At 43.8% G+C, this 144,179-nt stretch overlaps 2 protein-coding genes across 4 annotated transcripts; one reads left to right on the top strand and one right to left on the bottom strand.

Annotated features, from left to right (window-relative positions):
- Positions 1-35,677: 35,677 nt before the first annotated feature.
- On the top strand, positions 35,678-40,252 carry SOD3 (superoxide dismutase 3). Its single transcript, XM_084857014.1, has 2 exons — positions 35,678-35,791; positions 37,041-40,252. Exon 2 carries the CDS (start codon positions 37,044-37,046, stop codon positions 37,806-37,808), a length of 765 nt encoding a protein of 254 aa, XP_084713140.1. The 5' UTR covers positions 35,678-35,791; positions 37,041-37,043; the 3' UTR covers positions 37,809-40,252.
- Positions 37,116-131,462, bottom strand: CCDC149 (coiled-coil domain containing 149). 3 transcript variants are annotated; one of them, XM_084857010.1, is made up of 13 exons: positions 131,323-131,462; positions 113,824-113,985; positions 112,934-112,972; positions 101,718-101,825; positions 83,923-84,039; positions 82,619-82,791; positions 80,034-80,106; positions 78,367-78,451; positions 76,240-76,384; positions 65,783-65,859; positions 55,641-55,745; positions 45,292-45,836; positions 37,116-40,318 (listed from the first exon to the last, which is right to left on the bottom strand). In XM_084857010.1, the coding sequence occupies exons 1-13, from the start codon at positions 131,368-131,370 to the stop codon at positions 40,202-40,204; spliced, it is 1,794 nt and encodes a 597-aa protein (XP_084713136.1). In that variant the 5' UTR covers positions 131,371-131,462; the 3' UTR covers positions 37,116-40,201. The 3 variants fall into 3 exon arrangements, with proteins under 3 accessions (XP_084713136.1, XP_084713138.1, XP_084713139.1); XM_084857012.1 differs by having other exon boundaries at positions 45,391-45,836; XM_084857013.1 differs by having other exon boundaries at positions 39,887-40,318; positions 45,405-45,836.
- Between the last annotated feature and the right edge of the window lie 12,717 nt (positions 131,463-144,179).

Below are 144,179 nucleotides of genomic sequence, written 5' to 3'. Positions count from 1 at the left end.
CTATCAGCCCCAGCCAGCATTTAGAACTTGAGACCTGCTGGAAACAACATCTCTCTACCAGCTCCAGTGCCTTGTATCCTTGTTGTCCTGACCTTGCTTTGTGACTGATCCTCTGTGCTGCTGACCTTTGAACTCCTGGTTGACTCTGGTGTTTGGATTGCATTTGGATTGGACTGCATACCTGTGCTTTGACCTTGGCCACACCTCACACCCGTCTCTTGGAACTCTCCTTGACTGTTAACACTGTGCTCTTGACCCTTGCCTGTTTACTTACTTGCTGGTTAAGTTTGCCTAATGCTGAGCCTGATCTAGCCATAGCAGGATAGTTTGTTTCTAGCTTCTCTCAAGTTCCAACTGAGAGCTGATATAGCCAGAGCTTCTAGAGCCCCACCAGAACTCAGCTGCAGTTCATCTGAAGCCCTCTGGCAAAAGTCCTTCTCTTGAGGAGGGCCTTGCTCATGAGGACTTCTTTACTCATGAGAAGCCCTTCTTTGTAAATGGACAGTCCTCCTCACAGGAGTTCCTCTGACTTGCCTCTTGAGACAACAATGCTCTAAGGGTCTACAGGGTCGCTCAGCCTCTGACTTGCAGGGATGGACCCACAGCCATCTCCCTTGAGGGCCCCGGCTCCTCAGGGTCTCTTCTGACATGGGCTGTTCTGTGGTGTTCTTCATCCCTGGGCGGTCTAGCTCCTCTAAGGAGGAGGATTCTTCTGGTATGGGCATGACACTGAAGGGCAGTGGGTACCATTCCCTCCCTCAAAGAAGCATTTATTACTTCTGAGATCCAGACACCTACCCCTGCCCTGGCAGACTTTAAAAGCCAAGATGGAGAAGGATCTATGATATAGGCAGTAGGCTTTAGTCATCCAAGAAGCTTGTCCACATCCTCAAGTTGCCAAAGATGAAAGGAATCCATAAGAATAGGGCCAAATGATGCCACTGCAGCATTCATCTCTGATTCTGTTTAAAAAATGTGCCATCCCAGTCGGTGCAGATGCAAATGATTTTACCGGCGAAATGCAATGCCAGTTGGTTACAAAGAGCCTTGTCTAGTACAGGCACCAAGACCTACATTAAGCATGCGATCCTATTGTCAGGATTCCCTTAGCCCCCACTTCACTTCATGCCCAAAAATACACAGACGAGAGGCTTCAGTCCACAGCTTTTAATCCATTACTTCACAGGGTCATACAGATACAAATTCTCAGAGACTCTCCATCTACAAAGGAATGCCATTTGAAGAGGGAGGCGATCTCGCCTACTTAAGTGTGGGGGGGAGGTCCCTCTCTTGTCATGAGAGCACAGCTTTTCACGCAAGGCCAATCGGGTAGACCATCTAAGTTCTGCCCCTGCCTTCCCTCTCTTTGCTCTGCGCCTGCGTCTGGCATCTATTAGGTCATTCTCCTCAAACCCCACCTCCTCCTGTTCACTGCCTCTCCCAGGGAGGGGGTGAGGAGGGACCCTTGTGCTCAGCCATCTGGACGTTTGTAACCTGAGAAGCAGGCCTACTCATATCTGGACTAGCCTGGGAAAGTACCTCCCCCATGTCTGATGGTTCTCCTTCAGAATCTGAACTGCTATCCCACTCCCTGAGCTCAGAAATACCCCTGACACCTATGGGGATGGCCATAAGCCTCCGAATTCAGAGGCTTACGGCCATCCAATGCAGAGCAGGAGAAGTAGCAGAGGCAATCGTCGCCCCCGTGCTTCTCCTGCTCTGCATTTCAGATAGATGGGCTTTTTTGCCTGTCTAGCTGAGGCGCTGGGGAATGGGGAGGGAATGAGACTGGGGAGGCCAGAGGATTCCTCATAAGCTGGCCTCCCCAGTCCCCTCTCTGCCCACAGAACCACCCTCTTTACTTTCCCTCCAAGGTTCTCTCCCCATTGGCTGGGAGGGGGAGGGGAGGGGAGGGGGAAGTTTGGGCTTCAAACTTCTGGGTCCGAGGCTGGAGTGTTGACTCCAACCTTGGATCCAGGAAACCAAACTATCCTATGGCCCCCCAGGCTCTGTCTAGGGGCCATACGATTGCTTTCCCTGCTACCTTGCCAGAACATGTGGGGTGTCTCTTATTTCAGATAACTTTTGAAAACAATTCTTTCCCTTTTCTGACTGGAACTGTGGACAAAAGATTAACATCTTGATCAAAAGCAATGAAATGCAAAAACCAATTTAAAGCATTGTCTGTGAAAACACTGTTACAGTCATCATTTCAAAGTCTATTCAACCATGGCGCCATTCTGGAAACTTACGTGAAGATGTGGAACCCATTTCTTGACTATTTTGATTAGCTACCTACTTTCAGTGGATTTTATTCACTGCATATTGTGTAAGATCCTGTTCCCCATCTCTCTCCCCTTTGTTATAACTGTTCAGTCTTATCTTACCTGTATCCAGATACATTCATCTTCTGATTTTTAGACCAATTTCTTCTCTCAACTTTATTATTCTGTGGAGAGAAAACAACCAAGATGAGAGAGGACAAATTAAGGCTGCAATCCCTTACCCAGAAATACGTCCCATTGAACTCAGTGGGACTTATGCCAGAGTAGGCATGTAAAGAATTGTGTGGTAAATTAACTATGAGCAGTATTCCCGTTATTGTGGTTTCTAGATATTATTTTAATTCATTTTCTTATTAAAGGGACTTCGTTAAGTTTTATGCTTATGTGCATTTTTGGTGAATAAAAATAAAAGTGAAAATAAAACAAAAAAATCCAGAGGCTCCATTTAGCAAAGGGGAGCAGTTCCCTCATGTGTTTCAGACTGGATGTCATTTTTCCTCAGGAACAGCTGTGTGTCTAGGAAAAACAACAGTAAGGGAGCAATCCTATCCAGATAGGCGGCTGCCTCCAAACTCAGAGGCAACCGCCTATCCAAAGCAGGGCAGGAGAAGCACAGAGGGGATCGTTCCCTTCACGCTTCTCCTGCCCTGCTTTTTTGGCTAGACTTTTTTGGCTAGAATTAGGGCTGTCTAGCTGCAGGAACATGGAGCAGAAAAGGAGGCTGCTGCATGACACATAGGATGTGTCATACAGGCAGTTCCGCACTCTCCGCCCCAGAACGCCCCCAGCCACGCCCCTTTTCAGCAGCTCTGCACTCCTCTTGTGAGTGCAGAGGATGGGGCTGTTCTGCGCTGCCTCAGAGGCAGCGCAGAAGTGGGGGGAAGTCAGTTCTCTGGGAACCGACCTTGGAGTGCGGGCTCCAAGGTTGGTTCCTGGAAAACAACATATCCTGTGGCCGTCTAGCCGCTGCCTAGTGGCCATAGGATTGCTCCCTAAAGCAATCAAAATAATTTAACTTAAAATATATTGGGTTGTGGTTTTATTTGCAATTTAATCTTGCAAAGATTACCTGGGAATGGCTATTCAGACCATGGCTCTTCCCTGGAGGGTTTGATGTTTGCCACATTGTTTGGACAGCCCCACAGGTCTTCCTGTTGATTTAAATTATAATGAATAGGGTTTCCCAAGGTGAATTGCTTGATTTAGAGCAGGGGTGCACGACCTGAGGTCTGTGGGCCAAATCTGGCACTCCCAGGGTCCTAATCCAGCCCTCTGGGGTTCTCCAGATGAACACCGCCACTTCCCCTGGCTCCCCTCCCTTCCTAACCACTGATTGGTTGGAGGTTTCCAGGCTTTTGCACAGTTTTTTCCCATTCTAAATGGCTGAAATGCCTCTCCTAAGGACATAGATACTGGCAGTAAGAGCTAAGCTAAAATATGCTGTTATTTTTGGTATTTGCCCCACCCCCGTTGCCTTTAGCTCCACCCTGTTTGGCCTCTGGGCCTGCCCACCACTGGAATGTGGCCCCCAAGAGCTTCTCTGAATACAGCCCTCAGGCCAAAAGAGGTTCAACAACCCTGATTTAGAGTGACCAGAGGCAGATAAGAACAGCGCTTCTATACTTTAATACTGTAAGAGAATAACTATTAATAGCATGATTTAGAATAGTTTAATAGGTTCTTTTTAGAGAAGAAGAATAGGTCTTACAAGTGTTCTTAAGCAAGATAGCTAAATAGAACCTCCATATGCAGAAGTAGTATAGCCTTGAGTACCAGATACTGGGGTCAAACATGCCTGCTAGTGAGCATCCAGGAGCATCTTGCTGACCACTGTTGGTGGATAGAATGGATCTTTGTTCTGTTGGTGGATAGAATGGATCTTTGTTCTGGTTCAGCAAGGTGGTTTTTAGGTAATTTAGGTAGATGTACGTTTGTTATACAAGGGTGAGGAGTGATGCACATGCCAAATTTAACTGTGAAACCATCAAAAGTATGGGAACTCTGTACTATTTTGTATCCTGCCATCCTAGCTTCTGGTTTGCTGGTGTCTAAAGCTTGATTATATGTGTGCAAAGATGTCCTCAGAGACCATCATGTCATTACTGCCATTCCTACTACTGCTAGGTACATTCTGGAAGAAGGGAAGGAATGGTTGAACAGACTTTAGGAAGTCGTATTGGGGGTGGGGGGACTGAGGGTTCACATGGGGGCTGGGACAAGGTTTTGGACCCCATTGCATTCCCAATTACATTATCAGGAGTACAACGTGGTCCCAATTTCAGAATGGGCTTGGAATAAAATGAGTTATTTTCCATATTTTCAGGAAAATAATGCATGAAGAATGTGACTGTGTTTCCCATTTGTATGGTGCAATTTACTGAATTGTGCCAGCAGCAGAGTCTTGAAATAGGGCTTATTAAGTATAGGAACCATGAGAAACCTAGCTCCTTTCCTGAAATAAAATGGCTGAAGGTTCATAGCAATGATGGTAGACTATTGAAGAGATACAGCAAGTAGAGTGCTCCCACCTGGCCATGGTCATATTATTTTCCCTTCTGGTTTGCAAAAATATGATGCCTTTTTGAGAAAGAAAGGGGATATATTTTACAACATTGATTTGAATTATGTCCTATTAATGATGGCTAAGTAATCAGACTCCACCACTTATGAAAGTTATTATTAATGTAACGTAGATGGGCCTCTCAAGATATAATTTAAAATTAGTTTAGTATATCTAGCTGAAAGGTATGTGTTTAATACTTGTTTGTATCTTTTGATTTTTAGGAATGTTTAGTAACAATGAAATAATTAAGACTGTGAGCCCTAATTTATGGGGAACCTAGCTAATTCCTATACGGACACTGTATAAGTATAATCTAATTTTGGAATGAGGTAGCTTCTTACCATCTAGAAAGTCACCAGGCCTGTGTACCTCTCAGCTGAACAGCCTATTCAGAGCTGAATAGGAAACCTGGTTCTTACATGTTTACATAATAGTCTAAAAGCTCTCCTTTTAGACTATTAAGACCTGAAAATTGTAATGATAAGAAATGTTTAGGAAATACTACTTCCTGTTAAACTATGAAGAACTTGAAATCTTTGGCAATGCCCTCCTTTATAATAACAACATCTTAAAAAAAAATCTGTGGCACTACGTTATTTTTCATGTGTTGTTATAACTGGTATTTTTTAAATAAAAATGAATCCAAAGATGTTTTCCTTATTATTCTTGTTACTACAAAACTGAAGAACGAACCCACCTAAACCAACTATTGGTGGATACTTTCACCCCACCTATTCAACCTGTACGCAGAACACATCATGCGATGTGCTGGACTTGATGAATCTGAGGCTGGAGTTAAAATCGCTGGAAGAAACATTAACAATCTCAGATTTGTAGATGATACCACTTTGATGGCTGAAAGCGAGGAGGAGTTGAGGAACCTTATGACGAAGGTGAAAGAAGAAAGTGCAAAAGCTGGGTTGCAGTTAAACCTCAAAAAAACCAAGATTATGGCAACCAGCTTGATTGATAACTGGCAAATAGAGGGAGAAAACGTGGAGGCAGTGACAGACTTTGTCTTTCTAGGCGCAAAGATTACTGCAGACGCTGACTGCTGTCAGGAAATCAGAAGACGTTTACTTCCTGGGAGGACAGCAATGACCAATCTTGATAAAATAGTGAAGAGCAGAGACTTCACACTGACAACAAAGGTCCGCATAGTTCAAGCAATGGTATTCCCCATAGTAACCTATGGCTGCGAGAGCTGGACCATAAGGAAGGCTGAGCGAAGGAAGATAGATGCTTTTGAACTGTGGTGTTGGAGGAAAATTCTGAGAGTGCCTTGGACTGCAAGAAGATCAAACCAGTCCATAGTCCAGGAAAGAAAGCCAGACTGCTCACTTGAGGGAAAGATATTAAAGGCAAAACTGAGGTACTTTGGCCACATCATGAGAAGACAGGATACCCTGGAGAAGATGCTGATGCTAGGGAAAGTGGAAGGCAAAAGGAAGAGGGGCTGACCAAGGGCAAGATGGATGGATGATATTCTGGAGGTGACAGACTTGACCTTGGGGGAGCTGGGGGTGGTGACAGCCGACAGGAAGCTCTGGCGTGGGCTGGTCCATGAAGTCATGAAGAGTCGGAAGCGACTGAACGAATAAACAACAACTTTGAAGTGTGTTAATCAGCAATAGGTTAACTATCTATAGCTGATTAACTGGCAGCCAAAGTCTTCATAAATACTGGAACTAGAGATTGATAATGCTCAGCAAAGTCCAAAATAACCCAATCCTATATAAGACCTGGATCATTATCAGCATGAAGAAAAGCACTGGCCAGGATAAACTGCAGCCTAGCTTTGCAAAGCATATCAGCTAATGGGTTAAGATGTCTCTCTTCAGCCATGAAGCAGTTAATATATACAAAGCATCCATAATTAGCTGTTATATTAACTTGCAATTAAGGCGAGGGAGAAACGTACACACCATCACTATTGTATCAGGCTTTTTGGCTGGCAGACCATCCTGACCGTTGTGTGTCCTTGACTTAGGAGCCAGCTGTCCCTGTTCAGAAGGAATCATTCTTCTTTGCTTTGTCATTCCATGCTCTTAAAACCATCCATCAATTTCTGCATATTGGAGTAATGGCCAGTTGTAGAAGAACCCTCTTTTCCCATAAGACTCTTAGATTATTTTTGTTTATTATATATGGACATTTATGCTTAAAACAGGCATTTATTACTTTTTATTAAGCTTGTGTACGGAAATAGTTGTTTACAGATGGTTGGATAAAGTCACTGTTTCTCGGGGGGGCCTGTTTTTTTAATTGCAGCCATATTCACTGATCAAACAGGTTTTGTAGATTTTTTAGTCCTTCAGAACTGACCCAACAAAGCAAGGAGGGGTTGTTGTTGACCCCAGCAAGGGGGCAGGACTCTTGTTGACCCCAGCAGTGAGTCTTCAACATTCCACCAGGCTCCACCCATCCTGTGACCCACCAGACTCTCCCCTCGTCTGCCAGGTTCTGCATGATCTTACTCTTTTATACCATGACTCTGCCCATGGCTTACTAAATTCTGGCCTGATCTGGCCCTATCCTCCATCCTCCCCAGAGGTCCAGTATTTTCTAGATCAAAAGCTGCCTTCCTTAGACTGAACACACTAAACCATTACACTTAATCCCTGCAGTTATAGCCATCTGGACTTGCTGTTAGTTGGCAGGATTGTATTTTCTCTTGATTTTAATGGTAACAGTACTAGGCCTCCAGTCCTTTCATACGGGCTACCCAGCAGGCAGTTAGTATTCATTCATCTAGGGTTTCATTGCCATTTAGCTTTGGGGGTTGCTTTTTTAAACCTCACCATGACACTGGAGAGTTTCTGTATCTGCTGAGTAAAATGCCACCGAGTCTTTAACTTCCACCTGGATAGTCACCAGAGGCAAATAGAAAGGACCTTGGGTTTAATGTCTCATCTGAGGGAATGTTACAATGTGTAGCCTTCATTATTCATAGCAGAAAAGGCCTTTGTCTTGGTCAAACAGGTTTAATGTGTTTTCTATGCTACATAAATTCAAACTTGATGGTTCATTTATTTGTTGGATTGCTGCTTTTATTCAATCTAAACTAAGCCCTGGGATTTACTAATAACTTGTGTTCTGTCCCTTGCTTGTTTGAGAAAGACAGGAGGCTAGTTTATCTACCACCTCTTCCATTGTCTGTTGTTAAAGTTTGGGCACTGATGTTTTAGAGACCTCTATTGACAGAGGTAGTAAGAAAAACAGTGTTTAGTTTGTAGATAATTTTTGTTTTGTTCTAGTCTACAAAGGCTGGCATTATATTATCGTTACAACTATGTTTTTCTGACAGGATCCCATGTAGAAATGAAAGAAAGGTACTTTGGAATATGCTAAATCTCAAAATGCGAGATAGCTAGCCACTGTAAATACCCCATCTAGAAAAGAACTTTATAGTGCACTCTAAGCAAATGTATCAGGAGACAATGTTGTTTATTGTGTCGCAAAGTTATCCTGCTCAGGATTGCCAAAGGTCCCAGTTTTAAACCTGGTGTACCATGTTCTTTAAAAAAACACAACCTTGCCTAATTTTTAGAAACCCAGTCACATGGTTATGCCATAATTATTTTAAAATGTGCATACACTCAAAGAAATAACTACTGCTTATAATATGCACATAAGCAGTACTTAACAGCCGGACCAGTTGTGGGTAGAGCCTCAAGGAGAAGACTCAAGGTGGATGGGCCACAGCTCCCATGTCTATAATATTTGTGACATGTGCCATATTGCTCTAAGAGTGACTGTGTCCCAGGGAGGAGTTCAGGTTTCCATGGGAACCAGTCTATCTATAGCACATGAGTATGTATTTGAGAAACCTGCTTGCATTCTGTTGCAGGAATTTGACATTTTTGTATAGAATCCATTACCACAAGTTGTGATGATGATCTTTGGCTGAGAGGTCTTTTTATAAGCATCAGACAAAGGGTTGTATCCAATGTTAGTCTTAACTTCGTCCCACCCATTTCAATGGGTCTACTCTAAGTAGGACTAACATTGGGAACAACCCAAATTCAGTAACTATAGAGGAGATATCTATGTGTCTATGACTCATGAAAGTGAAGTGAAACTTCCATGACAGCCAAGTGAAACTAAGGGAAGCCAGAGTATCCTACTGAATAGCTGGTGATGGGTAGAGACAAGCCGCAGGGGATGACCATCACTTCATACGGTGCTTATGAGCTTCCAGAGGCATTTGTTTAGCTGCTGATGGAAATAGAAATCTAGACTAGACAGACCTTGGTCCAATCCAGCAACATAGTTCTTATGTTCTTAAACTAATGCAAGTCAGAAATGAGATGCAAGTTTTATAAGAAGAGCAAGATTAATCTCCATCCCTTGAGAATTTCAGCTCAAATCCAAACAGAAGGATGCGTTATGACTCCAGCAAAAGTTCTGGATTCGCTACAAGAATTGCTGGATAAGAGTCAATGGGCTTTGTAATGCAGCAGTTCATGCTAGGTTTGTATAATGGCCTCTTCTGGCTTTAAAAAAAAAATCTATTAAAATCTTTTACTGAAAGCACTAATAGTAGCTTTCAAAATATGAGAATGACATACGAAACAATAAACATTCAGAACACATTACACACATTGTTTAGCTTGTCTGGAAGATAGTATATGCTAATAATAAGAGAATGTGTAATGAATGTACCTGAAGGATAGATCATGTCTAATGCGAACTCTTATTTTGTCCTGGTCGGCATGTTTTCAATAGTATCTGGTAACATAATGATTTATTTTCTACTCTGTGCAAATTTTACACAAATTCCAGACTCATATTCTCAGCTATGGCAATTCAAAAGGAAAGAAAGTAGGAAGGCTGCAGCTATCAAGTGATTGCCCTTAGATTTATGCAGACTCCAATCTCTCCCTTATACCATACATCTTTCCCCCATGTGACACTCCTTCTGTTACCATCACTTGTGTATCTTCCTAGGTATCTTATGTACAAATTAAATCATAAGTTCATAATTAAAAGCTGCTGCTCTTTTCCATCCAACCTGACAGTTTTCTGAAAGACAGGATAAAAATAAACAAAAATGAACATCTCCAAAGACAGGATAAAAATAAACAAAAATGAACATCTCCAAAGTGTGCTGGGGCCACTACCACTTAAACAAGGCTTTTATATTAGTCTTGGAAAGAGGCTCTGATTTGATCCTGAGAGTTACCATGGTTATCAGTAGAGTGTTACGTGATGTGCTCTAGTTAGACACATGTACAATCTTGCACACGTTCTAACAAGACACACACCTGCTTATAAGGAATCTTTAGCCATTGGCAATAAAGCGTTTATGGCTAAGAAGGTGATTCCCACCCAAAGATATTCACACTCGACACTGTTGGAGAGGATAATGCCACAATGGCACATTTATTGGGGTTTACAAAAGTTCAAATGCACAAGCTAGTTTTGGGGGAATTGGCTGAGCAAATGGATTTAACACTTAAGACCGATTGGGGATGCTCCAGCCTTCACCATGTTATGCTTTGGTGGGGAAATTAGCTGCATTCTTGGTGAAGCTGAGCTCCAGGCCTAAAAGCAGTTTTCAAGTAGGGATGTCAGAGAATTCCGCTACGGATCTTGGGGAGGCCGAATGCCAGTGCATTCGGCCCCCCGAAATCAGTGGCAGAACGGTCTGCCCCCCCGCCCCCCCCGGGACGAGACTTACCTGGGGTGGATCTTCCTGGCGGCGGCGGCTCTGGCGGTGGCGGCGGCGGTGGCGGCCGGTCTTCCGACTGGCCACCGCCGCCGCCATTTCCAGTTTAAAAAAAAAAAGTGATAGGCTACGTAAAGATTTACGTAGCCTATCACGGCTGACTTAAAAAAAAAAAACACGCGCGTAAGCAAATGGCGGTGGCCGTGGCCGCCGCCATTTGCGTACGCGCGTTGTTGTTGTTGTTTTTTAAGTCAGCCATGATAGGCTACGTAAACATTTATGTAGCCTATCATGGCTGACTGCAGGGATGCAAACGGCGGCGGCTATGGCTGCCGCCATTTGCATCCCTGCTAGCCAGTGGCCAGATGTCCGGCTGCTGGCGGAGCCGGCCGGTGGCTCCGCAGAATCCCTGCGGAGCACAGCCGGCCAGCCAGGATTCTGGGGGGGGAGGAACGGAGCGCCTCCCCCCCGTCTAGGATTCTGAGGGGAGGGACAGAGCGCCTCCCCGCCCACCATCAACATAATCCGCGAAAGGTAAGTGCCTTTCGTACATCCCTATTTTCAAGACTGTGGGAAGGAGTCTTCCCAGGGCTTGAAGCGCGCGCGCACAAACACACATGGGGGTGCGGGGGTGGAGGCTACAATTTTTACAAAGAACCTCTGAGAGCAATATACCTTCCCTTGGGCTGAAGACCTTTCCTGCAGACAGGAATTAGTGTGTGTTGCAATTCCTGGTCTCAGGTGAAGAGGAAGGAAAGCAGAGAGCCTTGACTGGGGGAGGCAAAACGCCCACTGTTGGCACCTTGCTCTGGCAAGCAAGGGGCTTAGTGATTTCAGTGATTTCAGCATGGAGCCTTTCCTCTGGGAGGAGAGACTGAGTGATTTCAGCGGCAATGTGGTACCATACCCCTGGAGGGGAGAGGCACCTAGTGTTTTCAGCAGCATACCCCCCCCACACACATACACACCTCTGGGACGACAGGGACTGAGAATTCTTATACAATTCAGAGAAAGGCAAATCAGAGACGCTGCTCATAGGCACTGGAAATGGTGCTGCTTGCTATGGAGTTGGCCTTCCATCCCATATAACAAAAGAGGGTGCTTGAGGATGATGGCTGTTTTGTTGTTCAGTCGTTCAGTCGTATCCGACTCTTCGTGACCCCATGGACCATAGCACGCCAGGCCTTCCTGTCCTGCGCTCTCTCCCAGAGCATGCTCAAGTCCATATTCATTGCATCAGTGATGATATCTAGCCATCTCATCCTCTGCTGTCCCCTTCTCCGTTTGCCTTCAGTCTTTCCCAGCATCAGGGTCTTTTCCAGGGAGTTTTCTATTCGCACTAGGTGGCCAAAATATTTGAGCTTCAGCTTCAGTATCTGTCCTTCCAATGAGCAGTCAGGGTTGATTTCCTTTAGGATTGACTGATTTGAACTCCTTGCAGTCCAGGGGACTTATAAGAGTCTTCTCCAACACCACAATTCGAAAGCATCAGTTCTTCAGCGCTCAGCTTTCCTTATAGTCCAGCTCTCACAGCCATACGTTATTACTGGGAAAACCATAGCTTTGATTATGCGGACCTTTGTCGGCAAGGTGATGTCTCTCCTTCTTACTATGCTGTCTAGGTTTGCCGTAGCTTTCCTCCCAAGGAGCAAGCATCTTTTAATTTCATGGCTACAGTCACCGTCTGCGGTGATCTTGGAGCCCAAGAAAGTAAAATCTGTCCCTGCTTCCATTTCTTCCCCTTCTATATGCCAGGAAGTGATGGGGCCAGATGCCATGATCTTAGCTTTTTTAATGTTGAGTTTCAAACCAGCTTTTGCACTGTCCTCTTTCACCCTCAACAAGAGGCTCTTTAGATCCTCTTCGCTTTCTGCCATTAGGGTGGTATCGTCTGCGTATCTGAGGTTGTTGATAATTCTCCCGGCAATCTTAATTCCGACTTGTGATTCATCCAACCCGGCGTTTCTCATGATGTACTCTCCATATAAGTTAAATAAGCAGGGTGACAACATGCAGCCTTGTCGTACTCCTTTCCCAATTTTGAACCAATCGGTGGTTCCATGTCTGGTTCTTACTGTTGCTTCTTGACCCACGTACAGGTTTCTCAGGAGACAGGTAAGGTGGTCTGGTACCCCCATCTCTTTCAGAATTTGCCCCAGTTTGTTGTGATCCACACAATCAAAGGCTTTAGAGTCAATGAAGCAGAAATAGACGTTTTTCTGGAATTCTCTTGCTTTCTCCATGATCCAGCGAAAGTTGGCGATTTGATCTCTAGTTCCTCTGCCTCTTCAGAACTTCTGGTAGTTCTCGGTTCACATACTGCTGAAGCCTAGCTTGTAGGATTTTGAGCATAACCTTGCTGGCATGTGAAATGAGCGCAATTGTACGGTAGTTTGAACACTCTTTGGCATTGCCCTTCTTTGGAATTGGAATGTAAACTGACCTTTTCCAGTCTTGTGGCCACTGTTGAGTGTTCCAAATGTGTTGGCATATTGAGTGTAGCACTTTAACAGCATCATCTTTTAGGTTTTAAATAGCTCTGCTGGAATATTGTCATCTCCGCTAGCTTTGTTGTTACTAATGCTTCCTAAGGCCCACTTGACTTCACTGTCTAGGATGTCCAGCTCAAGTTCAGTGACCGCACTATCATGGCTATCAGGGACATTAAGACCTTTCCTGTATAGTTCTTCTGTGTATTCTTTCCACCTCTTCTTAATCTCATCTGCTTCTGTTAGGACCCTGCCTTCTTTGTCCTTTATCATGCCTGTCTTTGCACAAAACGTTCCCTTGAGATCTCCAATTTTCTTGAAGAGATCTCTAGTCTTTCCCATTCTGTTGTTTTCCTCGATTTCTTTGCACTGTTCATTTAAGAAGGCCTTCTGGTCTCTCCTTGCTATTCTCTGGAACTCTGCATTCAGTTGGATAGATCTTCCCCTTTCTCCCTTGCTTTTCTCTTCCCTTCTTTCCTCAGCTACTTGTAAAGCCTCATCAGACAGCCACTTGGCTTTCTTGCATTTCTTTTTCTTTGGGATGGATTGAGTTGCTGCCTCCTGAACAGTGTGACGGACCTCCGTCCATAGTTCCTCAGGCACTCTGTCTATCAGGTCTAATCCCTTAAATCTATTCCTCACCTCCACTGTATATTCATAAGGGATATGATTTAGGTCATACCTGAATGGTTTAGTGGTTTTCCCTACGTTCTTCAATTTAAGCCGAAACTTTGCAACAAGAAGCTCATGATCTGAGCCACATTCAGCTCCAGGTCTTGTTTTGACCGACTGTATAGAGCTTCTCCATCTTTGGCTGCAAAGGACATAATCAATCTGATTTCGATACTGACCATCTGGTGATGTCCATGTGTAGAGTCGCCTCTTGTGCTGTTGGAAAAGAGTGTTTGCTATGATCAGCGTGTTCTCTTGGCAAAACGCTATTAGCCTTTGTCCTGCTTCATTTTGTACACCAAGGCCATGCTTGCCTGTTATCCTGGTGATTTCTTGACTTCCTACTTTAGCATTCCAATCCCCTATGATGAAAAAGACATCTTTTTTGGGTGTTAGTTCTAGAAGGTGTTGTAGGTCTTCATAGAACTGATCAACCTCAGCTTCTTCGGCATCAGTGGTTGGGGCATAGACTTGAATTACTGTGATGTTGCATGGTTTGCCTTGGATTCGTACTGAGATCATTCTATCGTTTTTAAGATTGTACCCCAGTACTGCTTTTCCCACCCTTTTGTTGACTGTGAGTGCTACTCCATTTCTTCGGATTCTTGCCCACAGTAGAATTAAATTCACCCGTGCTTGTCCATTTTAGTTTGCTGATTCCCAAGATGTTGATGTTCAATCTTGCCATCTCATGTTTGACCACCTGCAGCTTACCTTGATTCATTGATCTTACATTCCAGGTTCCTAAACAATATTTAGTAACCCGGAATGTCTTTACAGCCTCGGACTTTCTTTTCACCACCAGACACATCCACAGCTGAGTGTCCTTTCGGCTTTGGCCCAGCCGCTTCACTCTTTCTGGCGCTATTTGGAAATTCCCTCTGCTCTTCCCCAGTAGTATATTGGACACCTTCCGACCTGAGGGGCTCATCTTCCGGCGTCATCTCTTTTAGCCTTGTGATATGTTCCATGGGGTTTTCTTGGCAAGAATACTGGAGTGGGTTGCCATTTCCTTCTCCAGTGGACCACATTTTGTCAGAACTGTGCCATGACCTGTCCGTCTTGGGTGGCCCTGCACGGCATAGCTTATGGCTTCTCTGAGTTACGCAAGCCCCTTCGCCACAACAAGGCAGTGATCCATGAAGGGGAAAGTGATGGCTGTACTTGCCCAAAACAAAAGTCCTACTTACTATCTCTTATTCATTTAACAAAAGATGACTTTACATGTTAATTACTGTCTTAAAAGACAGGTGTCAAGGCTGGAGTTCAACAATGGGAGCATATTGCAGGTGGTTGACTGGGTAACTTATCAGATATCACTCTTGCTATCCAGCACATTCATGTTTTGCTGAATTTGACCCCCACCTTTGCCTTTGGGGAAGGCATTTTAAGAAGTCAATCAGAAATGGAATTGCTTGATCTAGTCTTGCACGTTGATCTCAACCTCATTCCTGGGCCTTTCTCCCACCTTTGCTGAGGCTGGGGATGAAGATGCCTGGCTTTTGGCTGTGTCTCAAAATGGAGTCAGTACTATTCACTCAAAAGTGAGCTACTTCAAAACAAGAGGTCAAGAAGGTCAAGCACTTGCCAAAACTGAGGCTAGGGATGTACGAAAATTCCGCCACGGATCTCGGGGAGGCCGAATGCCAGCGCTTTCGGCCCCCCCGAAATCGGTGGTGGAACGGCCTGCCCCCCCACCCCCCCCAGGACGAGACTTACCTTGGGCGGATCTTCCTGGCGGCGGCGGCGGCCGGTCTTCCGACCGGCTGCCACCGCCGCCATTTCCAGTTTAAAAAAAACAAAAAAGCAAAATAACGTGATAGGCTACGTAAAGATTTACGTAGCCTATCATGGCTAGGTTTTAAAAAAAAAACATGATAGGCTACGTAAATGTTTACGTAGCCTATCACGGCTGACTTAAAAACAACAACAACAACACCAACAACGCGCGTACGCAAATGGCGGCAGCCATGGCCGCCGCCATTTGCGTTCCTTATTTTGGCACATCTTAGTGTACGTCAAGATTTACGTAGACTGAGACGGCAAAAATAAGGGGAATGCAAATAGCGTAGACGCTACGCTATTTGTGTTCCCCTTATTTTCGCCGTCTTAGTCTACGTAAATCTTGATGTAGACTAAGATGTGCCAAAATAAGGATCACAAATGGCGGCGGCCATGGCCACCGCCATTTGCGTACGCGCGTGTTTTTTTTTTAAGTCAGCCGTGATAGGCTATGTAAACATTTATGTAGCCTATCACGGCTGACTGCAGGGACGCAAACGGCGGCGGCTACGGCCGCCGCCATTTGCGTCCCTGCTAGCCAGCGGCCGGATGTCCGGCTGCTGGCGGAGCCGGCCGGCAGCTCCGCAGAATCCCTGCAGAGCACAGCCGGCCGGCCAGGATTCCGGGGGGGGGGAGGAACAGAGCGCCTCCCCCCCAACCATAAACATAATCTGCGAAAGGTAAGTACCTTTCGTACATCCCTAACTGAGGCCTGGGTTAGGGACCAACTTTGCCATGTCTGGTGAGCTGGAGATAGGCTGGGAGGGGGAATTGTGCTGAGCCTGAGCAACCTCAAACTGAAGAGTCACGCCAGAGTCAACAGCTTTATAGGGCCAGGAAAAAACCCACTGGTCCCTAGTGTCACCTGACCACTGCAAACTGGTAACTGCTGCAACACTACGTCCTGCGCTGTTATGGAAGCATGGCAGAGAGCAGACAAGCTGTTTCCTGCTCTGGCAAACTACCACAGTGGCTCAGAGAATAAGGTGCTTCTGCAGACCCTGGTTTGAGACCCTTATGCTTTCTACGCTGCTAGAAACACCATCGTTGCAACGCAGGAGGCAGTGGAGTCTCAGAGGGATAGTTTGGACAGAGGGAGTTGTAAGAGTCCACTCAGCTTACAGCTTTAATTGGAGCAAGTTCCTCGCTGGAGTTCTCTGAGGTGCTACAGCTCTGACTTGCTTTGTGACCCCATCGTGACACCTGGGCTTCTGCTTGAGTCAGATCATGGCCATTTAGCAGGTTAGAAGCATAGCCACTATTAAGCAGCACAGCTAGGGAATCCTATCTTTGAAAGGGCAGGTTCATAGTTTTCCTTAATATCACATAGCTAGTGCAAGTAAAACTTCCAGCAGGAATTATTCAGACTCATTCCTGTTGGCAAAAACAAACATTAAAAGAAGATGATAATCCTCTAATAAAAACATCCAATCTGTATTTGGTTTCTACAGAGCACTTTATAACCTTATAATCCTTATTTTTAATCATATCAGTAGGCTTTGGGGTATTAGACCAGTGAGTGACAAATAGATGACAGTTCATGGGAAGGAATATTGTGCATTGGAGATGGAATATTGCTTTGTTACCAGCCAAGAGAATAGCTTCAAAAGATAGTGTTTTTATTCTTCTCCACTTCTATTTTTAGGCTGCATTCTAAGCCGAAGGCCTCAGCTTCTATAGAATCATTACAACATCCTCTCCTGTGATTTTATGCTACCGCCTACCCTCCCACTTTATAGGCTTCCCTGTCACAGGAATTCCAAAAACAAGTCCTAAGCAGCAGATGGTCCAAGTCTTTTTTCCTGAGTACCCTCCAGAATAGTTCATTTTATCCTATTTAAGTTAGAACTGCAAACAACCCTCCCCCCACACCAAATTCCTGATTGATAGAAACCACAGCAGTAACCCAACTTCCTAATATGTGCAGTTTTAATGGGGTGTTTTATTCCTTCAAATGTCACTGTATCTAAGGAGAAAGTGTTTGTAATAAGATCTGCAAGTACAGGAACTCTAAACTGTTTATGTACTTCACATGTTGTTAAGGCCATATTAGATCTCGGATATTACCTCTGCCAAGATGGCTGGGACCCACTACTGAGGAGGGAGCAGGGTGGGCATAAAAGACAGCAGGCCTAAGGGCCAGCATCAAGGGTAGGTATGGTCTGGCAGCCACTGAACGCCCACACCCCAGCAGGGCCCACGGAGGAGCTTCTCTTCTTCACCAATGCCACCTGCCTGTTTACCCGCCTCTTGCTTTGGCCCAGGCAACAGTTGTGGTGAGGAGGAGGAGCAGTAACTAGGGCTGCTCCCCCCAGCCACACCAAATTCCTGATTCCAGATGCCACCACCTACTTGCTCATGGGTCGTGGCTTGCCTGTCAAGCATGCAAGTGGTAGCAATGATGAGAAAGAAGAGCAGTAGCAGCTGGTGACAATGTCAGTGAAAAGGGAGACTCACTGAGGGAGGGGGCCCATTGAGAGCCCTCAAAAACCTGGAGCTGGCACCGACAGGCCTGGTGCAAATTTGTACAGAGCGGGTTAGAAACAACATGCAATTTTCCTTGTTGCTGCTTAATTCAGCATACCGCCTCCAACCCCAGTTGTCTCATACCCTATATAAAACAGCATGTGGTTCGAGAATCTAAAGGTTGCTTGGGAGATATGTTGACATGGAAAGGGTTCCTACCAGTTTTAACACATTATTTAAAACTGCTTCTAACAAAAAAAAAAAACAACCCACCCCCACAAAGTGAATATGAAAATGAAGCTGAAGGTACAGTGCAAAAGTTGCCCCTACCGGGCAGACAGGGCTTGTACACTCTGCTTTTAGTCTGGCAAGTTCTCCATGTTCCCAGTGGCAGGTAAGGCCAGAAGCTACATTTCAGCCTGGTCCTAAGATTCAGTCATGAAACATTTGCTGCAACTATTTATTTATTTATTTATTTATTTAATCACCCATCTGGCTGGTCCTTTCCTCCTCTCTGTGGCCCTGCATCGCACACATTTTCTGATGATTGACACTACTGCAAAAGAATAAGAATTTAGTTCTTGGGGTCCTTCCAACCTTGAGCACTTCACAACCATTTCCCTCGGATTCTGTTCTTCTTACCTCCTTCTGTGTCAACGACATACTTGCAAATCCTTGTGCTTCTGCATTACAACAAATGGAGTACCTCTGGTGTGGGCTGAATGGTTGAAGGGCTGAAATGTGTTGAAGACTCTAGGTGCCGTTGTTCATGGCTCTGGAATAGGGAGTCTGTCTAATTTATTTATTTATTGCATTTCTGAGCTACCTTTCTTCTAAGGAGCTCAGAGTAGCTTTTGTGGATTGCCCCTCCTTATGTTATCCTCACAACAACCCCCTTAGGCTGATAGGTCATAATTGGCCCATGGTCACCTTGAGAGCTTTATGGCTGGATGGGGATTTAGACTTCCGTATCCCCAGTCCTAGTCCAACACACTAACCACACCACCACTCCTTTTCTTTATTTGTTTATTTAAAACCCCACTCTGAGTCGCCTTTCTTCCAGACACTCGACAACATACAATCGCCATGTAATATGTATCTATAGCTACATGCACACATGAATCTTAATGTTAAAAACATCAACAAACAGGACAATAAAAGAGCACAGGGCTAACCCATTAATGACCACCACTGCAACTAATCAGCTGCATAGATAAGCTTTCTTAAATGGGACAATTTCTCCCTGTTTCCTAAAGGTCAGCTGTGAGGTAGTGAGGCATGTGACCTGGGCAGGAAATTCCAAAGACCAGGGGGGTGTCTCCATGAGTGATTTACTTTGAGCTGGCTGTGTGTTGAAGTCATTAGGGATAGATGACATTGTGGCCACCCAGCAGCCACCCCAGAGCTTATCAGGAAAAACTGGATTTCCTGAGACTTCATAAAGTCTGATTCTTTTCCTCAAGTCGTGTTCTTCCTGGTATAGTTGCTGTGTGCCCCAACCCCCGCATTGACCTTGGGTAGGTTAGCCCTGCCCAGGGGTGTGCCTTTCACCATGACCCTGGTCAAGGTGTGTTTCCTGTCCCTGCACAAACCAAGTAGTGTCTGCTCAGAAGTAACTCCCATTGTGCTCGATGAGGCTTGTCTCTTGAAAGCCCACACCAGAATTTACAGAGATCCCCCTCAATTGAAATGGCAGAGTTTAAAGCTCAGTTCCCTAAGTACTATAAAGTGTGATCTCGAGGCTCCAATTCTCCGTTGATTGGTTTCTTGCCTTAGGAAGTAAATACTTTGACCCTTCGTTATAGAGATCCTGTGCAGCATTGGGTCTGGTTTCCCGTCTTTGAGTTTACTGCTCTCTTTCCCACAACAAACCCATTAGTGTCTCCTCAGAAGTAACTCCCATTGTGCTGAATGAGGCTTGCCCTCTGAATGCCCACATCAGAATTTATAGAGATCCCCCTGAACTGAATAAAGGGTTTAAAGCACTGATCCCCTGTAAAGCCCTTTACGGAACCTGCGATTCTTTCTCCCTGGCTTCATTTATTGCCTTAGGAAGTAACTACTTCACACCTTTGTTACAGAGATCCTGCTGTTAGAAAGAGGGTTGGTTTCCCATCCCTGCCCCCCCCCGCCTATTTCCCAACACAAGCATATGTGTCTACTTGGAAGTAACTCCCATTGTGCTCAATGAGGCTTGTTCCTGAAATGCAGGTGCATCTGGAGTTTCAGGGGAAAGGAGAAAGTGGGGGAGAGGGGGGAAGCCTCTCGCATTGGTTGAGGAGCCCCTGCCAGTCAGATGATGTTCACTCCAACCCCCACCAGGAAGTATGTTCTGTGAAGTGATTTTTACTGGTGCGGAGAACTTGCTCGTGGAGCCCTGCATGGACCAAAGCGCAGCAAAGCTGATTCTTTTAAAAACAAACAAACTAGTACTCCTTCATTTGCCTCTCCTTCCTTTATCGTGGAGACATGGTCCAGGTACTATAACCCCAGCAGCTTTTATTTAGGTAAAAGGGAGGAGGGAGACATGGAGCCGGGTTCTCACCCCTTGTGCCCACTGAATCAATGTGATACAGATGACTGGAGTGCCAATAAAATCAAATGTATCAGTAAATGCCTTTCTGAAGGTTGATTTTCTTATTTAAAGGTTAAAATGAGCTAAGAGCAATTTCTTTAGTTTAGAATCCTCACACACTGGATCTAAAAAAAGCCCTCCCAACAGGGGAATTTAAATAAGCGTTCCAATGCTTGTGAAAGCCACGTGAAATCAAAAGATGTTAAAGTTGCATGAGAGGTCTGGACCCTCTGAAGTTTCAGGCTGTAAATAGGATTTAGGACCTTGTGTTAACCAAGACAACAAAAAATAATTAACGCATACTGCTAAACTTCATTAGTCTCCCAGGGTTTAAATTATGCTTGCAACATCAACACATTAGAGTGAATACTGTTTAAAAAGGTGGGAAGCCACTTTGCTATGAAAATTTGTTTTCTTCTCCAGACAGGGAACAATGCCCCTTTCTCGCTGCATAATTGCCTTCAAGATATATCGAGTGAATATTGTTCTGATACCACAACTCCCACTGAAAGTTTTTTCAGACATGAATGCACACACTTTGCTATGTGGTTGTGTCTCTGTGTGTTCATTAAAAGCAACTAGATAAGGACCCAAACACCCACACCTTTATTGTCAGTGACAAGTGGAGCCTTTCAGACTGAGATGTTGGAGGAGACCGTATGCAGGTTGTGGCCTTGAGCACGCTGCCTCTTCAAACATGCCCATGAGTGCATATCTGCATGTTAGGTTCAAGGACTCCTTATGCGGCCCATCCACCTCCTTCAAGGGGGTATCACAGTGCTGCTGCCTGCAAATCTTCAAGCAGGTGTGGAGCAGTAGATTTGCCACTTGTGGAAGTGCTTCAGCTGTTGGTCTCTACCTATGGTCAACTTGTGTATTTGTAAATAAACCCAAACACTAAAAAAAAGGGCGTATGTCACCAGTGTTCTAGCCTTTCAAAGGAAACCAAAGCTGGGTAAGTGCTGCCCCTGGAATTTCTCACCACTTGGGGAAAGAGCACAGTGCATACCTGCACATTAACTTTAAAGACTCCATATGCCACCCCACCCTCCACCCCTTTTCAAGGCAGTACAGCAGTGTCCAAGGCTGGCCCAAGACATTTTGCCACCTGAGGCAAACAACAAGATGGTACCCCCTCCCACTCCATGTACAAAACCAGTTGGACTGACAGATTAATTTTTCTTCAGAACTGGCAATGGGACAGCCTCCTCCACTGACCTCAAGACACCAGGCTAGCTTAGGAGGCACACGACAGGCCAAGCGGCTCACAGCTCTCTCCTCCAACACCTTGCTGCCACCTACCAGCATCTGCTGCCTGAGGCAAATGTCTCACTCTGCCTAACGGTAGGGCCGGCTTTGGCAACACCTGCAAATGTTGAAGCGGCTTGGCCCATTAGGAGGTGGAGTACAGCAGCCACCACATCATGTGACAGATTTGAAGTACCCTCAAAGAATAGCAAATTGGGACAAAGATTTCCTTCTGACAAGACATAGCAAAGCACTGTGAGGACAAGTGAAGGGGTGGTGACAGTGGCGTTCTCCCTAGTCCAGAGCAGTGAGTGAGGAGAGGAGGAAAAAGATGCTGGATGAGGTATCTGATTGCAGCAGCCTGTAGTGGAATTGATGGACACTACAGCTACAGAGACTTTTTTCCATGTGGTGAGGTAAATGGGCTGCAACTTTAGAGAAAGGAGGACCTTATCCTATCTACCCTAACGGATATCCCCTTTTTGCAGAGTTTTGTAATCCTTACTATTACTCCCCTAAATTTACATGATAAAACATCACATCGCTGGATAGAGATGAAAGGAAGAAAGATGAATGGAGTTAGCAGTAACTGATTGGTATGGCAGGCATCAGGGAGATTACTTTGTGAGCAGTGCATGCCAGTATCTCTCTAATGGGTAAAGTATGAATTGAAGGGACATAAACTTCAAAAGAAGCAGAAGGATTAGGAATGTGATAAATGTGAGGCAAGAATTAGTTAATAATCTATAGACTGTCGCCCTTGCATTCCAGTCTTTTCAACCCACTGTTTACAATTGTTTTACAGTTGTCTGTGCACGCGCACACACACACACGCGCGCGCGCCCATATATTTTGGCCAACAGAGAATAATGCTGGCCAAAATATATGGCCGCCTTGAGTCCCAGTATTGGGGAAAAGGCGGGATATAAATAAATATAATAATAATGCTTCCTGTGTTTGATGAAATGGGCTCTAGACCACAGATGTTTATGCCACAATAGACCTGTTATTTATGGTGCCACACACTTCTTTTTTGTGTTTGCTGTAACAGGCAAAGCAATCCTGGGAGAGCATCCCAGAGACCAGAGGATACAGCAGATTTCCCTTCCTGAGGCCATAGACACTGTTGTGACCTCAGGAGGGGAAATCGCTGTTGGGAAGGATAGGAAGAGGGTGGGGAAGGGTAGGAAGAGGGAGGGGTGTTGCTTGGGAGGGAGGAGAGGAAATGGAGATCTAGCTAAAAAATAGCTGACAGGAGGAATGGGAGGCAATTTCGCCTTCATTGTTCCCCCTGCCCTGTCTGGCAGGGTGTAGGATAGACCAGGGGTCTGATCTTGGAACCCTCCAGCTATAGCGCGTCAGTCCCTTAGGACTGCATTCTAACTTTAGAATGCATATACGGAGGCACTCTGGAACCTGCATGGTCTTTCAGCCTCGCTGATAAAGCAGTGTCGTTGAAATCATGCTTTCTGGTTAAGCTAAATGCCTCCCTGTTCCATTCGCCTTCTAAGATATTTTAAATAGCTTGATAATGTGGAGGTGTTTGCTTAATGACATTTGGTTGTTGATGGTTACTCCAAGACACTGTAAGTTGCGTCACAGTCCACCTACCAAGGTAGGGGCTGATAGAATCAGTTTTGGATACAAATTGAGCAAGAGAAAGAAGGCTGAATGTTGCAACTGGATGGCAAGTAGATATGCTGGGGGAATTGCATGGGGTGTATTATTGCTTTTGGGGGCACTGATGCCACTTCAAGTCTAGTCCTGCTAAGTGCATTCTTGTTTCCCCTGTTCAGCTTGTACATTTGTAAGTAAACCGGTATTTAAAATTACACAGTGAATGTTCAGTATTCAGTTTTCACAAGGAAACTGACCCTGTAAAAGACTGCCCAGGAATTTTTGTGGAAGATGAAAGTAGGGAACACTGCCAGTTGAGTATTGAACAAGAAGGAGAGAGATGCATTTAAGAGGAGCCCTGCTGGATCAGATCAAAGGTCCAAATAGTATTGCAGTATTCTGTTTACCAGAGTGAGCAGCCAGACTTACCATAACCAGGCCATGAAGGCAACAGTCCTCATCCACTGTTGCCCTCAAGCAACTGGTAGTCAGAAACATAATGCCTGAAACTGGAGGTTGTATAAAGCCATCATCATAATTCCTTTAATTGCTGATGTTCAGTTGGGAGTGCCATTGCTTATGCAGCCAAAATGGCACAACCCACACAGAAGAGGAAGGCGGCAGCAGACATGGGGGAAACCCAGGTACATAAGTACAGCAAATCCTTAGGGGAAAATACCTAGGGTGGGGACCCGAGAAACAGATCAACAAGGACTGAGTTGGCTCAGTAGCCGTGAGAGAACAGGAGCACTGTGACATTTTGTCGAGGTTCCACTCGTCATGTTGAAAAGCCATTTATAACGCTATCCTCCATGGATTCTCTAATACCCCTTTAAAGACACGTAATCTAGTGGCCATCACTACCTCTTGTAGAAGTGAATTCTATACAATAATTATGCGAATAAGTATTTTCTTTTATCTGTCCTGAATCTACTTGAGTTCATTTCACTGGACATTTCCAAGTTCAAGAATTAATGGGAATGGGGGAAATGAATCCCTATCTATTTTTTTCCACATTATGGATCATTTAATACATCACTACCATTTCCTATTCCCTCCCCGCAGTTGTCTTTTCCTGAAATTAAAAATCTCTAAAATGCTTTAGCTTTCCTCAAAGAGAAGGTGTTTTAGCTCTGATTATTTCAGTTGCCCCATTCTTCACCTTTCCAACTCTGTGATATCCCTTTTGAGATGGGGTGATCAGAACTGTATTGTTGTTCAGTCGTTAAGTCATGTCCGACTCTTCATGACCCCATGGACCATAGCACACCAGGCCTTCCTGTCCTCCGCTCTCTCCCGGAGCGTGCTCAAGTTCATATTTATTGCATCGGTGATGCTATCTAGCCATCTCATCCTCTGCCGTCCCCTTCTCCTTTTGCCTTCAATCTTTCCCAGCATCAGGGTCTTTTCCAGTGGGTTTTCTCTTCGCAATAGGTGGCCAAAATATTTGAGCTTCAGCTTCAGTATCTGTCCTTCCAATGAGCAGTCAGGGTTGATTTCCTTTAGGATTGACCTCCTTGCAGTCCAGGGGACTCGTAAGAGTCTTCTCCAGCACCACAGTTCGAAAGCATCAATTCTTCGGCGCTCAGCCTTCCTTATAGTCCAGCTCTCACAGCCATACATTGCTACTGGGAAAACCATAGCTTTGTTTATACGAATCTTTGTCGGCAAAGTGATGTCTCTGCTTCTTACTATGCTGTCTAGGTTTGCCATAGCTTTCCTCCCAAGGAGCAAACGTCTTTTAATTTCATGGCTACAGTCACCGTCTGCGGTGATCTTGGAGCCCCCCCCAAAAAATCTGTCACTGCTTCCATTTCTTCCTCTTCTATATGCCAGGAAGTGATGGGGCCAGATGCCATGATCTTAGTTTTTTTAATGTTGAGTTTCAAACCAGCTTTTGCACTCAAATCGCTTTTTTTGCGATTTGATCTCTAGTTCTTCTGCCTCTTCGAAACCCAGTTTGTACTTCCGGTAGTTCTCAGTTTGCATACTGCTGAAGCCTAGCTTGTAGGATTTTGGGAATAAACTTGCTGGTATATGAAATGAGCACAATTGTACGGTACTTGAACACTCTTTGGCATTGCCCTTCTTTGGAACTGGAATGTAAACTGACCTTTTCCAGTCTTGTGGCCACTGTTAAGTGTTGGCATATTGAGTGCAGCACTTTAACACAATCATATTTTAGAATCTTAAATAGCTCAGCTGGAATACTGTCACCTCCGCTAGCTTTGTTGTTAGTAATGCTTCCTAAGGCCCACTTGACTTCACTCTCGAGGATGTCCGGCTCAAGTTCAGTGACCACACTATCATGGCTATCAGGGACATTCAGATCTTTCCTGTATAGTTCTTCTGTGTATTCTTTCCACCTCTTCTTAATCTCATCTGCTTCTATTAGGTCCCTGCCTTCTTTGTCCTTTATCATGCCCGTCTTTGCACAAAACGTTCCCTTGAGATCTCCGATTTTCTTGAAAAGATCTCTAGTCTTTCCCATTCTATTGTTTTCCTCGATTTCTTTGCATTGTTCATTTAAGAAGGCCTTCTTGTCTCTCCTTGCTATTCTCTGGAAGTCTACATTCAGTTGGATATATCTTCCCCTTTCTCCCTTGCTTTTTGCTTCCCTTCTTTCCTCAGCTACTTGTAAAGCCTCATCAGACAGCCACTTTGCTTTCTTGCATTTCTTTTTCTTTGGGATGGGTTTAGCTGCTGCCTCCTGAACAATGTTACAGACTTCCGTCCATAGTTCCTCAGGCACTCTGTCTATCTGGTATAATCCCAATCTATTCCTCACCTCCACTGTATATTCATAAGGGATATGATTTAGGTCATACCTGAATGGTTTAGTGGTTTTCCCTACGTTCTTCAATTTAAGCCGGAATTTTGTGATAAGAAGCTCATGATCTGAGCCACAGTCAGCTCCAGGTCTTGTTTTGACTGACTGTATAGAGCTTCTCCATCTTTGGCTGCAAAGGACATAATCAATCTGATTTCGATATTGACCATCTGGTGATGTCCATGTGTAGAGGTTCCTCTTGTGCTGTTGGAAAAGAGTGTTTGCTATGATCAGCGTGTTCTCTTGGCAGAACTCTATTAGCCTTTGTCCTGCTTCATTTTATACACCAAGGCCATGCTCGCCTGTTATCCCGGTGATTTCTTGACTTCCTACTTTAGCATTCCAATCCCCTGTGATGAAGAGGTCATCTTGTTTTGGTGTTAGTTCTAGAAGGTGTTGTAGGTCTTCATAGAACCGATCAACCTCAGCTTCTTCGGCCTCAGTGGTTGCAGCATAGACTTGAATTACTGTGATGTTGAATGGTTTGCCTTAGATTCGTACTGAGTGAGAGCATTCTATCATTTTTGAGATCGTACCCCAGTACTGCTTTTCCCACCCTTTTGTTGACTATGAGTGCTACTCCATTTCTTCTAAGGGATTCTTGCTCACAGTAGTAGATATAATGGTCACCTGAATTAAATTTGCCCATGCTTGTCCAGTTTAGTTCTCTGATTCCCAAAATGTCGATGTTCAATCTTACCATCTCATGTTTGACCACCTCCAGCTTACCTTGATTCATTGATCTGACATTCCAGGTTCCTAAACAATATTGTTCTTTACAGCATCGGATTTTCTTTTCACCACCAGACACATCCACAGCTGAGTGTCCTTTCGGCTTTGGCCCAGCCGCTTCACTCTTTCTGGCGCTCCTTGGAAATTCCCTCTGCTCTTACCCAGTAGTATATTGGACACCTTCCGACCTGAGGGGCTCATCTTCCGGCGTCATATCTTTTAGCCTTGTGATACGTTCCATGGGGTTTTCTTGGCAGGAATACTGGAGTGGGTTGCCATTTCCTTCCCCAGTGGACCACATTTTGTCAGAACTCTCTGCCATGACCTGTCCGTCTTGGGTGGCCCTGCACGGCATGTCTTATGGCTTCACTGAGTTATGCAAGCCCCTTCACCACGACAAGGCAGTGATCCACGAAGGGGTCAGAACTGTATACAGTATTCCAAAAGGAGCCAAACCAGAGATTTAGGAAGCAGCATTATACTGGCTCAGACCTTGGTCCATCTAGGTCTGTACTGTGTACACTGACAGGCACCAGCTCTCCAGGGTTCCTGGTGGGAGACTTTGCCAGTCCTACCTGGAGATGCTGAGGATTGAACCTGGGACATATGCATGCAAAGCATGTGCTCTACCACTGAGCTACGGCCCTTCCCATAAGTATAAAGGCATTACAATACAATCCCTTCCATGATAATTCCTGGAGAAGAATCTGCCTTTTCCATAGCTGCCACACACCGAGTTCTTATTTTTCATTGTGCCATCTACCACAACCCCAAGATCTCTTTTCTGGTTAGTCACCACCAGTTTAGACCCTAACAATCAGCATATATGCAAAGTTAGGATTCATCTTTCTTTTATTTTTTGCCCCAAGGTGCATCACTGTAGAAAAGATAGGGAAAGCTGGAGGCGCATTTACGGCTGTTCTGGACATTACTCAGCTGCTACTTGGGTTTACTACCATCTGTACACTCAACAGGGAGCCGCAGCCAATCTCAGCTTCTTGACAAGTATACCTGTATGATACAAGTGCCTGAAAACATGCATTTCATGTTACACCTAAAAATATAGTTATGCGCAGGACTTGCGCTACCTTTGAGCAACAGTGGTAGTGATTTAAACCATTCTGGAACAGTCAACGCATTATAATGATTGGCAACCTATTTTTGTTGATATGAGAATATGTTGGTCTGGGGCCCAAACTAAATGTGCCTTTAGTGACGCATCACTGAGCTATGCATGATTGTCTGCTCTACTCTCCTGCGAGCGTGCATAGCCCTGACTCAGAATGGGACTGTGGTGCTTCGGGAGAGGAGGGTTTAAGGTCCAAAATTTCCCCTCACACACATGCAGGGTGGAACTGATTCCAATTAAGTTTTTTTTTTTTTTAAATTAACCCACCTTGTGGGTGTGGGTGTACAGAATTTCAGAATGAAAATGGGGGGGGAGGAAGCTTAAACCCTTCTCTCCTGAAGTGCCAGAGTGCCTAAGTTGGCTGTTTTTACTCTTCCTTTGGAAAATTAAAATGTAAAAATAAGCTAAAACGTTTTTAAAAATGTAGCTATGGGCCAGTGTGGTGTAGTGGCAAGAGTGTTGGACTAGGAGCTGGGAGATCCGGGTTCTAGTCCCCACTCGGCCATGGAAGCTCACTGGGTGACTTTGGGCCAGTCACAGACACTCAGCCCAACCCACCTCACAGGGTTGTTGTTGTGAGGATAAAATGGAGAGGAGGAGGATAATGTAAGCCGCCTTGGGTTCCTTGCAAGGGAAAAAAGGTGGGGTATAAATGCAATAAATAAATAAATAAATAAATAAATAATAATAAATAAAGGGTGTGCCCTTAAAAATCTGGTGTCTACATATAAAATCATAATATATGAAGTAACAAGCTAAGGTGCTTAACCAGAAGCCAGACATTTTTGACCACTTGGAACAATTAGGGCCCAAACAGACATTATTTTAAATCTGCATCCAGCAGCTATGCCTTTTTTCTTTTTTACTCTAGAGTAGGTGCAGGGGTCCTGATCCAGATCAGGATGCTAGCACTTCTCTACTTTAAGCAAACCTCCTGCATCCTTACCAGGGCTTTCTCCTTTCAGTTTCTTTGCAGGATTATGATGGGCTCATTCACATGGTGGACATGTGGTTTGAATTGAGGGATGGAGGGAGTGCCTTCCTCCCTCCCTGGCATGTGTGCAAAGGAGCGGGGTAGGATGGGAAAGGGGAGCCTTGTGTTTGTTGCTCAACTTGTGCCAGACCTTTTCCTCACAGCCCCCAGGAAATCTACCATCCTCATTTCCCCCATTCCATGCCACAAATGTAGGTGAGTGAGCTGGAAGCTCCATCCTAGTCACTGCATAACTCTCTGGGATTGGGGGGGGGGGTGACAGCTGACCAGGCAGCATTTGCTATGAGAAAGCAAAGCTGCTTGCTTGCTCGCTCTCACTAGTTCTGGACAGATCCTTGCTCAGCGTGGATCGGGCTTGTTCGGTGCAGGGGAGCCGCCAGACCTACTATGCACTGCCCATGCCTGTGATTGAGAAACGTGCTCAAGCATTTACACAGGAGACGCATTGTTTGAATAGAGGAAAATCCTTCCTGGGCAAGTTCGTAGTGCATTTTGTGCTGCACTGGCATTACACACTGCCAATATGACACCATTAACTTTTATTACAGTTTATCTCCGATCTTTTTGAAAGCGGGGGGGAAAGTGCAGGAGATGTCGTGGAGGTTGACAACATCCTGTAAAGGACCTGCAAACTTCTGTGAGTGACCCATCATGACCATGCAATAAACTGCTTGTGTAGAGAAACCCCTAGTGTAGGGGTAGGGGGACTTTTAAGACCCAGATTGGGACCCCTGTGCCTACTCTAGAAGAGAAAAAAAAAGACGTAGCTGCTAGATACATATTTAAAATAATGTCTAGTTAGCCCTTACATGAACAAAATTTCATGTGGTTATCAAATGGACCTTGCACTTGATAATTTAGGCTGCCTCATACACTTTTGGAAAAAAATGTACATAATTTATATTCTATGCCTTCAAAATGAATGCTGGGCAATCAAGTGCCCCATTCTCTTGCCAAATGAGGCAGATCAGCAATGATGACTATTCACACGTATGGGAAGAATCCTAAGAATTCTGCAATGCTATGTATAGGTTGGAAGCCCATCCTATTGATATCAGTGAGAATTACTCCAGAGTAAACAGGGATAGGATAGGGCTATAAGAGTGAACCTGAATGTGCGCTTCTCCAGTTCATGTGCCAAACCTTTAGCATTAGAAGAGGGAGAAAGGGAGATTATTCTTTTAGGAGAAGGGTAGCATGGTGTGAGAAAATCTCTCACTGACAATTCATGTTATGACAAAACATACATTTTTTCTAACATAATTTTGGGCCTGTGACAGCTTCCTTCCTTAGGTAGAAGTCAAAGTCAATGTATGAAGTTGCACTGAACTCAACTGGTGCTGAGCATGACTGTGGTCATGTGGGTTAGCTCCCTGCCCCCATTCTCTGCCATAATTGCTCATGCTTCCTTTCTAATCCATGAAAAGGGCTTATCCCTACTGAATAGATCAGAGGAATTTCAAGAATCTTTTCAACTGGGTAGCTGGCAAGTCTTGATCTGATATTAATCTAAAGCCCAGTTTGAAAAGAATGTGACTTGTGAGCCAGGAGGTTTCCCCTTCAAATATCACCTCCTATGAAAGCTGCTTCTGTTTCAGCTCCCCACTGGGAATTTGGGGATAATATCACCTGTCTTACAGGTTCCAGAGGAGTAGCCATTTTAGTCTGTTGCCGCAAAAACAGCAATGAGTCTTGTTGCACCTTAAAGGGCATCTCTACACCAGCCTAAAATCCTGCATTTAAAATGGGGCTTTTTGCTTCTGTTTTAAAAGCAGGATCACAACGGCTCCTTTTTTCACCTGCTTCCTTTTCCCCCTCCCCTTTCCCTCTGAGTCTTTCATTGATCTTGCTCCTCTTCTTGCTGCTTTTCCCCTTTTCACAGCTGGAACTCAGCAGAACACAATGGTGTAATTTGACAGCTCATTATCTGTGATCTATTTAAAAATGGAACAATGTTTGTTTAGTGCAAGAGACGCCTTGGAGGTTTGTGGCGTCATGTAAAGAGCCTGCAAAACTTCCATGTAGGAGCAATCTCAATCTCAGGATAAAAGCTCCGTGTGAAGAAAACCAAAGACTAACAGATTTATTCTGGCATAAACTTCCATGACTACAGTCCACTTCATTAGATGCATGAAGTATTATCCAGAGTTTCAGGTACAGTAGATGTGGTGGAACTGTAAGCAATGAAGCCAGAGGGAAATTAAACACAGAAAGTACTGACAGTGACAAACACATTATTAACAGTGGCCATTCACAAAGCAGTTGTAGCTGATAACACAACCTGGCATCAAGTAAGCCAATTAACATCCTAATTCAAGGCTCTGGAAATACTACTGAACCTCTTGATAAACTGTAACACAACAGTTATCTCCCTTTGAAATGTCTTTGCTTCACAGTAGCCACTTTAAGGTCAGTGACAGATGTCCTCAGGGACTGAAGTGTTGCCTCACTGGTTTTTGAATGTCGGCAGGTCAGCAGTTCGAGACCCGAGTGCTGCGTGATGGAGTGAGCTCCCGTCTTCAGTCCCAGCTTCTGCCAACCTAGCAGTTTGAAAGCAAGAAATTGCAAGTAGATAAATAGGTACCACCTCAGCGGGAAAGGTAACAGCGTTCCGTGCACCTGGGTGTTCAGTCATGCCGGCCACATGACCACGGAAGCGTCTTCGGACAGCGCTGGCTCTTTGGCTTAGAAACGGGGATGAGCACCGCACCCTAGAGTCGGACACGACTGGTTGGGGACACCTTTACTTTGGATGTCAGATTTTCACCCATTTATTCTTTTCTGTAGAGACTAGACTGTTTGCCTTATGTAAAATGCTGAAGGACATTGCTGACAGACGTTAGCATATATCACATTGGAAGATGAGTAAATGGCTGAACCCCTGATGTTGTAGGTGACTTTATTAAGTCCTGTAATTGTGTTGTCAGAGTAGATGAGTGGACAGAGTTGGCAGCTGAGTTCGTTGCATGGTCTGGTCCCTGTTTTTGTATCCTTATTATGTGGCTTGTCATTAGTGAGTTGTTGTTTTAGGTTAGGACCTATCATCCAACGCCTGTGAGAGGCAACTGAAATTTTCCAAGATGGACTGTAGTTCATCCCATCCACTCCCTTCTCACAGGCCTTGGGTGGTAGCCTAACAGGCAGAATGGAGATCAGGGTGGGGGGGAGATCACCGTTTGCTCTACATGTTTTGAAGGCCTGAAAGGATCTAATGTACCTCAAGTACAAAACAAAGGACAGCATCCTGCAAGAGGAAGGCCTCCACCAAAGTACTTGAAAGATTATGCATGCTAAGCATAGTTTATATAAAAGAGCAAATCAAAAGAGCTACTGAATATACAGTCAGGGCCAGAAATATTGGAACAAGGGTAACTGTTTTGGCAGTTGGCCTCTGTACACCACCACATTGAAGTTGAAAGGAAACACACCCAGATGGAAGTGAAGTCAGGACTTTCAGCTGTAATTCAAGGGGTTTGAAAAAGTGGGGCACTAACCATTCAGGAAGGACAGCCAGTGGCATGCACACGCCCCCATCATTAGTGGCTCATAAGTAATGGAAGGAATGGCTGACAAGCAGCTGCATGGCCAGGTGTGGCCTCTTTCCTGGGTACCCCATGACCAATCAAGCAGATAAAAGGCCTGGAGGTGGTTCTGAGTGTTACATTTGCATTTGGTAGCTGTTCCCTGGAACTTCCAACATGAGGTCCAAAGAGGTGTCCATGTGAGTGAAGGAGGCCATCATTAGGCTGAGGAAACAAAATAAACCCATCAGAGAGATAGCAAAAGCAGTGGGAGTGGCCACACAACAGTTTGGAACATCCTGAAAAAGAAGGAATTAACTGGCACGCTCAGCAACAGCAAAAGGCCTGGAAGACCACGGAAGACAACTAAAGTGGATGACCGCAGAATTCTGCTCATGGTGAAGAGGAACCCTTTCACAGGACCGGTCAAGAACACTCTTGAGGAGGTAGGCATGTCATTGTCAACATCGACAGTCAAGAGACGGCTTTATGAATGTAAATACAGAGGCTTCACAACAAGGTGCAAACCACTGGTAGCGCTCAAGAACAGACAGGCCAGATTAGCCTTTGACAGCAAACACCTAAAAAAGCCTGCCCAGTTCTGGAATAAGATTCCTTAGACTGATGAAACCAAGATTAACTTGTACCAGAATTATGGGAAGAGAAAAGTATGGAGAAGGAAAGGAACAGCTCATGATTCAAAGCATACCACATCATCTGTCAAACATGGTGGAGGCAGTGTTATGGCATGGGCGTGTATGGCTGCCAATGGAGCCGGATCACTGGTGTTTATTGATGACCTAACTGCTGATAAAAGCAGCAGGATGAATTCTGAAGCGTATAGGGCTATACTTTCTGCTCAGATTCAGCCGAATGCTGCCAAACAGATAGGACGCCGCTTCATATTGCAGATGGATAATGACCCAAAATATACAGCAAAAGCTACACAAGAGCTTCTGAAGGCAAAGAAGTGGGATGTTCTTCAATGGCCAAGTCAGTCACCTGATCTCAACCCAATAGAGCATGCTTTTCACTTACTGAAGACAAGACTGGAGGCGGAAAGACCCACAAACAAGCAGCAGCTGAAGGCAGCTGCAGTGAAGGCCTGGCAAAGCATCTCGAGGGAGGAAACTCAGCATTTGGTCATGTCCATGGGTTCCAGACTTCAGGCAGTCATTGACTGCACAGGATTTTCATCCAGGTCTTAAAGGCGATCCTTACGTTTGAAATGATGTTGGTTTGTTCCATTACTCATGAGCCACCAACGATGGGTGTGTGTGTATGCCACTGGCTGTCCTTCCTGAATGGTTAGTGCCCCACTTTTGTCAAACCCCTTGAATTACAGCTGAAAGTCCTGACTTCGCTCCCATCTGGGTGTGTTTCCTTTCAACTTCAATGTGGTGGTGTACAGAGGCCAACTGCCAAAACAGTTATCTTTGTTCCAATATTTCTGGCCTTGACTGTATGTTACATACAAAAAAAAAATATTTAGGTGAGGGGATTTATTTAGCTGGGGGAGTGATTTTATTATAATGTAGGGTTTTATGGTATATTTGCTTTTCACCAAACATGGAAGCTATTGGATGAAGAGTGAGTATACAAATGTTTTGAATGAATGAATGAATGAATGAAGCTTTAGAAAATGGGTTTGCCACTTTAAGAGAAGGAAATTTTCACGAAGGTAGAGAGGACGGGAAGAAAGCGGAATAGGGAGGAACCCTAGGAAGAAGAGGAACTTGTGATTTACTAAACAGAACGTTGGTGAACAAAAAGAGAGGTTACAAGAGGGGCATAAAGTTCCATCTACTATTACATACTAATGGCTCTTTGTGTGTCAGCCATTCCCACCCTGGCACTCTCCAGTTGTATTGGACTACAACTCCTGGCAACCCCAGCTAGCATGGCCAATGCCATGCTGGCTGGGAGATGATGGGAGTTGTAGTCAAACATATCTGGAGAGTGCCAGGGTGGGGAAGGCTATTATCTATGAATGAATGAAGTGAGCTCCTCTACTGTACATGAGCAGAACCAAAGATATGCCCAGTTATTTTAACATGTGAACTTCAGCCTTTCTTACCTTTGAGCACTTGGATTTGTAAATCTCTCCTCTCAGCCAGTCCTCCCTTCCTTCCCCTCACACTCCCAGTCCTACTTTCCTAGCCCCCTTTCCCCAGCATTCCCTGGTTCCCCGGGCTTGCTCCTTTCTCAGGCCTTCCCTGCCTTGGCCTATCCATCCTTTCCTAGGCCCTTTTACCTGCCCGGCCACTCTCTAGCATCCAGACAGCTCAGCCAATGGTAGGCAGAGGCTCCTAAGATGAGAGCAACTCACCCAGTGGCATGTAGTTGACCTTAGGAAATGAGAGCTCAGCCGATGGCTGCGTAGACAGTTATGACTGCCCAGACTGTCTGTGACTGGCAGGCAGATGAGTGAACCATTGTCAGAAATGTCCTCACTCATTTTGTTGTGCTGGAGCATCAGATCAGTTTGGGTATGTGTTGACTATCCAGGCAATGAGACAACCCTCCCCTTAACACACAATGGAGAGAGGGGGTCTGATTTCCAGATAAACCATGTGCACAGTTGTAGAACGTACAAAATAACATTAAAGCAAAAACAATTGTATTTATCACATGAAGCTTTCAAGACCTCATTACTACAGTTGGATGTTTGTAATTATAACCATTTAGGTCTGTAAATCATATTTCATTGCAAAGACAGGTCTCAAAAACAGCTTCCAACAAGGCTTAATAACAGAAAAAGCATGCCCACCCATTTGATCAGTTTTGTATGAACTCATCAGCAAATTAGCACGGAAAAACTAACTGAACAAAGTAAGCAGTGTATCCTTATACAAATATTTTCTCTCTGTCGCTTCATCCTGAAGGTCATCTGCTTCAGCACATGAAATAATGAAAGGAAAGAGAAATTAAAGCCGTTTTGTTGGTTTTATTTGGAAAACCTCTGAGGATTTGGTCCCAAATTTGTTTTCAACGAACAGTTAACACTTTCCCCACGTCTCCTCAGTCTTCCGGCTAACCACTCCCACGAGCTAGTATTACCTAACTTTTATATAAACAAGCAGAGCTCATACGCATCAACTCCAGAGAGGTCTGGAATCTGGACTTGATTGCTTGCCATCATTTGCATGAAGAGATTGCAACCAACTGGAAAGTGTTTCTGGAAAACAAATCTTTGCCGAAAGAACCTGCACTAAAGGTAGGAAGATCGCAATTCTGTTTAGAACCAACTGCGGGTGAAAACAGTCATGCATTCTTAGTGTGGTAGAAGTGAGCTGAACACATTTTTTTTTTTTTTTGCCTTGAAAGCAAGGATGCAGTGAATATATGTTCTAGCCACTTCCACGGCACTTAGAGCGTCTGTCTGTCTCTACCTTGAGATACAGGGCCCAAACAGAAATTACTTTAAATCTGAGCCTAGCATGTATGTCTTTCTTTTAATTTTTACTCTATAGAAGGCACAGGGTCTGGATCTTAAAAGCCCCCCCAAGCCCCCACACTAGGATCCTAATCCAGTCTGGGCCTTCTGGGCCTACTCTAGAGTGAAAATGAAAAACGACATAGCTGCTAGACACAGATTTGAAGTAATGTTTGTTTTGGCCCACTGACTTTCCGGGTGGCATTCAGTACTGCCAATTTTGGGGAAGGATGAGAAAAAGGACAGACCCAATTTTGTCATCTTTCCCCAGCCATAGTTAAGTGTTTATAATTGTTTACCACAGAATTTTGACAGTTCTATAATGATCAAAAGGTGAAAGATTTTAGAACTAAATCAATCTGTTCCATAACTAGCTGGTGTAGTGTGTTGGCTAAGGACCAAATCAAATGAGATGCAGGAAGATCTTTGACTGGATCTCCTAATGTTTTCTGTTTTTATCTAAAAGCAGCCATGGAAAATATACAGGCACACAGATTCCTGTATGGTTTCTGCTGTGGGGTTGGGGGATGTGGATTGGAGAAACAGTAAGAGGGAAAGGGGGGGAATCCCCCATGCAGCACCACTGCTCTGATCAATTCTGGAGCCCCCCTTAAATAAAAATGAGAACATTGAGAGCCCCCACATACAATCTGGGTTGGCTCTAAAAGGTCAAGTTGTGAATTAGAAAATCTCATTTCAGCCAGTTCAAATCCCATTTCAGCCATGAATTCTTTAGGTGCCTTTAAGCAAGTCTCAGACCCCCTACCTCCTATCTACAACAAGCAGGATAATAATATTGATCTTCCTTACAGGGATCTTGTAAAGGTTATTGAGATAAGAGATATCATTAACTATGGTAAGCTAATTAAACTGATTAAATAATAACAACAACCACCACAACAATAATGTACGTGAAGCACTTTGAACACTCACCAATAATGCTCACCAATAATAAGGCTCTTATTATTTTGATTAATATTGATGGGTACTAGCTTGGTGCTTGTGCTTTATTTCTTTTATTCAAAAACAGATAATGTCACTTGCCTCTGCATATCTTCGCTGTCTATTCCTGTTTCTCACTGCTGGCTTGATTCTTTGTGAATGTGATGTCACGGGAGCAGAAGGAGATGCCCAGCCTACTGAAGAGAGCCCACTTCAAGACATGCAGAAAAAAGTTAACGACCTGTGGCTGAGTTTGCTCTACCCACAGCATTATGAGGAACTCTTTGCAGCCAACCATACTGCTTATGCCACCTGTACAGTGAAACCCAGCACCAGACTAGATTCAGGCAAGCCACAGGTGATGGGGCAGGTTCTCTTCAGGCAGACCTACCCATATGGAAAATTGGAGGCTATTTTCTACCTGGATGGGTTTCCTACAGGCACCAACTTGTCTGGCAGAGCTATTCACGTCCACCAGTATGGTGACCTCAGTGAGAGCTGTGATTCTGCTGGAGGACACTACAATCCCTTTAAAGTAAACCACCCTCGCCATCCTGGGGATTTTGGCAACTTCAGCACTAAAGACGGCAAAATTAAAAAATATAAACCCAACCTCATGGCCACTCTCTTTGGCCCATATGCCATAATGGGACGATCTATTGTGATCCATGAGCAGGAAGATGACCTGGGGAAAGGGAACAACAAGGCCAGTCTAGAGAACGGAAATGCCGGGAAACGTTTGGCTTGCTGTGTCATTGGAACATGCAACAAAAGCCTGTGGGAAAAGAAGTTTCTGGAGATTATGGAAAAGAGGAAGAAAAGGCTCACAAAACGAGCGCAGAACAGCTGGGCCTAGGTGAAGACCAAAGAGGCAGCGGAAGTTCCCAATAGATTTTGCATCTGCCAAGCTGGTTGCTAAACCATGGGAAAGGCTTGCGGCTCCCTTGAGAATGTGTAAGATATGCCTATGCTCTATCCTAGTCCTCCATTCTGTAAGCAAATCAATAATAAAAAAAGTAGCAGCATATTCTTTCCAAGTTCATATTCATGCTTTTCTTCAACTCCCAAGTTTAGTCTTGACATGGCAAGAAGAGCTGTATGCTTTGCGACTGAAATCTTGAGCCATCCTACATATTGTATGTCATATCTCTAAGAAAAATCTCAAGAACAAGAAAGCTGGAGGAACAAAAGGTAAAAATAAATGTCTTCAACTCAGATTATGTGCTCTGTTTTCCTACATACCTGAAATTCATAAAGATATTTCTCCCCCAACCTTTCCACTGTTTGAGGATGGGCTGGCAGACAGTGATAACGGCTTTTCCCTCAGAGCTCAGTTAGGAGTGTGCACGTTATTTCTATTTTAAAACTTCAGATCCATTATTTTATTCTGCTTATATTTGCAGGTTTTGCTTCCTAACTCTGTTAAGCTTCTTAAGAGGGCTGAGTTATCCTCAATCCTGTAGCAGTGTCACACTGTTTACATTTGAAACTAGACCTTTTATGAGAATACTCCAGGATTTTTCTTAGTAAGTCAAGAAATATTTGGAGAAGCTGGTGATTTGATACACATCTGGTCAAATTGTGTAATGCCGTTTGCACAATGTAGATAAGTTTTGGGGTGGGCTTTCAAGAGTGAAACATATGCCATGACCATGTTCAAGCACAGCATTGTAGCTTAAAGCAAAACACATTTTTCACTTCAAAGTTGTTTTGCTTTTACAATTCTGAAAAAAGCAAGTTTCTGAACAGTTGATAATAGTGGATAAATTGACCCCCCTTCTCAAGCCAATGGCAAATCTCCAAACGGTAAAATTTAGCTCCATTTTAAAAAATCAACTGGAGTTTTGCCAGTGGTAAACCCGTGTAAACCAGAAAAGTATAGGGACAAAGTTTAAGCAGCACTGGTATATGTGTTTGTTCACTTTAAAACAGGGCCTGGGGGGCCATATGTGCCACCCGATGGCCTTAATTGCAGCCCCCACCCAAGGGTGCCCTGGGCCTCCACAGCTGCTGAATTCCCCTCCTGGAGAAGGCTCTCTTCTCCTCCCCCAGATCACTATTTCCAGTGAGGAAAGAATGATCTGTATCAGAAACATGGGTGTGTGTGCATCCCCCAGTCCCTAAGCTAGCATAACATGTGGCCCTTGGAGCCAAAAAGGTTGGGCACCCCTGCTTTAAAACAATGACAGCCCATTGCACTTTAGTGAATGTCACTGCTTCTTAAACTTTGTTCCTAAGCTATTCTGCTGTGCTTGCCACATTTTTTTGACTTTTTTTTAAAATGAGCAATCACATTTTCTAACTTTGCCTCATAATATGTGAGGATGCTTGGAAAGCTTCTGAATTAAACCCCAACTGCTGCCTGCATCCTATGTGGCCACAATCCAGCAATGCTGAATATATACGTGTGAAGTAGAATTATACACTCTGCAGAGCAGAGAGGAAAACAAATGAAAAGTGGGTTTTCTCTTCAGCCTACGGTATGTATATCAAAAGAAACCCCCGATTCACTAGCAGTTCCCTGTATTATTTTTACACAGGGCCAGCCTTACAGTTAGGTAGGGTGAGGCAGCCGCCTCAGGCAGCAAATTTCAAGGGTTATGAAGGGCACCAAATTGTTAATTATTAAATGTATTATGATCGTATTTTTGCTGCCAGGAAGGGGGAAAGGTGCTTGTGAGGTTTTCTGCCTCAGGTGGCAAAATAACTTGACTGGTCTAGGGTATTATGCAATTTAGTTTGGGTGGTGGCGGGGCGGTGGGTGGGGAATTTGTTGCTTTGCCTCAGGCAGCAAAATGTCTTGGGCAGACCCTAATTTTACTGAAATGATGGAGACAAGTTGAAAGTACACCAGGGACCGCCAGTGTTCTCTGAGCCAAATGGTAAAAGGAGTAATAGAACTGTTATCAACACAAATTAAAGACAAAACAAAATGTAGATAAATATATTAAGAACTTCCTTTATTACAACTGACAAAATATATAAGATATTACTTGATGACAGGATTGCAACAAATACATAACAAATAAATAGAATATACATTTAAAGGAAACTATTAATCAGCAGCAGAATTTTAAAAAGCGATAAATTGTGTTTTTTAATGATCCCCACCTAATTTCTTAAAATACATTCCTGAGAGTTCACCGGTTAAAGACCTTTTGATGAATTATATAGATGTTCCTATAGATAAAATTACTGTCTATTACCAAAGTATTAGTTTTTTCTACAAAAACAGGTGCTTCTTTATGACTATCTAACATTTGCACAACTGAAGGATTCATTAAACACATCTTTAAACGCAACTGTAGTATTTGGTTTTTCCACTTTACAGTGTTCACTGACTTTTGCAGAAGCATGCAAGGGAACCTGTAAAATAATAATAGCAAAGAAAATGTGTTAAAGAAAAATCTGAGCTTGTGAAAGGCATCTGAATTTCTGAAAGCTCGCCAGCCACCCAAATTGATAAAATAAAAAACCAGGAGTGCTATCCATGATGTGATTTAAAGTCCAAGGGGTGGGAGGGGTAGAAGAGAGACAAATAAACAAGAAAGGACTTTATATACCATGGCTGGGTTTTCTTCCCTATTTAGGCACATAAGGCAAGACTTTGTTTTTTTCTACAGTTGATTTAACACAGTTTGCATATCCCTCACCAACTTGAATTTCTGTCCATGTCAAAGGAGTTGTTACCAGTCACAAGTGAAATTCTTGTCGTTGTGATGTTGCAACTATATGAGGTTATGACAGGGAGGGGGCTGTTATGTTGCAATGGATTGGATCTAATTGTGTCTGTCCACTGATGGAAGGCTCTTGGATCCAACAGAGGCTTCCAACAGCAGAATGGGGAGGTAGGTGATTTTTCCCGATTACCCCTTCCCACTCCCGCCTGCCTGTTCCCCCTCAATGAGGGACAATGGATCGGGGGGGGGGGGAGGTTTGGCCTTCATGATATTGTATCCCACATAGAAGTGAATGGCACCCATTCTTTGGGAGAAATAAAGGGGTTCACTCAGGAACACCAGGAGGCTGTGTGTCTCCCTTTGATCATTCCAGGCACAGAGAATGGAGACTTGCAGTGGTTTCAATCAGGAGTTGAATGAATATAACTGTAATGTTATAATCTGTACAAGTGGCAATCAGAAATTAAAAAAGAACGCTCTCCAGGATTTGATGAAGGCGACATTTCTAGACACCAAAAGATCATGCCCCAAGCAAGGAAGGAGAATTTATATTCATTAGAGACTCTGCAGGAAAGAACATCTTCTGTATTGTTCTCAGATAAATAAGCCAATATTGTTGATGCTTAATGCTGTGATTCTAAACATACATGCTAGGAAATAAGCCCACTGAGGATAATGGGAGTTACTTTCAAGGAAATATGTATACGATGGTGCTAAAAGTTAGGTCCAAACTAAAGGTTACACAGGAGACATGGGGTTGTATCCACTGTTAATCCTGTTTAGAAGCAGACTCCCTGAAATGAATGGGACTTGTTAAACTAACATTGGATACAACCCATTGGATAAAACCTATGGAGGTACCACTGCTTCATCTCTCTGCCTTTTCTTCCTTTTAAGGTGCACCACAACACATGTGACCTGATGCCATTCTACTGTGTCTCTCTCCTTCTTCTCCTCATATCACTGGCTGCTAGGGTTGAGGAAACATACAGTGTGATGACACAAACATACAGTTTGTGTTACCCATAACAGGGAAGAGTGGGGGAAAAGACATGGAATGGCAGTGTCTCTTATAATGTCTTGTTTGGCCTTTAGATGCTTATGGAAGCCGGCAGGTCCAAAAGGATGCCAGCATATGGCTTTCAAGAATGAATGCAACAGAAAATTTGGAGTGGCAGAAGAACAGAGATAAATTAAATCTGGAAGAGTGTTATTGGTAGGGTTCCAGGTACAACATGAGCCTGTGTATCTGAATTGCCTGACAGAATACCCCAAGCATCCAGATAACCAGAAGCCTAGCTATATGAGAATGATACTTACACATCATTATGTGCAAGTATTATATAGTTATGTGTAAGTGATATGTGGCTACAGGGGAAGAGAGGAAAAGAGGGAAAAAGCTATTTGGTGGGTCTAGATAATAGCTGTCAAAGTCAGTGACCAGCAAAGTCAGTGCTGTAGCCCCTGGACTTGCTTTGTGATTGAGTAACTGGTCACCAAATCACCTCCTGCTCTTTAGATTACTGAGGTTTAGACCATGGGGGCACAGTACAATTTTCAAGGAGTGGCATGCCTGCCATAATCATCTTAATAGCTAGATGAAAAAAAGCACTATGTTAGACCTGCCTTGCATCTGAAGTGCTTTTACACATATAGGGGCTTAACTAAGTTTCTCCCGATAATAGCATCTTTCCAACTCAAAGGAATGCACTAAGCTCAAATGCCAACATTTCCTTTGGCACAGCTGAGCTCCAAACAAGACTCTGCATAAAAATGAAAACCCAAACACCATTGTTTAAAGTGGTACAAAACCCTGGCCATTCATGGTGTCGTCTTGTTTACATAAGGCTGCCAGCTGCCCTCCCTCCTTGCCTACTTTTCTACACTAGGACTTCATCGGCATTAGCTGTAGTCCTTATCACGCTGTGACAAAGCCAGAAAGAAATATATATTTTGAAATGAACATTGGGATGTGGAATGTCTTATTTATGATGAGCAAAATTCCAGAATTTCATATTCATGAGTTTGGTGCATATTCATTACTCTTCCCACTGTATCAGTTTTGTCATTCCTATAACAACAAATCGAGACAATAAGGCTATCTGTTATTTTACCAATAAAAACACAAACACTGTGCCGAGTCGATAACATTGTCAGCTACTCTATCAATAAAAGCAACAGTGCCACAAATTCAAGAGATAACGTAATCCTCCCCCTTCTCTCCCACTGCAGCATGAGGAATGAAATTATGCAAACTAATAAATGGTTGAACTTTTTATTATTAATGTAGGAGACAAAAGCGTTTAATTTAGAATAAACCAGTGTTGCTCAAGACGTGTGGGATGCAAACAGCAGTATGATGCAATGCCCAAGACCAAGGGAGTATTAAAAGAACATTTCAGAGGACTGAAAAAAAATCTTTTTGCCTACAGAAAGCACTGGAACGGATGGGAAAAGTAAAGTAAGACTTACGTGCAACTTTCTTGTTTTGAAAATACTGTCATTTGGTCCTGTTTACAGTTCCCACAATCTTTGGCCTAAAAAGAGCCTCCACAAAGTTAGGAGCTTCCCTGCTTGCTGTAGCAGTCAGTAGTCCTGACAAGCGCAACCATCAGCTGAAGATCCTCATGTACCTCTCTTCTCTCCACTATGGCAGCCTTGTTGCTTTGCCAGAAGAATGATCAAAGGGTATGAAGAGAAGGGTGCAATGGGGCCTCGCTGGCTGACAGCCACCTGCCAAAAGCAGTAATTCAGCCTTCCGCAACCTGCTGCCCCGCAGATGTTTGGGACTACAACTGCCACGATCTCTGGCCATTGCCCATTCTTGATGGGAATTGTAATGCAAAACATCTGGAGGGCACCAGGCTGGGGAAGGTGGCAATAACGTATAGCCAGAGGATTCTGACTGTACAGAGGCTCTCTGCAGGGTTCCTGTGAGACCCTCTGCAGGATACAACCTGCTGGTGCACTTGGAGTCCTCTAATCAAAGCCACACTTGCTGGCTAGCTCAGTTTGCTTACACGGGTTGGCTCTGCCACTGTTTCCAACCCGAACCTGCTAACAAGCGAACTGTAACAATGTGCAGCTGGCAGATATTCACTTTATCAAATAAGGGCTCAACACAGGAAGGATTTCCTCCTTTCTTATGAGCGGCATTGTTAAATTTGGATTAATCCTCTCTCCAATTGGTTTTAAGTTCTAGGAGTGAGAAATGAACATTTACAGACAATTAGGTTCCCAAGCCAGCAGGAAAATTGCCTCTACGGCTGGAGGCCCAGACAAGCTCTACAGCTGCCGAGATTGCTTCCTATTTTGGAAAAAAAAGCAAAAAAACACAGAACAACAGAAATCAGACCTCCCTTTAGTTCAACAGCTGCAAAATATCCACAATAAATATTCCACAGCCATTGTCCTACCAGGAACCACAGAGAAACATTTCAGCATCATTGGAACTAGGCTATGCAAGGGACACAGGAAGCCCTCAAGATTCTCTCCCAGTGGAAGTTAATTGATTGCCACCACAGGAGGAATTTAAGAGCGGAAATGGCTACAAAAAAGTAATTTCAGCTACTATCCACAAGGCTAATGGATCAGAAGGGAAAGTAAAAACGATCTTCCTTCTTCACAAGTGTACACTTCAAGTTTAAAACATTACTCAAACAAATAGCAGAGAAGACACCCAGTTTCCAACTCTCCCTTCTTTAGGCTCAAAAGAGGTTATTCTAACATGGAAGGATCCCAATTTCCACTTCTAGGCTGTATGACTGAATACCATCCAAAGCATAAACCAAAGCTAGAGGAACCAATAGGCTAAAGAAAGTCAAGATCTGAAGCTGCCATAGCAAGTGTTATATAGCATATAGAAGTAGAAAGATGGAGGAGAGAGGGAGGGACAGACAGACAACAATTTGCAAAGAACAAGAACGTGGGCATCGGGGGAAAAGGGGCACACAGAGAGGAGAGGGAGAATATGTGAGCCCATACATGGTCAGGAGGATCACAGCACCCCTTTCCCGTGTCATTCAAGTCACACTGCGCTTATTGGGAAGAGCTCATTCAAGAATAGGTGAGGGAAAAAGCCCTATGACACGCAGCCAGAGCCTATGCATGTGCAGCATCCAGTTATAATCAAGACAATTTGCTGTTTAGTATTATTAACCTGTATGGCAAAAAGTCTACAGAAACAAAATAACGAGCTCATTGGGGCCTTTATATTTGATCATTTCTGATTCTGTCTGCTTAACCAAACCCCAACACACTCCCCCTCCTCCTGACATTTCAGGCTCTTAAGACACATTCATGCAGGCACTGTGCCAAAAATATACATACTAAAGAGACAGATATAACAGACGTGATAAAGCATAATGACGGGGTGCCAACTCCCATTATTCTCAATTATGTCACTCTATCTGGCGACGTTAATCACAGCAAATAGCAGAGGCTGGAATTTTGAAAGCCATCATTTGAATCCTGCTCCTTTTTTATATTTATCTAGGGGTTGTTGTTGTTTTTTCATACGAACGTGTTGAACAGGGGAGGAAATATATATTTTCAACAGACAAACAGGGAGGCAAATGGGGGAAGCAAACATTCCTTCAACAAAGAAGGCCGTGGTCAAAACGTTCGCAGTGAGTCGAGATCAGGACGACTGTCTCTCACCTTCAGAACTTCAGGGTTATCATCTGGACTGTTACTTAAGTCTGGGGTTGAAAGAGTTAGTTTTTCATCCTCTTTCATGTCCAGCATGCTGCCACTCACATCGCTTTTCTCACCAGTGCTCTCAGTGTTGCTTTCTGGGGTTTCTCTCTCGCCTTCCACAGCCTGGCTGCCGCAGGCATGTCCATTCTCTAGGTTGGATGGTTCCGTGGAGTCAAAGGGATGAGGTCTGGACGCGGGGGATTCGCCTTCAGCTAAGCTGCTGAGCTCTGGCTGACCTGCTGTCTGGCTCTCTGTCAGACATTCGGCTCTGCTCCCTTCCAGTTCCGCAGCTGTCTGCTCTTCCGTCAGCTTAATAATTTCATTCCCAAAGCCATTTACATCATCTTCCTCAGAAGGAAACTGGGGTAATGATGGATGAAAATGATTGGCTTTGTTACCGTTGTTTTGGTTTGTGTGGGAATCATCAGAAACTGCAGCCGTTTCCTCTGGAAATATCAATTCTCTTTTAACAGTACACATTTCCTCCAGTTCCTTGGTTTGTTCTCCTAGAAGAGAAAAATGGGAAAGTATTACATTTCAGTGGATTTAATGCACAGTTTCAGGCTCTTGGTGATGAACAAGAAATCTGCATGTACATAATGCATTTTGCGGCATTATGGGTGCTCAGGGAGAGCACCCTTTTCATGTCTGAGAGAAGTGGTGGAAAGGGTCTCATCCACAAAGAGATGCAGGGACAAGCATGTGCATTTCCCCATTTGAAAATCTCCCTTCTTTAGACAAAACACAGAAGCATGAGGAGGAGGAGAAGTACAAGTTATTCTTCGATGTCTGTATACTAATGCCCAGAGTATGGGAAACAAACAGAACGAACTTGAACTCTTAATCCAGGAGGGAAATTATGACTTGACAGGTGTAACTGAGACTTGGTGGGATGACTCTCATGACTGGAATACAGCAACTGAAGGATATAACTTGTTCAAAAAGAACAGGAAGAACAGAGAGAGAGGTGGGGTTGCACTATATGTTAGAAATACATATCTCTGCACAGAAATACAGGAGGAGGAGCTTGGTAGCCCCATCAAAAGCATCTGGGTTAAAATAAATGGCACAAAGAATAAAAGGAATATGGTAGTCGGAGTCTACTACTGGCCACCCAATCAAGGAGAAGACGAGGATGAAACTTTTGAAAAGCAAATAGCCAATGTTTCAAGGAATCATGATGTAGTAGTAATGGGGGACTTCAATTTCCCCGATATTTGTTGGGAGACAAATTCTGCAAAACATGGCCCCTCCAGGAAATTCCTGACTTGTGTTGTAGATAACGTCCTCCAACAGAAAGTAGAAGAAGGAAGTAGAGGATCGGCTATCCTTGACTTAATCCTAACCAACAGAGATGACTTCGTGCATAAAGTAGCAGTTACAGGAACTCTGGGGCAAAGGGACCATGTTATACTTGAGTTCTTGATTCTAAAGGAAGCAAAAGCCAAGTGTAGCCAAACACGTACCCTGGCTTTTAGGAAAGACGATTTTAATAAACTCAGAACAATAATAAGTAAGGTCCCATGGCAAGCGACTCTAATGAGAAAAGGAGTCCAAGATGGGTGGGAGTTTTTTAAAAAAGGAAATTCTCAAGGCACAATTACAAACAATTCCAACAAGAAAAAAACGTGGAAGACAACAGAAGCAGCCAATGTGGCTTCACAAAAAGCTTAGGGATGACCTGAAAACAAAAAAGCACACATACAGGAAGTGGAAGGAAGGCAAGGCAACAAAGGAAGAGTAAAGGCAGGTAGCACAGAATTGCAGGGATGGCGTCAGGAAGGCTAAAGCTGAGAATGAGCCGAGGTTAGCGAGGGATGATAGAAGCAACAAAAAGGCTTTATTCAGCTACGTGCATAGTAAAAGGCAGAGGAAAGAAATGGTTGTTCAGCTATTAAATAAGGATGGCAAAATATAACAGATGACAAAGAAAAGGCAGAAGTGCTCAATTCCTACTTTGACTCAGTCTTCTCCCAAAAGAGGGTCTATGAGCCCCCTGGCAAAGGTGAAGTACAGGCTGAAGGGGCAGGATTGCAGCTTGAGATTGATAGGCATATGGTCAAGGAACAACTAATTACTTTGAATGAGTTCAAATCTCCAGGGCCAGATGAACTGCACCCTAGAGTAATAAATGAACTGGCAGAAGAACTCTCAGAACCACTGTCTATTCTCTTTGAGAAATCATGGAGGACGGGGGAAGTGCCAGATGACTGGAGGAGGGCTAATGTTGTTCCTATCTTCAAAAAGGGTAAAAAGGAGGAATCTGGGAACTACAGACTAGTCAGTCTGACATCAATCTCTGGGAAAATTCTGGAGCAGATGATAAAGCAATCCATCTGTAAGCACCTTGAAAAAAATGGAGTGATTACTCAAAGCCGGCATTGATTTGTCAAGAACAAATCCTGCCAGACGAATCTGATCTCATTTTTTTGATCTGGTAACCTCCCTTGTGGACTGTGGGAATGCTGTGGACATCATACACCTCGACTTCAGCAAAGCTTTCAACAAAGTGCCCCATGATATCCTGATGAGCAAACTAGCTCAAAGTGGGCTAGATGAAACAACGATCCGGTGGATCCACAGTTGGCTTCAGAATTGGGCTCAAAGAGTGCTTATCAATGGGATCTTCTTCAACTGGGAAGAGGTCACGAGCGGGGTACCACAGGACTCAGTCTTGGGCCCAGTCCTCTTCAACATTTTTATTAATGACTTGGAGGAGGAGATGCAGGGAATGCTGATCAAATCTGCAGATGACACAAAATTGGGCGGGATAGCTAATACCTTGGAAGACAGAAACAAAATTCAAAGTGATCTGGATAGAATGGAGCGCTGGGCAGAAAACAACAGAATGACATTTAATAGGGATAAATGCCAAGTTGTGCACCTAGGAAAAAGAAACCAAATGCACAGTTACAAGATGGGGGATACGTGGCTCAACAACACTACAAGCGAGAAAGATCTTGGAATTGTTGTCGATCACAAGCTGAATATGAGTCAACAATGTGATGTGGCTGCAAAAAAGGCAAATGCTCTTTTGGGCTGCATTAATAGAAGCATAGCTTCCAAATCCTGGGAAGTACTAGTTCCCCTCTACTCAGCACTGGTTAGGCCTCATCTGAAGTACTGTGTCCAGTTCTGGGCACCGCACTTTAAGAAGGATGCAGACAAGCTGGAGAGGGTTCAGAGGAGGGCAACAAAGATGATCAGGGTACTGGAAACAAAGCCCTATGAAGAGAAAGAACTGGGCATGTTTAGCCTTGAGAAGAGAAGACTGAGGGGAGATATGATAGCGCTCTTCAAGTACTTGAAAGGTTGTCACAGAGAGGAAGGCCAGGATCTCTTTTCGATCATCTCAGAATGCAGGACACGGAATAATGGGCTCAAGTTACAGGACGCCAGATTCCGGTTGAACATCAGGAAAAACCTCCTGCTTGTTAGAGCAATACGACAATGGAATCAATTCCCTAGGGAGGTAGTGGGCTCTCCCACACAGGAGGCATTCGAGACAAGGCTGGACAGTCATCTGTCAGGAATGCTCTGACTTGGATTCCTGCACTTGGCAGGGGGCTGGACTCAGTGGTCTTATACGCCCCTTCCAATGCTACTATTCTATGATTCTATGCTTCCTCTCGTACCTTTGAAGAGAGTCTCTCTAAGTGAATCAGGTCAGTTTGTCTATTCAACTCAATAGGTAACAATCTCAGTTTAATAAATCATAGTTTATTAGAGCTAGAGCGGGTGTTGTGCCCGTGTGTTCTTTCATCCCTTCAGTTGTGGCACACATGAGAAGGGAGGGAGGAAGGAAGAGGAGGAGGGAATGGATGGGTATGTCATTTTCAGCCTAATAAATGATGGTTTATTGGACCAATATCATTACGTCTGATCTGGTACTATGGCTCACATTCCACAATGGCATTTCCTATTAAAGTTTAAGTCTATTTAGGCCCAATTTGTACATTACTTGCAGCAGCACAAGAACTTCTACTAAGCTCCTCCGTGAGCCACATATGCAGGGACTAATGTTGTTTTTGACTCCACTGAATTATCCTCTCTGTCTTGTCTGGGCACCAAGTAGATGGTGAGTAAGCATACAATAATCTTGCCAATGTGAATTCTGGATCTAAACATCATGTGAAAAGCATGGGAAGACACAATGAGGACGTGCATCCCACAACACGGCTGTAAAGTAAGAACTAACCCTTAAATTGGGGCAGGGTGGTGGTGGGGAGGTTAAGCACAGAAACAAAAGCTGAGCAGATTCTGGCTCACTTATGACACATTTTTAAAAAAACAAACCCCAATTACATTGACTCTGGAGACAGCCTGAAGTAATAGCTACGATGTCCGAAGCCTCTTGAGTATTAATTAGTACGACCACTGTTAACTACTGTATTCTAATATTTGGGGGCAGATGAACAGGGCAACAGGCAGGGGGAAAACCAAAAAAACCAAAAACCAAAAACCAAATACAACCATAGAAAGAAGACAAGATATTAAGGAAGAACAGAAGGAAGTTTTATTTCCCAGTGGAAATGCTTGCAGTACAGAACTACTTAATAAATAATAAGTAAAAGGACAGCAAGGAAAATGACAATGTAATGAGTTGTTCATAAGAAATTATTTTTGAATATGACCTCACTTTATGAAGTGCTCAATTTCTGCAACTACTTCTTGTAAATTGCTCATCAGAAGATTAGTACAACCACATTTCAAGAAACAGCATGGAGTACTAACTCACAGACTGCACCACCTCATAAAGCAGGTGTGGGATTTGCATGTTTGACTCTTCCCCCCACATGAACTTTCTGCATGTGGAAAGTTAACAAATCAGAGAGAAGAGTTCTCATTTCCTATATGCAGGAACATTTTGAAATCCTAACATTTGATCCCTCACCTACGTTCTGAGGCAGAGCAGTCCTATGAGAAATGTACCATTTGTTTTTATCTGAATCTCTGAGTTTCAGAGATTCAGGCACATGCTTTTCTTCAGGTTTCCTGTTCCCTTAGCAAGTTCTAACACCTGAAGCTCTGAGGTTCTCATGAAGCTAAATATTTATTTATTTATTTATTTATTACATTTCTATACCACCCAATACTAGAAGCTCTCTGGGCAGTTCACAATAATTTAAACCACAAAATACAGCATAATTCTGTATCCACAACTTTTTGTGCATTCATGCAGAGTGACAGCACACACAGAGGTCTGCTTGTTCAGGTAAAGTTCATGTGTAATTAACAGTGCTGGATAAAATGTGACTGAAAGGTGGATTTGGTTCCATGAACTAGGCTGAGGGGATCATGGAAATGGGAGCATTTCTGAATGTAATGCACGCACAAGCTGGTCTTGCTACATGATCTCCCTCTCTATTAACAAGCTTTCTGCTACACAGTTAGTTCTGCAAGAACCAGCCAAGCTTAGCCACATTGGCTCTCTTCACACCTGGCATTTATCCCACTACAAACTGGTCCTTTTGATTCCTGGTCCTTTCTGGGATTTACACTGGCCCTGTATACAGGCATCTCTCATAGCGCGTCCCTCCGCATCATATCTTTTCATGGCTGGGCCAAGCTGCACGGAACAATCAGCACAGAAGGGGGCTGCTGGCTCCATTGCCCCTCCCCTCCCCTGATCACTGGTTCCTGTAACATGATTGATGGCTCTGCCCCATCCCTCCACTCCTCCACAACAGGAGGGAAGTTGGAAGCAGTTCTAGTCACCTGGATAGGGAGCTGTGGGAGCTGGTCCCCTCCTTCCTCTGAGGGAGAGAGTCTTCGGTGGCTTACCCTGAGGTTGCTGGCGCTGCTAGTCCTTCTCTGCTAAATATGTCAGTGTGCGATGGAATTAAATGCAGTACATTGCTTGCACTACTGAGTTTGAAGGGTATACCGATTTCCAGGTTCCCAACTACAGAAATAAGAAATCCACAAACGGACGTGTATACAGTCAATGCATCAAGCCATCCCTAGCAGCCCCCTTCCCCGTGACCGCTTCACAGGGGACACCTTCTTCATTAGACCCGGCTTACTCCCCCCACCCCCACATGCTGTTGTTGCTCTTCCCCCTTATTCTGGCTTCCCAACGACCCTGCAAGGTGGGCTAGGAGAAGAGATAGTGGCTGGCTAGGTGGGAGGGAGTACTACGGAAAACCACCTCAGCATTACTGCCTTATCTAAAACAACTCCACAGCCAAAAAAGATACTATTAAAAATGATCACTCCAAGCTCTGCATGATGAATTTATTCAGGGGAGAATACACTTTTAATACCCATTGAAATCTTAACTGTCAAGCCTTTCTCCTGGGTGGCTGAGAAGGGAGACTCCCCCATCCACCTTGGGAGGAAAAAAAGCCCATCAAACTGGTGAGCAAAAGGGAGAAGAAGCAGTCAGTGAAGTCAATGGGAGGGGGAGGTTCCAAGTAAATGCATTGAAGGGGATGGGAGACCTTAAAACTGCGACTTTAAGTAGACTTACAGTGCACACCTATGCATGCCTACTCAGAAGCAAGCCACACAGATTTCAATGGCACTTATTCCCGGGAAAGGAAAGCCTTACAGCCAATGGGTTTACTCAGAAGTAAGCATTGCTGTGTTCAAGGGGATCCCGGAATCTGTAGTAGAATGGGAGAGAGGCAGAAATGGTCACTGGAAGCCCAGTCAGTGACCTGCCTCCCCTTCCCACCAATTTATTGTCATGACAGTGTTATTCAACACCGCCCAGCAACACCCCCTAGCACACACCCACACACAGAGCTAAAGGGGAAATGACGATTTCAGTTGCAAGCATAGAAAATGTCGGGTTTTCCCTGTTCTCAGATAACACGGGAAAAGGGAAAGAAAGTTGTGAGATAGCAGCAGGACAGCATCTAAAGCTCCCATGAAAACCAGTGATTAAAGAAGAACGATCCTGCTAAAAAAAACTCAGGTGTGAAGACAGCCTTTCACTATCCAAGTTCACTCTCCTACTGAAATTTTAAAAGCTCAACTTTGAACAGATCTTGCCAGTTGCCAAGGATTGAACCTGGAATCTTCTGTAGGTGAAGCATGTGATTTACCAGTGAATGATGGACCCTTCCCCTTTCTATATATCTCCTACTGCCCTTTACTTACCTGTAACCTCTCTTGCCACTCCATTCAAAATTCTAATACTGGGTTCTGAATGAACTGTGCAAATTGAATAGCGTTATGCAAAAATAACCACGTCTTCATATTTTTAAATGCTGAATTTTTAGTAATGAAAAATGTGTGTGTCACGTATGAACAGCCTTGATTATAGCTGATCCAAATGCATTAAGATCCATGGGGGACCACTAGAACAGATTCAGAGATGGCAAGAAGGTGTGGAGAGAGGAGTTTGCTTACTTGCTAATTTGACGGAATGATTGTCCCCAGAGTCTGTTTAGATAATTGGGGCTAGTCTGCTTGCAATATTTTATGATAGAATGTTTAATACACTATTTCAAATTATGCTTATTTTCTACTAGAGAACAAAAGAAAATCAGTTGACCAAGTTCACAGAACAAAATCAGTTAAGTTCTATTTTATTGTTTATAACCCTAGATCATCACAATATAACAGAAAGAAAATATCCAGAATATTACAAAAGTAAAAAACGGACAAATGAAACATAGAACAAAGAAAATTACTAATAATTGGAGCTGGCAAACTAAAAATTAATGATAAAATTCCCTGATACTAATTTCCAATTATTATAAAAGTGTATATTGATTAAACCAAAATAAAACATAAAAAGTTATAACTCAATTTTAAAACGATCAATGTTCTCTGAAGCAACCTATTTCTTCTGCTTTATTAAGCCTGCTCTAGCTAATGCTGTTAGGAAAATGGCAACTCTTCTCAAGTTCATTATGTCCTTGTTGTAAATCAAGAAGTCGATCTTCTGGTAAACTGACCAATTTGATGGAACAAAATCAACCTTGCAGTCAAATCTTATCTGATATTGTGATAGATTTTTTAAAATCAAAGAAGAACCAAGGTTGTATGGCTGCCATGACTGCATGGGAGCATAGAATGTGTGGTAGGATGTGAAGACCTGGTACAAACTGTATGTTATGCAATACACCTGGCTGAATAGCAACTAGAAAGGAAAGCCAAAATTGTATCTACTTTAAATTGTGGTAGCCAACTGTTCGGGGCTCCATATCAAGATCATTTTTAAAATTTTAATTTAAACTTAACCCCCACCCATCACCTGCTTCTATCATTCGCGGGAGGGGTAACAGTACAATATACAAAAAGGGAGGGGGCCAACCAGCCAAGCAAGTTATCCTGTGAGAAACCCTCCTCCACCCCAAACTTCTCAAGTTATAACCACCATCCCCTTAAACTTATCTATAGCTATCCAGACAAACATTTTAAATAAAGTGGAAATGAAGCAACTGGGCCACAAACACATAAACATTAGGAAAAGAAGGAGGGAAGACTCTGGGGTTCATATTCCATTTCCATTAAGGAAACATGGAAGTGAAGGGAACAGCCTAGGTGTCAGGATACCCTTCTTACAGCCTGATCCTATCATGTTTACTCAGAAACAAATGACACTGAGTTCAATGGGACTTATTCCCAAGTAAGCATGCTTAGGGCCATAAGGCTAAGAATTTTACCCTTAAATATCAGTGAACTATTACCACATCAAGTCCTAAGCATTAAGGGAACATCTATTGTATGCAGAATTGTATGGTTGTCTTGACTACACAGGAGCACAGAATGTGTGGTAGGATGCAGAATGCAGCTTCCTAAACGTTGATTTTTTAAAGGATGTTTCTTGCCTCTAAGGTTACGAAAATATGCTTGAAATGTGAGCCAATGCCTGTTCATTACATTTCTAGAGGCCTGGCAGGCATACAGGGCATGGGGGTGGGCGGCCTCAGCATAGCTTTTCAATCCCCTCTATGACTGGCAGAACCAGAATATATAATACCAAAAAATAATCAAACGTGCATAATTTATAGAGGCTGCAAAACAGATTTTTTTTGGCCCAGAACTATAATTTTCATAGCCCTGATAATATAGTATTTTCCCCTCACCAACACTCAGTTTCCATGTATCTTCTGGCTCATTACAGGGCTATGTAAGACCAACTGCCCCGTGTGAGGGAACCAGGAGAGGGAATGGGCAGACAATGACACCATCACATGCCTGCTCCTGGATCAGCTCAGATTTGCCTCTCAAATTTTTTAAAAATATATACTTTTGTCATATTTTTGAGTTGAGTATTTTAAAATTCTGAAGGGCCATGGCTACCTTCTTGGAAAGTTATAGAAGCAAGACAGGATTAGGAAGGGGAATGAGGCTAGAACTCAGGTATTACCTCTACCAGGGCAAAAGAGGTAGAATGGGACTCTTTCTCAAGGGGTCTGCTGTGAACCAGGAGACCATCCGAGATTGAAAGTTACAAGTTACCAATGGGCCAAGACACTCTAGGTTTTAGATAATAAACTGTGGCTTGTTATCTACAAACATGAAGGAAAAAGGCTGTGATGGGGAAACACAGGCACTGGCAAACTTTGGATTCCCCTCGAGCCCCATATGGTATGAAATTTAGTCAAAACAAAAACCTGGGTTCTGCTTGACACCCCAAGACACTGCACAAAAAGAGTATAGTTGCAAAAACTGAAAGGGTAAAAGCTTGTCTTATAAACACTTTTCTCAAACGAATTCCTTCTTAAAGACTCAGTTCTGAGGGAGGTTTTTTTCCCCCAATACAAAAGACAGACAAAGGAATGTAGTGTAAAATGCTGTAGAGGTCTGATTTACCAGCTCTGAGTGTTGCATGCAAAAGAAGTACAGGGAAAAAGAAGGGGTCATATGCATATTTTGGGTGTAGGCTCCGGACTTCAATGAGTACTAATAGATGGTTGAGTGTTCACAGTATTACTCTGACAGAGGCTTACATAGTACTTCTAGTACTTCCTTTGCCCTCTGGGGTCTCAGAGTAGCTAATCGATAAGTGTATGGTCAGAATTAATTAGATCTGAACAAAATAGGGAAGGTACACTTTTACACTTCCTGGAAGCCCCATGCCTGCTAAATAGAGTACGGAACCCTCTTCTTTTGTCCATGCCAATAAAGGAAAGGTAGTGGATGCTTGCAACCCACTCTGCCCTATGTGAATAGTTCTATACTACCTGGCCTTTTAGGCAAAATGGAAACTTTGGGAATCAGGGTGCTAGGGAAATATTCAAACAGTGGTGAAACTTGCTCTCTTAGCAACATCTGCTATGCATCCTACTTTCTGGCATAAGAGACAAAGCAGCTTGCACTAATTTTTCCCTATGATCCCAGATGCTTACCTTCTGTCTTCTGCTGCAGCTCATTGGTGAAAGTTAGCAATGGTGATCGAGACCTCTGAATAACAGGAAGAGTGAGGTCACTGAATGTTATGGTATCCTTGCCACCTACAATTGAGAAGGCATAGAGGAATGAACTTACCAACGCAACTGAAATGTTTTTGAATGCATTATTTTAAACAGAGAGACTACATTAAATAAAAATCTCATCTCATCCAAAACAAAAGTTTCAAAAGTCATGGTTCAGTGACTCTGCTCTACAGCAGAGCCAAAATTATGCTACGAGCCAAAAAACATAATACAGTTCAACTGTATTAAGCCAAGCAAGTACATTTTTTATCACCACATCTGGCTAAAAGACAGTTTTATGATTTGACAAGAGGGAAAAAAACAACAGCTAGATATATTCCACTGTAATCCGACCATATCAGAAATAGTGCAAGCATAGACTAGAGCTTAATGCTAATAGAAAGAATATAATTTAGATTTGAAGAAAACCAAGACATACCCAGAACCGACTCTTCACTGTCATTGTTTTGCCTTTACAGCTGAGCCCTGTCCCATAAGGCCACATTGTTGTGCAATATTTTTTTCTCATATGATTTACACCCAAGTGTAAGTCATAGAGCAAGACAGGAGCAAACACAAATCCAAGATCTTTAACAGTAAAAGGAATAAAGTTTGAATTCAGATTCATCAACCCAGATTTTTTCAATCCTAATAATTTATTTCCCAGTTTCCTTTTTAAACTGACCCTCAGGATGGATGCAAGAGATGTATCGTAGATATTTGTGTATGCGCATGTGTGTAAAATTTCTATGTGAATACACTCACAGGGCCACTTTAAAAAACAAACCACGGAGCACAACCTGTTACATCAGAAGAGGGCTTAAGAACAAGATTTGTGTTCACGTAACAAGGAACAGAATAAGATTGAACCCTTTGTAAGAACAGTCTATATTTTTCTTACAAATATAGACTACCACCACAGCAGCTACTTAAGACAAAGATTTTAGATGTAAGATTCTAGGGATTATCGAGATTTACAAAAATCACTTTGATGGACTATCAAACAACTGCAAGCTCAAGCTACTGGGTAAAAGTGTAAGCTATGGCTTGCAAATACAAATCTCCTATCACCCATGAACTCAGTGAACTTAACAGTGGAGGCTGGTGGCTCTGATGTCAGTGAGGCGGTGAATCCACTCTGGGTTTCAGTCAGAACCAGTCAGAATTCTAAAGGAGCCATCCAAGGTGGCTCCTTTAGAGTTCTGACTGATTCTGACTGAAACCCAGAGTGGATTCACTCCCCTCCTGACATCGGAGCCACCAGCCTTCACTGGACCTTAACCTGTGCCCCATCTACAATATAAGAATAATAATACTAGACTATCAGGTCTCCAGAGATTACTGAGATAATGGGACTCCAGGAAAAGCAGTCTATAAATGTTGAATATTATTACATTACTGCTGCAACCCATTATTTTAGATCTAGTCTCCAATAAATGAGAAATAACTCAAGAACTACTTAGACCTCTTTTGTTCTTCATTTTTATCAGATATTCCTTTGGCTGTTGTTTTAGCTGGCCAAGATTTCTAATACAAAATTAGAAATGTTCTGCTTCTAGCTTGAAACACCCTGAAGGAGCCCTTTAGTATGTATCGACACTTGTTCTTTGAGACTCAGCTCCTTGTCTTGTTCTGAAAGCAAACCCCCCAATCATGAGTCACTTTTGAAAACACAGCCATAGCTTTCTGGTAGAGAAACAATTATGTGTCTGTAGAGTGTTTATCAAAATGGCCCTGTAGGCACTAGCTTAGGAAAAGTCAAGAATGCTGACGCTAATGGATTTCTGGCAGTGTTAATATTAAAATCGTAGCCTATTCTTACCCCAGATCAAATACCTCCCCTCTTGCTGCAGACATCAACATAATCAAAGCCACACCCAGAGATTCCATGGGGATTTCATAACACGGAAGAATTACAGGCCTCTCAGAAACAGTGTTCGAGGGAAATTTCCCTTGACATAGGGAAATCTTGTCAGAAGCAGGGGGAAGATGGAATCTTCTTTTAAAAAGTGTATCTGGGGTGGGGGAAAGGATCTCTTTGGGAACCACAAGCATATGGCAGCCTTGTTTTGCCAGTCTGATGGGCTAATCCCATGCAAACACATGCAACAGAGCCTTGTATTTGGAATGGCAACATACATTAGAATCTGCAGAGAGAAAACACTGGGTGGGGGAGCGGGACGGCATTTGTGGCAAAGCAGCAGCCAGTAGGGAAAGGGTAAAGCATCCTCTCCCATACCCTGCTTTTTCTCTGCTCAAAACGGCCTTAAGCTGCATTTCTTTTTAAGAAAAAAGTATCTGGTCTCTGCTACATGTGTTTGAATGTAACATGAAGCTAGTCCCTCGGGAAGGCTGGAATGCTGTTTCTGTATCTACACAGTGATTCCAAAAGTATTCCAGTGAAAGCTACTCCCCGCCCCCCACTGCTCCACGCACACAGACACAAAGCAAGGTGCCTTTTCTGTTCCTCCACTGTTTACTTATTCCAGTGGAGTGGAAACTGGCAGAGCACAGCTGTTTCCTGCAGTGCCATGCCCATGGCACATGCTGTGGTTCTTCCCTACACTAGTGTCATCCCACCCAGAAAGTGGGACAATGTTGGTGTGGGGTAAAGTTGTAGAGACTGCTCACCTCAAAATGAGAGGAACTTCTAGGAAAAGGGTGAAGAGCTATACTTCATCGTTGCATTGTGGCGATGCTAGCACTGTTCATTTTTTGGTACCTTTTTGTGTTTTTTAGTACATGAAAATGTATTTTGATAACTTCATCAGAAATTTAGAAAGAAATACTTCTGCACATGGAGGCAAGTATAATGAAAAAAGCCTGCTAGCTCTGGTCCCAAGAAGACTCATGATGAGATGTTCAGCCTTTCTATATGACACCTTTCCTTTGCAAGACTGGATGGAGGAACATGCAATAATCTAATACTAATTAAGACAGAAGATGAAAGGTATAACAAATAAAAGAGAAAAGCTGGAACAAATTCATTACTCTTTAAAAAGGTGGTTAAATTAGCTCTATTGAATCCTCTGGATAGAAGGGCGACTTTGTTTCTATCTACATCAGGGATGGAGAACATGTGGCCCTCCAGATGTTGTTGGACTGCAACTCCCATCATTCCTCACCATGAGCTATGCTGGCCAGGGATCATGGGAACTGCAGTCCAACAACATCGAAGGGCCACAAGTAGTCCTCCCCTGATCTATGTACTTATTTGGACTGTGATGCCTGCTGAACATCAGAATCAATGTTTGGAATGCCTACTCACTATCACTTATGTTGTACATTAGGTAATATTTTAACTGCAGAATTAATTAAGATAGGTACTTCTAACCTCATCTTTGCTAACTCTGCTGTACACTATATCCTTGCCCCAGGGACACTGCCAAAAATGGCATCCCCACAGGGCCTGACATCCTTTCACTATAAATGCCAGTATCCTCCTACTGAACAAATGTATTCTTTAAAAATATGCCTTACACTGAGCCGGACCACTGGTCTAACTACTCTGATCATTTTACTGGAGATCCTTTACTGAACCTGGGACTTTCTCCACACAAAGCTTCCTCTCTTCTACTAAGCTAAGGGGCCCTATTACTACACACTGCACTGACTGCCCACATCATCAGTAGCCTTGTCCCACCAGTGGATGCCAGGCATGCAGAACAAGGATGTGACTACATGCAGTGAGATGAGGACAATCCATGTGGCCAGTACAGCAGATAGCAGTGGAAGTAAATTTTCCGTGGTGATGTCATTCACAGCAATATCCTTGTGGTGACAACAGCTACACCACACAATTGAGCCAGTTTAAGTTTGTGATGTAGATATGTCCACAGTCAACATCTGTATGCTCCATGGTACTTGAATTTGGAAGGCATAACCCAGGTGGCAACATTCTAGAATTAAAATGTAAGCAGAAGTAAAATGTGGTAAGTAAAATGTAAGGATGCTGTCTATACTCTTAATTGCCAAGTTAAAGAGAAAAATTATCTTGACTTAGTGCTTATCATGGTTGGTTTTTTTTTAAGTTACAAACCACATCTTTCTGCATAACTTACAATCCTTAAATTCAGACCTATTTCGTATTCTCCTTTATTACCATTTCTCCCAATTAAAAATAATTTTACACAGTAATCTCTATTTCTCTTGTGGCCATCTAACTTACTCAGTTGAACATCTTAATCTGACAGATACAGGGGCGGGGGAGAACCCACATTCAAATAACATTTCCATTTATTTACATGCAGTGACAATACTTAATGCACCGCTAAGATTAGTTACTAAAAATACATATGTCAAGCAGAACCTACTCCCAAATCCCACTGAGACATTGTAGCTCAGGCCTTCAGGCAGCAAGAAAAAAAGGAAGGAAAGAAAAGAGTTATTACATAAATATTAATTGGATGTCTAAACAGAAATAATAGAGCAAGATATCCTGAGATCTGTCTGTCTTTTACCATTGTTCTGTTTTAAAAGGCCAAAATACTCCGTTCAGGGAACTGCTTGGGAGAGAAGACCAAATCAAGAACGTGACCAGCAACATGCACTAGCCCAAGTTAAGAACTGTCTGCAACCAAAGATGCAAAACCACAGGTCTGAAGTTGGTTTGCAAATGCATCCACCAGGATTAAGCACTACATCTGCACCCAGCAAACCATGGTTAAAGCGTTTTCCCTGCCTCTCTGACTGCAAGGTGACAAACTCAACCTTGGTTTTACAGTCTGGGATCTTATGCAAGGTTAAGACAACAAATCATGTTGTCAGGCCATGACAAAAATCAGGCTTCAGGCAGGTAGGTTCTAAGACCTAGGGTGAGTTGGCTGCCAGACCAAGGGAGCCAGAAGCAGATGCGTGATCAAAACAGGCAGGAGTCAAGCTCAAGGCAGCAATCTAGAATCAGAAAGGACAGAGGAAACGTGTAATCAACACCAGGCTGGGGGCTGAGACCAGGACCTAGGCAGTGCCCTCACCCAACAAGAGTTCTTGGGCCGAGAAGCAAGTTCTGAGGCGAGGCCTTTATAGCAGTTGGCGAGTCAGCTAGGCAAGCTGGAAGAGCAGCCCAGATTAGGAATGGATGGGTAATTGTCCTCCCATTCACCCCAGAAGGAGTCAATTTTTTTCTGTTTACATTTCAAGTGAAAATGCAGAAAAACTCAAGTGCGCTCAAGAAGCCCCTACTGCTGCCATCTTTGCTTTCTCCTGCCCCAAGGTCAAGAAAGTTATCATAGGGCAAAAGGCAGAGGCTGTCGTCGGCTCTCCCAGAGCATGGTGGAGCATCCTTTCCCACCCAGGCTTTGAACTACAAGTCCCAGAATCCCCAGGGAGAAACTTGGGGGATGGGCCCCAAGGAGAACGCTGCAATGGATCATTTTCTTGCTGAAGATGATGTGAATAGAGTCAATTTTCTGCTGGAGATTCTGGGACATAGCCCCAGTCCCCAGCAGGAAAAGATGCTCCACTGAGTTTGGGGGAGTGCTGACCACAGCCTCTGCCTTCCCTTGCTCTTGGCCATGGGACAAGAGTAAGGGGATGTGTAGTGGTTTGCAGGACTGAGATGAGCACAGCCCTGCTGGCAAGACTGTTTTCACCCTGATCTTACTCCCAAGCATTGGAGGAGGGGCGCTCACATGTGAGTGTAACACCCCTAGCCTGGTTGGTACCCACAAAGTACAGACCTCAGTCTGCCAGGCTTGCCATGGAAATATGAGTGCTGATGGTGTAAGATGTAAGGTGTCAAAGTCCAACTACTGGGAGCTTCAGTTGTAGCACACCCATATGGGTTCAGTGTTGGCTCGCACTGAGGGGACCTGGGTTGAAATATGTATATATGGAAATATGGAAGACATATTCCATAGACAAGGAAGTTATCTGGAGGTTACACTCTGATTTACCAAACGAAGATTATTCCACTTGCAATCTATTATAAGAAATCTCCAATTGGCCCAGTGGAGCACAGCAGCAGAAAAGAGAGAACAGTTGTGTGTGGAATGGCAATAGAAGGGGGAGCATTAAGTGCAGAAATATACTCTCAGAGCAGTGATGGGCTGCACCTTCCCTGGTGTGCAAACTTCAGTCTGCAGTGGGGAGATCACAGATTGGACTGTTCTTGTTTTTTTAAATAAGGGGAAGCCTACCTGCATACAGAAGACTATCATTCTAGGGCAAAGCCTAGGCATGAATCCTATTTCCCATCAGATTCGCACAATCATTTTCAGCCATGGTGGCTTAAACAAGCCACTGTGGTTTGCAGCACCTGCTGGGCACCCACGGGCACCCATTCCATAACCCAACCCCCAAGAAAGCCCCCTGCTTGCTCTTCTAAACAACTAAGGACACATTATTCTAATGACAGGAACCATACCAACATCTAATTTTATCTTACTATTGCTTTAACATCTGTGCCTAAAGAAGTGAGGATATATTTCAAAATGGATAACTACTTGTTGGTCCAGTAAAAGGAATCAGTTTACTTGATCAATATTTCTGGGCCTTATCTACATAATCATTTTTCGATTCATGAAAACAAGTGACAGAAGAGATTTATGGATATCTGGATAGCCTGGAGACAAAAGAAAGGAACTGTGCTTTTGATATTAAATGTCATAAAGCCAGAGTAAAATATTTAGGAATTATGGGGGGAGGGGAAATTCCATAGTTTACCAGAAGCATTTCTTAGAATTTTCTAAGTTTCTATAGCTTCCAGTTGAAAAATTCAATAGTTTCCTACACTGACAATATCTTCTCCACCTTATTATATCTGCATTGTATACACTGTTCCCTCAATGAGAGTGTTCAGCTAGTAGGCAAATACTGTGGTATAAGCAAATGTCTATACCATGAAGCTGACACAAGGCAGTTGTGATCCAACAAGCTGGAATCACCATGGGACCAGTCTAGGAAGAATATGCCTTCACTCTAAATCGATTCTTTTGTCCTCAATGACAATGACATCAGCACATAAAATTATCAGTACATGAACGCTGATCGGCTGAGATCATGCTAGAGAAGAGAAGGAGTTTCTTTAACAAATAGACTGAAGCAGCAGCCATGAGGGTTTCACAAAAGGTGAATAACTGGCATTTTTTTCAGGAAAAAATTGCACACACACAGCCAACGCTGATTTTGTGCTGAACATTGAAACAGCCAAACATTCAGCACAGCCATATACATAACTGCCTCTCTATAACTGTCCAACTGCTTCTGCCCTGAAAGATGGCTTAGAAATATTTAGATAAATAAATTATGTGAACTGTGTGCAGGTCCATTCCACCCCTTTCCCAGATGCTGCTACTATTCCCAAGGAATGTGGAAAAAAATATTAAAATTCTGTGCCAAGAAAAATATAAATCTGCTACCCGTAATGAGCATGCAATGCTTTTGCTTATAATAATGTTAAGGAGCTTTGTGGGCTCAGAAGCCCCACCTCTGCCTGCAGGAAATGCTACCCAGCTTCTTCTAAACATTTTGGAATTTCAACAGGCATCGTCTCTGCAACCATAGGAGATCGAAGTTTGGTTTTTAAAAACCAAGATGCTGAATTCAGCACCTGAATTCCACAGTTCTGCACACAGCCCTGATTATTTCTTTTCTTGGAAGCCCAGTGAAGGACAATTCCTGGATATATCCATTTGACAACACTAAGCCTGATGTTCCTTGAGGGGAAATCAGAGGTATTTAAGTATGCATACAGAGGGAACAGTTCCCCACAAAAAAACAGCAAAGGCATCTAAATCTGAACAACCCATGAGCAGCTATGGCTGTAATACCTGGGAGTGGGCAGAATCCCATGCTGCCCATCCGCCAGCGGAGCTGGTGGCCAATTCTGGTCTGCATGTGGCCGGCCCTGACGATTCTGTTCTGGAAGTGGCTCCTACTGCTTACTGAATGACGATTTCGTACTTATGTGAGCTCTGTCAATCTGCCCCCTTCCAGAAATGAACACTTCTGCTTTTGGGGTGTTGCCCCGTAAGCACTAAATTGCAGTTCCACAAGATATTGGAGCTGCCCATGGAACGGAATCGGCGGGGCGGGGCGTGCACACAAAGGCAGCGTTAGCTTCTGCCCAGCCAGCCCCAATGAACACAGTTCTCTTACACACCCTATGAGTAAACACACACAGCTTTGCAGTGCACCTCTGTTGGTCTTTGCTCATGTGAACTGAGCCTCAATGAAGAGAAGGATCAAGAGTAACGAGGTGAGGTGGAAAGGGAGAGTAACAGCTCCCATGTGATCGAAAGCTGTGCAACGTTTCAGCTGTTCCAATGTGCAGGGTTTCAGACTGGAGAAACAGGAATCACTGTATGCTCTTTCCTCAAATCCTGACCCCTGACCAGTGTCATTTCAAGAGACAACAGAGAGGAAGCAAATGGCTATGCTGGAGGCAGGAGGTCTGGATGTCAGTTGAACTACTAGGGCAAGGCTAAAGGTAAGTGGAAAAGAAGTTCCAAAACCCGAACGGCAGAAAGGCAAAAGAGTGGAACCCTGTTCTTATCTTAGCCTCCAGGTGTATACTCAATGTGTGGAGAGAAGAGAGGAACCGCACCGTTGGCTCAACCCTTGTACAAATATTCCCATAGACCTTGTGGGTGGGACTGGTATGGCGGAAAAGGGTTGGCTTGGGTTAAGGAGAAACTACAAAGTTCCATCTGCATTTGAATGTCTGAGGATGTAATGTGACATTATCAAATACTGCTGAATATCAAATACCTGCCACTACCATGTTCTTTTCTATTGTGAGGGAAAAAATTGTGAATTCTAAAACCACTTACAGAATCTTGCCAAAGAAACATATTTGCAGTTTGATACCCCCAATACATTTTTACGAATTTTCAGACAAGGTGTATTTCAAAAGAACATGTTCTGGTCTTTGAGAAACAACATATGAAATGAGCTCATGGCAATACAATTGGATGCAATAGAGTTACAATAACAGGTTTGAGCTGTTAACACTATTCTAACAAGAAGGCATATTTTGGAAAGTGAATTCCTTCCCAGTTTCAGGAGTATATTTAAGCTAAATAATAATACAGCATAGAGGGAAAACAATTTTTATTAATGAAACCAATTGTGGTTTTCAGTCATTGAAAAATATATTGCTATAACAGATTTAGTATCATTTAAGTTTTCATTCCCCCATGTATCATGGCACTTAAGGCTCATCTAGATGGTCAGAAAAATCACATGACACTGCTGTCTTGCAACAAAACCCTACAGAATATAGGTAGGGGGTTGCAAGTTTCAATGCTTTTGTGTCAAAAACACTCCTGCCTTTGGAAAACTAGCACGTCAGGGATAAGGGTTATAGCCTAGCCACAAAAATAAATCATGGGTGGCATTCCATCATGCCATTCCATCCTAGTCTCGCTGCAAAGTGCTATAGACCCTGAATTCTTACCATATGATTTTTTTTGAACAAATGAACAAGTGCTAATACGTGACAATATCATGGAGTTTTCAAAAGTGACTTATGTTTTTTTTAAAAAAAATATATCCTGCCTTTTTTCCTCTTGCAAGTAACCCAAGGCAGCTTACGTGGTTCTCCTCCTCTCCATTTTTTTATCCTCACAACAACCCTGAGAGGTAGGTTAGGCTGACAGTCAGTGACTGGCTCAAAGTCACTCAGTGAGCTTTATGGCCAAGAGGGGACAAGAACCCAGATCTCCCATGTCCCAGAACAGCACTCTAATCACTACACCACATTGGCTCTCCGATTGTGTAGTCAAATCACCTTTAAAAATGATCCCATTTCAGACCCATTCCCTAGTTGTTTGTTATATGTAAAAAAATAGTAAAGTATAATTTTTAATTAGAAAGATTTTCATACTGCTTTTCTTATAGGGACTCAAAAAGGTTTACAATAAACAATGAAAACCAACGTATTTCTAATGTACATTTTGTTTCTTATGAAGTGTATGTTTTAAAATTCTCATTAGGTTGGATCCAGACCTACTCATAGTTATACTAATTTGTCTCCTTGAATTCAGTGAGGTCTACTGTATATATGACTAAGTCTAGATCCAACTCATTGTGTTCAGACACCCCAAAATTATGAACTACTATGAATTTTTACTAACCTGGGAGGCTCCACAAACCAGAGACTTCTAAAGTTCTCAACTTTTTCTCCAACTCTGCTACACGATTGCCTAGGATTCTGAAATGAGGATACGCTATTTCATGAGTGAGAACTTAAAAAGAAGAAAACACACAAATGACAAGGATATATTCCATTTAAGGTTCTTTTCTGCGAGGGATGACATATATTCCACTACAGACATACTTTATATCTATTTACATTTATAAATGTATGGTATACATTAATTCGGGTTATAGATTTTTCACATCAGGTTTAGATGTGTCTTCAACTTTTTAGAGACTAGGCTGAAGTAAAATATATTGGGCAGCATCCAGCAGAGCAGCTCTGCCTGCACTGGTTCCAGTGTTCTTGCAGGACCCACCACTTGTGCGATGGGGCTTTGGTGCTTCTAAAAATAACCCTAAAAACAAGTGGAAATTAGCATTTCTGCTCCTTTCGGGTTATTTTTAGAACCACGAAAGCCCCATTGTGCAAGCGGTGGGTCCTACGAGCACATGGGCACAACAGGATACTACCAATTACATGCCAACCCAATCCACCCTTCCTTGAAGTGGGTGCATGAGCTTGCTCAACTGACTTGCTCTTGTTCCCCACCACATTTACGGAGTACATGAATTGGTCCATTGCATCATTATAATTAATCAGAATTCCTTCCCTACATTTGCCTCAAATCCACTGAACCCTTGCCATGGCACATCCAGCCAATGCGTACACAAATCCTATGGAATTTACATTCACATAACTGATAGCAGAATCTATAGCTGAAGAAGGGAGAGGCAGCAGGGAAAACGGACACTTTAATTAATTAATTAAAATTCTATACAATTTTTCACTAAAAAATTAATAAATCCCAAAGCAGTTTACAATATCAAAACATTATCAAATACAATAAAACCAATCATTAAAACAAAAAAAGGATAAAAACAATAACATTTCAATTAAAATAACTAGGGGTAGCTGACAATATTAACGGTTAAGAAAATGCCTGGCCAAACAAGTGTGTCTTCAGTTGTTGGTGGAAACACTAACACTAGAAGCCCGCCTGTCCTCAATGGGGAGATTATTCCACATGGTCGGCACCACAGTTGAAAGACCCTCCTCCGCACCATAGCCAGATGAGCTTCAGCAGGCCACGGTATGGTCAGCAAGCCCTCCACCTCAGAACATAAAGACCACGGAAGCCTCTACAAAAGAGGGCAGTCTCTCAGATAACCTGATCCTGAGAAGACAAGCAATTTTGTCCTCAAAGTGCCTTGCAAATTCGTCACAGTGGGCCCCTGAAGGTATCAACATACTACTTGTTGGGGCAGATGACACTAAGCCTCATTCCACTTGAAAAAGCTCCACTGGACAGCTACCTGAGGACACAATGGAGTCAGCGATGTAAGCTTTCTTCGCTGACTTCACTGTCACACAGTAGGCACAATTATGTGGCTTTATAAACCAGCACTAGCACCTTGAACATGGCTCGGTTGCTAATCAGCAGCCAGTGCAGAGCTTTCAGCACAGGAGTCATATATGTGTGATAAGAAGCTCCGCTGAGCAACCTAGCTGCCACATTCTGCACTAGCTGTAGATTTCAAACTAATCTCAAGGGCAGCCCGACATAGAGTGCATTACAATAGTCCAGTCTTGAGGTTACCAGTGCATAGATCACTGTGGCCATGCTATCTGTGTCCAGGAACAGTTGCAGCTGTCTTACCAGCTTAAGCTGGTAACAGACACTCTTTGTCACTGAGGCTACTTGGGCCTCAAGTGACAGAATGAATCCAAGAGCATCCCCAGATTATGTCCCTGCCCCAGTAGGGAAGTACAACTCAATCCAGGACCTGCAAATTACTCAACTCCCAGACCTAGGAACCACCCACAGGGTCTCTGTCTTATCAGGATTTGGTTTAAATTGGTTAGCCCTCATCCAGCCCATCACTGCATCCAAGCATCAGTCCTGGTTGTGTATGGCCACACCTGATGGAGATGTAACAGAGAAACAGAGCTGGGTCTCATCTGCACATTGATGACCCCTTGCTCCAAATCCCGAGGCCCACATGCAATGGCTTCAAGTAGATGTTAAAAAGCACTGGTGGCAGGGTGATGCCCTGTGGCACAATTGACAGGGAGGCAAGACAAAATCCCCCAATGCCACTCTCTGGAACTGACCCCACAGGCAGGAACAGAACCAATGCAACACAGTGCCCTCTAACCCAACCTCACAGAGCCAGAGAATACCATGGTCAATGGTATAAAAATCCACTAAGAGATCAAGGAGAAGCAACAGGGTTGCACTCCCCCTGTCCCTCTCCCAATAACAGTTGTCCATCAGGGTAACCAACGCTGATTCCATCCCAAAACCAGTCTGAATCCAGACTGAAATGGGTCCAAATACTCTGCATCCTCCAAGAGCCTCTGCACCTGTGCCACCCCCACGAGCACCTTGCCCAAAAAAGGATATCTGTAACCGGGTGGTAGTCATCATAGATCTATGGGTTGAGGGAGGGCTTTTTCAGGAGTGGTCGCACCATCGCCTCTTTAACAGCAACTGGAACCATTCCCTCATGTAAAGGTGCACTCACCACTCCCTGGACTCACCCCATCAGACCGCCCCAGCTGGACATAATAAACCAAGATGGGCAAGGGTCAAGGGGGTATGTGGTTGGCCAATCACTGCAAGCGCCTTGTCCTTATCATCAGGCCTCATCAACGCATCCCACAAAATTGGGTAAGTTGGTGTACTGGACACCTCAACAGGAGCTATCTCAACATTGGTGTTCAGATCACTACAAAGACAAGCAATTTTGTCCTCAAAGTCCTTGCAAATTCATCACAGTGGGCCCCTGAGGGTATCAACATACTATTTGTTAGGGCAGATGACACTAAGCCTCATTCCACTTGAAAAAGCTCCACTGGACACATTGTGGACCTGAGGACACAATGGAGTCAGCGATGTAAGCCTTCTTCGCTGACTTCACTGTCACACAGTAGGCACAATTATGTGCTCTCACGCATGTTCAGTCATCCTCACAGGAGTCCTATGCCAAAAGTGCTCAAGACTTCGTGCAGCCTGTCTCATCACCCAGAGCTCTGCAGAAAACCATGGAGCCACTCAGGCTCCATAACATCAAAGAGGGCGCTCTAGGCAAGAGATTCATGGAGGACGGATGAGTAGGACAACTTGTAAAGTAAAGCCATACATCAAGAGGGGTGGAGGAAGAAGTATCAAAGCTGAGAAAAAGGAGGCATTGGCCATTGGTTAAACCAGAAAAAGTATGAGAAAGAGGAATATTTAAAATGACTGTGAAGAGTATGATTGTCAGGAGCGCCCTAGCTGCCTCTTGCAGTCCCCACCAATAGCCAACTCAGGACAGAGACGACGAGGAATTCTTTCCGAGACTTTATTCCTTTATTACTTTATGACTCTTTCAGATACTAATCACTAGCAACAAAGCAAGGAACAGCACTGGGGAAAGATAGCAGAGTAGCCTAAGCTCCAGGTAAGGCAGTTGGTCCCCGTTTGAAGGAGAACCACGGGAAGACCCTGAACGTATGGGCTAGGGAGAGATCCTCCCTCTTTCCCTTGGGTCCTCAGGACGCGACCGTTGTTTGCACACCAAACGAGCGCTACGCCTCCTTTCCACGCCCTCCATCTGTCATCGTTCCCTGCATCTGCGCCAAGCGGCCAGCAAGCCCCCCTCCAGCGCTCTCTCACTGCCAGGGTCACTATCTATCCCAGGAATGCTGGCAGGAGGAATCTCTGCCAGCTGGTGTGCTTGTGAGAGATGAGCGAGCTCCTCTCCCATGGACTGCTGTTCCTCCTCAGAATCAGAACTGCTCTGGAGCTCTGTTGGCTCAGTTTCCACCCTAACATCATCCCTGCTCCCATGAGGCCCCCCTCGTGCTCCTCCCCTGGGGCCCCGGGTTTGTGGGGGTACAGCTGGTGGAAGTGCCTCAGCAGCAATGGAGCATGCACATTTTCTGCGGGTTCCCAGGATCGCTCATCTGGCCCGTACCCCTTCCAGTCCACCAGATATTGCAGGCGGCTGCGAGAAAGGTGGGAATCCAGAATCTCCATGACCTCAAACTCCTCCTCCCCCTCCACCAGCACTGGTGGTGGGGGGAGCCAGCCGAGCGATGAGGGTCATCAGAAACCAGGGGGGACAGCAAGGACCGATGAAAAACAGGATGGATCTTCATGGAGGGGGGGAGAGCCAGGTGAAAAGCAACAGGGTTAATCTGGGCCGTAATCTGGAAAGGCCCCATGCGGTGAGGCACGAGCTTCCTTGCGGGCGAGTGAGAGGGGAGGTATTGGGTGGACAACCAAATCCTGCCCCCCAGTTGCAGAGACGGACCCAGCTGGCGCCGCCGGTCCGCAGAGGCCTTGTAGGCTGTCTTGGCTTGCTCGAGGGAGTCCCATAAGAGGTGGTATACTGCTCGCAACTCCTCTAAAAAGTCATGGACTGCCAGCACCAAAGGGGGAACTAGGGTGGACGGGAATGCCTTGGGGTGGTAACCAAAATTGGCAAAAAATTGAGTTTGCCGGGTGGAAGCATGGCAGGCATTGTTATAAGCAAATTCTGCGAGAGGCAGCAAGGAAAACCAGGCATCTTGCTGGTAATTGACATAACAGCACAAATATTGCTCCAGAGTTGCATTGGTGCGCTCGATCTGACTGTCCGTCTGTGGATGGTGGGTGGAGGAAAGACGGAGCGTCACATGGAGAAGCCCAAGTAGCTCCCTCCAGAAATGGGCAGTGAATTGGGCCCCCCTATCCAAAATGAGACCCTCAGGCCATCTGTGGAGCCAGAGAACATGCGCCAAAAAAAGCTCCGCCGTCTCCCTGGCTGTGGGAAACTCAGAGCAGGGGATGAAATGGACCATCTTAGAAAACAAATCCACCACCACCAGAATGGTGGTCTTACCGTGTGAGCAAGGCAAGTCAGTGATGAAGTCAAGGGAGAGCAGTTTTCAAGGTCCTGAGGGGGTAGGCAGTGGGTGAAGCAAGCCTGTGGGCTTGCCTAAGGGGGCCTTCGCCCGCTGGCAGGTTGGGCAGGAGGTGACATAGGTCTTGACGTCCTGACACATACGAGGCCACCAAAAATCCCACGTCACTCTGTGCAGGGTCTTGGCGAAGCCAAAATGCCCAGTGGTGGGGGAGTTGTGGCACTGATGGAGGACCTTCTCACGGAGGGGTCTAGAAGGCACATAGACCTGGCTGGAATGGTAAAGCAGGCCACCTCGCAAAGAGAAGGGGGTAGAGTGGGGGAGGCCAGAGGCTAGCCCCAATTCCTCCACCTTTATGTGGACAAAAGCATCCTGAGCCTGTTCTGAGTGAATAAGTTTCTCCCAAGAGTGAGGTACCACAGCTGCCGCCAGGCTCTGTGGGGGAAGAATCAGAGGGGGGGGGATTTCCCTCACCCCCTGGCTGGAGGTCTGGCTTACTAGAAAGAGCAGCTGCTTGTAGGTTGTCGGAGGCCTTCACATGGCAAATTTTAAGGTGGAACCAGGAAAAAAAAGCGACCACCTAATCTGCCGCTGGTTTAAGGCATGGGCTGTCTGAAGATGTTCCAGGTTGCAATGGTCGGTTCTAACTTCGACTGGGTGCTGTGCCCCCTCCAGAAGATGACGCCAGGTCTTCAAAGCGGACTTGATGGCCAACAGTTCCTTCTCCCAGATGGTATAATTCCTCTCAGACATGTTCAGCTTCCTGGAGTGGTAGGCGCAGGGTTGCAACCAGCCGCCCGCCTGATCTGGCTGAAAAAGCACTGCCCCCACCGCAAAGTCAGAGGCATCAGTTTGCACTACAAAAGGCTTCCTTGGGTCGGGATGTAACGGGATCGACTCAGAACTAAAAAGCTTCTTAAGTTCCTCGAAAGCCTATTGGGCAGATGCCGTCCAATGAAAAGGAGATTTCCTGCCCTTAAGGAGGTCCGTGAGAGGAGATGTCAGCTGAGCAAAGCTGGGCAGGAACTTTCTGTAAAAATTAGCAAACCCCAGAAAACGCTGCAAGTCCTTCTTGGAGGATGGAACCTGCCAGGAGAGGACAGCCTGGACCTTTGCAGGATCCATCCTGATACCGTCAGCTGAGATAATGTAGCTGAGATAGTCCAAAGAGGTTAGGTCAAACGCACATTTCTCCAGCTTGGCATAAAGATGGTGCTCGCGGAGGCGCTGGAGGACGGTAGAGACATGGTGCTGATGGGTGTGGGGGTTCTCAGAAAATGTAAGTAAATCATCAAGATACACAATGAGGAAAGTGTCCAAATAGTCCCAGAAGATGGTATTCATAAAACGCAAAAACGTGGGGGGTGGGGCGCAGGCAAGCCCAAATGGCATCACTAGGTATTCATATGCTCTGTACCGGGTGCCGAAACAGGTCTTCCACTCATCCCCCTCCCGGATGCGAATCAGATTGTAGGCACCACGCAGGTCCAACTTTGTGAAAATCTTGGTTTGCCCCAGGCGCTCCAGCATCTCTGGTATGAGGGGGAGGGGGTACTAGTCGGGGATTGAGACCAAATTCAATACTCTGAAATTGTGCACCGGGCAGAGTTCTCCCGATTTTTTGCGCACAAATATGGTAGGGGCACAGGTGGGGGAGGAGGAGAGGCAAATGAAGCCACGTCTGAGGTTTGTGTCCAAAAACTCCTGCAGAGCTCGAAGTTCCGGCTCCAACATCGAATACAGCCGGCCAGCGGGGATGGTCGCCCCAGGAATGAGGTTAATGGCACAGCCAAAAGTGGGGGGGGGGGAGCTGGTCGGCCTCCTTCTTGTTGAAAACATCCCGAAAAGCCGCATACTTCTCTGAGAGGATCACGGTAGCTGAAGAACTGCCAGAAGCAGACAAGGAGGGGGAGGAAAGGGTTAAGGCCTGGACTGGGACTGGTGCCTTGGTCGGGAGACAATGCTCCCGGCAGTAGGGAGATGCAAACTCCACTTGCTGAAGTCCCCAAGAAACCTGAGGATTATGCTTAGAGAGCCAGGAAACACCCAGCATGATTGGGTATTGGGGAACCTTGGCCAAGTGAAACGGAATCTGCTCAACGTGGGACTGGGCGCGCAGAGTGAGTGGAGCTGTAATCCGGGTCACCGTGCCAGAAGAAAGAGGATGCCCATCAATGGTCTCCACTGCCAAGGGGGCAGGAAGAGGCAGGGTAGGAATCTTGTGGAAGAGAGCAAATGTTTCATCCATGAAACTGGTCGTAGGCCCGGAGTCCACTAAAGCCAGGGCCTCCACCCCACCACACTGGGTGGAGCGGAGGTGAACATGCAATAGCAGATGGGAGGGTGGGGGGGTTGCGGAAGGCACCCACCTGGTGGGGAACTGACCCCCACACTGGAGACCCCCAACAGGCTTGGGGGGCAGCCTAGTCAGGCCTGAGGACGAGGAGGAGGGGAAGGAAGAAGAGGAGGGGGAGGCAGTGGGGCTGCAGGTCTAGCATGGCAGGTCTTGGCGAAATGTCCCAGCTTTCCACACTGAAAGCATCAGCGCTCCGCGTGCTACCGCTCTAGTTTCTCCGGTGGCAGTGGGGCTCGGGTAGCTCCCAGCTGCATCTGGGTCTCCTCCGCCCCCACCGCAGGGGCAGGGGGTGGGGGAGGGGGCAGGAAACATGCAGGAATGGGAGGAGGGAAATCTCGGCCCCCGGCACCTCGCCGGGTCTGCCGGCGCCCCTCCAGTTGACTATCTATCTGGAGGCAGGTCTGGACGAGGTCCTCCAAAGTAGGCGGGCTAGGTGTGCGTGCCAACTCATCCAAGATCTCATTGTTCAAACCGTCCAAAAACTGAGCCACCAGCGCGGCATCATTCCATTGTAAATCCTGCATCAGCAAGAGAAAAGTTGTCGTGTAGCTGGAAACTGAGTCCTTGTCCTGCCTGAGGCAACGAATCTCCCGAGAAGCCATCTGCGTGCGCAGGGGGTCACCGAAAAAACTGGCCATCGCTGTCATGAACGCTTGATAGTCCCGGAGCAGAGGGTCATTAGCAAGAAGAAGTCCCGAAGCCCATTTAGCTGCCACACCTGAAAGTAGGTTAATGATGAAGCCCACACGAACCTGTTCTGTCAGGAAATCCTCAGGTCGTAGGCACATGTACAGCTCTGATTGGGCCCAGAAAATCTGAAAAAGTCCTTTCTCACCAGAAAACTTCTCTGGCAGAGCCACCGGGCACTTGCGGTGGGGGGGAATCGGAGGTGGTGGGGGTTGAACCGCAGCTTTCAGACTCTGTATGGCAGTTGTCAGTTGAGCCACTTGATCACGAAGAACCTGGTTCTCTTGCGCAAGAGCTTGTACCGCCGAGTCCATGGCAGCCTCCAGAGGCAGTAGGAGCAGAAAGAAAAAAAAAGAAGAACGGGGACCAAGCTGTCAGGAGCGCCCTAGCTGCCTCTTGCAGTCCCCACCAATAGCCAACTCAGGACACAGACAACGAGGAATTCTTTCCGAGACTTTATTCCTTTATGACTCTTTCAGATACTAATCACTAGCAACAAAGCAAGGAACAGCACTGGGGAAAGATAGCAGAGTAGCCTAAGCTCCAGGTAAGGCAGTTGGTCCCCGTTTGAAGGAGAACCACGGGAAGACCCTGAACTTATGGGCTAGGGAGAGATCCTCCCTCTTTCCCTTGGGTCCTCAGGACGTGACCGTTGTTTGCACACCAAACGAGCGCTACGCCTCCTTTCCACGCCCTCCATCTGTCATCGTTCCCTACATCTGCGCCAAGCGTCCAGCAAGCCCCCCTCCAGCGCTCTCTCACTGCCAGGGTCACTATCTATCCCAGGAATTCTGGCAGGAGGAATCTCTGCCAGCTGGTGTGCTTGTGAGAGATGAGCGAGCTCCTCTCCCATGGATTGCTGTTCCTCCTCAGAATCAGAACTGCTCTGGAGCTCTATTGGCTCAGTTTCCACCCTGACAATGATACATTTTGTGGACCATCCCAGGATTTTCACAATAGCTGCAAAGAAGAAATGGTATATTGTGGAGAAACTGAAAAGAAAGAATCAGTAGATTCAGCACTGGCTAGTGTACACCATGAAAACAGAGAGATCGCGTGTTTTTTCAAATAATGTCAGTTTCTCACTCTCCACTCTATGCATGCACATACACAGCACAGTTATGATGCCAGAATCACCAACTCCATAGATATAAAAACACAGATCAATTAGTATTTCAGTGTTTACTTATAGTTCACCACTTTGCTCTGGCCCTGAAATACTGATCTCCCTCCTCTTCTTCCCCTGCCCCCCATTTCCCTTCCTTTGTGTGTCCTGTCTTTTTGTTGTAAGCCTGATGGCAGGGCCTGTTTCATTTTTTTTATTAATGTGAACCTCTTTGGGAGACAATACTTGTCTGAAAAGCAGGATAAAAATGCAGTAAATAAATACTGACTTTTCCTTTTGGTGCTAAAAGCAGCAGGTTCTTCTGATTAGTCTTCAAGTTTGTGAGATTTTAGGAGTTCAACAAGACTTTTCTGTTCAGCCACTGGAGCCAGATTTAGATTATGTAGTTTAATAATTTGAGAAATTAAGAATATGATAATTTTATTGCAATGGGATCATGGTAGAAATGCAAAAAGGCCAATGCTTTTTCAATGGGGGAGTAGGCATATGTAGATGGTCCAGGTTTAATTCTTGGTGTCTCTCCAGTTAAAGAAGGATCTCGGGGCTGAGTTACTGTCAGTGTAGACAGTGCTACGCTACATGGACCAAGGCATAAGGTAACTTTGTACGTTCATATGACAAAATCCAAAGTAGCAGAATTAAAGAACTTCAATATTTAAAAAATAATTTTGAATTGAGGGCTGAATTTAAATATTTTCTTTACTTGACAAGGTCAGTCTTTTGTAGCAAACATTCCGCTGTCCCTAGAAATACTGTCAGGTTGACTTAGTATTATAACAATGAGTTAATTTGAAAATGCATTTCCTAGTAGCTGTAATTAGGCATTTGTGAGGAATTCGATCTCTGTGGATTCCAATATGAACTGACATAATCCACACCTCCCCCACTAATGTGTCAATCGGAACTTAGTTCTCCATGGGCTTTTGCACTTCCTGAATGTTCTGATGCAGTTCTTGACTCAAAACACATATCAAAATGTATTTAACATTTTGTTCTCTCAAACATTCAAGTTTGAGAGAAAGTTTGTTTAGAAATACTTATTTTGAGAGAAAATGCTATTAAAATACTATTTAAAATGCATTTAAACTACTATTTTAAAAACATTTTTTTAACATTGCAGATTAATGCAGAAATGGGATGGAATGGACATGCAAAACACATGCAAAAGTGACACGGTCTAGAAATAGACCGGGGACACACACACACGCACTGCATGGGTTTTTCTCTATTTAAGGCTCCCGCTTAAAATGAGACATAGAACAGATTTCAAGCTGCTTGAAATCAGATAAATTAAAAAACAGATTTTTGTCTAACTGCTAATGAAAGTACCTACTTGTTAGTTTGCCTTTGATGCTGAATGACCATGTTTTTCTCATGGATTGTCTCTAGTAAAGCAGTAGCCAAAGATTTAAGATCAGAAATGGACTGTGGTGTGGCTGGTAAGCTACATCCATGATCTTCTGATAAGAGCTCTTGGACTAGAAGCATTTGAAGCAAAGGAAAAACAACCAAACTTAGATTCATGTTTGGAACTGATAAATCAATTGACATCTGAGGAAAAAATCAAGTCATGTTCATATTACAGCTATCCCAGGATCCACCACAATCAGAAACATGATGTATGATCCCAAAGAAATGGTTACTCTTTAGGTTCTCCATTGTTTCCACTACATGCAGTTTCTGTGAGAGGGCTGGTGAGGCCATCTTTGTCCCCTTTACTATGGGAAGAAGAGCTTTGTAGAGGTGTAGATACTTTTACAGCCTTGGAGAGACTCCAGAGCCCATTTACACAGAGCAACACAGTTGCCACTGTCTCCACAGATGTTCCCATGCTGCTTTGGGTAAGTTGCATTTTTGGCCCATGTGATCAGGCTGCATGTGGGCAGCCTAAGCAGCACCTCTTGACCAGACAAGTGTTCATAAGGCTGGTGAACCTTATTATTCAGGGGATGGTGTTCATGCATGCATAGAAGCCTCTTTTCAAAGCAAATGGGAGCACAGGACAACTAGTTCAGGGTGCAGGTTGTAATTTTGTGTGTATATATATATATATATATACGTATATATATGATTTTTATTGATATTTTAAAAAGGATAAAATTAACAATAATACATACCCCAAAACAAAGATTAATACTTCACACACACACACACACACACACACAATACTGAAATACTGAGATCTCATTTATGCATATTCCATTAAAAAATAAGACTTGTATTTGAATAGCATATGCATAAATGTTATCTACAGGCAAGTTATTGCAGTATTTTGGGCACACATGAATAATTAGTTTTCCAACACTTCTTTACAAATGTAAGACATCATCAGTGTAAGTTATATATTATTTCAGAGCCCAAAGATTACTCCAAGCTTGGTGCCAACAGAAAACACAGAAGAGAAAACCACAGACTGAGTCAATGGAACCTATAACATATGAATAAAGTATTGGAATATTGAAAAATGATAATACAAATGTTACAATAATGCATGGAAAATATGTAAACTTTCATACACTGTAGCCAAATATACTTGGCTACAGTAGATGGCATTTTACAGGTTTCCATACGTTATTGTAACATTTATATTGTCTTGTTTCAGTATTACAATACTTTATTCAGATGTTACGGGAACCATTGACTCAATCTGTGGATTTCTTGTCAGCTGGGGGACCCTCTCCTCTGCTGTTTGTCACCTCAGCCATTTTCTTTTAAGATGCCTCTAGTGAGGGCAAAGCAAACATTTGGAAGAGTAGTGACAAAACAATCTGCCCCCATCAGACAGCAGAACTAGTTCTTATAAAAGACACCGAAGTTCTCTTGGTAATGCTGAAGATAAACGTTGTATGGGTTGAGTATGGGTTGAATATGGATTGTCATTGAATCATGGGTTGTTGTTGAAGTGTGGGTTGTTGTTACATGTGAACCCTACACTATGGTTTAATTATGGGTTGTTAACCACAAACAACCCAGAGTTTATAACCCAGGAACAAACCATCGTTCCTCTTCCTAGGTTGTTCATGGTTAACAACCCATAGTTAAACTACAGTGCAGGGTTCACATATAACGAAAACTGACGATTCAACAACTCACGATTCAGTGACAACCCATACTCAAACCATACTTTGGATTCTCCTTCTGTGCAAACCTGGTCAATATGAGACAACATGTTCATTCCATGATGTGATGCAGGCATGGGGAAATAAACAGCATGATGAAATCATATCGTATGTTGTCTTATACTGGCCATCGCTAGAAAGGGAGAAGAAAGAGACATGGAGCAGCAGCACCTCTGTGGTCTCTTGTAATGTCTAGTTCCACCCTGATTTCTGGGCCCAATGAGGGGATCGTACTAACAGTCTGTTCCTTCTGGGAACAACATCTTTGCTGTTTTTACTGAAAAAGAATCATAGTTGTCAGTTTCAGGAGGGAAACATTAAGACAAAAATCTGTGCAGTACCTTGCTTTGCAGAAAGGACTCCAGTTAGTGCACTGCTATTTGACTTACTATGAGTCTTGGAATTTTTCCTTCTTTCTAGAGCATTCTAAACAAATAAACAAAACCCAATCAAGAAATAGTAAATTTCTTTTAAAAAAAACCAAAACCAAAAAAAAAAAAACGTTATGGGAAGAAAAAGTTGATGAAATTTTTGATTAGACTGAGAAGTTAGGAAATCAGCTTTTGGTCCTCCAGTTTGTCTAAATGCCTAAATCTGTAAAAACAACTTGACTGAATATGCAGGAAGTAATGTGTCACACAATATGTCTGCTGTCTGGAAAGATCTGCCAAGTGGAAGAGAATTTTACCAGTGAATTTAAGGAGAAAAAAGGGTTATGCAGGGGAGGAGTTCAGAAATCTATCAAAGCAGAGGAGCAGTAAAAGTTTCCTCACCATTTGGCAGAACAGGATATAGACACCTATTTCACCACACATTGAATCATAGAATCATAGGGATGGAAGGGGCCTATAAGACCATCGAGTCCAATCCCCGCTCAGTGCAGGAAGCCTGATTCCCAGGCGGTCTCCCATCCAACTGCTAACCAGGGCTGGCCCTGCTTAGCTCCTGAGAACAGACGAGATCGGGTGCATCCAGCCCACATGTGTGAATAGGATCACACTTGTGCAGGTCCTATTAATGTAAATAGGGTTTGTGCAGAACATCCCAGAACATTATGCCTGTGTTTTAAAATAAAAATATCACACTATATGATCATGAAGCTGTCATTTTCAGAATACTTAATGGATATGAAGAGTTGCTTTCAACTAAACATTTATTGTTGGCGAGAATAATCTTAAAATATATGCCTCACAAGGTGGTGGGCTCTCCTTCACAGCAAGTATTTAAGCAGAAGCTGGACGGCCATCTGTCAGGGGTGCTATAGTTGCATCCTGCATTGCAGATCCTGCATGGAACAGGAGGTTGAACTAGATGACCTCTAAGACCTCTTCCAGATCCATAATTCTATAATTTGGCTGATTCAAGAGGTGTACAGGAATCATTTAGAGTAATTTCTTCCACAGCAAATGCATTCCCGCAAGGGACCATGCTAACTGAAACCTATCTTTTCTAACAGGAAAATAATGCATAATTAAGTTATAAGTAATTGAATAATTTTTCCAGTGCTAGCAGAACATATGATGTTCAAGAACTGCCCAAAATTATGTAAAATAAAATAGATCAATTACCCAGGTGCTAAAATAACCCAATTGCATTTTATAACCATGGAGAAGTAGTAGCGGCCCTTTACTATTTTTGTGAAAGAATTAATCTACCTTCAAATCAAATCTTTGAATGAGCAGCAAGATGGAAAACAAATGCAAGTCTACATTGCAAATGTAAATGTGAAACATACAGGGTTGGATCCAGGATCTGCCTTCTGCAAGAGGGAGCAACCCTCTGTGAGAGATAGGGCTCTGCTCCAGGAAGGTTCCTCTGCTTCCTGAAAATGCTACCACAGCTCATCCCATTCAGCATGGCCTTCTGACTCTCTGTGTAGCATTTTCAGGGGGCTAAAGGGACTACCGTGGGAAGGAGAGGGCAGGAATGCTCACTTCGGTCAGCACAATTGATCCAGCATAAATCTGGATCCAACCCATAGCATATGACGTTCAAAAACAAAATTTACCTTATACTTCACAATATTCGATTTGAGAATGTTGACCTCTTCCTGAATTTGCTTTAATCGCTCATGAAGGTATCTGGAAAGTCAGAAGACAGATTGCAATGTATTACTCTATGCCTTTTATTATCCATAATAGCATTACAAAAGGGGTCACAAGCTTCATGATAGAGTGCAATACAGAGATAGTGCATCTGATGTTTGGAATGGGGGCCTCGGCTTGTAATGGTAAATTCAAGAATTCACCCCAGCCCACCCTAAGCCCACGATGAACTGAATCCACAAATGTACCGAAGTTCAGGCACAGCTCTTAATGGGCTTGCCACCAGCTTAAGGAAATGTACTCTTGCGAAGGAGCAGAGGGAAGAGGCAGCAGGGAGGGCTGTCTGGCAGAGTCCTCCTAGGTTTCATCCTTAAGGCATGGATGCTCCTAAGCATCTTGCAGTGTGTCCACTGCCCCAAGCTCTCTGTTCACCCTCTTGCAAAGGTTACGTTTGCTTGGAAATGGTGTGTGTGTGTATTGGGGGGTGGGGGGAGATGAGCAGACTTCTCACTAACATTCTGATTTTTCTTGGAGAAATAATGGGGTGCACTGGTTAGAGTGTTGGGCTAGGATTGAGGAGGACTGGATTCATAATCCCACTCAGCCATGAAGCACACTGGGTAACCCTGGGCCAATTACCATCCCTCAGCCTGTCCTGACTCAAGGGGTTATTGTGAGGATAAACCAGGGGGTGGAGGGATATACATGTTTTCCTTTGAAGAAAGGTGAGATTAAAACGTAATAAACACATAAAATTCTCAGTAAAACACCTAAGGGTTTCCAAGAGTTTCAGAGAAAACTCAGAAAAAACAGCCTAATTACTTGGCCCAGTACGTTAGCCCAGGACTGGGGAACCTCCAGCCCGCATTTTGCAGTGCTCAAAATCTACCAGTGTTCAAAGTCTCATGGAGAGATGGAGGAGCCTCTCCTCTTCAGAAAGTCACCCTCCACGAGTAGAAACTTGCGAGGAGGGGAGAGGGACTAGCACTCTCCCCCTCATCATGTGTTTGATCTAGTCGAATTTATGACATCTGAATAGGGCTAACATGCAAATGAATATCCCTCTCAGGATCAAACTACACGTTGCTACACAGATTGTCAGGGGAGGAATTACGGGGCTTTACCCCTTTGCCCCCTGCTGTGGTTCCAATCCAGATCAGGGGACCCACACCTGCAATTTCCATTGCCAAAAGGTGATCCTGTTGGAATATAAATCGCATGCACAAGGTGCTGATCCAGATTGGGACCACAGTGAAAGGGGCACAAAGGGTTAAAGCCTGCCTGCCCCCAACCTATGGTGCCATCCATATTGGGTCCCCTGCACGTAATTTAGAGTAAAAGCAGAAAAAATACATAGCTACTAGCTGCATTTTTAAAGGAATATGTAGTTTGACCCTCAGGAAATTGGGTGGGGGAGCTCTGCTTGCACAGGAAGGGGGAAGCAGAAGGATCAGGGCTTCACACTATCTTTCTCAAAGCAGAAATGCAACATATTTCTTCATTTCTATTTGATGGAAAAACGAAATATGGGTATTGGGGCCATTCTGCTAGCTTTCTGAAGGCAGAAATACGGTGCAAGGGCCCTGATCCCTGCCCTGCTATTTGTTTCTGTGTGTGGGGGGAAATATATGTAGGTACTGGGATTCACACTAGGGATATTCACACACATTACACTGAACATGTGTTCACACTATGTATACTGTTTCAGGTGGTTGTGAGAATCTAGCCCAACTTAGGTGTTCAAGAATCTTAAGTGCGGTGGGTAGATTCCCTTTGAGGGAAATTCAATGATCAAAATACGTGCTGGTTTAAGACGAGAGTTAAGGCTATCTCATGTTGGCTCAAGCTCCTGCAGGTGGAAATCTCAATGTGGCAGTGAATGAACATTTTTCTCTCATTCGTTATGTTGCAGTTCCAAATCCAGAATATGAAACTTGAACTCTCATGTCTTTCAACCTTACTGTAGGGTCATACAAAAACATCCTCTGTGTTGAGCCAGTGTAAGGATGGTGAAGGGTGAAAGGAGAGAGCCGCCACTGCCACTGTTTAACCCCTCCTGCCAGCTACTGATGTGAGCAACAAATAGGCATATACTGTATGGAGGATCCCTTTAGCCGTAAAGCTCAGATGCTTCATAAGGCAATACAGAAACCATGTAGGGCATCTTTGCTAGACTGAGGCTCTCCATCCTCCCCATCTGTGTGGGTAAATGGAGGGTAAGTTATACGCAAGCACGATTTGTGACACTGCACCGCATCATCATTGATCATAGGGTGTGTCGGTTAAGGCTTCAGCCTTAGCTTCCAATTTCCTGGCTTTGTGGAGCTTGAGTCAACATGAGATAGGCTTAACTCAGGTCTTAAACTGACAGGTTTTTAAATAACTGAGTGCAGAAACCAAGCTAGTCTATATTTGTAGCAAAGACGTGGCCTCAAAGTCCCTGGGAGTATTTTATTGCTTTTTAACTAAAAATCTGAACTGCGCAATGTTAGTGGTGACCATTATATGCAGCCCATTCTCATGAGAAGTAATTTCTAAACAAACTCACTTGTTCTCCATACAAAGGGCATCTACATCAATAATGCGGTTAACGTGTCCCCCGAGAACATGGTTAAGCTCTTGGTTTAATCTGTCAGATTTATCGTGGTAAAAAGAGCGCTCCTCTTTTACATCTTGGAGCTCATCCAACGCTGCTTGAAGATCATGTTGCAGAGTCTCAATCTGACAAGAAAGCCAAACTCAAAAGCATTACTGTACTCTACCGAAGATTATATTAACCTATGTACAAAATCACTTCTGCAGACAAAGGTGTGTTGTTGTTTTTTAAGAGAAAATAATAGCTGAATTGCATCTCTTCTTACAGCCAACACTGCAAAACAAAGTTGCTCAGACATGTCCCATCGATTGCAGTGCAATTTAGGACCAAACTAGATACAGCAGTGGCAAAGCCATGTATTTAAACACAGATCTTGCAATCATGTCAAAAGTGGGGTGGGGGAACCCAATTTGAGAGAAAAGGGGTACACAGGAGAGAAGTTCAGAACACATTCCCTAACCAACTCTCTAAAGCCACTCATGCAAAGCACTTTTCTGCCAGCCATGCTCAGTTCCAGTGCTGCAGCCTGGCTGAGGTGAGAGAAATACACTGGCAACTCACAGATGGGGGGAAAATGCAGTGCAACTCCCCCATGCACCCCTTTTCCTATCAAAACTGCATGCCAGCCCAAGAGGAAGGACCTCTTCACACAACACAATTCATTAATTTATGGCATTCACTGCCACAAGATGTAATGACAGCTACTAGCATAGGCAGATAAGCTAGCAAGCTTAGATAAGGCTGCCCGAGGCGTCTAGTAATGGTAGCTATACGGAACCTCTTTTGTTCAGAGGCAGAATATGCCACAGAACACCAGGTGCTGAGCAGGAATGACAGGGATGGATCCTGCGTTCATGCCATGCTTCTGGGCTTCCTGGCGGCAACTGATTGGCCATTGCAGGCAGTTATGTTGTCAGGGAAGGACTTTGGGGCAGAGGCCCAGGGTCCATCTCAGCAAAATGAGCAGTGACAGCCCCTACCACAGCAGGGCTGGCTTATCACATTTTGAAGCAAGTGAAGTAATGCACATTGCCACTGAAAGAGGGAGGCCCCCATAAGACCATGAAGTCCACAGTAAAAAATTGCCTTGACTGCACGCCTGAGAAACAGGATGCTGGACCAAGTGGTCTGATGGAGCAGAGCTTCTCTTAACGTTCTTCCTCCTGAGATCTGCCCTACAAAGCGCTCCAGAGGGACTCATATGCAATGGAAGTATCAGGATGTACGACCACCAGCCATATGCGCTGTTTACGTACTTGCTCTCGTGCTTTCTCCAGCTGCTGGACAAGGTCTTCACGCTCATGTGGCGCAAAGCGGCGTGCCCCAACTTCCTCGTCACCAAGTCTTTGTTTTGCAATTGTCATCCGAAGGAGCTGGAAGCAACACCAGAGACAGCTCCGTTAGCATCTGAATAAGGGCAGTTCAGTGAGGACTAAAGGAAGCAGCAGACAGGTTATTTCACGCATTATACCTAGGTATGCCCAGGTCTGCCACCAAGTATACATTTACTGTATCAGGTAGCCGCAGCCACGCACAAGTTCAGTCTTGGGTCCATCACCTGTACGATACACATATTTGCCAGCAGACACATTTACCTGGCTGGCTATCCTCTTAGACTGGTGGAGGAGCAGGTGTGCGCTGTACAGCCCTTATACCACACACCTAAGGTAATATGCGGAGGCCTGTGTGCACCCATTCCTCTACCATGCAAAGAGTACTGCTGGTTGGTTAAGTTTGTCAAGTGGCTTGTAAGGGTGAGTTCACGAAAGCTCTGCAAGCTCAAGTGATGACTTCCATGTGTGAAATATCAGTGACTCCTGCGTGTGAAATATTACCACAGACCGAACAACAAAGCTTTCATACCATGTCAAGCAAAATATTTTTTTCTTGGGGACAGTGTGTATGCTCAGCTGTGATACATCACCGTGCACGAATCTAATCAAATTACACAACTACACAATTACAAGAAGGAAGGAAAGAGAGAAGCAGAAGGACCGTAAGTGAACAAAGTTATGACAGGGGATGGCAACTTGTGGCCAGAGGTTTTTGCCTACAACCCATCAGTCCTAGCAGCATAGCCAGTGGTGAGGGATGATGGGAGTTGTAAGCCCAAACATCTGGAAAGCCACAAGATGCCCACCCCTGACTTAGGGGCAAACCAGATGCGATGGCAACACACCTCTATGCTCAAAGTTTAAACCTAAATCTGTCTCAGTCAGGTACAAAGCATGTGTAATATTGTTTTTAGGTAACAGCCTATGACCTTATGATCAGTGTGTTTTTTATCTATGCTCTTATCCACTCTGAAAACATCAGTAGAAGAATGGAACAGAAACAGACGATGACGATGATGATGCTTGTGTGTGTGTGTGTGTGCGCGCGCGCATATGTGTCCCCATGTGTCCTTTTTATAGCAAAAGTGTACATTGGTGAGGGGACTAAATCTTCTCAGCACTTGCAACTTACCTATCCATAGCCTCCCTCTCCTCCCCACAGCTCCCCTTGACACTCTCCCATCAGGCAGGTTCCAACACCAGAAGCAAGTCTGACTACATGAAAAGCACTTGGTAAGAGGGGCTTCCGGGAGAGTGCCCGGCCCCGATGCACACTCCTCCCCTACACATACCGGGTTTGCATCTGATTATGGAAGTTCTTGGTTTAAGCATATGGATCTGTGACTATTATGTCTAGTATAGCCCTTCGGCTTCATTTATTTTAGAATGGAGGACAATTCTATCGTGAACATAACACTTAAACAAAACACCAAAAGACATCACCGATTCCACTGATACAGACATTTTTGGGTATTTCTTACAAATATCTACTGTCCAATCCTATGCCTGTCTATTACGTTCCACTGAGCTCTATACTGCCTACTCTCAAGGAAGCATACAAAGGAACACAGCCTTATGTCATAAAGTCCTCAAAGCTGGGATTGCCTTTTGTAGCGGTTTGTTCAGTGCCTCACACACAAAAATGTGTTTGTTTATGATTAAGTCTCCTAGATACCACTGCAATTAAAAAAGCTCCTCGATGCCTCTGCCAAGAAAGATGTGCCCAATGTGAGAAACCCAAATATTTTGCCACTGCTAATGTGATCTTTGATAGCAAGTGTGCAAAGTAGTGTGAACTCAATTAGGATCCAACCTTTCCCCAACCTACTGTCAAAAAACATTCTGAGGCGTGAAAACAAAACACATAAGAAGACTACAGAATGATGAGGCCGTAGCGGATGCAACTATTTAATTTTTCTCCCTACTTTGCATAGCTTGGAGAAAAAAAGAATTACATCTCAGTGGTCCAATTTGTAGAACTGACGCAGAGGCATGAGAAATCTGCAGTGAAAACTCCCATGACTTAACATTTTGCAGCTGCGCTACAGAATTAATGCACATCATTATATTTCATGAATTAGGAGATCACTCTTCTGAAATTGAGCATTGCGTATTAAGGCTACCTAAAGCAATTTCAGCATGCCAATCACTGGAGTACCTATGGGCCAATTAAAATATTGCTGATGCAAATGACCCGCGATCCTCTGCTTCAGCCCCATTAAGCCCATGCTGCTGTGGCTGCTATTCTTCATTTGACAAGCTCCGCAGGGTGACTGACTTGCAGGCCTGAATGAGGCACTGACCCCATGTTGCTTTCGTTTTGGCAAATTGGGTTATTTTTACATACCCAGCCAGCAAAAAAAAGTGGGGGGAGAGAAAAGAAAAAAGGACAAGTGCTGTGTGTGTGTGTGTGTATACAGATTTTTTTTAAATACTACTATTAAAGGCATGAATGGAAAGGGGTTGGGAAGAGGTTCAAGAGAAGCAGGATGGGGTGGCTGGGTGGGAATAAACAAGCCCCTGAGTTTTAATCCAATAAGGTGCTGTTAGAGATGTAATGCTGGTGTTTCCATCAGCACAGTTATAAGATTGGAAATGGCTCCTCCCCACCCAGCTCTTTATAAGTTCAGTATTTGCCATGGTTAAATGTTCTGTCAGCACCCCCATTAACCACAGTTACCAATAAATAAGGGCTCCTTCAATCATTACTGCTGCAGCCTGGGACCCACTTCCAAACGCTGCCTCATTCTGCCCTGGCAACACCAGGGACCAATTGCACATTTTTTCCCCACTGTCACACATGTCATGGGAGGCAGAAAGGACCCCATGTGATTGGTCCTGCCCACATGCTGCTGGACTTCTGAATGTTAGTAAAGCAGAGTGGGAAGGACCACTGGGAGGCAGCTGCTGTACTGCTGTGGCAAGGTATGAAGGGCACCTTCAGACCTAGCGCCAATGCCAATACAACACTTAACCATGTTTAAAGCTGTAGTGGAAAGGGCAGAGGTGATGTCTGGGAGAGGATACAGGTAGAGGCTGGCATGGATTAAGCGCTCAGTCCCTTGGCCCAGGCCTTGATCTGTTACCATTAACCCTGGCTACTTGTGAAGCTCTTCCTATCCATTTAAAATCAAGAGATTTAGAGAGCAATCCTGTGGCTCCTAGGCAGAGTCTGGGGGCCACAGGATAGTTCGGATTCCTGGATCCGAGGTCAGTGACAGCGCTCCAACCTCTGACCCAGGAATCTGAGCTCCCCTCTCCCGCCCTCCCCAGCCAGTGCGGAGAGAACTCTGCCAGCTGCCTCTCCGAGATCACAAAGGTGACCCAGGAGGGAAGGGAAATCTGGTGTGCCAGCGGGAGGAGAGGGGACTGGGGAGGCAGGGATACGAGCTATCTTCAGCCTTCCCCAGCCCCCTTCCCTCCCCGACACGCTGCTAGATGGGAGAAAATGCCTTTCTAGATAAACTGCAGAGTGGGGGGAGCGCGGAGGTGAAGATCACCTCCGTGCTCCTCCTGCTTTGTGTAGGATCCCCATCAGCCTCTGAGTTCAGAGGCTACCAGGAATCCTGACAGGATTGCACCCTTAATTCTCCTTCCCCCAGCTCTTTTCAGCCCTTCCCCCAGGTTTTCTTCATGTTGGTTTGAAAATCTTTTCTACTGATTTATAAGTAGCTCAATTATACCCACTGTGTCTAGTCATCTAAAAACAGACAAGGGTGAATTCTGGGTTGGGAAGGCTTCTGATCCCATAAAAGGGGCTTAACCTGTTTTCAAAAGGGTTACACTTCCCTTAAAAAAGAAAATGCGTAGTTTGGGAGCAGGGTGGCCATGTATCCTACTTTACAGAAGAGGGTGCTCTATCTGACAGTGTCCACTGTTCAAAGGACTTTCCAGTTAAAGTCCAGTTTAAAGAGCTGGGCTCCAGTTTGAAGAGCCTCCCTTTAAAGAAGGGATTGCTGGGCCTTGAAGCTGCCCACCAACAAATAACACTGGGGCCACAGACTGGGCATGTCACCCGCTTACAGTCTTCCCTACTACAGTAAGATTATTTTATTTCCAACTAAATTATAGTAGTTACTTCTACATTTGCTACTATACATATAAATTAGCATATGTGAATATTATGCAAAACCAGACATTTGGCCTATTTTTAGATATGTGCTGCCTCTTATTGGGTGATGCATAAACAGCCACCTTCTTTGGGAGCACACTGGAGGGCTCACTCTGCTGTGGCACCATGACCACAGGAGTGGGCTCTTCTAGCTTCCATTTACCACCTATGATAGGGGTTATGAAACATCTGTAGCCTGAGACCCGAATGCCATATCAGAGAAGTTCTCAGGGGCCACATTCCGGTGGCAGGTAAGGCCAAGGGTGAAAGTGGGCAGGACGAGAAAATCCAACCCCTGCACATCATACGGTTAGCAATTTATAGTAGGAAGCATGACTGTTCAGAAGCATGCATGAACAGCATATCTATTCACAGATAAAAAGGACAAGCCTCTGCATATCTTTTTGTGAACCGCCCAGAGAGCTTCGGCTATTGGGCGGTGTAGAAATGGAATAAATAAATGAATAAATAAATATCTACTCATGTAAGCAGGATAACCCATCAGCACTTTCAAATGGCATCCCAAATATCAAGTGTCTGCATATCTACTCAGAAGCAAGCAGGCCAAACCTCTGCAGGCCAAGGATCAGGAGGAAGCGGGACTGAATTGCTCAGCAGCTTCCTGCCCTGGCCCCACCCACTCTGCTCCACAGGCAAAAGATCTGATCCCCAATCAGCAGCTAATCAGATATAAGACAGCTTCTGCTTCTATAGGGGTTAGGGGAAGAAGCTGCTGGGCCAGATGGGAAACTCCCATGGGCCATACTAGGCCTTGGGCTGGAGGTTCCTTATCCCTGACCTGTGGCCTTTCACTCTCCTCCTGCCAATACCTGGGAGTGGCCTCCCTCCCTCTGAGCTCCTCAAAAGGGATCACTCTGCTGCTGCTGCTGCTCCATCCACCATCCCCAGAAAAAGAGTGCCCTGCTTGTGGCCAGTTACCATCTAGGCCAGAGGGCATTTCACTTGTTAATACCTGGAAATCTCTCAGACCCTGGATTGCTCCTGGATTCCTAGGTGGCAGCTCTGGCCGGAGAGTCCTTGCTCATCCTAGGCTCGTGTACAAGCTGCACCTGTTCTAGGAAAGGACAGAACTAACCACAGTAACTCATGTCTTAGTTCAGGGGAGGGCAACCTGTGCCACACACATCTAATCTACCTGTGGAAGCTTGGGCACCCACCATGGGCCCTGTCCCTTCCCTTCCCTCCCCAAGCCCCACCCCTTGGCCTGGGGAGAAGAATCTTTGTTATCTCCAGTTGGAGATCGTAGATAACAAGGGGGTGCTCCTGCACTCAGCTGGGGCTTGCAGGACCAGGTCCTGTAAACATCAGCTGAATCCCTTCCTGCCCAGCTCATACCCCAATCAGCATGTGAGAAGGGTAGGAATGAGGTACTTGACTGACCCAGCACATCCAGGATCCAAAATCCTGCAAATGCTGTCCAAATCAGTTTCTGTGCAAAGAGAGGCACAGAGCTCTGTGACTTTCTCTGCATGGGAAAAAGTAGATGAGGCAATACCAATGACATCATGGGAGTGAGCAGGGCTTTGGGGTGGGATCCTGCCCCCTTGATGTCATCTGGCCCACTGTGTTTGGTCCAAGGAGCAATCTGGCCCCTGGACCAGAAGAGATTGCTCCCCTGGCTTAGTTTCATCTACAATGGACTCCATATGGCCTCTATATGGACTGCCCTTGAAGACTGTTTGGAAATTTCAGCCGCTATGTATTGTGGTGGCAAGAGTTTTGACCAGAGCTGGCTTTTGGGAACATGTTTTTCCATTGTTATACCAACTGCACTGGCTTCAGGTCAGTTTCTGCATTCAATTCAAATTAGTGGTTATTATCTGTATAGCCCTAAATTGCTTGGGACCAGTATATATAAAAGACCCTAAGGTCAGATGGCGAGAGTCTTTTGTGCATTCTGCCACCTTGTAGTGTAGTTAGTGAAGTCGTGTGAGAGGGTCTTTTCTGTTATAGCACCCTGGATGTGGAGCCCCCTGCCCCAGGAGATTTCATTTGACTCCCTCACTCCAAATATTCATCATCAATTAAAAATCTTGTCACTTAGGCAAGCTTTTGATCTGCTGAAAGTTGGATACTGATTCTCCATTGTTTGTTTTATTTGCTGGTGTTTTTTTTTAATGTTACTAATTCTTTTTTTCTACTCATGCTAACAGCCTTGAGCATTCCTTTGGGAGTGAAAAGGTAGGGCAGAAATACTTCGGTTCTATGTACATCACCCTTTCCCAACCTATCACCACCCAGATGTATTGGACTGCAACTCCTATTCCTAGCCAGCATGGCCATGGCTAGGAATTATGGGAACTGCAGTTCCACACACCTGGATGGTGCCAGGTTGAGAAAGGGTTATAGAGAAAGGAACTGCCATGTGAAAAAGGGTGTCTCGCTCCAGTTTTGGTTGCTGGGCTACAGCATTTTCTAGATATGCCAGTGGCCTGGAGCTCTTATATCATATGCTACTCCTTTATAACAAGGGCTCTGTAGTCCCTGGAAGGGATGTCCATTTTATTAAACTGCGAGTCATTCAGAACAAACCCCTCAGCTTTGACCGGAACCGTTAGGCAGCAGATCAAGGCACCCTAGGACTCTATAAATTTTTACAGCCAAACACATTTTAAAAAGAACCGAACATTAACAGAGCAGATAATCCCAATAACTGCATGTTAAGTGGATGGTAATCCCTCATTCACCAGGCAAACATTCAGCAGGTTTGCTCAAAAGGCAAGTTACAGTATTACTGTAACTATATTAATAGTAAACTGCAATAGATTTGGAAACAATGGAAGAAGTGATTCAAAAGAAGGATAGCTGTGACGCCTACACAACTATTAAATGACGCTAGGAGTTTTATTGTCAAGGAATAGAGTCTCAAGAATGTCAACTACAAAAAATTGGAAGCCTGCAAAAACTCTTTCATTAAGAGAGCAGTTGCAAAAATTCTAGGGCATAAACATTATAAACAACCGGTCAGCTATTATACACTAATCGGCTGAAAGAACAAATTTAATACAAATATTTAGGAATGATTTGGATTGGTTTACTATTTTAAAAGAGAATTTGTCCACAATAATGGAACGACTGAAGTTTCCTCTTTGATAAAGGCGTGTGCATCTACTTCAGATGAAACACAAATACCGAACTGGGGCACTTCAGAGGTATTAGGACCTCCTCCAAACCAAAGCAGGTCCTGTCTGAAGTGTAGGAGGCTGCTCCTGAAGCTTTAGACCCACTTTGGAGCTTTAGAAGGCGCTTACAGCTTTTCCGGTCAATTGGTGCATTTTCCTCAAGCTCTCCATAAAAGGAAAATGCCTGGCACAGGATGGGAGAGAGGGAGAGGGGGGGTTAGGTAGTTCAGTGACTGACAACTCTAGCTTCCAACCAGGGAATGACTTTACCAGGGCTCTTTTTACGTCCAATCATAGTGACTTTTGGAGGAATGTCCAAGAAATGTAAAAGGAACATCTCAGAAGTGATTCCAGCATTTTTACTGCATTTTGTGAGTGTGTGCCTGTGGCAGGAAAGGCAGCAGCAACACTCCAGCCTTCCACTTATGGCTTAAGAGACAGCATGAACTGGGAGATGCCTGTATTCACTGCTGGGTGTTCCGTGGGTTACTGCTGACGCCAACTCCCCAACCAGGTATGTGGAGTCTCACCGAGTCCCCACAACCTGAGTCAAGCACCCCACCTGTTCTCTCTGGCTGCGAAGCACCACACCACCTTCATGCTAAAGGTGGTGTCTGCTGGAAACGTGACAGGGAGCCACAAGATTGAGACAACCAGGGAGCGTAGCTGGGGGGTGGGGGCAGCGGTTGGTCTCACCACTTCTGCTGCCTCTTTTCCCACTGCTTAATGTTAAGCCAAGCTATGGTCTGTTGTTAGGTTATGTGAGGGTTAAACAGTCCCTAGGTTCACACAACATGAGAGGTCGGGCACTGGATATGCAAATCCCGCCCAGCACACACCGCAACCCACGGTGGGCTGTTTGGATTGTGCAAACCAGATCAGTGTGTGTGTGTGTGTGTGTTAGTGTCACACAACAAAGAACACCTCGAATAGCCCCAAAAAGAGTGGAAGTGAATTTCTTTTAAAAACACCCCAAACTTTGAAGGCATGCCCTGGACTATACAGTGCAGAAACTCTATAGTGAACGCTTTTGTATCGTTTCTCTATAAAGTGTCATCCATCCACTTCATCAAGGATGAAGCACTTTTTTGGTGCCAACTGAGATGAAAACAGCCTCCAACTGTTTTTTATATGTCATAGCTCACTAATCCCTGCAGCTTTCCTTCTGAAGTTTTGCAGGAAACTGGAATTGTAGTTCATGGTCATTCAAACTGACCATAAAATGTCAAGAGGAAGCAAATCCCTTAAACTTTAAAGGCTGTCCTTAAACAAAACCCCTTGCACCTATATGGCTGAAATTTGCTACACTTCATTCACTCAGAAGGGGCTACTATGCCTGCAGCATTCATCCAATCCTGCCAAGAAATAAAAAGGTTGTAAGTGTTGCCTTTTAAAAAAACAGTAAAGGCTCCTTGTACAAAACCCACTCAGAAGTGGCTACTACGTTTGCAAATTTAATCACAAAATAAAAACCCAGATATTGTAGGGATCTGTGTGGAGGTTGCAAATTTTCTCTATGCACACACACACTGCAATCCACCCCTGGTGGGTCTATTTAAATTAAGGTTGTCCTCCCAGTGTCAGCTGAGTTGGTTTTGATCCTACATCTGTATGTTCTTAAGTACAACCGATGGGGTGGGAACTTTTGTAAAGGGGGCATTTCCCCCCTTCTGCAACCATGTTGTCACACTAAAGCGTGATGAAGAGATGCATCCAGAAGTGGCTTTTACATATTTCATAATTCACTGAAATAAGTGTCCTGATAATACTGATTTAAGATACATTTTTGTAAAGAAAATTCTTTCTAATTTTTGAGAATTTAATACATAGTCCACATTTGCACAATTCACTTCCTGCCACAGAATATTCAGGCAAGGTTTTCCCAGTCCCTTTAGGGAAGCTATTTAGGGAATGTTTTTTCCTTTGTAGCATTATTTCAGAACATTTTGTTTTAGCTAGTTCATTAAAACGCTGCAGAAAACTTTACATGCTTGTTGTAGAGTAATTTTTTACTATGAAAATGGTCCTGGCCCTATGAATATATGTGTAGACTATTCCCACCCCTACCCCCAAAGCTACCAAAACACCAACACACCTTACATCTCTGGAACAGTACAGCTTCCTATAAAACATTTGGTATTATAGGTTGACTATCATTGCTAGCGCCATTTCCCGCTACTAGAAACCCACTTGGATGTTACAAATTGAGGAAACTTTCAAACTGGTATTAGATTTGCATGACTTGCTCTTCTCTCATCAGAGAAAGAAAATAATGAATGAATTGGGCTGTACCACATTTACTTAAATGTAAATTTACTTAAACTCTCTCCTCAGCCATTGAGTTCTCAATTCTCCGTTCTTTCTGGGGACATATCAGTGGCTTAGGAAGAGTTCCCCCTGGGATGTAACAATTGACAGGACCAAACTCTTCTTCTCACTATTTTCATTGCAGGTAAAGCTCTTCAGTTTTGAACATCAAATAGATCCATCTGGTGGATGGTACAAAATGTAGCTGAGATATGTACATTCCCCAAGGCTTGTTGGAGGGTATGTATACTGACCAGAAAATGTGCAGAATTCTCTCTTCATGGGAAGATTATGTGCACATTTTCCATGAGGTATGGTGAATGTGTACAATGGATAGTTGTTACGTACATCAACTATTCAATTTACATTACCGCTAACATATATATAGCTAGTGCATGCTGTTTTGTTTTTCCTCTTTCTTCTGTCTTCTTCTTTTCAGTTGTATATGGTGGGGTAGGGGGTTGTTTGCTATTAACAGAAAGGGGAAGATGTGAGGATAAGTCTCCTTTAAGAGATGGGCTGGATGCAACAACCACAAAATAATAGAAGTGAGGAGCTATGGACAACAACAGAGTGAGGGAGTAGGAGAGAAAAAGTGCTGGAAAGTTAACCAATATTAAAGTGCAGTAGTTTGTTCCTAACACACAACAGTTTCCAGCATTGCTTCATTATAAAAGGAACACCACACTCATTAAATCCAATCTACGACTCCTACTTCCAGAATAATATTTCTCTGCTGGTGACTCAAAGCTATCCAGCAGGTCCTCAAAAAGACTCCAGATTTTTCTATCTTATACCCCAGCCCTTTTTTTAAAGGCAGTACTGCAAGCACTTTGGTTTCTTTACTATTTTGTGCTTATTGTCCAAGAAGCACATTTTCTCAGTGGCAGCATGAAACAAAAACCACCTTTAAACCTCAGGCAAGCTGCATCCAGGAGCACTTCTGGTGGCGTGTGTCAGACTTGATAAGAGATTGTGATCAGTCATAAAAAATAAACAGCCTTGGAACTCTACTTGCTTGCAAGCTGCAGTGTATGTGTCACCAGAACTCTGTCAACTGCAGTCACAGATTGTTCAAAGAGACTGCACAGAAAGCGTTTTGGTGACTTTGAAACATTTGAGATGCAGCTAAATAAGAGGAAAACTTAGTTCAATTTTTAAAAGAAAATGATATAATTAATTTGCTTTTGTACCTAACCTCCTGAACTTGTGTTTTTAGCAACCAACGTAGGGGTGATCAGCTAAAACACATTCCTCTCCCAATTCCCCGTTAGTCATGAGCAAGCAAAAAGCATCTGTCCAACTAAAAAAAAACCCTGTAAAAAGCAAGCCTCTGCTCGTGTTGATAGATATGCCTACTGAAGAATTTCCCCTCCTCCCCACTATGGCCCAATTTGCTCTGGGAAAAACAACTGTATGAATCACACACATCCAGGCAGAGTTCATCCATAAAGCATCTTCTCAGGCTGCAAAAGCAGCTGCCTGCTCATCTCTTGCCAGAGGTGACACTGGCAGAGACCATCTGGGCATTCTGCGCCTCCACTTTGGAAGAGACAGAAGCACAGCTTTCAAAAGGATGCAGAAATTATTCTTTGGTGTGCATGTGTGTGTGTTTTAATTATTATTACAGTGCTTTATCTACAAAATTAACAATCTGCTAGCACAGCAGGACTTGGTTTACTGAACCCAATGGTTCAAGGAACCAATTCTAGAATGTGTGCTACCCAAACTAAGTGAAAATAAAATATATCTGGCCAGCAAAGCAAACAGCTCCAAACATTTGTTGGCTGAAGTTAATAGCTGGTCCAAGGTAACTGATGTGCCATTGCTTAGGAAAATAAGACCAGATGTACATCAAAGATCAACATCTTGAACTGTGTCACAGTCTCTAGCATGACTTGCCTTCTTTTTGATATGTGTTGTTACAGTGGTTCACTTATTGCTGGCATTGGGGCACTTCCCTTTTCTGTGCAACTATAGGTGATTACACAACCACAGCCTCTGGAAACTGCCTACTACTCCCCAAGCGCTTGTCTCAGGAACAACTTCCAACTAAACACTATGGTCCCAATCCAAAGAACCATAAAATTAGCTCTTTGGACAGGTTGGCTTTTTTTTTTTAAAAAAAAGCAGCAAAATGTTGTTGTTAAGCTGTTTGTGACACTGGAATATGTGTGTGTGTGCACACGAGCGCATGTGTGTGTTTCAAGAGCAGTTTGTTTTTAAACATGGAGGCTCTGATGTTCAGAGAAAAAAAAGTCAGGTATCCCTCAGGGCATATGCAAATCTCAGCAGTGGCTAAAGAAGCTTTCTAGTTTTTCGACCTACAGGGACACACAAACATAAAGGACATGAATGCAGACAAGCTGGAGATGGTTCAGAGGAGGGCAATGAAGATGATCAGGGGACTGGAAACAAAGCCCTATGAGGAGAGACTGGAAGAGCTGGGCATGTTTAGCCTTGAGAAGAGAAGACTGAGGGGAGATAGGATAGCACTCTTCAAGTACTTGAAAGGTTGTCACAGAGAGGAAGGCCAGGATCTCTTCTTGATCATCCCAGACTGCAGGACACGGAATAATGGGCTCAAGTTACAAGAAGCCAGATTCCGGCTGAACATCAGGAAAAACTTCCCGGCTGTTAGAGCAATACAACAATGGAACCAATTCCCTAGGGAGGTGGTGGGCTCTCCACCTCCCTAGGCGTTCAAGATGAGGCTGGACAGCCATTTGTCAGGGATGCTCTGACTTGGATTCCTGCAGTGAGCAGGGGGTTGGACTCGATGGCCTTGTAGGCCCCTTCCAACCCTACTATTCTGTGATTCTATGAATAGTTCGCACCCTAGAAATAGAGAGCAGTATCCAACGCCGCCCTTGTGCTAGTGGAAACAACCACTAGTGCAACAAGAAGCTGGCATTTCATAGTGCAACCAGAAACTAGTCCAAACTAGCACTTCTGGAACAGGACAACTCAGTAGAGCTCCGGGAGTGCTATTTTGAACTAATTTCTGGGGTTGCTCTATCAAGTACTAGTGGTTGTTCCTGCTAGCACAATGTGATTGGCACTGGCAGACTGCCAGCGTTGGATACTTCTCAGAACATTCTGCAGTCCAGAAACAAACAGAACAAATGATGTAAGTGGTTGATTATTCAACTGACAATCAACCAAGTTTGCCTTTCTTTGACCCATGCTGTGTTCAGCATAAGATTAAAGTCTTAATAGCATCAGCAAAAACTGACCCTCCATCCACAGCAACGCCATACCATTTTGTTAACTTTTTTCTTTTCTTGTTCATATTTTTCTTTGCTTTTCATTTAGTTTTGGGAACCTGTTGTTGGAAAGTCTGGTGTGCCTTACAGCAGAATTACCTTACATAAAGAAAACATGGTAACACAGCATTTACTATTAGAGGGAATAAACGCAGGCTAGAGCCAGTTTAGAAGCTCAAATCAACTTGCTTTATTAGTGCTTTTATATACATCATCGAAGAAGGCTGTCTAACACTGTTCAGCTACAAGCACACTCTAAAGCTGGGTGTGTGAGTGTAAGCAAGTGAAGGCATGAAATATGGTTATTTGCTTCCCTCAGGGAGAGAGCACATGTTGCCTGTTGCAGGGGAGAAGAGGAAGGGGAGAGAGTAGAAGGAAGGAACCAGTCAAGTTACAGGACAACAAGGTGGATAAACGAGACAAGTGGCTGTTGATACAACATGTTCTCTATCGCCCCCCAGTGTCTGGAAGGATGCAGAGTTGTTCCTATTATCCAACATCTGTGTGCTTCACCGATCCAGCACAGGAGCACAAGCTCTCTTGATTGTTATTTTTAAAGAAAGACTAGCTGACAGACTATTTCCCCCCACTCACCCCGAAGCACACACAAATGTAACCCCTCTAATGTCACACCACTGACATTAGATTTCAGCACTAAGAATTCTGATTCTTAAAAGAAAAGAATCTGATTCTTTTTCTTCTGTAAAGGCTCAAATAAATGAATTAAATTAGATGGAAAAAGCTAAACGCTACAACCTAGCAGCACTCAAGTATTCAGAGACAGTTGAAGTCTAAATGCTCCATGGATTCTGCCTTGGGCTAGCATTGCCAGTGTTGACAGCTGCTTCCCATCCACTTGTTTCCCCATCTATAAACATATAAATAAATAAAAATATCTGCACCATGACACAAGAAGAACTCATAGATGTTTTCCTCTGAAGTACAGTGACCCTGACCTTGGGGTCACTGTTCTTCAGGGAAGAGAGAATGCAAATGGGGCTTCATGGCATTTCAACCTGAGGATTAATGCCAGCTTGCTTGTGTGTGTGCATACTAGGTTTTAACATGCTGGGAGTTTCCATTTGAGAGGTAAAGAGAGGGCCCTGAAAAAACTCAAACGCACATGAATCTTGTACACCTGAGATACTGGTGAATATATATCACCACTATAGAAAACAATTTATTACTGACCATTATACATTTCTTTTTATTTTATAAAAGTTCTGCACAGCAGAACTATAATGAATTTAACAAACATAAGCCAAGACACCACCCCAGTTCATAAATAATGGGAAACCACAGTTTCCAGTTATAAAAATGCATCATGGTGTCCCTTAGGCTCGCACACTTCTCCTTTGTGAATGAAGGGAGGACGTCAGAAACTTCCTTATGCTGTTCGGAACAAATCAGTTTCTTGTTATGTCTGAAAATGGGAAACTTTGGTTTGTTCAAACCCCATTTGGCTAGAATAAACCAGGATCAAACCATAGTTTCCCATTACTTCTGGGCCAGGCCAATAGCTTTAACCTTCCCATATATTGTTTTGAGCATATGCAACTATATATCCTGGGTCAGCAACTAATCTTTAATGGGACATATTTTTGAACTCAGCAAGGGCTGAAGAGCAACACAGAGTCTCTGCTGTGTGAGTTGCGGCACAAAGGACTCTTTAAATTGCTCCTTATCAGCATAAATACAAGAATCTGGTTTGGCAGAGCTTTCTCCTTACATACCTCAGTAGCTCACTCCCTTTTTGTTAGTATTGGCTTCTTCTACAAGGAGTCAGCACCTGAGAACTTTACCATAGCCTCTGTTTCTGTTCACGCTGGTGTTAAGGAACCCTGGGTCAGTCTGGGAAACGGTGGCTGATGCAAGTAATTAAGGAAGGGTTTTCAGGAACTAGGGCTGTGATGAGGCCAGCTAGGAAACCTCTGCAGGTCAGACTGGACTCCGTGGCCACCTGTTTTCTAACCCATGTGCATTAAACTGTCTTCATTGCAGAATGAAGCCCTCTGCTCTTTTAAAACCTTTCAAACCCTTAACCCCAGCACATTCTGATTGGTGTTCTCAATTACTGGCTTACAAAGCTTAGGGCGCATGGCTCAGCTACCATTGTTACATACATTTGACTTCATAGATATCAGTTAACAAAGATGACTGGCATTCGTTTAATACCAAATGCTAGAGTAATGTTCCGTATAAACTGCTAAATATAGGAATAAATTTATGAAGTGGTGATTAGGCAATATTTTAAAATTAAAAAATAACATATATGTCTGAACCCTCCCATCTGTCATTTTTAAATAGTAAAAAGGGAATATTTCTGATACAATGGACCTTTTAAAATTATGTTTGCACTAACTGAAAATCCTAATTTACTAGGAAAACAAAATACTAAATCACAACAGAAAGCTATCTGCCTCTATTTCTAGTGACAGATTTATTACAAAACACTAATTAAAACTATGAAAGCCAGCAATGATTAACGCAAAATAGGAGTACATGAGTATGTTACGCTTCTTAAGATTTGGTTTTTAAATCATTACATATACAAAGTTCTGGTGCAAACCTCAAGAGGGGATTAAAAGGAGCAGGTAGGAGGGTACTCTTCAAGGAAAGGGTTGAGATGGAGGGAGATGTTTGCCAACTTAAGAACATAAAAGCAGCTATGCTAGATCAGACCAAGGGTCTATCTAGTCCAGCATTCTGCTTACACAGTGACCAACCAGCCACCGGTGGAAAGCCCACAAATAGGACATGAGTGCAATAGCACCAGCCTGCTCGTGTTCCCCAGCAACTAATATGCAGGGGCATAATGCCTCTGATACTGGAGGTAGCATATAGCCATCATAATTAGTAGCCATTAATAGCCTTATCCTCCATGAATTTGTCTAATCCCCTTTTAAAGCCATCCAAATTGGTGGTCATCGCTACATCTTATGGTAGTGAATTCCACAGTTAACTATGCACAGTGTAGAGGTATTTCCTTTTGTCGGTCCTGAATCTCCCACCATTCAGCTTCATGAGATGATCCCTGGTTCTAGTATTACCAGAGTGCTCAGAATGCTTTGGATTCACTTCAATCATCCTTACAACAGCTGAATAAGGTAGACCAGTATTCATACTGAATATGTGGGATTTGGATGATGACCAAGGCTAAAAGAGAATAATGACTTACTTAAGGTGCCCTAGGAGTTTGTGGCCAGTGAGATATTTCATCCAGGAACTTCCTGATATACTGCTCTCACCTGTAGCTACTATATTACACCAGCTCTTCAATTTAATGATGTGATGTAGCATGGAAGTTCTATCTATGTTGATGGTTCATTCACACATAAAGTCAACAATGAAATTGTACTGTTTACACCTAGGTCATCACAATAGATTATAAAAATCAATAAAGATAACTGTCAATAAACAAGGCATATGTAAAAACAAAACGAGCCCTCTTGCAGAAGACATGGAAGTCACTGTTTGATGCTTTGATAACAAAGATAGGAACTAGCCTTCAACAATGAACATGGGAATTAACAGGGGAACCAGCTCACCTGCTCCTGGGCCGAGATCAGCATTACAACTCATTTCCCAAATGTCACAACCCACAGCCAACAATCTGCTTTTCCTACCCCTCACCCACCTTAGAATTCTTGGATTCACTTGAGAGAAAGAGAAGAGTTAATATTGCTTATCTTGGAGAGAAAGAGAAAAAACAAATTGTAAGTATGTAAAGGGGAACCCCACAGAGGAACCCACTAACACTTTCCCAGGTGTCTCATTAGAAATTTCTGTGGCATTCCAAACAAATTATATTGTAATATTTTTCCTCTGTAATCATTGAAATAGTATCAAATGCTGTACAGAAAATAGCAGCTGTAATGTCTGAATTCTCTAACTGCAAAATGGCATTTAACAAAGGGAAATATCTCTAATTTGAAGAGAGAGAGTTCTCAACTGCTAATCAAGTCAACTGACTAAACTCCGAAAAATATGAAATCACTTTTTTAGAGTTTTGGACAGTAAATAATCCCACAACCAATACACATTTGAATGCTGCCTACCTTAAAGAATCAAAACCCAAGAATATAAAAAATAACTATTGTTATTATACAGGGCCTATAATGGGGTCCCTAACCGACCGACCGACCGACCGACCGATTTATTTATTTATTTATTACATTTCTATACTGTCCAATAACTGAAGCTCTCTTTTTGAATCATTGGGCACATTTGGAATTTTGGAGTATGTCAAAGGCGCTCTCACAAAATAGCTGCCATGGGGGGCAAGCTTGCCCATTCATAAAATGGTTGCTATGGTGGGCATGTCAGGTCACAAAACACTCATTTCCTAGAAGGCAAATTGGTGAGACTAAAATAAAAGTACCTAAGAACCAAGAATCTAAGTAAAAGGCAAAGTTGGGGTCTGAGTCCCAAAAGATGCTGGAGGGCAGCACTCTGCTTTGCAGCATGCCAGGCTCTCAGTTTTTAAAAGAATTATACACACACACATACACACACGCACACAGAAAGGGCAGGAAGACTGGTAGGCACCAAGAGAAGTGTATGTAGGCACACCGGTGCCACGGGCCCCATATTAGAGACCCCAGCCCTATATCATAATAATATATTTTTTATATTATAGGGCAATGTAATCTTTATTCAGGGAATTCTAATTTATGAGTTTTGGACATTTGGGATCTGCTACAAACACTGCACAATTACATTCAAAGGCACAGTGCAAACGTTGCACAGAGGTGGTGGATTCTTTTTGGGTATCTAAATAAAGATAGATCACAATCTGGAAAACCGCCGTCTTTCTTTAGTTGCAACTTGGCAAACTGAATACTTCAAAAGTTATAACAGATTTTCTTTTGGATGTAATTTGTACAATACCTTATTGTCCCCTTGCACTTCTCCCAGCCTCTGCTGAAGTTCTTTGATTTCTTCTCCCAGGTGCTTATTTCGATCCCGAGAATCACTCAGAAGTTGGGCAAGATTAGCCTGGAAAAATGGCAAAGTTTCATCAAACAAGAGTGTGTCTAAAGCTGGATTATGGGGTTGCAAATGAGAAAACCATTCCGCTTTATTCAGTTCTGAATTTGTATTTAGTTTGACTGGTGGTGAGGGTATCCAAATGCTTCATTAGGCCAAAAAGCACCATTCCTATAACTAAAATTACTGCAAAAATAAAATAAATCAACCATGTGTGCGTATAAAGCTTGAAGACTATACATAAACAAAGACAGATGGCAACACAAATACTAGTAGATACCACAGGGGAAAAATTCTGCCACACTTTATTTACCTTGAGCAATTGAGACCAATGGTTAAATATCATACGTCTATAATTAAGATGCAAAGTTTTTCAAAAATATATTATTTACTTCATCACTCACTTATAAGGTGTGAAGTTCACCTTATCAGTAAGTGGTTCCAGGGCATAATCTGAAGAAACATGAGGCAGCCACCGTGCTGAAGCTAAGCAGATCTGGGTCTGGTCAGTGCTTTGAGGGGAGACCACCTGGGTACCACATGTAGCCACCTTGAGTTCCACAATGGAAGAACGGTGGGATATAAATGTAATAAATAAATACGTGCATACAAGTGCACAATCAGTACGTACTGGTGTGTTCTCCTCTGCAATGTTCACTGAATGGACAATGGACAATATTATTAAACATATCCAGCTCCCACTCATGGGGTTGGATCCAAAGGTGCCTTTCCACATGCAAAAGAAATCTTCTATCTCATGCTAGAGTTTTTAAGGGAAGGGCCAAAGCTCAGTAGCAGAGCAAATGCTTTGTATACAGAAGGTCCCAGGGTCAATCCCTGGCATCTCCAGGTAGAGCTAGGAAAGAATCCTGCCTGAAACCCTGGAGAGTCAGTGCTGCCAGTACTGTGATAGAGGGACCAATGGTCTGACATAGTATAAGGCAGGGTCCTTCAAACTTTTTGGACCCATGGGCACATTTGGGAATTTGAGACCATGCTCTGGGCACCACAACAAAATGCCTAATCAGTGAATCGCTGCTTTGGCATCTACCTGTCGTGTCTATGGATCTTAGGCTGCATCTTATTCAGCAAAATTGTTTGTTTCGTGTCTATTGGACACTGCAACGTCTCTTTAATAAGGTTTGCCTAATTTGTCTAATTGCTGGCAGTGCAATACAACTAATGCTTCTTTTAAGCACATGTTTTGGCAATGTCCAGTAGTTGCTTCTTTTTGTGGGGAGGTTATTACACAGATAGATTTTGTACTGGAACCATCTTTAATATTTGCTGATGTACACACTCTTTTAAATTATTTACCTGCTTCATGGAAATTAACAAATGGTCAGCATAAATTCTTTGTGCCGTCTTGACAGCTAAGAGACTGACATTACAACATTGGAAGGATAAAAACTCCCCTCCTATAATGCAATGGATTGAGGACCTCACAACGCTTTCTATATTTGAATGGGTGGCATATAGACACCACCTTCAAATGGATACTTATTTGGATATTTGGTCCACTTTTGTTGAAGCCTATGTACAATTGCTCAAACGTTGTATGCATTCAGGTCCCTTCACAGGCACCATTGGAAGTGCCTGCTGGCACCACATTGGGGACCCCTGGTAGAAGGCAGTTTCCTTATACAGTATAAAGTAGCTTCCTAAAGTACTGTGCAAAAAAATGCAACTGAATCTGTAATGTTCTTCAGCTTCTGCAGACTCTTGCACAAGAAGAAGCAAGAGAACAACTATAACATCTGGCTATTATAGTATCTTAGGGTGCAATCCAATGCATGTTTAGACAGAAACAAGTCCTACAACCCAGCTGGGGCATGCTGGGAGTTGTATGGCCTTTTCCTGTCTAATCATGCATAGGATTGCACTGTTAGTATCTTATAGTATCATCTACTAATGCTCCCAGAAGCATTTGTGGCTATTTTCCTTCCAGTCACAGTTCTTTGGTCCAACCCACTCACTATTATTTATAAAGAATTTTGGAAGTAGCTATGAAGGGTTATTTTTAACTTTGCAAGTAAGTTACAATATTGTTATTTTGAATAGTTCTCTCTTATACTACTGACACTTCTTTAGAAATAATGTTCAGCAACCATCATATTTAGCTACTGCTTTCCCTCTGATTTCATGGAAATTTTGTGAAATTTTGTATATTTTGTATACAGTCTTTAAAAATGTGTGTATACAAAACTGTGTATATTTTGGCAAAAATTTCGGAAGCAAAATTCAATATTAGGAGTTGTCGTTCTTTTGTATGGGAAATAATCTTTTATAGAACACAGCTTTTATGGAACATTATATGCATAAATGTATGTGATATAGATATTTTTATATGGAAGATTCTGTAGATATATCCAAGGCAGTACATGTATAAATGTCAACCATTTGACATTGTAGTCAATGTCACAATACATTGTGGTTGTATTCTTATATTGTGGTTTTAATGTTCTATATATTTAAAATTGTTTTATTGTGTGTTGTTTGGTTTTAATGTTTGTGAACTGCCCAGAGAGCTTCGGCTATTGGGCAGTATAGAAAATAAATAAATAAATAAATAAATAAATAAATAAATACCAGTGTATGATGAGGTGTGAACCACCAGGAAGACAGAATAGTATCTTTGACTTTGCTGAAGGAGTTGCACTGGTTACCAGTTGTTTTCCGGGCCAAATTCAAGGTTTTGGTTTTGACCTTTAAAACCCTACATGGTTCCAGCCCAGCCTATCTTAAGGAGCGCCTCCAGCAGCACCAGACAGGCCGCTTAACAAGATCAGCCTCGGATGGCCTTCTTTCTGTCCCATCAGCCAGCACAGCTAGACTGGTAGGGACGAGGGAGAGGGCCTTTTCTGTGGTGGCCCCCACTCTGTGGAACTCCCTCCCTAGGGAACTCTGTCATGCCCCCTCTTTAATGAGCTTCCGTTGTGCATTAAAAACGTTGTTGTTCAGGCAGGCATTTGGGGTGGGTTAGGGTATTTTAGAAAATGTTTTTATTGTAGAATTTTATTGTTTTAAACTGTTTTTATTGTATGTTATACATCGCCCAGAGTGGCTGGGTGACCAGCCAGATGGGCGATTAATAAATTTAATAATAATAAATAAATAAATAAATAAATTGACCATAAGTTTATCATCTTATGACTTTATCAGCTACTACAATGAATTTGTAGAACTCTTCATTTACTCTTAAAAGACTTGGGATTTTTTTTACCAAATATATGCCACTAAGGAAGACAATATGCATAAAACGCACTTGGTAAATCAAGACAGCTGTTACTGTTATTTTATTGATACATCAATTTTCATTATCTTTTGTAATAAATGTCCCTGGCCATGATGTTCCATATAGAATATCATCTTAGAAATATTTCCATATTTTATACAGCTACAAATATAGTTCAGCATCTGAAGAACTATGGAATTTGTTTTTCAAAGAGCCACCCCACTCCAAAATACTGCATAACAACCCCCCTTTGCAATGAAGAGGAGTTTTGAAAAAAACCATATGTGATATGAAATAAGGATCTGCTATTCCACTAGGTGTGCAAGCTCATGGGTTCACTTCAGATAGGTGTTTGGATTCTGGCTACTGTCAGATTAGCTTTCTTTTACATTTGTCAGGAGCTGCTGGGATGTGTGCAGCCCACCTCCCCAGGTAAAACAGCTAAGCAGCTAAAAACAAACAAAGAAAAAGGATTTATGGAGCCATATGCAATACATGCAGTTTATTTCTGTTCCTTGGAAATTTCTATGCATTAGCAGAAGCTGCCTCAACCTCTGCAGTATGTTGTGGGTTGCCCTGCAAGTTCTCACCAAGGGCTTCAACTGGTATCAAAAGCAGGTTCTTCTGGTACACACAATAATCAGAAGTCTCTTGGGCAGAGGGAGCTCAAGCAAAACTGATATAAACCAAAGTACACTTGCCATATGGCAATTTGATTCATTCTCTCATGACCCACCCGAGTAGAATCTTAACCAGTGAGAAGAAAACCAGTATCCCAAGTAACATTTCCCCTAAACCACACACCACACTAAGATTCAATTCCTTTAACACAATTTCTGAAATCCTGCCACAAAAGTTATTTTGCTTCAGACTACTGTGAGCATGATGGATAGTAACCCAAACATAATGCACCCTTCAGTCCTCTGCAAATAAATCTTAGAAGGCACACACAAGTTGTCATCTCATCCCACAGCCCTATCCTGTAAACTAGGTTATGGGTGAAAGGGGAAACAAAGAGGGGCAAAGGTAAGAGACAGCAGAATGAAAGCTACTTAAGACAGAAATGTTCAAATCATGCTCAGATCTCTTAGAAGCTTAAATTATTTTCCACTGTTTAAGCCCACATCTCAAGTTAGACAACAGGAATAAAGGAGAACAGGTAGGAAAATCTGATGAAACATCAAGTATACTTCAGAAGTGTGATTGATAGCAATTTTTATTGCAATTTCTACTTCAATGGTTTTGTATGATTGTGACACCCAACTTAATACAGTAAAACCTGCTTTGCTTAGTAAGAGACCCTCATGCTCAACACCAACCACACAAATTGATGATATCTGCTAGCACTACATTTTTGTTGTAGAAACAAACTTTCATCCATTAATTTTCAAGTGATGAAAGTTACCTGTCACATTCTTTCTACACAAATGGAATGCTTTTGAGGCTCTGACAAGGCTATTCCCGACAAAATACATAATCAAACTGATGCGTGCTGAAGGGGAACGTCAGCTCACCAGCAGTCATCAGATTTTATAAACAATGCAATTCTGCGAAGAAATACTAAACTTCATTTAATAAGGTTCCTTAGCTATACATTCTTAACAGTTGTGGGGTGATGCATAGTACCGAGAACCAGACAAGGTTTTACAAAGTAAGGCATGCTCAAGTTTCCCATTTTGAACACTTCTAAGGATGTTTAAAGACTACAGTTCAAAAAAGGAATGCTCCCCACTGCCGGGAGAAATGCAGATTGCTTACCTGTAACTGTAGTTCTTCGAGTGGTCATATGTGCATTCACACAAGTGGGCTCTGTGCCTGTGTGGAGCCCATATGTGTGATGCACAGAGACCACAAAGAAGAAGTGAGAAGTTCCAGGGACAGCACTGAACTGTTTAGTTTCATTTGAATGACAGAATTGTTGTTCAGTCGTTAAGTCGTGTCAGCTCTTTGTGACCCCATGGACCATGGCACGCCAGGCCTTCCTGTCCTCCGCTCTCTCCCAGCGTGTGCTCAAGTTCATATTCATTGCATCGGTGATGCTATCTAGCCATCTCATCCTCTGCTGTCCCCTTCTCCTTTTGCCTTCAATCTTTCCCAGCATCAGGGTCTTTTCCAGTGACTTTTCTCTTCACATTAGGTGGCCAAAATATTTGAGCTTCAGCATCTGCCCTTCCAATGAGGAGTCAGGGTTAATTTCCCGTAGGATTGACTGATCTGACCTCCTTGCAGTCCAGGGGACTCGTAAGAGTCTTCTCCAGCACCACAGTTTGAAAGCATCAATTCTTCGGCGCTCAGCCTTCCTTATAGCCCAGCTCTCACAGCCATATGTTGCTACTGGGAAAACCATAGCTTTGATTATATGAACCTTTGTTGGCAAAGTGATGTCTCTGCTTCTCACTATGCTGTCTAGGTTTGCCATACCTTTCCTCCCAAGGAGCAAGTGTCTTTTAATTTCATGGCTACAGTCACCATCTGCGGTGATCTTGCAGCCCAAGGAAATAAAATCTGTCACTGCTTCCATTTCTTCCCCTTCTATATGCCAGGAAGTGATGGGGCCAGATGCCGTGATCTTAGTTTTTTTAATGTTGAGTTTCAGACCAGCTTTTACACTCTCCACTTTCACCCTCAACAAGAGGCTCTTCCAATCCTCTTCACTTTCTGCCATTAGGGTGGTATCGTCTGCATATCTGAGGTTGTTGATAATTCTCCCGGCAATCTTAATTCTGACCTGTGATTCATCCAACCCGGCGTTTCTCATGATGTACTCTGCATATAAATTAAATAAGCAGGGCATCATCATCATCATTATTATTATTATTATTATTATTACTACGGTAGTTTGAACACTCTTTGGCATTGCCCTTCTTTGGAATTGGAATGTAAACTGACCTTTTCCAGTCTTGTGGCCACTGCTGAGTGTTCCAAATTTGTTGGCATATTGAGTGCAGCACTTTAACAGCATCATCTTTTAGGATTTTAAATAGCTCAGCTGGAATAGCTGAGCTATTTAAATAGCTCAGCTCAGCTCATCTCCGCTAGCTTTGTTGTTAGTAATGCTTCCTAAGGCCCACTTGACTTCACTCTCGAGGATGTCCGGCTCAAGTTCAGTGACCGCACTATCATGGTTATCAGGGACATTAAGATCTTTCCTGTATAGTTCTTCTGTGTATTCTTTCCACCTCTTCTTAATCTCATCTGCTTCTGTTAGGTTCCTGCCTTCTTTGTCCTTTATCATGCCCGTCTGTGCACAAAACGTTCCCTTGAGATCTCCGATTTTCTTGAAAAGATCTCTAGTCTTTCCCATTCTATTGTTTTCCTCAATTTCTTTGCATTGTTCATTTAAGAAGGCCTTCTTGTCTCTCCTTGCTATTCTCTGGAACTCTGCATTCAGTTGGATAGATCTTCCCCTTTCTCCCTTGCTTTTCGCTTCCCTTCTTTCCTCAGCTACTTGTAAAGCCTCATCAGACAGCCACTTGGCTTTCTTGCATTTCTTTTTCTTTGGGATGCATTGAGTTGCTGCCTCCTGAACAATGTGACGGACCTCCGACCATAGTTCCTCAGGCACTCTGTCTATCAGGTCTAATCCCTGAAATCTATTCCTCACCTCCACTGTGTATTCATAAGGGATATGATTTAGGTCATACCTGAATGGTTTAGTGTTTTCCCTACGTTCTTCAATTTAAGCCGAAATTTTGCAAGAAGCAGCTCATGATCTGAGCCACAGTCAGCTCCAGGTCTTGTTTTTACTGACTGTATGGAGCTTCCCCATCTTTGGCTGCAAAATACATAATCAATCTGATTTCGATACTGACCATCTGGTGATGTCCATGTGTAGAGTCGCCTCTTGTGCTGTTGGAAAACAGTGTTTGCTATGATCAGTGTGTTCTCTTGGCAAAACTATATTAGCCTTTGTCCTGCTTCATTTTGTACACCAAGGCCATGCTTGCCTGTTATCCCGGTGATTTCTTGACTTCCTACTTTAGCATTCCAATCCCCTATGATGAAGAGGACATTTTTTTTTGGTGTTAGTTCTAGAAGGTGTTGTAGATCTTCATAGAACTGATCAACCTCAGCTTCTTCGGCCTCAGTGGTTGGGGCATAGACTTGAATTACTGTGATGTTGAATGGTTTGCCTTAGATTCGTACTGAGATCATTCTATTGTTTTTGAGATTGTACCCCAGTACTGCTTTTCCACCCTTTTGCTGACTATGAGTGCTACTCCATTTCTTCTAAGGGATTCTTGCCCACAGTAATAGATACGATGGTCACCTGAATTAAATTCACCCATGCTTGTCCATTTTTGTTTGCTGATTCCCAAGATGTTCAATCTTGCCATCTCATGTTTGACCACCTCCAGCTTACCTTGATTCATTGATCTTACATTCCAGGTTCCTAAACAATATTGTTCTTTATAGCATCGGGCTTTCTTTTCACCACCAGACACATCTACAGCTGAGTGTCCTTTCGGCTTTGGCCCAGCCGCTTCACTCTTTCTGGCGTTCCTTGGAAATTTCCTCTGCTCTTCCCCAGTAGTATATTGGACACCTTCCGACCTGAGGGGCTCATCTTCCGGCGTCATATCTTTTAGCCTTGTGATACGTTCCATGGGGTTTTCTTGGCAAGAATACTGGAGTGGGTTGCCATTTCCTTCTCCAGTGGACCACATTTTGTCGGAACTCTCCGCCATGACCTGTCCGTCTTGGGTGGCCCTGCACGGCATAGCTTATGGCTCCACTGAGTTACGCAAGCCCCTTTGCCACAACAAGGCAGTGATCCATTAAGGGGACTTCCCTTCCTAACAAACACCTATTTTGTAGTCTGCTTCATGTTACACTGAAGTAAGAACACCCATCCCTAAAGCACCTTCTCTTCTACAGCTGCCACTGCTTTCAGCTCCCCCTCTGCCCCTGCATCAGATCCCAAAGGGAAAATAATTTTCTGAGCCCTTATGTACACAGGAATGCATGCCCTAGCTTTTGTTTGTTTCAGGCTCTTGCGCAAGAGCACAAGACCACCTGTCCGATTTTTAGCCAAGAATACCTGTATCCCCCTCTTCTCAAAGTCCTCCACTTTTGTGCTTCCCTTACTAGCAAACACCTTTTATTTTGTAAAGGCTTCTTCACGTTACATTGAAGTAAGCACACCTGCTCCCAAAGCGCCTTCTCCTGCAACCGCCAGCTGCTTTCAGTTCCTCCCACCCCCTTCATTCTTGTAGTGTCCCTCCACTGGTCTCCATTGCTAGCATTCACATATACATACGGGTTACAGAGCAGTGAGCGGAATCACTACATGTACGCAAATATCATGGCAAAGCACAAATCCCAAGGCAGAGCAGTAAAACAGAGGGGAAATTTATGCAAATTTCCTACCAACAGACATTCGCTCCTGCACATTTGCGCAGGACCAAAACGAATATTTTTTTTAAATGTGCAGAAGCATTCAGGTCACTCTATGGTGTCCTTTGTTCTCTATTTTTAGGAGCACAGGGTGGAGGGCACTGAGAAGGAATGAAAGGGGAGGGCAGTGATATTAGTGAGATTGCTCGGCAGTTCTGTAGCCATTCCTGACAACCCATGATAAAGTTGCCCTGCCAGGTTTGCCACCATGGGTATGAACAACACTAAGACAAACCATGGGTTCTGAGGGGGGTGTTGTTCGTGAAAAATAAACTACCCTTCAGAAACCACGGCAAGTTTGCACAACATGACAACCCACCATGGCTGATCAGTTGCCATGTCGTGTGAACCAGGTCACTGTAGCACAATCTGATTTAGATCTTCTTGAGCCACATTCTCTTTCCTTAAAGTATGATTCTATCAGCAACAAGAGATGGGGCGAACATTCGAAACTTGACAACGCTCAACAGTCTGAGCACCCCTGCTAGAATTGTTGAGATCAGGATTTGAGGCAGACACAGTCCACTTTAAGCAGTCCCCCGCCTCGCTTCTGCTTGCATCTGTCAGCTTTTCAAATCCTCCCCGTGTTGCAAACCAGTCTAGAAGATGTCTGGACTGGTTTGCATATGGAACATACGAGCAACTCTCAGGTCACATGCAGGCCTCAGAAGCCCCCTGTGCAGCCTGCTGTGGGTGCCCATTTCCATAACTGCCCCCTCAAATTCCCCCCTCCACACTGCCACCACCATAACTAGAGTGGGGGTGAGGATGCTCAGGAATGACTTTCCTCCCACATCATCATCCCCAGCACAATCGGGCTCCCAAGAGCTGACTGGCCATCTATTGGGAAAACAAGTTAAAAGCGGAAGATAGTGCAGCACCCTGCCTTCTCCATTAAAATTGCACACCTCCCTCTCACCAAGCTGATTGGCAGGGGGAGGTGCAAAGTCCTCGCAGTGCACAGAGAGAGCAGGTTTAAACTACCCCATTCCTGCATGCTCAGACAGAGATGGGTGCACATGAGTGTGTGTGTGCACATGTAGTGCGGCCCTCAATCCACGAAACTATCTGGCTTTTAGAGGCAAAGGATTGCCCAACATATGGACAGGCATCCAATGAGAAAAGGGATGGAGGAAGGGAAAACAGCCCCCCCCATGGGGACCCCCGGGGTATGAGAATTCCCGCAGAAGTAGTGGGCCGCTGCTCTTCAGTAACCATTTCCCCAGAGGTAAATGGCTGCTGAGCCTTTCAAATCAACCCCTATACAAACTGACTGAGACGTCTGGATCAGTTTATATATGAGCAGATTTGAAGGGCTTCGCCTTGGAAAACTGCTGCTGGTGAGGCAAAAGCACCTTCCTTTGCAGGTCCCGCTTAATGGGTGGGCTTCTACCCCTGGAGCAGTTTTCCCAAGAGCATCCCTCTAATTGTGAGGGGGCAATTTTTTGTTGTTGTTGCAAGCATTCATTTTACATACTCACGAAAGCCCTCCAGCTTTGGCTTGAAGGGAATGCTCAAAAACAAAAATCATTTTTGACATGTTCAGGAATCTTTACCAGCAATTGGGTAACTAATCATGATTCATCCCCTTCAGCTAAAAATACTACACTGTTGGATCTAGTCACAGTTACCGTGGACTATGACTACCCGTGGACTATGGGCTGGGTCAGTTTCTGGGTTACACTCCTTAGTTACCTCTAAACTAGGTTCCTGTAATGTGCTTTATTTTGGGTTGCCTTTGAGGGTAGCTTGGAAACACCAATTGATGCAAAATGTGGCCACCAGAATGCTGATGGCAGCCAGAAAATCTGAGTGTATGATACCTTTTTTCCACCAGTTACATTGGTTACCAATTCATTTCTGGAACAATTCAAAGAGCTGGTATTACTTTTAAAGTCTAAGATGGTCTGGGATCAGGTTACCTAAAGGACCAACTTCATCCATACAATCCTGCCCATACACTTAGGACATCATCTGGGGCTCTGCTCATGTGGTATTTTAGCCCTTCAGCTTTAAAAATTGTGAGTACGTTTTTCAATCTTTTCACTGCTTTTATCTGAGTTACTACTTTGGTTTTATTCTGTTTTAAACTTATGATTTTATATAATGTTTTACTATGTTATTGTATTTTATGGTTTTAAGCTTTGTCTTGTAAACCACCCAGAGAGCTTCAGCTAATAAATAAATAAATTATATTATATTATATTAAACTATAATAAATAAGTAAGTAAGTAAGTAAGATAGTTTCCTCAATTTTGATAGTGCTGTTTTGGTATATTTATATGTAGTTCTATCTAACCATTTTGTTGTCTGTAAGCTGCTTTGTGGGGTGTATCTCTGAAATGAGGGATTTGAACGGTTGGAACAAATAAATAAAATGTGTAATGTTGCAGTCAAAACAAATCATTTTAACAATGTCATCCTAAAAGAACTTATGACATAGAACAATAAGTTACCGGCACATGCAGACAAAAATAAAGCCTACCTGCTTTCTTTTTTCAGGAGGAAGAGATGGGTCACCATCCTACAAGAAGGGACAGTTCATGTGTCAATGGGGTAAATAACAGTAATTTAGTTTGCATTAAAGTGTAATTTAGTAGCTCTCTTCAGGTGTTCAAAATTCTAATCATGGAGGGTACATGGGGACAAGCAATCTGGCCCAACCCACTCCACCTCCTAACCTCCCGTGAACCGGAAGATATGAACAGACTGTCATGGCTTCCAATTGTGCGGAGGACTGTAACCATACTCAGCTGAAAGGGGTTAAAGCAGCCGTTCAACCCTTCCCAGTCAATATGGGGAGGCTGAGTGCAGAGAGGCTGGGGCTGGACAGCACTCCCGTCTCCCCTCCACCATTAGAATTTTGAACGCATGAAGAGGACTAGTGAAGCATTCCAATATTGCAATCAATGTGTCATCATCATTTATTTGTATTCTGCTTTTCCCTCCAAAAGGAAACCGAAAGTGGCTGACATCATAGAGAACAAATAGAATAGCAACCAATAAAAATTATCTAACAATAATAATACTACAATAAATCAATAAACAAACTTTCAGTGTATTAAGGTGTTTGGGCTGTAAGTTTTTCAAAGATAGAAGCTGTTCCTATTGGCAACTTAAATAATACTGACTGCATAATTGCTACTTAATAAGCGCAGGACAGGAAGGCCTGGCGTGCTATGGTCCATGGGGTCACGAAGAGTCGGACACGACTGAACGACTGAACAACAACAACAAAAATGAACAAGAACAGCATCATGAATACAGAACTGAAAACATTATGAGGCAAGGTTTAACAATGCTCACTGCATTACAACACAGAAAGGGTTTTTTATTAGCAAACATTAACAGAAAGTTTTCAAGCCAACTACATACGATTAGTTCCCGGTATTTCTTTTTCAGTGATTGGTGCTTTTCCCGTAGTTGATTAGCCATAAGCTTGTACTGGTCCCTTTCCTGTTGACATGTATCCAACTCTTTCGAAAGAATTAGCAGTGCTTCTTTCTTACTTTCTAGCTTCCTTTTACACACCAGATACTGGAAGAAAATCAGAGCAAAACATATGTACATATCATTTAAAAACAAAGCAAAATGAAATCAAAATGTTGCACTATCTAAAAAAATCTACTTTAAGAAGATTAAAGATTTAAGAAGGGGGAAAACATTTAAATTGGTTCAAAGGAACTATGCAGGGGTATACAACCTTTTTGGTGCTGTGAGGACATTTGGCAGTATGAGAAACAGTCCTGGGCACCACCACAAAATGGCTACCATAGGAGGCATGGCAAAGGACAAGTACCTTGCTCAAAAGACTCAGTACAAGGCAGAGGTGGGGTCTGAGCCCAAACACACTAAACAACTGCTTTGAACCTCCAGTTTTCAGCCCCAACAGAAAGCAATTTCACAGCAATCCCAGCTGCAGTAAGAACATGTGTTAATTTAGAAAAACAAGTGGGAGGGGTAAGGCACCTTGGCGAGCACCAAGAAAGGTGTCCAGGGGTTCATTGGTACCTGCAGGCTCTCGTTGCCTACCCGTGGACTATGGGCTGGGTCAGTTTCTGGGTTACACTTAGAACATTTAGGCTGCAACAGTATAGCCACTCATCTAGGAGTAAGCTCCATTGAATTCAATGGGACTTATTTCTGAGTAGACACATTTAGGATTGCTCAGTTAGGCTACAATCCTATGCATACTTATCTGGGAATAACGACTTCATTTTTAATGATATATAGATAATGATTAGTATTACATACAGTTTATTGCTTTTTAGCCAATCCGCACACAAAACAAATAGAATTCTCACATCAACCCAAAAGGGAGACTGAAGTACAAATTATTAATAAAATAACTAACAAGAGCAAGTTAAAAACATTTTAAAATCCTAAAACAATATCTGCCAGAATGTTATTACCATGTTTACGGATTTAGTTTTTTATAACAATGACTTTCACCTCTCCAGGGCTTGACTGACAAACTTAGCAGTCCTATATGATGTATAATGATCTGTTCCAGCTAATAATAATCGAGTTATGCTTGCACCAGAAGTATCCTCAAGCACAGCTAATAGGGGCTCAAGGTATTGCTTCCTCAAATGGATATACAATGGGCATTCTGCTAGAAAGTGTACCACGTCCTCTACCTTGGGGCATCCAGCTGGGCAATCTGCACTCATGCCATGATGGGTCCTATAACGTGCCTTCACCTCCATCAATTGGAGTGAGTTCAGTCTACACCTAGTCATGAGCCATCTCAATTCATGTGAGGTGATGGAAATCAAATACGGGGGAGCCTTCCCGGGAGAGGTCATGATGCTTTTATAGATCTTGTTAGAGCGACTTTCAGCAGCAACAGCCATTGTTGTTTGAATATCAACATCTTGTAACCTCTTTGAAATCTCATCCCTAGCTCTATCATAGCCCCTCGCAAGCAAATATGATGGTGAAAAGTCCAACTCAGAGATAGATGTGGCTATCTTGTCTGCCCATGAGCCCCTTCCCATAGCTTCATATGCTAATAAGACCAAGGGGGAGGCCAGTTGGAACATTATCTTTAACCAGAAGAAAGTGGCAGCTTTTTGGACAAGCATTCCCACTGAGTGACAAGCTGTTTCTAGTCGGACAATGGCCTTAGAAGTGGATCTGGGAACCCCGAGTACTCTGGATAGAAATTTATGCTGCACTGACTCCAATGAAGCAATGTTAGCATGGGTCCAGGCAGGTGCCCCATATAATATTTGGGGAAGTAATTTGCCCTTGTATAGCTCTATTAAAGGGGCCACCATCTTACCACCTGATCCAGCAGCAAGACGAAGAATGGCATTACTAGTTCCATTAGTTGTCAGGGCTATTGCTTTCAAGTGCTCTGACCAAGATCCTGAACTTTGAAATGTCACTCCTAGGTATTTATATTTGTTAACCTGATCAAGCAGGTGGTTATCCAGCTGCCATCAGTATTTTTTCCTCCTTTTGCTAAAGACTAAGATTTTAGTTTTTTCGTAGTTGACCTGAAGGGCTTCTCTCACACAATATAGGCTCTTAAAAGCCTACACATCCCCACCTGGGTATATGACAGGAGAACAGCATCATCTGCATATAATAACACTGAAATATTCCTGTCCTTTAAAAGAGGTGGGAAGAAGTCTGGATTAGATAAGTAGGGGACCATATCATTAAGATATAGATTGAATAAAAGAGGTGCAAGCAAACATCCCTGGCACACTCCTTTGTTAACAATAATGGGGTCTGAAAGATCACCTGAAGACACTCTCACATGCAAGATAGAATTCTCATACAGCCCCTGTATTCTCCTGAGCAATTTATGATCCACATTTAAAAGTGTAAGCTTCTGCCAAAGGCGGGGTCTAGATATAGAATCAAAGGCTGCTCGAAGGTCTACAAATGCAGCAAAAAGTGAGTGATAAGGGGGAGATGTATATTTCCCAGCCAAATATTTTAGTAGAAAACAATGGTGTACTGTAGATCTGCCACATCGGAAGCCTGCTTGTTCTTCAACTAGGAGATTCTCCCTGAGCACCCAATTTTCCAGCTTATCTAAAAGATGTCTTGCATACAACTTACTTATAACATCCAGTAGACTTATAGGGTGTTAATTCTTAGGGTCTGACCGATTGCCTTTTTTATAAATAGGCACTACAATAGCCACTGCCCAATCTTGGGGAAATTTCCCAGTTCTATCAGTAAGTGTAAATAAGGTTGCTAACATTGGGATCCACCAATGAGGATAATCGATCAAGAAATCTGGTGAAATGCCACTCCTTCTGGGGGCCTTTCCGTGCTTCAACTTCTGTATCAGCATAGCTATTTCCTCACAGGTAACTAGGGGCCAACTAGGTGATTCTGGGTCTTCCTCCTGCAATGGGGGAAGACAGGCCATCTCATCATAAAAGAGGGAATGGAAGTGTCGTTCCCATTCATGTGTCGTAATAACAGAGTCAATGGATGGAGTCCCAGAGTATCTTAAGTCTGAAGTAAGGTGCCAAAATCTAGGTCTATCATTTCTTTCGAGTGCTGATGCTAGTTCCACCCACTGCAACCTGGCATGCTCTTGCTTTTTTTCTTTAATTGTATTTTTATATAATTTACGCAGTGCCAAATAGGACTGTGGTAAAGGGACTATACCTCTGTCTCTTAGGAATTTATGTTGTCTTTTAATTTCCTGCTTAAGTTTCCTACAGTCCATGTCAAACCATGGATTGCCCTCTTTTGGCCTCTGGTTCTTTGACTGGCCATTCCAAAATAAGAGAGGTTCGACTGCTGCTATAATCTGGGCATAACATTCTAGTACTACATCCATCTCTTTGGAAGAGGACAGGGTATTCAGCAAGAGTTGTACATTCTCAGAATGCCATAAGCATTCCAAAGCATTTAAATTCACATTTGCCCATTTACGATGGTATGTTGCAACCCTCATGCTTGGGACTGGGAGCCTATTTTCTTGATTTGCCCGGGCATTTTTAAGACATTCTAACTGGACAATCAGTGGTTGGTGATCACTACATGGATATGAATCGATTAGTATTATATTCCACTATAAGTCACAATGCTTAATTTTTGGGATAGCTTTTCTTCACACAACCCTAGGAGAAGACAAGGAGTGCAAGGGTTTAGCACATGAATTTTCAAAGATTTGCTTGCGCAGATCAGCTTCTGCAAATCCTTTTGCCCTGGGCTGCCCCTGTGGATTTCATCCATCCATCCATCCATCCATCCATTTTTTACTCCAAACATTACCTCTCTTCTGATCCTTTACACATAGCCTGCTTAATGCATGGACACTGGGGAGGGTAACACATTGGGAGCAGGGCACCCCACTCCCATGCTTAGTGTATGTGTGGGAGCACATGTGAAGATGGCTTGAACTGGGAGCAAACCTGAGTTTGCAGCTGAGTGCACACTTGACAAAGAGGTGAAGCTAATCCCAACTTTCTCATGTTTTCAAATACAAGTTTGTCACATTCACACGTTAAATTTTTAGGCATACACTTCAAAAGCAAAACAAAAAGTACACACCCAAGATACGTAATGTGTAAAGAGGCCATATATGGTTTCCCACTGTTAGGGAAACTGGCACTGCATAATTTATTTCTGTTCACACTTGTACTATAAATCAAAAGATGCCTTTTGCTTTATTCCGTTTTTGAAGATTTTCCCAGATTGAGTAAGGGGGGGGGGGCTTCTCTGAACCCTAGGTTCCTTATTCCTACTGGGCACAAAAAAACCAAAATTAATACATGGAGTGTTATCCAGAACTAGCAAACACTTCCTTGCAAGCACTCCATGAAGAGAATGAAAAAATAATTCTAAGGAAATGAACTTCCAGGAGGACATCCCCATCTTAGGACTAATTGTATTAATGGCAGAAGCAAAGTTGAATGCCTGCCACAAACTTTCTAGGTTATGATGCCTTGGCACTATCCTCAATAAAGCAACATGATTGTACTACAGCAGCACCTTAAGAATGGCCGTTTCCCCAAGTAAAAAGGCATCTGGAATCCCAACCTTTTAATGAATGAGTAAAACAACTTTGGAACTCGGAACAGTAATGAACTCAGGATAGGAAAAAGAGATATATACTACGGTGGTTAAGAGCCTGTGTTGCAACGTCCTAGTTTCACCTCAGCCACATGCCCAGTACATGGCCTTAGGCAAGTCTCAAGTCTCTCAGCCTCAGTCCTCTGGCCTCAATCCAACATACTGTTAGGGGAGAACACTGCTGCGCTAGTGGAGCTCCACTGCCTTTTCCCATTGGCAGTGGTTGTGCAAGTGCTGGTAGGCTACTTTGTAAACCTAAGATCTGCAAGCATCTGCACAACTGGTTGTGCAAGCAGAACTTCAGCTGGATTCTCCCCTTGTGCATAGTTTGGAACTTGGTTTCCACTAGTGCAGGAGTCTCCAACACAGCAAACACACCCACCAAGGTATTTTCTCCCTCTGCAAGTGAATGGAGTGAAAAAAGCCCCCTGCTGAAAAATGTCAGGTGGAGGGCCAAAGTCTACCCTCCAAGGACCCTTGAGGCGACAGAGTCCTTGGTGAGGGGGTGACCTTGCCCCCCCCTCCAGCTGATTTTTGGTAGGAGGCTTTTTCTCTCCCTATTCTCTCCTTTTCTCTCCCTATGTGTCCATTGGTTTTTAATAGGAAGAGGAAAAGCCCCCCTGCTGAAAAATGGCTGAAGGGGGTGAAGTCAACCTCCCACCAAGGATCCTTGGGGCAACAAGTCCACCCCACTACAGCAGCTAATTTGTGGTGTGGGGAAAAGGGCACTTTTTCAAAATGCCAAATGTGCCCACAGGCCAAAAAAGGTTGGAGAACCCAATGCTAGCCAACATCATTTGCACTAGCAGAACAGCACCACTGGATACAAGCCATTATTTGTAATATGAAGAAGCAAAGTGATCTATCTAATGGGTCAATTCAGAAAATCTTCCAAGCCATGCTTTGGAGGATTAGAAATGAGTTGGGGGCTAGCATGCTTCCCACCTGCAAGATTCTTTTTCAGTTTCCTGTTTAGCCCTAGCCATAATTAGTCCAGATTTGCAAACTACAATCAGTGCTTATCCTCCAAACCAGAGTCAGAAGCCTATTTGAAATCATGCTTTCTGATTTCAGTTTAGAAGGCAAGCACTAACCGTAGTTTTTTCATCTGGATATCACAGCTAACTATGATTTGGGGTAAAGAGGAAACAGAAAGGAAAGTGTAAGACAGGAGAGGGAGCCCATGGCTTGTTCCGAACCTCTAAATCATAGTTTGGAAGATCATCTGAATTGAGCCACTGTATAATGGAAAAAGAAGAACGTTGCCAGAGAACACCATTTTGCCTCTGTTTTAAGTTTCCTCATGGTCACCTTGGCTCAAAAGTCTCAGTTTTGTCTGGAAAGGTTCGCTAGCAAGATCTAGCAAGCTAGGGCAAAATGCACTTGAAGTTTTTCACTGAAACCCTCTACTGGTGTTTTATTTATTATTTTTATTATTATTTATTTAGTACCTTTCTAATCCGTCCGATAACTAATGTTCTTTTGGAATTGTTAATGCCTGATCTCCTTCCATTTCATAGATTTTGCGTGACTTCACAAGAAGTTCTGTAACACACCCACCTAGAGCCTCGATCCCCCTCCTTTTGGCAAGCACGAAAACAACCAACTTTCTTTTGTTCACCTAGAAACCCCCATTCCAGAATCACCTCACTCTTTTGCGAGCTTTGTTTTTAAAACTGTAACTGCCTTAAATTTCCAGAACTTTAAAGGCTGCAGAACGCACCTGGCAAATCATGGATTAATTAACCCAAGATTTGCCACCGTTAAATGTGAAAAGCCCCACAATGTTTTCACTTTTAAATGCAGTGCATTAAACCTCTAAATACTTGCTGCAAATAACCGCTTTTCTAAATTTAAAAAAGACCCATCATTTAATGTAGGTGGCTTTTACTTACGTTATTCATATAACATTTCTATGTATTTTTGCAAAAGTGAATCTTTTGAATGCTTTCATTAAATAGCTTTTAAATGAGTTTCTTTATCACTTTTTTATTTTAATAAAAACGGATATTAAGAGTGGCTCATCTGCTGTTCTCTCATCTAAACCTCCAAAATAATATTTTTTTCATAACATTCTAATGACTTCTATATACTACTAATTTACCAACATAAACAGACTATAATTGCTACTGGACCATCATAAGTAAAGACAGATATAGTACATTACTGCCTGAACTGCCTTACAACCTGCTAACTGCTTTAAACAAAACAGAATGAGAAAGACTGACATTACCGGAAGGTGAAACGCTCTCCTCTACATTAAATGGTCACTATTTGTCCATAGCTATTTTTAGTGACAAATCTGCGTAGATCTCATTAACTCCTGTTCAGAAATGACCTCACAATCTGATGAAGCCAGGACATTTGTTAAGGTTCTGGATTTTTCTCTCTAATAAGTGTAATGCACATTCATGTCATTATAAACTTTATAAATTGGGACTACAGTGCCACTGATCAGCTTTAGCCCATCTTCCTCTAGATATGGATTATTTGTTTTCTTTTGCTTCCTATAGACTTCAATTTTCCTTGGCTTCTTAGTCCATCTCAGCTTCTAATGCCTGCCACTTGGTTCAAAGGAAATAATAATCCTAAGTAGTAAAACAAATGCAGTGCTTTAAAAAAAAATATCAGATTGACTAAGGACTGGCCCATACATGCACTCAACAAATGGCCCTCAATACTCAAAGGTATTGAATTTGTGTTGACATGAGACAATACAAGGATGGGGATGCATGGGGATGGGTGCAGGGGGGAATCAAAGTTGAAGATATGTGTGTTGGAGGGGTGGGTGAATTGGCGTGAGAGCATACGTACCCTCCAGGATAACTTCTTTCCCACACCAGCAGTCCTTTTAAAAACCACAATGGAGATTTACAGTTATTTGTGCTATAGCTAAGAACTAGAATTCAGTGTCTGTCATCTGTAAAACTACCCTTTCCTACCCACCCACCACACATAAGTTCTGTATAACAGAAATGTTCATCTAAAAATGTAATGTCAATGTGACACACATGTGTCATACAGGTATATTCATGAGAAAGACAACAGACATTTGGCAAACCCCGATTTATCGTTGTATAATGTATGAAACAGTATTCAGGAGATGCCTGCAACATACATATACTGTGTAAGCTGAGGGAGTTGTAACTTAGGCTATATTTAATCATTTGGACCATTGGTTCTAATGCTGCAGTCAGTTCGGTGCATATGAAACCTTATGTGGTATTTTCTTAAGAGGCAGCTGCAGTTCTAAGCTTTAAACAAGAACCATTTCTTCAAAGAGCCCATAAAGTTCAATCATCCAGTGCAAAACAAATTTCAAAGCTGATTTCCAGAAGTCTGTTTTATCACAGTGACATCAAGTGCCAGGTCTTTGGACCAGCAGAACAAATAATGCACAGGAATGCAAGTGGTGGAAAGAAACCGGCAGCCTGATCTTATACACACTTATTCTGCATGCATAACTATGCCTGTTAGTTCAACTGAACTTTCTCCCAAGTAACCCTGTGCATACTTATTTAGCAATAAGTCCCATTCAACTCATAGACACTTACTTCTGAGTAAACATGGATAAGGTCTTTATATCCTGATCTTAGAAATGATCATCTTTCAAGTTACAAATGCATACAGACAAAATAAACACCAATAAAAGTGTGCAGTTCCTGCTTTCCATCCTAAATCCTTCTCTTAATTCTTCCTTTTTTCTATGTTCTCAAATAATTCTCACTTGTGTCTTTTTCCAGTTAGAAAAGAAAGAGAAGACAATTCCATATAAGCCAAAGTATGAAATTTATATATATATATATATATATATATATATATATATATATATATATATATAAAAGTAATGGTAGTAAGGTCATAATGTGAAGAGAAAAGTCACTGGAAAAGACCCTGATGCTGGGAAAGATTGAAGGCAAAAGGAGAAGGGGATGGCAGAGGATGAGATGGTTAGATAGCATCACCGATGCAATGAATATGAACTTGAGCACGCTCCGGGAGAGAGCGGAGGACAGGAAGGCCTGGCGTGCTATGGTCCACGGGGTCACGAAGAGTCGGACACGACTTAACGACTGAACAACAACAACAAAGTAAGGTCATAAACTGGATTATGTACTAGTTTTATATATGTATATAATTTAATACTACAAGGGGGACAAGCAAAACTTTGCAGAAGGGAGGCAAAGGGAAATAGATAAGTTCTTGGCTTCTCCCCTCCCACCACCTCATCCAGATGCCAACAATTTCTACCTGGTTACTTTCCAGCCCTCACGCTCAACTTGGGTAACCAAATGTGCAGCTCAGACAGGTATCAATACCAGTTTTGCACAATTTCAAGGTTGAAGACCTTTGGAGTCATTTGACGAGCACCTTATACAAACAAAGCCTAAGGCCACAAGACTTATCATGAGGAACAATGGCTCCATTTAGTAAAAATGTAAATAGTTGTGTGGTGTTGATTTTTTAAATCAAGGTTGTTCCTAATAGCAGCTACACAAGTTGTAGTTTTGCCTCTGCTTGCCAAACACCCTCCTTCCCCAATTATTAATCCAAAAATAATTAAAGTAAGTGCAAAAACTGAGACAAAGTGAGGTTTGGTTAAGACAGCCTTCAAAACAGACACCCCTTTCTGGAACCAGTCATTTTGTAAACCACTTTGTGGATCACTAGCTGACAAGCAGTATGCTTAACCCCACTCCCCACAAAAAAAGAGACAATAAATAAATACCCATTGTGATAGGCACATTTGTTCTGATAAAGAACTAGGTATAGAAGTTATTTCCAGAAGTATCCCTAAAATATCATGGCTGACAGCTACTCCTATAACTTGTGTCTGGAACCTCTATTCAATTCCAAGACACTGAGGCTTAGTCTATACATGTGGCAGAATTCAGAGACAGTAGACTGCAGCTTCAGCAAAGGAGATCGTTACCTTGTCATGGTGCTGGAGCTTGAGCACCTCAATGACGTCATGAGCTAAACCGTGAAGGGACACCCAAGACGGGAAGGTCATGGCAGAGAGGTCAGACTAAATACGATCCCTGGGGAAGGAAACGGCAACCCACCCCAGTATTCTTGCCATGAAAACTAAATGCATCAGTACAACCAGAGATATGTCGGTATACCATCGGAAGATGGGACTCCCAGGTCGGAAGATGGTCAAAATGCTACTGGGGAGGAACAGAGGATAAGTTCAACTAGCCCCAGATGTGATGACGCAGCTAGCTCAAAACCGAAAGGACAGCTAGCAGCCGATGGTGCTAGTGGTGAATGACGAATCCAATGTTCTAAAGATCAACACACCACAGGAACCTGGAATGTAAGATCTATGAGCCAGGGCAAATTGGAGAGCTGTCAAGATTAAATATAGACGTTTTGGGTGTCAGTGAACTGAAATGGATTGGAATGGGCCACTTCACATCAAATGGCCACCAGATCTACTACTGTGGACAAGAGGACCACAGAAGAAATGGAGTAGCCTTCATAATTAATAATAAAGTGGCTAAAGCAGTGCTTGGATACAATCCAAAAAATGACAGAATGATCTCAATTCGAATTCAGGGTAAGCCATTTAACATCACAGTGATCCAAATATACGCCCCAACCACAGATGTTGAAGAAGCAGAAGTAGATCAGTTCTATGAGGATCTGCAGAACCTACTGGATAGTACGCCAAAAAAAGATGTTATTTTCATTACAGGAGACTGGAATGCTAAGGTGGGTAGTCAAACGACACCTGGGATTACAGGCAAGCATGGTCAGGGAGAACAAAATGAAGCAGGACATAGGCTGATAGAATTTTGCCAAGACAACTCACTATGCATAACAAACGCTCTCTTCCAACAACCTAAGAGACGACTTTATACATGGACTTCACCAGACGGTCGACACCGAAATCAGATTGACTACATCCTTTGTAACCAAAGGTGGCAGACGTCTATGCAGTTGGTAAAAACAAGACCTGGAGCTGATTGTAGTTCAGATCACGAACTTCTTATTGCACAATTTAGAATCAGACTAAAGAGAATAGGGAAGACCCACTGATCAGTTAGATATGAGCTCACTAATATTCCTCATGAATATGCAGTGGAGGTGAAGAATAAATTTAAGAGATTAGATTAAGTAGATAGGGTCCCAGAAGAACTATGGACAGAAGTTTGCAACATTGTTCAGGAGGCGGCAACAACAAAAAACGTCCCAAAGAAAAAGAAAACCAAGAAGGCAAGATGGCTGTCTGCTGAGACACTGGAAGCAGCCCAAGAAAGAAGGAAAGCAAAAGGTAACCGTGATAAGGGGAGATATGCCCAATTCAATGCAAAATTCCAGAGGTTAGCCAGAAGAGATAAGGAATTATTTTTAAACAAGCAATGCGTGGAAGCGGAAGAAGATAATAGAATAGGACGGACAAGAGACCTCTTCCAGAAAATTAGAAACATCGGAGGTAAATTCCAGGCAAAAATGGGTATGATCAAAAACAAAGATAGCAAGGACCTAACAGAAGCAGAAGAGATCAAAAAAAGGTGGCAATAATATACGGAAGATCTGTATAGGAAGGATAATAATATCGGGGATAGATGTGACGGTGTGGTCAGTGAGCTAGAGCCAGACATCCTGAAGAGTGAGGTTGAATGGACCTTAAGAAGCATTGCTAATAACAAGGCAGCAGGAGATGACGGTATCCCAGCTGAACTATTTAAAATCTTGCAAGATGATGCTGTCAAGGTGATGCATGCCATATGCCAGCAAATTTGGAAAACACAAGAATGGCCAACAGATTGGAAAAAATCAACCTATATCCCCATATCAAAAAAGGGAAGCACCGAAGAATGTTAAAACTATCGAACAGTGGCACTTATTTCACATGCCAGTAAGGTAATGCTCAAGATCTTGCAAGGTAGACTCCAGCAATTCATGGAACGAGAATTGCCAGATGTACAAGCTGGGTTTCGAAAAGGCAGAGGAACTAGAGACCAAATTGCCAATATCCGCTGGATAATGGAGAAAGCCAGGGAGTTTCAGAAAAACATCTATTTCTGTTTTATTGACTATTCTAAAGCCTTTGATTGTGTGGATCATAACAAATTGTGGCAAGTTCTTGGTGGTATGGGGATACCAAGTCATCTTGTCTGCCTCCTGAGGAATCTGTATAATGACCAAGTAGCCACGGTAAGAACAGACCATGGAACAACGGACCGGTTTAAGATTGAGAAAGGAGTACGGCGGGGTTGTATACTCTCACTCTACCTATTCAACCTGTAGGCAGAACACATCATGCGACGTGCTGGGCTTGATGAAGCCAAGGCTGGAGTTTAAATTGCTGGAAGAAACATTAACCATCTCCGATATGCAGATGATACCACTTTGATGGCTGAAAGCGAGGAGGAGCTGAGGAACCTCATGACGAAGGTGAAAGAAGAAAGTGCAAAAGCTGGGTTGCAGTTAAACCTCAAAAAAACCAAGATTATGGCAACCAGCTTGATTGATAACTGGCAAATAGAGGGAGAAAACGTGGAGGCAGTGACAGACTTTGTCTTTCTAGGCGCAAAGATGACTGCAGACGCTGACTGCAGTCAGGAAATCAGAAGACGTGTGCTTCTTGGGAGGACAGCAATGACAAATCTTGATAAAATAGTGAAGAGCAGAGACATCACACTGACAACAAAGGTCCACATAGTTAAAGCAATGGTATTCCCCCCCGTAGTAACCTATGGCTGCGAGAGCTGGACCATAAGGAAGGCTGAGCGAGGGAAGATAGATGCTTTTGAACTGTGGTGCTGGAGGAAAATTCAGAGAGTGCCTTGGACTGCAAGAAGATCAAACCAGTCCATAGTCCAGGAAAGAAAGCCAGACTGCTCACTTGAGGGAAAGATATTAAAGGCAAAACTGAGGTACTTTGGCCACATCATGAGAAGACAGGATACCCTGGAGAAGATGCTGATGCTAGGGAAAGTGGAAGGCAAAAGGAAGAGGGGCCGACCAAGGGCAAGGTGGATGGATGATATTCTGGAGGTGACGGACTCGACCTTGGGGGAGCTGGGGGTGGCGACGGCCGACAGGAAGCTCTGGCGTGGGCTGGTCCATGAAGTCACGAAGAGTCGGAAGCGACTGACCGAATAAACAACAAGACTGCAGCACTTCAGGCTGCAGGTGAGGGATACCTTTTTGGAATAGTCCCCCGTATTAAACACACACACACACATCCCAAAACTGCTGTGTGAGTTATTTTACCTGCAACCTTTTTTACACAGGTGTCTTAGCCTCCCACCTGGCTTACACACACATAAGGTCCTCTTTCCCACCTCGTCCTTAGAACATGGGAAGCTGCTTTATAGTGAGTCAGACCACTGGTCCATCTAGCCCAGTATTGTCAATTCTGATTGGTAGCAGCTTACCAGAGTTTCAGGGAGGCGTTTTTCCTGCCCTACCTGGATATCCCAGGGATTGAACCTGGGACCTTCTGGGAGGGACGCATGTGCTCTGAGCTATGGCCCCTCCCTACATGGCCCCAGCATGTATAGGCCAGACCTCCCTAAACCGTCACCCAGAAGGTGACATGCTGTTCCTTGAAGCTCTTTTAACGGCAGGACACTAATCGTCAGTGGTTTGAGTAGGGGAAAACGTATCTTGCAAGTGGTATTTAGTCTTGGTCCTAAAGGGTCACCCTTCTCGCTCCACCATGTATATTTAACACCTACACCATCTTTGACCTTAATTAAAGAAATAGATATGAAGCACTATAATGAAAGAAAGCACCTCTAATTATATATGGACGGCAACTCCTGTCAGGTCTAGTCAGCACTGCCAGTGGTGAGGAGAGTTGTGGTCCAACAACATCTGGAGATCCACATATTCCCCATCCCCATTTTAGTCATTATTAAGCACCGCCTCACACCTCCCTTGACAGCATTCTGACAACAGTCTGCCAAGAGAGAAAGGGGAAACATTTAAAGTTTACAGCAATACTACTGTTCCAGCAGTGTATGGAATACACCAGTAGTATGCTGGTACTCCATACGTGACCAGAGCCTCACAGTTTCATCACTGCCAACAACTGTTTGTGCCAGGATTCCCTGTCATTTCTTAGGAAAAACATTATCAGAATAGACAGAACAGGGCATGAGGGATTCTAAAGGCTGTGTAGGGAGTAAGACAGGGTTTGGGAGTAAGTGCCACTGCCTTGCATACTTGAGGGCTCTAGACATGTCAAAAATAATATGACAAGTTGGGAAGTGAAGAGGATGATGGAAGGCTACACCCACTTTCTAAAGTGTCACTGGCCCAAAGTCTGCTTGGAGACTTTTACTCTCTGATTTACACACCCTTTCTGAAATTCATATTAGTTATTATTAATCCATAGCTTTATTAAGCCAACCAAAGGATCACAAAAATGTACAAACTTTCAAGATCTCCAAATCTCTTAGTCAAACAAAATGTCTCAAAGAGTGTGAGGGAGGTGTGAGGGAAGGGAGAGAACAATGGCTTCATGGCGTCTTCATGGTGATTTCAACATCAAGTCAGGCCTCCCCCCGCCGCCCCTGTTCCCCCTCCCCCACACACACAACCTGCTTTTTGTAACATCTTGTCTGATAAAATGATCTTGAGATCTCTTAAGCTTGCACATTTGCTGTGATCTTTTGTTGGCCTAATAAAGGAATTACACTAATACGGATTTTGGAATTTTGCTTATGGCCAATATGACTACCTTTGCTTTTTGTGACACCCTTTTTTATAATCCTTGGAACTGACTATGTGATTTGGTTGTGGATGTAATGACAGTAGGAATCGAAGTGTTCCATGAGTGGGTATACAGATGGAAGGAGTTCTTGGGGACTCCAGCAGAGAATAGAAATCAAGCAAGCCCAGCAGCCATTTTGAGAAATTATAGTATTTGTTTAATACTTCAGTTTCCTCTGACATCATTTTATGAAGTCCGCAGCAGGAAATATTACATTTTTTCCTCTTGGCAGGATTTTTGTCTTTTTAAAAGCTACTGGGAAGGCAAAATTCAGCAGGTGAAGCTCCTATCATGCAGCTAGAAACCTAACTGGGAAGAAAACATAAGCTCATATCCCTACGAAGCGGTGAAGAAAATGCACTCTAAAGCAGGGCTGGGCAACTTCTGGCCCTCCAGATGTTTTGGTCTACAATTTCAATCAGCCTTAGTCAGCACAATGGTTGCAATCCAACAACATCTGGAGTGCCACACATCGCCCACCTGTGGTCTAGATGATTTGGCAAGAGCCAAAGGGCCAAACTAGACTTCAGATTGATTGACTGATTGATTGACTGATTGATTGACTGATTGATAACATTTATATCCTGTCCTATATCATTAAGATCTCAGGGGGGAGTACAGATAAAATCAATTTAAACAGTATAAAACACTAAATAATTTAAATTGCTAAAAACATATTAAACCATGGACAAGCCAATACCAATTAAAATCTAAAACAATATAACAGTTAAAACAATGTGCTACTTTAGGGAATGCATTTAGCCCCCAAAGGCTTTGGTAAAAAGCCATGTTTTTTACTTGGCGCTAAAATGAGACCAATGTCTGCGCCAATTGGGACTCCAAGGGGAGGGCATTCCACAACCGGGGTGCCGCAGCAGAGAAGGCCCTTCTCTGCTGTTTACGAAGGTTAACATAAACATTAGAAAAAACCAGTAGTGGGTCCACAGGAGGTGGAAAGGCAGAGTTTAATCCTTCTCCAACCTGCTGTGATTACCATGACAACTGCCCCTGAAGCTGCTATTTGCATCAAGAGGGAAGCTTCCACTGGCACCAATGAGGGCTTCCCTTCCTATGAAAATAGCAAGTTCAGTGGGAAGATTTTCGTCAGGACCAAAGCAGGTGGGGAAATTGTTAAATTCTCTCTCTCCACCTCCTGTGGTCCCACTGCTGCTCTACCCTACTCCCTTCAGCTGCTATTTACATTTAAAAAAAAAACCTGCACATTAATTGCATTCACACAATTAATATCAAGCCTAGTTTGGCTCAGTATTGCCTGTGTCTCCTGAGGGTGAGACTCGGAATGCAAAGCTGGGTGGGATCTGATCTGGAAACAGCTATCCATGCCTTGGTTACAGCATGGTTAGACTATTGCAATGCAGTCTACATGGGGCTACCTGGAAGAACATCTAGAAGCTTCAATGGGTGCAAAACGTGGCAGCTAGGCTGCTAGCTGGTGAACAGTATCATGATTACATTAACCCACTACCAAAAGATCTGACCTGGCTGCCAATTGTTTTCTGGATTCAATTAAAAATGTTGGTTCTAAAGCTCGAAGGGCACAATCCTATGCGTGCTTAGACAGAAAAAAAAGTTCTACAACTACTTTTCTGTCTAAACATGCATAGAATTGCACCCTAAATGGCGTAGGGCCTGGCTATCTGAGGGACCTCACAACTCTGTAAACCGCCTTGGTTGGTTTACAATAAATAAATAAATAAATAAATGGGAGGTGTCAATAGTGTACAACAGGGGACATCACCTGACAGCTAATAGGTGAAGAATGACAGCAAAAACAGTGGAGCCACCCAGGATCATGGTCAGGGATGACGTAAAACATTTTGCTGGCTGAGGCAAAGGTCGAGATGGCACCCCCTCCTATTCCATGTACAACTGCTAAATGGACTGGGAGCTGAATCGTTCTTCAACAGGGGCAACGGGACAGCATTTTCCACCATATCTGAAGGCAGCAGGCTAGCTTAGGGGACACAGGGCATGTTGCATGGCCCACAGCTCTTTCCTCCAGCACCTTACTGCCATCTCCCACCATCTGCCGCCTGAGGCGGCTGCCTCACTGCCTAATGGTAGGGCTGGCCCTGATCATGGTGGAAGGCCACCACCAGCCTACACGTACGCAGTTGAATATCTATGTGTTTTTGCAGGTAGACCATTCAGACATTCAGCAGGTAGCCCTTTCATTCACTTGCTAAGTTTACTTCAGATCAAATCCCAAGTTCTGGCAACCCTCACAAGAGAAGTATTGGGAATCCCCGCCTCACAAGATCATTTCCTAAGGGAAAAGGAAACTTCTTTGGTCGGTAAATGTTTGAGCCAGAGGACCGTACAACGGCACATAAATTTACAGCCTCAAATGTTTAATAAGCGATACATAGTCAACAGGTGCCAGTCCTCTTCCAACTATGTGTGTGCACAGATATAATTAATTTCGGAGGGGCAGCTCTGTCTGCGGCAATGAATCCTGCAAAGCTTACGTCTTGCGGCACCTCAAAAGCCTAACAGGGAGGCCTCGGGCACAATGCTATGCATCTTTAGACAGAAAAAAGATGCATAGAATTGTGCCCTTGTTGCGGCAAGAGGTTTGACGGGCCAGAGAGAGCCCAATGGATCAATCTGCAACCCTGCGCACGCTTTCTTGGGAGGAAATCTCCGAGAACTCGCCGATGACGTACTTCCATGTAAACACTGCGCAGAACAGGAGTGAGCTGTGGACCCGCTTGCGTTCAAGCAGCCCAGTCGCTCCATGCTAGAACGCAGGTCGATTGACCCAGCAGGCTGGTTCCTCCGGGAAACGTCAGCATCCCCTGCAAGGTCGGGGGGGGGGGGCGGGGACACCCGGATGCCGGTGGCCCAGAGGCTGGCTGGAGAAAGCCATCCCCAGCACCCCCACCCCAATGCCTTCGGACAGGCAGCGTGGTCTGGAAGCCCAGCCTGCAGGGCTCCCGGCAACCTCCCTCGGGGGCTAGGCAGGCGTTCCTGACGCGGAGGAGGGGGCTGCCGCGTCCTGCTTCTTGGAGGGGATGGCGGGAAAAGGCCGCTCCGCCTCCCAGCCCGGGGCCTTTTCCTCTCACCTCGCTCACCAGTCCCTGCCAGTCGCTCTCGGTGCGCTTGGGATTCATGGTGGCGGCTGCCCCGGGTGGCCTCAGCTCCCGGCAAGAGCCGAGCCTCCCAGCGCTGCCGCCGCCGCCGCCGCCGCCGCTCCTCCTCCTCCGGTTGCTTTTGCGCGACGTGGGCTTCGCAGGAGAGCAGCCTGCCGCCGAGCTGGCGTGGAGGCGGGGCCCCAGCCGGGGCCTCGCCCGTCACCTGCCGCTGCTCCAGGGCCGGCCGGCCGTGCCACCGGAATGCCCCCGCTTGCCCGCGCTTGGAAAGAAGCGCTTTGTGGCCCTCTGGCCAGGCGTCGGTTCGGAGCCTAGAGCAGCCTTCGCCAACGCAGCGACCTCCGGAGGGCTGCCGCTGGTGGGGATTGCTGCTCAACGCATCTGAAGGCTGCCAGGTGGGGAAAGCTGCCCAAGACCGTTGCCATCGCTTGTAATGTAAACATAGGTCAAAGGGCCCCTGAGCATGTGAAAAAAAAAGCCTTTTCCCTACAGGGCTTGAGACCGCAGTATCTGACAGAACGCCTCTCCCGGCATGAACTGACCCGTATACTATGCTCTACATCTAAGACCCTCCTCTGGGAGCCTCCTCCGAGGGAGGCTGGGAGGGTGGCAACAAGGGAGAGGGCCTTTTCGGGGGTGGTTCCCCATTTGTGGAATAATCTCCTTGACGAGGCGTGTGTGTTATTTGTTTTAATACTCACTTAAAAAAAATTAATACCATTTTAAATATTTGTATATCACCGTTAACATATTCTATGACAAGAATGTATAAGACAATAGTAGATCTAGTGACAAAACTGTGTATAGGGAAAACATTTAAAATGGACTTTGAAAGATCCACTGAAACTAATGGAACTGGATTATTATTCATTCATTAAAATATTTCATGCTGGCTGGGGGATGCTGGGAGTTGTAGGACTTTTTTCTGTCTAAACATGCATAGGATTGCGCCCTTAATTTCTTTAAAAAAAATAAATTTGTCTTTCTGCTCTAAAATGCATGTGAAGGTGGCTAACAAAACTTAACCAAAAAAATCGCAATAAAGTGTAACAGAACAACAAAAACAAGCATCAAAAATAGCAACATCAACATATCAGCACATTGGGCAGCTACATGTTCTCATAAACGAGCCCATGGCTTTCTTCACCTGGTGGCTAAAGATGTGTGTGGGGGGGGTCTGCAGTGTCTACCAGGGCAAGGAATTCTACCGAGATGCCCCTAACCTGTGAAGGCAATGACTGGACCTCAGATGGTGGTGGGCCATGAAACAGGACCTTCTCTAACAATTTAACCATACAGGTAGATTCATATGGTAGGAAAATAAGGCAAGAGTGTTTCCAGGTGGAAGCACTACCAGTTTAAAAAAAAACATTGTGAAGCTTTTCCAGTTTCTTTTGTGGAAAGAAAAAAGAAAGAAGCAATGGGAAAACATGGGAAGGTTATAAATGGAAGATGACTTTGGACTCTGTAAAATTCTGTGAATGTGGCAGGATGGCGGCATCGTAAAGGCTGTGCCTAGAAGCACACAATTGGCAGCAACACTTTGTTCTCTCTTCCCTTTTTTGGCAGTAGTGGCGGCAGCTTTTTGCCAACCTATTCTGGCAACTGGCCAGCAAGATGAGATTCTTGCCAGCCCTGTGAAATTCTGCCTGATTGGCAATCCTAATTGTCCCCAGTGTATGGTAGCCTAAACTTCCCAGAGCAAGGCACAGAGACTACAAAAATAGTGACTAGGAAGGAGAGTGTTCTAAGAATTTCAGTTTCTATTGAAATTTTCCACCAAAGAGGTAAAATTTGTATTCCCTGTGATCTTCTTAAAAGTGAAACCTAAAAAAAAGTCCTGTTAACCAGAAGCTTTATCCCAGGTTAATTAATCTAGGATACATAGTTGTAACCAGGTCAGGATATGTTGCATAATTGATTTTTGTTGTCGTTCAGTCGTGTCCGACTCTTCGTGACCCCATGGACCAGAGCACGCCAGGCCTTCCTGTCCTGCGCTCTCTCCCAGAGTGTGCTCAAGTCCATATTCATTGCATCAGTGATGCTATCTAGCCATCTCATCCTCTGCCGTCCCCTTCTCCTTTTGCCTTCAATCTTTCCCAGCATCAGGGTCTCTTCCAGTGACTTTTCTCTTCGCATTAGGTGGCCAAAATATTTGAGCTTCAGCTTCAGTATCTGTCCTTCCAATGAGCAGTCAGGGTTGATTTCCTTTAGGATGGACTGATTTGACCTCCTTGCAGTCCAGGGGACTCGTAAGAGTCTTCTCCAGCACCACAGTTCGAAAGCATCGATTCTTTGGCACTCAGCCTTCCTTATAGTCCAGCTCTCACAGCCATACGTTGCTACTGGGAAAACCATAGCTTTGGTTATGCGAACCTTTGTCGGCAAGGTGATGTCTCTGCTTCTTACTATGCTGTCTAGGTTGGCCATAGCTTTCCTCCCAAGGAGCAAGCGTCTTTTAATTTCATGGCTACAGTCACCGTCTGCGGTGATCTTAGAGCCCAAGGAAATAAAATCTGTCACTGCTTCCATTTCTTCCCCTTCTATATGCCAGGAAGTGATGGGGACAGATGCCATGATCTTAGTTTTTTTAATGATGAATTTCAAACCAGCGTTTGCACTCTCCACTTTCACCCTGAACAAGAGACTCTTTAGATCCTCTTCGCTTTCTGCCATTAGGGTGATATCGTCTGCGTATCTGAGGTTGTTGATAATTCTCCTGGCAAACTCAATTCCAACCTGTGATTCATCCAACCCGGCGTTTCTCATGATGTACACTTCATATAAGTTAAATAAGCAAGGTGGCAATATACAGCCTTGTCGTATTCCTTTCCCAATTTTGAACCAATTGGTTGTTCCATGTCTGGTTCTTACTGTTGCTTCTTGACCCTCGTACAGGTTTCTCAGGAGACAGGTAAGGTGGTCTGGTAGTCCCATCTCTTTAAGAATTTGCCACAGTTTGTTGTGGTCCACACAATCAAAGGCTTTAGCATTGTCAATGAAGCAGAAATAGATGTTTTTCTGGAATTCTCTTGCTTTCTCCATGATTCAGCGAATGTTGGCGATTTGATCTCTAGTTCCTCTGCCTCTTCGAAACCCAGCTTGTACTTCCAGTAGTTCTCGGTTCACATACTGCTGAAGCCTAGCTTGTAGGATTTTGGTTATAACCTTGCTGGCATGTGAAATGAGTACAATTGTACGGTAGTTTGAACACTCTTTGGCATTGCCCTTTTTTGGGACTGGAATGTAAACTGACCTTTTCCAGTCTTGTGGCCACTGTTGAGTGTTCCAAATTTGTTGGCATATTGAGTGTAGCACTTTAACACCATCATCTTTTAGGATTTTAAATAGCTCAGCTGGAATCCTGTCATCTCTGCTAGCTTTGTTGTTAGTAATGCTTCCTAAGGCCCACTTGACTTCACTCTCTAGGATGTCTGGCTCAAGTTCAGTGACCGCACTATCATGGCTATCAGGGACATGATCCTGTATAGTTCTTCTGTGTATTCTTTCCACCTCTTCTTAATTTCATCTGCTTCTGTTAGGTCCCTGCCTTCTTTGTCCTTTATCATGCCTGTCTTTGCACAAAACGTTCCCTTGAGATCTCCGATTTTCTTGAAAAGATCTCTAGTCTTTCCCATTCTATTGTTTTCCTCGATTTCTTTGCATTGTTCATTTAAGAGGCCTTTTTGTCTCTCCTTGCTATTCTCTGGAACTCTGCATTCAGTTGGATATATCTTCCCTTTTCTCCCTTGCTTTTCACTTCTCTTCTTTCCTCAGCTACTTGTAAAGCCTCATCAGACAGCCACTTTGCTTTCTTGCATTTCTTTTTCTTTGGGATGGATTGAGTTGCTGCCTCCTGAACAATGTTACGGACCTCCGTCCATAGTTCCTCAGGCACTCTGTCTATCAGGTCTAATCCCTTAAATCTATTCCTCACCTCCACTGTATATTCATAAGGCATATGATTTAGGTCATACCTGAACGGTTTAGTGGTGGTGCCGACGCGAGAGATTTTGATTCTGGGACCATGGGCTATACTTCCTGAAAGATGGACTGTTGGCAAGGGACGGGTTGTACCTCACAATGGCTGGGAAGAATGTGTTTAGCCACAGGATGAAGAACTTCATCAGGAGGGCTTTAAACTGAATCCTACGGGGAAGGGAGATGTAAAGTTGGGGCTAACAATGGATGAAGGCTCATGCACCGCAACAGAGAGAACAGCTCTAATAGCGCCCAATAATAGTCTTCAGACACATAAAGGAAGAAAGCCAGACTATGAAGCACATGGCCTTCGATGTCTATATACTAATGCCCAGAGTATGGGAAACAAACAGAACAAACTTGAACTCTTAATATAAGAGGGAAATTATGACTTGATAGGTATAACTGAGACTTGGTGGGAGGACTCTCATGACTGGAATACAGCAATTGAAGGATATAACTTGTTCAAAAAGAACAGGAGGAACAGAAAGGGAGGTGGGGTTGCACTGTATGTGAAAAATACGTATCTCTGCACAGAAATACAGGAGGATGAGCTTGGTAGCCCCATCAAGAGCATCTGGATCAAAATAAATGGAGCAAAGAATAAAAGGAACCTGGTGGTCGGAGTCTACTACCGGCCACCCAATCAAGGTGAAGACGAGGATGAAACTTTTGAAAAGCAAATAGCCAATGTTTCAAGGAAGCATGATGTGATAGTAATGTGGGACTTCAATTTCCCTGATATTTGTTGGGAGACAAATTCTGCAAAACATGGCCCCTCCAGGAAATTCCTGACTTGTGTGGCAGATAACTTCCTCCTACAGAAAGTAGAGGAAGGAACTAAAGGATCAGTTATCCTTGACTTGATCCTTGACTTGACTTGATAAGTATAACTGCGACTAGATAGCATCACTGATGGAATGAATATGGACTTGAGCACACCCCGGGAGAGAGCAGAGGACAGGAAGGCCTGGCATGCTATGGTCCATGGGGTCACGAAGAGTCGGACACGACTTAACGACTGAACAACAACAACAATTTTTCTTTCCCTTTGTAGCCCTCTTTTAACTACTGGAAGGATGGATGAGAAAACTCAGGGCCCCAAAGTTCTTGAGTTTCCTTCCCAAAGCTTCAAAGTCTGATGTGATTTCTTTGTAGCTCCGCTTGGCGGTATCATTTGTTCTCACATGGATGAGAAGAAAGGGATACCTGTCAGTGGGCTTTATGAGATCGGGTCAGGCTGTCACGTTGGAGGTAACCACCTGGAATTGTTTGTAATCTAGAGGCTCCTCGGCCCTTTGCCCAAGGCCAGGCGCAGACCCAGCTAACTAGAAAGTGCCAACAGCTGGAGTTGGTGGGGAGTTCCAGCCTCTTGGAGGCCAGGGTGGGTCCACCTTGGGGCTGAGCCAATGATTGGCTGAAGGAAAATCTGCCCTGGGTTGCTAGGGCTGGGCTTTAAAAGTGGGCTGCGGTTGAAGTATGGGGTCTCCTTTCATCCTGGTGGTCCTGGACCTGCAGATGGCTGGTTGTTATCTAGGGAGTTCCATACATAGGTATGCAAGGATAGGCCAGGTAGATTTATTATCTTGCTTGGGTGTGCATTCATGAAGCTCTCTATTTATAGTTAAGTGTTTTAGCTTTGTACCTTCTGTGTAACTTGCTACTTCCATTCTTCCCTTTCCCTCTCCCCTTTATGTTGATCTTAATAAACTTTTATCCAACCTTTAGTTGGTGTGATCTCTCTGTATAACCTCAGTGCTAATTTCAGCGCCTCTTGGCTACTGGGTATTTTGGGGGACTGAAAGGCCAGGTTTGGCCAGTCCTGTTTTTGGGAAGGGGATCCTGGCATTGGGTCCTGGGCGGTCCTCCCTCACAGGGAGGTTGGAGCCAGTCCTGGCAGTGGGGATCCTCCTTCCCCTCCTTCTTGACAATGTGCATTTTTGCAATCGCCATTTTGTTTTTCAAAAAATGGTGACCATGGAGCTTGACAAGGCCACTGGGGTGAGTGTGGGCCGCTCACCAAGTGCGGGCAGCGGGTGAGTGGGGGCAGGGGCTCAGCAAGCAGGGCTCAGGGGTGCATGCAGGGGGGGTGTCCGCTGGATTCCCAGATGGAATAGGGTGCCTGCACCATCCCTACCCATATTGTACAACTCCCTCCCTAGAGAAGTTCCTCAGGCTCACTCCATTGTGTTGTTTAGGAGATCTGCCAGGCATCTAGGAAGTGATGGGCTTTATTATGAGATGCTGCTGTTAATGTCTGTGTGTTTTGCTTTAATTGGTTCTTTTATGACAATTTTAAGCTGCCCCTGTGGCTGAAGACATTTAAATGTCCTGCTTGTGAACACCTAGAAATTCTGGCTGGCTGCTGTTGGAAATGGGATGCTGAATTCTCTGGACCTTTGGCCTGGTCTAGCAATGCAATTCTTATGTTCTTTAAAAGGGTGCCTGTAAGAAGAGTGCTGCAGGTAGTAGTTGGAGCACCAGCTTTGCCACAGTTCCTGAATTGTTTTCCAGAGTTCTTAAGGTTTCTCCTGCAAAATCTCAGTTCCATTGATTTCAGTGGGGACCCATCAATTCATTCCAGTTGAAACCCATTAGTATAATTGAAGCAAAACTTTTTCAGATGTTACAAATTTTCTCTTTAATTGATTTTGATTATTTTATAGCCCAGTGATTGATTACTAGCAAACCAGAAATTTACACATCGGTACTGCTGGCCTCAGCATTACATAAGGAGCTTCTTTTCAACCATAAAATGATAAATGGAGACACGATTGACATAAAATTCCCTAATGGAACCACCATCCCCTGCAGGCCATCTTTGTATGGCATTTAATATAGGGAAAAAGGAAGACTGCATTCAGACTGTATAGGAAAGGGGAGAACCCAGACAGAGGATGCCTCCTCTGTTCCAAATAATGAGATTGCTCTTAAGATAGCAGAGATCAATTCTGGTTCTGAAATAAAACTATACTGGTCACCGAGATCTCACTTACATTTAGGATGACCAGATGCAAAGAAGGAGAGGGCTCCTGTACCTTTAAGAGTTGTAGAAGACACATTTTTCAAAGGAGCAGTTTTGCTCAAGCTTGCAGGCCAAGCAGCACCTGCCTGCATTCCCTCTTTTACCTATTTCAAGATGTACTTACTGTGGGCAAGAAGCTCACAGGGGACCCACCAAACTGCAACCATTGCAGGTTCAATGGTTGAACCCTCCAGGTTCAAGGGCTCTCTCACCTGGCCTTTTCCCTGGTTGCTAGCTTTTTATGGGTAATGATTTTCTGTTTCTGGGGAATGCAGTATTACAATGTGCACAGTACAAATGTACATCAAAACCCTCCATGCCAGGGAACCTAAAGGAGCCAGATGGACTCAAGTCGGTACTGCAGGGGCCAAAACAAATGTTACTTTTAATCCATATCTATCAGCAACGTCTTCTTTACATTTTTAACTCTAGAGTAGGTACAGGAGCCCCAATCTGGACTGGGATGCTAGCACGGGAGGTTGAGGGGCTTTTAAGATCTGGATTAGGCACCCCGCACCGCTCAAGGCTAAAAATTAAAAACACACACACACAGCTGCTAGATAGTAGTATCCAATGCTAGTCCTATACAGAGTAGATCCACTGAAATTAATGAGACTTGGATTAGTCATAACTAAGCCCCATCAAGTCCTATTCATTTCAATGGGTCTACTCTAGATAGGATTTATTTATTTATTTATTTGTTGCATTTATGTTGTTGTTCAGTCGTTCAGTCGTGTCCGACTCTTCGTGACCCCATGGACCATAGCATGCCAGGCCTTCCTGTCCTGCGCTCTCTCCCGGAGCGTGCTCAAGTTCATATTCATTGCATCCGTGATGCTATCTAGCCATCTCATCCTCTGCCGTCCCCTTCTCCTTTTGCCTTCAGTCTTTCCCAGCATCAGGGTCTTTTCCAGGGAGTTTTCTCTTCGCATTAGGTGGCCAAAATATTGGAGCTTCAGCTTCAGTATCTGTCCTTCCAATGAGCACTCAGGGTTGATTTCCTTTAGGATGGACTGATTTGACCTCCTTGCAGTCCAGGGGACTCGTAAGAGTCTTCTCCAGCACCACAGTTCGAAAGCATCAATTCTTCGGCGCTCAGCCTTCCTTATAGTCCAGCTCTCACAGCCATACATTACTACTGGGAAAACCATAGCTTTGATTAGACGGACCTTTGTCGGCAAGGTGATGTCTCTGCTTCTTACTATGCTGTCTAGGTTTGCCATAGCTTTCCTCCCAAGGAGCAAGCGTCTTTTAATTTCATGGCTACAGTCACCGTCTGCGGTGATCTTGGAGCCCAAGAAAGTAAAATCTGTCACTGTTTCCATTTCTTCCCCTTCTATATGCCAGGAAGTGATGGGGCCAGATGCCATGATCTTAGTTTTTTTAATGTTGAGTTTCAAACCAGCTTTTGCACTCTCCTCTTTCACCCTCAACAAGAGGCTCTTTAGATCCTCTTCGCTTTCTGCCATTAGGGTGGTATCGTCTGCATATCGGAGGTTGTTGATAATTCTCCCGGCAATCTTAATTCCGACCTCTGATTCATCCAACCCAGCATTTCTCATGATGTACTCTGCATACAAGTTAATAAGCAGGGTGACAATATGCAGCCTTGTCGTACTCCTTTCCCAATTTTGAACCAATCGGTTGTTCCATGTCTGGTTCTTACTGTTGCTTCTTGACCCTCATACAGGTTTCTCAGGAGACAGGTAAGGTGGTCTGGTACTCCCATCACTTTAAGAATTTGCCACAGTTTGTTGTGATCCACACAATCAAAGGCTTTAGCGTAGTCAATGAAGCAGAAATAGACGTTTTTCTGGAATTCCCTTGCTTTCTCCATGATGCAGCGAATGTTGGCGATTTGATCTCTAGTTCCTCTGCCTCTTCTAAACCCAGCTTGTACTTCCGGTAGTTCTCGGTTCGCATACTGCTGAAGCCTAGCTTGTAGGATTTTGAGCATCACCTTGCTGGCATGTGAAATGAGCGCAATTGTGCGGTAGTTTGAACACTCTTTGGCGTTGCCCTTCTTTGGAATTGGAATGTAAACTGACCTTTTCCAGTCTTGTGGCCACTGTTGAGTGTTCCAGATTTGTTGGCATATTGAATGCAGCACTTTAACAGCATCATCTTTTAGGATTTTAAATATCTCAGCTGGAATACTGTCATCTCCGCTAGCTTTGTTGTTACTAATACTTCCTAAGGCCCACTTGACTTCACTCTCTAGGATGTCCGGCTCAAGTTCAGTGACCGCACTATCATGGCTATCAGGGACATTAAGATCTTTCCTGTATAGTTCTTCTGTGTATTCTTGCCACCTCTTCTTAATCTCATCTGGTTCTGTTAGGTCCCTGCCTTCTTTGTCCTTTATCATGCCCGTCTTTGCACAAAACGTTCCCTTGAGATCTCCAATTTTCTTGAAGAGATCTCTAGTCTTTCCCATTCTGTTGTTTTCCTCGATTTCTTTGCATTGTTCACTTAAGAAGGCCTTCTGGTCTCTCCTTGCTATTCTCTGGAACTCTGCATTCAGTTGGGTATATCTTCCCCTTTCTCCCTTGCTTTTCGCTTCCCTTCTTTCGTGAGCTACTTGTAAAGCCTCATCAGACAGCCACTTTGCTTTCTTGCATTTCTTTTTCTTTGGGATGGATTTCGTTGCTGCCTCCTGAACAATGTTACGGACCTCCATCCATAGTTCCTCAGGCACTCTGTCTATCAGGTCTAATCCCTGAAATCTATTCCTCACCTCCACTGTATATTCATCAGGGATATGATTTAGGTCATACCTGAATGGTTTAGTGGTTTTCCCGACGTTCTTCAATTTAAGCTGAAATTTTGCAAGAAGCAGCTCATGATCTGAGCCACAGTCAGCTCCAGGTCTTGTTTTTACTGACTGTATGGAGCTTCTCCATCTTTGGCTGCAAAGGACATAATCAATCTGATTTCGATATTGACCATCTGGTGACATCCATGTGTAGAGTCGCCTCTTGTGCTCTTGGAAAAGAGTGTTTGCTATGATCAGCATGTTCTCTTGGCAAAACTCTATTAGCTTTTGACCTGCTTCATTTTGTACACCAAGGCCATGCCTGCCTGTTATCCCGGTGATTTCTTGACTTCCTACTTTAGCATTCCAATCCCCTATGATGAAGAGGACATCTTTTTTTGGTGTTAGTTCTAGAAGGTGTTGGAGGTCTTCATAGAACCGATCAACCTCAGCTTCTTCGGCCTCAGTGGTTGGGGCATAGACTTGAATTACTGTGATGTTGAATGGTTTGCCTTGGATTCGTACTGAGATCATTCTATCATTTTTGAGATTGTACCCCAGTACTGCTTTTCCCACCCTTTTGTTGACTATGAGTGCTACTCCATTTCTTCTAAGGGATTCTTGCCCACAATAGTAGATATGATGGTCACCTGAATTAAATTCGCCCATGCCTGTCCATTTTAGTTCGCTGATTCCCAAGATGTCGATGTTCAATCTTGCCATCTCATGTTTGACCACCTCCAGCTTACCTTGATTCATTGATCTGACATTCCAGGTTCCTAAACAATATTGTTCTTTACAGCATTGGATTTTCTTTTCACCACCAGACACATCCACAGCTGAGTGTCCTTTCGGCTTTGGCCCAGCCGCTTCACTCTTTCTGGCGCTACTTGGAAATACCCTCTGCTCTTCCCCAGTAGCATATTGGACACCTTCCGACCTGAGGGGCTCATCTTCCGGCGTCATATCTTTTAGCCTTGTGATACGTTCCATGGGGTTTTCTTGGCAAGAATACTGGAGTGGGTTGCCATTTCCTTCTCCAGTGGACCACATTTTGTCAGAACTCTCTGCCATGACCTGTCCGTCTTGGGTGGCCCTGCACGGCATAGCTTATGGCTTCACTGAGTTACGCAAGCCCCTTCGCCACAACAAGGCAGTGATCCATGAAGGGGGTTGCATTTATACCCCGCCTTTTTTCCTCTTGCAAGGAACCCAAGGCGGCTTACATTATTCTCCTCTCCATTTTATCCTCACAACAACAACCCTGTGAGGTGGGTTGGGCTGAGAGTCTGTGACTGGCCCAAAGTCACCCAGTGAGCTTCGATGGCTGAGTGGGGACTAGAACCCAGATCTCCCAGCTCCTAGTCCAACACTGTTGCCACTACACCACACTGGCTCTCTATAATAAGAACAACATTGGATACTACCCACAGATTTAATGTCTACTTTGGCCATGAATTAGCCTTTGTGGGGGAAAGTAGCCATGCTTAATATCTACTTCCAATACCTGGTATCTTTAATAAATTATGGCAGAGCACAACATAAACTGATAAAACCAAATCCCTAATTTTTTCTTTACTAAATACATTTGTAGAGCACAACATAAACTGAAAAACCAAATCCCTAATTTTTTCTTTACTAAATACATTTGTATCAAATCTGCTGTACTGTTATTGTTTTTATCCCTGTGGCATACATTAGTCTCTAAATTCAGAGCACTTTCTGCCCTCACTATGTATTCCAGTTGTGTCTGCCTTCGCCTCAGAACAGAATCCTTCTTCTAATCTCCGATTATATTCTTTCTGGCCGCGTTGATGAAATAAGACATTCTGGAGGAAAACAATATAGAAGGAGCTGGTGAGGAACAAGACAATCATCTTGACAAGAAAAACCTGATGCCTCTGGGAAAAGAAACCCCGCAGAATTTATTTATACCAAGTCTATGTTTACAATTATGTGATTCTCTTAAAAGAGGCAAGGCTGACTACTGTGTAATAGGCAATTCTGCTGCTAGGGCTTGAATTTTCTTAATCCTTCTTTAGTAATAAAGCCAGAGAGGAGAAGGAACCATTAAGGTTTGCTTCCTCTGGCCTAAACAAATAGCAGGAGAGGTAATAAAACTATTTCTGGACTGTATCACCTGAGACTGCAGATGATGGTTATGGGTGTTCAGTGTCTGAATATTTCCTAGGGTGGCCATGTGTTCTGCTTTACAGAGGACAGTCCTCTGTTTGAAGGGATCCTCTATTTGAAAAGCTGTCCAGTCAAAGTCCAGTTTAAAGATAAAGATCCATAAGAGGAGACAGCAGGGGCCTAGAAGCTGCCCATCAACAGTTAGCACCTAAGTAGCAGGCAGAGCAAGTATACAGGTCTTCTGATCACAGTCTTCCTCACTACTGTATTTCTATTTAAATTATGGCAATTATTTCTAAATTTGCATCTCTCTCTATAAATTAGCATATGTAGTTTAATGCAAATCTGTACTCTCTTTTGTCCTCTTTTTTGCATCACTTTTTTGCAATGAGCTAGTAGACACTTTACTTTCTGTGGGAGCAAGTGGGTGGTGACAGATTGCCCTTACCTCCATGCCGAGGAGGCAGATGGGTGGCTTGCCCATGGCTCCTGTTGCCTAGGACACAGATGTTGCCAGAACAGGGATGGTGCAGTCCTAAGTAAGCATCATGGCGGGAGGCGCAGCCTGAAGAGTGAGGCCTCCCCAAAGACAGAAGGCACAAAAGGTTGAGAAGGGGACGGACTGGGGAGGGTCAGCAATGGATGAGGAGCATGTCCGGGCCTGAAAAGGTGGTTCACCAGAAGGCTCTGAAGAAAGAAGCGTTTGGAGCCCTAGGCCTGCAAGATAAGAAGGGGCTGCTGCATAGAGCTAGGAAAAAAACCCAAGGGAGTGAGGAAGTATCTGAGAGCCAGGCTGGGGAGGCTGAAAAAAGAGGGAAGCTCACCACTTTGCTGCATCTGGACCACGCAAATAAATAACTCACTCACCTGAGGGCAGTCTCGCCAGTACAACTCCTTAGGCTGGGTATTCATCAACACCAGCTGCATGCACAACTA

This window comes from Heloderma suspectum, chromosome 5, assembly GCF_057233095.1.
Source record: "Heloderma suspectum isolate Gila_16-S chromosome 5, 16-S_ref, whole genome shotgun sequence".
In the NCBI taxonomy this organism is placed as follows: Eukaryota; Metazoa; Chordata; class Lepidosauria; order Squamata; family Helodermatidae; genus Heloderma; species Heloderma suspectum.
The sequence above is the reverse complement of the archived record's forward strand: the minus strand, read 5'-3'. Positions and strand labels throughout refer to the sequence as shown.

What these genes read in the sequence shown, in the direction of transcription:
- SOD3 (XM_084857014.1), top strand. Translation starts at nt 37,044, where the DNA reads ATGTCACTTGCCTCTGCATATCTTCGCTGTCTATTCCTGTTTCTCACT.
- CCDC149 (XM_084857010.1), bottom strand. Translation starts at nt 131,370, where the DNA reads ATGAATCCCAAGCGCACCGAGAGCGACTGGCAGGGACTGGTGAGCGAG. An exon ending in AAGTGCAAGGGGACAATAAG is followed by an intron (nt 84,040 to 101,717) that starts GTATTGTACAAA and finishes TGTTGCTTCCAG; the next exon opens with CTCCTTCGGATGACAATTGC. An exon ending in CATCAAAGGCAAACTAACAA is followed by an intron (nt 65,860 to 76,239) that starts GTAGGTACTTTC and finishes TCCTCATTTCAG; the next exon opens with AATCCTAGGCAATCGTGTAG.